Below are 144,179 nucleotides of genomic sequence, written 5' to 3'. Positions count from 1 at the left end.
TACTATGTAATTTCTCTCCTCTAAACCTGATATGTGTGCCATCAAGTACCTAAACACAATTCGACAACAACAAACAAAATAAGAGACAATTGTACAGTGTCTCATATATGCTTTTATTATGAGCAAATGGCTAGAAAACCTTCTTGCACTAAACATAATGGAAGTCAGGGGTTAGCATATATATATCACCTCAGTATCATTTGAATATATATACGCAGAAATAGAATAAAGATATATACCTTTTTAATGATGTGCAGTATATAAACCATGGGTTTGTGTATCTTTCAACTCAGTATCATTTGAATATATATATATAAACCCATGGTTTATATACCGCACATAATTAAAAAGGTACATATCTTTATTCTATTTCCATAATTACACTAATATTCCAATATACTGTATATTGAACCAATATCCTGTTTACAAAAGCTCCCTATTGACCTAAAGAGCCTCTATGTTCTACTACATTTTACACACGCAACTTCCTCAACCAACCAATCGACTGGAGCTATCCACACAATCTCACCTTGGAGACCTGAAATTCCACCAATCCACTTACCAGGACTGGCAGACTGATACAAAGCCTGTTCAGTGCTGCTTGTCTCAGGGAGCCCGGACCAAGCCCAGCTGTTGACTGACAGGCCGCTCCAAGTGCCAAAGGGACTAAAAGCAAGCATGGCTTTCTTCATTCCTCTATGTCAGAACCCAGAAACTCAAGTGACAGGGAACCACTATGTGTGTGAAAACAGTGGATATTTTGACATTGAACCCACTGTAGTACTATATTTTTACAGAGGGAAAACTGACTTCTGCTTGCTGTAGTACTAAAACACCTTGTTCGTTTTTTACATCAAGTTGCTGGCATACCTGTGTAGTAAAGACAGAAATGACAACATTGCTAATTCTGTACTTAATTTTGTACTTAATCCTTAATCCTAGTTGCATGATAAGATCTTCAGACATATTCCACTGTCATATCATGGAAAAGTACTCTGACTAAATAGTGTCAGTAGAGTACACAATAAACTGTAAATCAATCATCTATTCACTTCCACTATGTGCATCACTCATGATGACATTTATTAAGATAGTGAAGAAAAATCAATATAAAGAAGAACAGTAGCTACAATAATAGAATTAGGTCAACCACGTGGGAATTTTCATACTAGACTAGAGGATATTGACGGTTGGCCTCTAGCTTTCTCTAAAAAAAGAAAAATACTCATGAAACTAAGCTGAATGCAAATATTATTAAACTGCAACTTCCAATGGCTGCAAATAGGAACTAGTCTAGCACAGGACCTTTTCATTTAGTTTCCAAGTTGCAAGCAGACAAGTGTAGCCCTATAATCTATTGTGGACAGACAACATAACATAAATGGTAGCATAGATCTGCCATGATACAATAGGATGTGTAAGATAACGAGCAGCGTTTAGTTTCCGGTGCTTTTGAACAAATCCCGATTTCGCAGGTGTTAGCATCTTTCGAATTTCATAAGTGAAGGGTACATTTTGGCCCATAGACTTGCCGAAACATGCAAAGAGAGAGAGAGAGAGTGGAGCTCTTCGTTTCTGTTTCCGATCCTGGTTCTCTCTCTTCTCTTAACACGTATGGACCCAGAACTTAATCGAGCATCTGACCAATTACTCAAGGCTTTAGCTACAGATTGCACGCCAGATATGTGATAACTATGTTTCTATTAGTGGCCGTTACAGGTTAGCTCATTCATAATGGCGCCATAGGTGGCTCTACAAAAACCTGAGAAAACTCAGAAAGATATTAAATCCATGTTTTGCACCGCCTGAGAAGGTTTCTCGCCAACTTAGCTGCCGCACATCTAGCATTTCCCGGCATCTTTGCAAGAACTAGTCCTTTCTATACGACGTGGCCACGGCCACATTTAGAAGTCGATGACAGAGTGTCACACAGTTCAACCAAAACAAAGATCTACACACATGCAAGAGGCATTTCTCACTCAACACAAAACACGGATTTAATATCTTTGAGTTTTCTCCGTTTTTCACAGAATCACATGCAACTGGACACAGGCATTATTAAAATAATATTTTCCCCCAAATTGAGACCAGAGAAAGTTTTGCAAAGTGCTGGTTAGTTGAAACATCTACGATGGCGTGTTATATAAGTTCACCTGTTATGCCCACTAATGCAAACACGGTTATCACATATCTGGTGTACAATCTGTAGCTAGCGACACTTGGGTTCTGGGTTAACCAAGATTAGTACACCTATGGCAACAGGAACTCATCCAAGACCGAATGTCTGCCATGGTGTGTGAAGGTAGACACTCGGGCCTTATTGTAAACAGTCATCATTTATTTACAAAGACATCTCTTAAACAAGCAAGTGTTTTGAATAACAGTACTCAGTGCTGCTCGGGCCTAAGCAAAATGTTTCCTCCTTGAGAGTCAGGCAGCCGCACACAAACACAGAGGTGTCGCTCATCACAATTTAATGTAGGGTGAGAAATGGTAGCGATGACACGGTCGCCTGTAAGGACGAATCACTCTCGAGTATTTTCTTAAACACATAAAAATGTCAGAGGAATTTGGAGAAACTCAAGCTACTGAAGACTGCCAAAGAAACATTGGCTAGTAGAACAAAAGGAGAGAGAGAGAGAGAGAGAGAGAGAGAGAGAGAGAGAGAGAGAGAGAGAGAGAGAGAGGGGGGGGGGTACGAGAGAAGGACTGTAAGAGAGAAAGAGAGAGAGACTGTAAGAGAGAGAGAAAGAGAGAGAGTGAGAGAGAGAAAGAAAGAGGGTGAGCGAGAGAGAGAGTAAGAGAGAGAGAGACTGTAAGAGAGAGAGAAAGAGAGAGAGCGAGAGAGAGAGAGAGGCCTGGAAAGACAGGCAAAGAGACCGATGTCACTTACTAAGAGGCCTTCATCCATCCCTTGAGGGGCCAGGAGAAATCTTTCAGTTGAAGGAATTGAAAAATTTCTGTCACAGACTGTGGCTGGAGCAGGCTTGAGGCTGGTGTTGTCTATGTATGTTTACAACAACTGTCATTAAAGGCACAAGAAACAAGAGGGGCTAATGTAATGGGATCCCTCCCCTTTGTTGAATATTTAATGTCAGGCTGAAGGGAAGAAAGACACACATACTCTTCCTTCCCCATCGCTTGGCTCTCTTGCCCTCCTCTAAGTGTCTCCAGGGATGGATGGGTTTCCTTGCTGGTCACCATGAGTACCCATTTGCTGTCTGATCTCTGCTCCTTATTTCCCCACTCCCTTCCTGTCTCCTGAAACCAAATTTGCTTCGTTTTAGTCACCTCAAAGCAGACTTGTGTGTATATATTTTCAGGGGAAATTTGATTGTCGATATGGATTTTTAAATCAGTTTTCAGATCAGGTTTTAGAAATATGTAAACTGTTGTGTTATTTTATCAGGCCCGGGCCCAGTAGTGGAACACATACCTCAGATGGGGAAGATCCAATATGGAGGAGAGATCTTTAAGCAAGACAACTCAGACATAAATGGATTAAAGAAACCATAACGGGAAAACAAGTGCCCATTTCAAGTGCAGTTGGACGAAATTTAAGACCAGGAAAGTTGCATTATAATGTGTTTTTATCAAATTGAGGATATTTTCACACTCACTGATGCCTGAAACATGAACCTATATTTTCTGTCTTTGGTTTCCTTTCTTGAAGTACCCTTAATGTGCCAAAGATGTAATACTTAAGCTCGGGTTACTGTTGTTGGTTTGTAAGTTAATGTCTAAAAAGTTCTGATTGGATTTGAATCGACCAATGTGCATTAAAACCACCGTTCTTTAAATCAAAATCGTATGATCTAAAAGTGAATGTAACAAAACCTTCCCATTCTTTCAACATCCTGCTCATTTTGGCCAGTCTAATTCAGTTGTGGACTGGAGGCATACTGTCTTCTATTACAGCAGGAGACAGTTGCAGTACTTTGCAAGATGGACACATTAGCTGGCACACCTCTCTCGTCGATGTGTTACTGAACATTGCTGCACAGTCAGTGGCCTATTAGATGGACTTCTACAAAAAAAAATCAAAAAGTTTAACACACTCAACTTCCCCGTTTCATCTACGATACTGAACAGTTGACGGTAAACGTGGATACAATGACACAGAATGATTTTTATTTTGACAACATATAAGGTCATGTAAATGTTCATTTGAAGTATCCTAAGCTAAGTAAGGTAAGTATCGATAAATGTCAGCAGAGTGGTCTCAGTATTCTTAGTACAAAATATTCAAAGAAACGTATCGAATAACCTGGAATCATAGGACTGTATATCTACTGTGAAGGCATGTACCACTAGCACGTGAACACGGAGTACTGTATACCATTCATGACAGATCACTCGTTATCGTGTTAATCAGAGCTAATGTTACTATTTTTGTCATCAGAAATACACAGAATCTGTTCAGTAGTGGAAACATCAACATCATTGAACACACATTGTCATTTTCCCTGACAGAAGACTGAGGAAAAATACCAGTGACAAAATACAAACAAATAAGATGCCAGACAAAGTAGCACTTCTTATTTCTATCATTACTTTTTAGAATAAAATAACTTGAGCCTATAGATCATTTTAAGATTGTATTGCCATTCAGAACACTTTGCCTTATGAAATAATGCTTCATCTGTGACACACTACTGAACACCAATACTGTCGTGCAGGCTGGTTAACAATCAATATTTAGAAATAAACTTTCCCCAAACAATCAATCATGACGCGTCCCAACAGCACTTCATTTTCATAATTTGACCGCCCTTGTCTTGCTCTGAAGTCAATGTTTTGGTCTCGGGGCTTGGATGGCAATATAAGTGTGTTTTCTCTCTGACAGATGGGGAGTGTATCATATTGGGAACACTTTGTGCATTAAGCACAAATTCCCCATGCAGAATTCTAAATGAACACGGGGCCCTACAGCAGCCACAGCAAGACACTTAAACTGACACACAGGAACTTGGAGAAATTACTTAACGGATCGGTTACATCTAAAATGATTGAATCAATATCAATATTTTCCCTTGGACCCTATCTCACTGATAAGCAAAATCCGTCCCCTTAAAAGCCTTACATTAAAATTTAATAGCGAGCAGTTTGCTTGCGAGATGTGTAATATCTGGACAGCTGTCCTCTGGCGTGTTTGAAACTTGTTTTCTTGGCCGTTTCAGTGTCATCCACTAATTGCCTTTTCTTTAGGACACATGATCCTATTGAATTGAATCATAGGAGTATAAAACAGGAAAAGGCTTTCTGGAGGTCAGAAGAAAACAAGACGTCAGTTCCAAAGCACTTTCTTCTGTCTCTCTACATTTGTCTGTGCCATCCCCAAGTGGCTTGGTTAAGCATCTGATTTCAGCCCATCGAGGGCTGCTTGGTCGTCGGTGGGCTAAATTAGCAAGTATAACTCCATTCTGAGTGCATGGCTGCACGGCATGGATTTACTTCTTCGTATACTCAGTGGCTTCTTTCTCTTGATCCCTTGAGAACATTTCTGCAGTTTCTCTTTTTAATTCATCATAATGGGGGAGGGGGGGCACTAAATCATTTTACATTCATCTATTTTGCAAATGTACAGTAGCAAAAAGATAAACACAATGAATGTATACAGCAGTCTAACAGGGGAAGTACATTCTAAAATAAATAAATACATGTATTGTATTTATTGTTTTGTTTTTTACAACTGGAGAAAATATAGACGGCAGCCCTTCCAATCACTGTTTTCATGAAATACAATGAGAGTCTGTCAGCGCCAGAGGACCAGCTCTGGATGGAAAACACCATACATCCACTAGCTCACACAGGCAACCCAATCAGTAACTGTATTTGCTTGAAAAGCAAAACTCAAAGAGAGCTGGCTTTGCCATCTCCTTCGGGCTCAGGCCAATGAGGCCAAGCAAGCCCCTGATTTCACAAGTGCAACCCGAGCAATCACTGTAGTTCTCCTGATCCTGATTGCCTGGCCTAGCCGCCTGCATCTCCATCTCAGAGCGAGGATGCAAAGAGCCAAAGATTATCTTTCACTGTGAACTTGGTCTGATTACTGACTTGGAAAGGAATACAGGATAGGCGTGTAGCATGCCCTCATCAGCTAGCTACGGTGACATGTCTGTAGTCAGAACAGAGCCCTGCATTCATAATGTAGTATTTATTAAAGACAGGCTGTTCAGACAGATAAATATGTTCAATCTCTGCTTGCACTGCCTGCCAGTGTCTCTGGATCTTTGAAGGTAACAATAGCTGACACAGTAGATATAATATAGTGGCTTGTGGTTAATATCCTTTGCTGGGCATTCAATGTTTGTATCTGAGCCTACATGGATTGATCCATCTGCAAGAAAAGCCTGTCAAAAATGTATTTTGCCCAGTGGAGTCAGAATATTCAGAATATTAATTATTTAACATGCTATTTGATCAGTGTTTATGGCCTAACACAGTGATCCACTGTAATTTGAGCTCGATACTTTTGCAATAACTAATAGCCTTCCGGTTGATATGTTATTCTTAATACATGGCTCAATATGAATCTAGAAGGGCCAAATGTAAAAAATATATATAAGTAATTTGATCACTCTTTTGTTAATGAGAATTTTCCTGCACCGCAGGAAATGGAGATGAACTCACAGAAAACCCACATTAACGCACGGTTATATTAACAGTATTGCACTTTTCAGGTAGCCTACTTTTGGCCAAAACAAATCAAATGTATTTATATAGCCCTTCTTACATCAGCTGATATCTCAAAGTGCTGTACAGAAATCCAGCCTAAAACCCAAAACAGCAAGTAATGCAGGTGTAGAAGCACAGTGGTTAGGAAAAACTCCCAAGAAAGGCCAAAACCTAGAGAGGAACCAGGCTATGAGGGGTGGCCAGTCCTCTTCTGGCTGTGCCGGGTGGAGATTATAACAGAACATGGCAAAGATGTTCAAATGTTCATAAAAGACCAGCATGGTCAAATAATAATAATCACAGTAGTTGTCGAGGGTGCAGCAAGTCAGCACCTTAGGAGTAAATGTCAGTTGGCTTTTCAAAGCCGATCATTAGGAGTTTCTCTACCGCTCCTGCTGTCTCTAGAGACTTGAAAACAGCAGGTCCGGGACAAGGTAGCACGTCCGGTGAAAAGGTCAGGGTTCCATAGCCGCAGGCAGAACAGTTGAAACTGGAGCAGCAGCACGGCCAGGTGGACTGGGGACAGCAAGGAGTCATCATGCCAGGTAGTCCTGAGGCATGGTCCTAGGGCTCAGGTCCTCCGAGAGAGAAAGAAAGAGAGAATTAGAGAGCATACTTAAATTCACACAGGACACCGGATAAGACAGGAGAAGTACTCCAGATATAACAAACTGACCCTAGCCCCCCGACACATAAACTACTGCAGCATAAATACTGGAGGCTGAGACAGGAGGGGTCAGGAGACACTGTGGCCCCATCCGATGATACCCCCAGACAGAGCCTAACAGGAAGGATATAACCCCACCCACTTTGCCAAAGCACAGCCCCCACACCACTAGAGGGATATCTTCAACCACCAACTTATCATCCTGAGACAAGGCCGAGTATAGCCCACAAAGATCTCCGCCACGGCACAAACAAAGAGGGGGCGCCAACCCAGATAGGAAGATCACTTCAGTGACTCAACCCACTCAAGTGACGCACCCATCCTAGGGACGGCATGAAAGAGTACCAGTAAGCCAGTGACTCAGCCCCTGTAATAGGGTTAGAGGCAGAGAATCCCAGTGGAGAGAGGGGAACCGGCCAGGCAGAAACAGCAAGGGCGGTTCATTGCTCCAGAGCCTTTCCATTCACCGTCACACTCCTGGGCCAGATTACACTCAATCATATGACCCACTGAAGAGATGAGTCTTCAGTAAAGACTTAAAGGTTGAGACCGAGTCTGCGTCTCTCACATGGGTAGGCAGACCATTCCATAAAAATTGAGCTCTATAGGAGAAAGCCCTGCCTCCAGCTGTTTGCTAGGGACAATTCTAGGGACAATTAGGAGGTCTGCATCTTTTCACCATAGCGTACATGTAGGTATGTACGGCAGGACCAAATCGGAAAGATAGGTAGGAGCAAGCCCATGTAATGCTTTGTAGGTTAGCAGTAAAACCTTGAAATCAGCCCTTGCCTTTAAGCAGGAAGCCAGTGTAGGGAGGCTAGCACTGGAGTAATATGATCAATTTTTTTTGGTTCTAGTCAGGATTCTAGCAGCCGTATTTAGCACTAACTGAAGTTTATTTAGTGCTTTATCCGGGTAGCTGGAAAGTAAAGCATTGCAGTAGTCTAACCTAGAAGTAACAAAGGCATGGATACATTTTTCTGCATCATTTTTTGGACAGAAAGTTTCTGATTTTTGCAATGTTACGTAGATGGAAAAAAGCTGTGCTTGAAACAGTCTTGATATGTTCGTCAAAAGAGAGATTAGGGCCCAGAGTAAGGCCGAGGTCCTTCACAGTTTTATTTGAGACGAGTGTACAACCATCAAGATTAATTGTCAGATTCAACAGAAGATCTCTTTGTTTCTTGGGACCTAAAACAAGCATCCCTGTTTTGTCCGAGTTTAAAAGTAGAAAGTTTGCAGCCATCCACTTCCTTATGTCTTAAACACAGGCTTCTAGCGAGGGCAATTTTGGGGCTTCACCATGTTTCATTGAAATGGACAGCTGTGTGTCATCCGCATAGCTAATAGCAGCTAATAGCATAACCACCGATCAAGCAACATTATGGATTAAACGTCATATCCTGTTTCTGCAGTATTATTTTGCTGTGACAATACTGGTCAAATTAAGATCCTACATCTGTACTGTGATTTCCCCTTAGTGGGCGAAGCTATCCATGCTCCTTAGTGGGCCATCCAGGTAACCATATTTCTTGATTACCATCGTCTTTGTTTGTACCTGACAGCTGTCTTTAATAAGGATGTTTTTCCCTATTCCTGTTCATATATCTACCTTATGGCCCACTTGGTCCTTTATAAGGTTATCGCTCTGTATCTAGCCTTTATCTGCTAAGTTTGGTTGAGAGTATAACGTTTCCCATACAGCCCAGAATTCCCCTCAGTGCAAACCTCGATGGAAGCTCAAATTGAAGTACAAATAGGTCTAATTGGTCCTAATATTTCGCCTCTATTTTGACTCTCCCCCCTCTCTCCCTTCGGAGTGGAGCTGATAGATCGCTCTCTCTACCTGTCGACTCTTGACTGCTACTCCAGCTCCAGCCAGGTATGAAGATCTTATCAGGCCTCAGTCCCATCGCCCCAGGGCCCCCTAAGAGGAGTGAGACCTGCTCTCTCTCCGGAAATATCCACTGATATGTGTCAGTGTATCAGTGTGCAGCAGGGAGGGAAAGAGACTGTTCTCAAGGCCTAGTGTTCAAATATATTTTTATCATGCTATCAGTTCTGAAAGAGACAGTTATTTTATTACGAGATTGACAATGCTCTATTGTTGATTCATTAAACAATAATATATATCATAGATATATCTGAAGACTAACCATAAATACACCGCAGAAAAGCTAACTACTTCAATGCCAGAAATTCATAAATGATCGTATTATTAATCGTATAATATGATATTAATTAGACATTCTAATATTGTCTTCTGTAAACATTTCCATGGTTGAGTGACTCTGCTTGTCCATAGCTTTAGGCCAAACACTCAAACTCACTCAGATTCTTGTCACAGTGGTCTTCCCAAAACTCCTGCTGCATAGCTGAGCTCACCTGCTATAACCCCAACAGGAACGTATCAATGAATCTCTCTCAGCCCAGCTCAAGTAGGAGTAATCCTCCCATTGGACTGTTTGAACTTTCCAGCTGTTAAACAAAGGGCCGGGATAAGGGCTTGTTAGGAATTATCTTGTTTTGATGGAAGATCTTCGAGAGGTTTAGGCCCAAACTCCTTGTAGCTGCTATTTGTCTCTCCACATAGCCAATAATCCTGGCATTTGTCAGGCCATTAGTGCTTGATGACCGTATTCAGATGCTTCAAGTGCCGGCCTCTTTCCCTCCCGTCACCTGCACTTGAGATGTGACTTTCAGTAAGCGTCTGATGATTAAGTTGTGGAGGGGTGTAGGCCCTGCCTCCTGTCATCAAGGTGTAACCCGAGTTGCAGTATAGTTAAGTACAACCCAGCTAGCTACAACAAGCAAGGTAACCCCATCTTAACCTCTCATCATGATCACAAACAGAAATTATCACATTTCCTGCAGGAGCTCTCAGGAGCTCCGTCAGAGTCAAAGGGTTTTGTTTTCAACACGCAACAATAATGTTGAATCCACCTCCTCCTCAGTCATGGCACTAGCTGCGTTGCACAGTACACTGTTGGCTGTCGGCAATTAACTGAGAGTTTAACACTTTTTTGTCTGGTGGCAAATTAGTATTCACAGTGGTTTCAATTGACATATTTCTTCTTGTCTTGGTGTGTGTGATTCTAATAGTAAATGAATGATAGAAATGAACGAAGAAGCCCCTCCGTTCTCCAGCTGTGTTTTTTAGGATATATACCAATACATGAACCCAGCCAAAGCTTTTTACTGTTAAAGCTGAGAGGCAATGAAGTAATTAAAACACCAGGGGTTCAAATATTCAATATCATTTTCCAAAATGTGTTTAATTAAAATTAATCATCAGCTGCATTACATTGCTACCTGCGGTGAAAAGTGCTACACTGGTTCTCTCTCTAGTCGAGCTGTTTCTTCCAACTCAATGTAAAGACCTTGCCAAAGCAGTCAGATTGCTGCAATCTCTCACTTTAATCCCAGAATGGGGAATTAATTCATTCAAATGCTGTACATAAAAAAATATGAAACGCACTTGACTTGAACCAGCACTCTCATCAAAGTTTGGCAGTACACATGATTTCTATGGTAAATTACATTCATCATCAAAGTCTTGAAATGAGGGGTTTTTAAGTCTCCTTGTTTGAGCATTCTTGATAGGGTTTGAAACACTGATGTTATTTTCATGTCCTGTTTAAAATGATTTCATATTATAATATTTGTCATGGTATTGGTCCAAAAAGGACTGTCTCTACCCACCCTCCCTCTCTCTCTCTCTGACACCAGACTGATTAACAACATTAAAGGAGATTGCTCTGCTTTCCTCACCTCTGCCACTGACCTCATGGGATCAACCCTTTAAAGTAGCTTTCTATCTGGAGAGTCAACCTATTGTTGAGGTCCGGTGTGTCCTGTGATGGTGGTGTCCCAGACCCTGCTCTGTCCCCTGCCCCCTGCCCCTTTGCCCCCCTGCCCCCCTGCCCCTCTGCCCCTCTGCCCCCCTGCCCCCTGCCCCTCTGCCCCTCTGCCCCCCTGCCCCCCTGCCCCCCTGACCCTCTGCCCCCCTGCCCCCCTGACCCCTGCCCCCCTGCCCCTCTGCCCCTGTATGCAGTAGAGGTGCGTGGGTAAATCACTGGAGAAGCCAAGGCGCCCCTTGACAATCTATGTGTTGTGATAATTGCATTTTTTTGCTCTATAACCTGTTAATTCACATACCTTGCGACGGTGATACATTGACCAAAAGGCCGAGCCAATAAGAAGACACCGAATAAATTCAACCACACCTTCGTTTTATCACAAAACCGGATAGCAACCTCTGTCCAGTGAAGTCTACAAAGCATATTGCATGTACAGTAACAGACCGTTATATGACCTACAGCACGGTCAAGAAAGTTAATGTTTCCGACATTTTCGGACCACTAAACAACTATTGATTTAGAACCACAGAGCGTTACCTCAAGTCTCAAAGAAAACAGGAGCTGCCTCTACTATTCCAGCACCATTTCAACTTCAACATTTCAACATCATCAAATCACCTCTGCTTAGTCTAATATGACAACTAAAAGATACCAAAAACGATTTGATCCAATCAATGTAAGCTAAATATGATGTGGCTGTCCATGGTTCTGATTTCTGTGTGCATGTGTGCATGTGTGTGAATGTGTGTGTGTGTGTGTGTGTGTGTGTGTGTGTGTGTGTGTGTGTGTGTGTGTGTGTGTTTGTGTTTGTGTGTGTGTGTGTGTGTGTGTGTGTGTGTGTGTGTGTGTGTGTGTGTGTGTGTGTGTGTGTGCGTGCGTACCTGTTGGTGCAAATCAGAAAAACATGTTGACTCACCCTACAGCAATTGCCATCCTCTTCTCTTTCATGTTGATGAAACGGTCTATTGCTCATACAGTACATAGAGTACAGTACCCACTTTTATTTTTTGTTGTCCTAGGCTTCCTGGCTAAGATGCTTGCTCGCTAGCCTAAATTCCAAAGTGTTTTTATTTATTTAATTTAACTAGGCAATTCAGTTAAGAACAAATTCTTATTTACAATGACGGCCTACCAGAAGACAAAAGGCTTCTCCTGTGGTGACGGGGGCTGGGATTCAAAATTAAAAATGTAAATATAACACAAAACACACATCATGGCAAGAGCGACACCACAACACTACATACAGAGAGACACCACAACACTACATACAGAGAGACACCACAACACTACATACAGAGAGACACCACAACACTACATACAGAGAGGCACCACAACACTACATACAGAGAGACACCACAACACTACATACAGAGAGACACCACAGCACTACATACAGAGACACCACAACACTACATACAGAGACACCACAACACTACATACAGAAAGACACCACATCACTACATACAGAGACAACACAACACTACATACAGAGAGACACCACAACACTACATACAGAGAGACACCACAACACTACATACAGAGAGACACCACCACACTTCATACAGAGAGACCTAAGACGACCACATAGCATGGCAGAAACACATGAAAACACAGCATGGTAGCAAAACAACATGACAACAACATGGAAGCAACACAACATGGTAGCAGCACAAAACATGGTACAAACATAATTGGGCACAGACAACAGCACAAAGGGCAAGAAGGTAGAGACAACAATGCATCACGCGAAACAGCCACAACTGTCAATAAGAGTGTCCATGATTGAGAGTTTGAATGAAGAGATGAGTTACTTACTTGCCAGAAAACCACTCATCCTCCTGTTTAAAAGTCTTACTCACATCGGCTGCGGAGAATGTGATCACACAGTCTTCCGTGACAGTTGGTGCTCTCATGCATGTTTCAGTGTTACTTGCCTCGAAGCAAGCATAGAAGTAGTTTAGCTCATCTGGTAAGCTTGTGTCACTGGGCAGCTCTCGGCTGTGCTTCCCATCGTAGTCTGTAATGGTTTGCAAGCCCTGCCACATCCGACGAGCGTAAGAGCCGATGTAGTACGATTCAATCTTAGTCCTGTATTGACGCTTTGCCTGTTTGATGGTTCTACGGAGGTTCTGGTTGGGTTATGTACGTACGGTCACTGTGGGGACGACGTCATCGATGCACTTATTGATGAAGCCAATGACTGATGTGGTGTACTCCTCAATGCCTTTTGAGGAATCCCAGAACATATTCCAGTCTGTGCTAGCAAAATAGTCCTGTAGTTTAGCATCTGCTTTATCTGACCACTTTTTTATTGATCAGGTCACTGCTGCTTCCTGCTTTAATTTTGGCTTGTAAGCAGGAATCAAGAGGATAGAATTATGGTCAGATTTTCCAAATGGAGGGTGAGGGAGAGCTTTGTATGTGTCTCTGTGTGTGGAGTATAGGTGCTCCAGAGTTCTTTTTCCTCTGGTTGTACATTTAACATGCTGATAGAAATTTGGTGAGACGGATTTAAATTTACCTGCATTAAAGTCCCCGGCTGCTAGGAGTGTCGCCTCTGGGTGAGTGTTTTCTTGTTTGCTTATGGCGGAATACAGCTCATCCAATGCTGTCTTAGTGCCAGCCTCTGTCTGTCGTGGTATGTAAACACCTACAAAGAATACAGATGAAAACTCTCTCTGTAGGTAGTGTGGTCTACAGCTTATCATGAGATACTCTACCTCAGACGAGCAATAGCTCGAGACTTGAGACTAGATATCGTGCACCAGCTGCTATTTACAAAAATACATAGTCTGCCGCCCCTTGTCTTACCAGACACCACTGTTCTATCCTGCTGGTGCAGCGTATAACCAGCCAGCTGTATGTTGATAGTGTTGTCGTTCAGCCACGACTCCATGAAGCATAAGATGTTACAGTTTTTAATGTCCCGATGGTAGTTTAATCTTCCGCGTAACTCGTCAATTTTATTCTCCAAAGACTGCACGTTTGCTAGCAGAATAGAGGGAAGGGGAGGTTTATTCATAAGGCAGCCCGCCCTTCGACCCCTCTTTCTCCGCTTCCTCTTCACGCAGATCACTGGGATCGTGGCCTGTTCCCGAGGAAGCAGTTTATTCTTTGCTTTGAGTCGTGAAAGGAAAAATAGGATTCTGCTAGTCCATGGTGAGTATGTTCAGTCCTGATGTCTAGAAGTTATTTTTGGTCATGAGAGACGGTAGAGGCAACATTATGTACACAACAAGTTTAAAAAAATAAGTTACACACAACGCAAATAAACAAACAAAAAAACAATCGGCTGCCTGTCTTCTTCTCCGGCGCCATCCTAATTTGAGTAGGATCTAAATTTGAGTCAGTTTGCTACAGCAGGAAAATAATCCTGCAGAAACAGGAAATGTTCATTATTATGTGGATTCTAATTCATGGATTTTTTTATAGGGTTTGATACATTTTACATTAGGGCAAATCAAGTCTGACATTTTAAAGTGGAAATTAAAAACTTTAGAAGACTTTTTAAAACTTGAATACATTACAAGTTTGCATTTCCTGCTAGGAGGAAAATTCTCACAGACAAAAGACTGATCAAATTAAGATCCTACATCTGTTTTCTATAATATACCACTTAGCTACATAATCTAAACTGATATATGGCACGCAGCTCCATCCATCTATATGGCACAGCGAACTGCCTACTAGTTTCACTTGTTGTCCCTCTATGCGCTCTCCGCTTCATTTACCTATTGCTCTCCCCCGTATCCTCCTTTAGGAGCACTTTAGGAGGAATACGGAGGCATGGAAAATTCCATAGCATTTTAGTTTTTTAACTTTTTAAAATGTTTGTAGAGATTATAAGGTGAGATACTAACCTCGTGTTGGTTGTAAATCGCGTGCTACGGTCTTTGTTCTAAATACAAAAGTATTATGAAAAGAGATTTGGTGAATGTGGAGTATAGCCGACTGTGCACAGTCATAAAGTGGCAGTAAGCACTGAGCAGAAATCAGCACAGTTACATAGTGACTAATCTCCACAGCATCATCTCTGTATACACTGATGTCCCTGTATTCCTGATGTTGGAGGATTACAAGAGGATTTGTAGGAGAGAGGCAAGAGCGAAACAATCAACTCAAACCAACACACAACCATGAGTCAGTGGGCCAGTCAGTACTAACCTCCTATCTCACTGTGTGAACTCCTCTAAAGCAATGACAGTTGTTTTCATAGCCATACTGAGCTAAACACAAAAAGATGATGTGGTAGAGGTAGAACAAAAAGTAAATAATTGATTTCCCCCACTTCCTCGCCCGCGTAGAGTCATTGACAGAGTAGAGAAAGAAAAGAGTGGCTGGCCGTTTGACCTTCTGTGTGCATTAAACAAACAGCAGATGGTAGAGATTCAGAAGCTCCATTATCTGGTGACCAGGAGTGCTGTTCCTCACAGAGCTTCCCACAGAGTCCCTCTCTCTGAAGGCAGCATACCTAGTTCCTATCCCTTTCTTTCCTTCCCTTCCCTTCCTTTTCTTTCATTTCCTTTCCTTTCTTTCCCACTGCAGGCTGCATACCTAGCTGCTTTCCTTTCCCTCCTTTCGTTTTGTTTCCTTTCCCACTGCAGGCTGCATACCTAGCTGCTTTCCTTTCCCTCCTTTCGTTTTGTTTCCTTTCCCACTGCAGGCTGCATACCTAGCTGCTTTCCTTTCCCTCCTTTCGTTTTGTTTCCTTTCCCACTGCAGGCTGCATACCTAGCTGCTTTCCTTTCCCTCCTTTCGTTTTGTTTCCTTTCCCACTGCACCCATTCACTCCCATTCATACCTGTAGTCTAACCTGGCTACCTCACCCCTTCCTTACAAACAACTATTTGATTAATGGAGCGAAAGACTAATATGGTCCTAAGATATTTTGTTTAAAACAACTGGAGAGCTCAAGTAATCATCTGAATCAAAATGAACCAATCAGAATCAGAGTCTTGAGCTTGATGAATGATAGGGGTGACATCGCCGTGATAACATTCCAGTCCTCCTCGTAATACATTTTTTCTATGACAGCCCATGTCAACCAGACAGGAAGGAATGTGTATTTCACCTTAATTTAGCCAGGTAAGTCATTGAGAACAAATTCTCTTTGACAATGTTGGTGAGGTCCTGGACATTCATGTCCCAAGGAGAGGACTATTTCCATGCTGGGTCTCTGTTGTAAGGGCTCCAAAGGGAGAGGAAGGCCCAGGGTAGGGATGAGAATACTGGGGTATAATGGAACAGCAGGGTGCTACTGGGTGTGGTGAACCAGCCAAGGCCCTGGAGAGGAAGTATTTAGCTAGCTGCCATCAGGAAGTTACCTCTCTGCACTTAGATGTTAGATACCTTCCATCCACGACAGCTAGTTTGTGTAAGAGCCTTTTCTGTAAGATACATTTAACATGTACACAACAACAATAGCAAAGTATTAGAATAGGTGTCAATGAGCAGTCAGGAAAAAATTACTTTCAAAAAATCATGGTCCATGTACATTATCCAAACTCAGTCATATTGTTAACGAGTAACTAACAGGTTGCACGGGTAACTAATTAATTTCCCAGGACTACATGTTCTGTTTGGTAATTTCACACCTACATGAATAGTTTAACTCTGATTTATGTATAGCCCTCCTGTTTCACTTTTGCTGATAAAAAGTCTGAATAAGAGCATAAAAAAAATCAGCAAAGTTTCTCTGGTCCCTGTCATTAATAGCACTTTGATTTAGCCAACCTTGTCCTCACACTCTCTTTTAATTGCACAGTGACCTCTGCAACTGGCTCTCTGTGTTGTTACTTTTTGATAATAATGCAGGGATTCACTGGACATTTGAAATGGCATACTGGTAATTACAGAGCTCTAATTACACAGCGCCAGATGCCTGCCTTTCAGAGGCTACTGCAGAAAGCCTACTGACCCAGCTACAGATGTAGGAGCTTAATTTGATCACCTTGTTACAGGATAACCTTCTTGCAATGCATGACATTTGAAATGTGTCGTGTATCTGAGGTCTAAACAGGTTTCTGAAGTTTGTCATTTCCACTTTGACTTGATTTTTCCTTTTCCGAAAAATGTATCAACCCCGACAAAAAATATCCATGAATTATAATTGACATAATAATTCACATTTCCGGTTGCTGCAGGATTATTTTCCCGCTGTAGCAAACTGGCTCAAATTAAGATCTTATATCACATACCCTTGAACATACCCTTAAAACATGGACAGAGACTAAAGTGTCAGGTCTATGTATGGGTTTAAAGTACTGTAAAGGAAGGCAGACCCCTGAGCCACATAATTCGACTGACTGAATAAATAATTAAGATAACACTTCATTTAGATAGCCACCGATAGCCGAGTGGCATTTGATAGTTTGAGCATCTATCATCTGTTGGGGACGATCCAAATAATGTATTACGGTAATAAAGTGTATTCCATATTGATTCTCAGCCATCTTTTTCAGGTCGTCTTTTGATGAATACATTTAAATCAGAAAAAGAAGAAGAAAAAGTGCTAAAAACAGCTCCTGGAAAGGTTGTTGTGAGGAGAAGTGATCAATGGTGATTCAGTTGGCCCGGGTTTTCTGTGGAGCAACAACGGGGGTTTGATCTTTACGCGTTGCTGCAGTCCTGCCATCAATCCATCAACCCTTTTCATGTTCAGAACAGTTCCCAGTAAGTCGTGATCAAAACATTACCACAATTAAATTTTTTTGTCTCTCACTTCCCAGCGAGAGGCCGCGGCTGTCAATATCATTTTTGGCCTCCTTTATTTAAGGCAAACAGTAGGCGGTTCGTTAATTACTTCGACTTGAGTTACATCTGAAATCGTTCGCTGTCTGTTATGCTGCTGATTTGGAAAATGAAAACGTGTTGCCAGTAACCCCAGAAACCAAATTTAAAGACTAAGTCTCTACGGCTGCATTTACAAAGAAAAATACCAATAATTGGGGAAAAGATCAGAATTTGGCTACCTGTGTAAACGCAGCCTATGTAATCACTACAGTGTATACTCTTTTTTTTAAAAAGCTATTATAAAGCGCTTCTCTAAACTTCAAATCAGGTTATAACTTACAGGAGTGTAAAACAGATGTGATCTATGGCACTGAAAATCACTCTCTTACACAACATTACCCTCTTTGAAATTAAAATGACATAATTACAGAAGTAAATATGGTTTAAGGATTCTCAAAATGACCACAGGAAACCATCTACTCAAAAACATTTCCATTTATTAGGGTGATGTATCATTGTGAAAAGCAAAGCCTCCTGATTTCTCTCAGGTTTCTCCCATTTGGAGCTTGTCCATCAACAGAGTCAAATTATCCCCTAGCCCGGCCACGCTCTGTTAAAACACTATGGTGTTTACATGACTTTGGGTGCTGTTTACACTTAAAGATGCTGGAGACCCAAACATAACAGAAATATATATATATATATACAGTATATATATTGGTATATCTGGTGCGGTAAGAGAACTATTTCTGGATTGCGGAGCAATTGAAAGGAGCTGTGTTTTGACTGTTGTTCTACCTTTTGTGGGTGGTGATGCTGTTGCTAACCTCTCTCAAAGTAAACGGTGTCTAAATCTCTTTTTCGCTATTGCTCCAGATTTTTCCCCTGGGAAGTGGATTAGTATGGAGGAAGGTTGCACTGACGGATGGATTTGGCTTAGATAGAGTTTCTCACTGAGAGAAAGAATGGCCCTGAAAACTCAACACTTAAAACAGACGGATTACCAGCAGTCACGCCTGCCTTTCTTTTTTACTACAATTTCTAAAACGGAGCTTGATTTAAGCCCACAAAAATGTGTAAACAACATCTTTTTGAATAGTACTGTAACTGGAACATATAAAAAACATTGTTTTGGATGTCTATGATGCTAGATGGACTATCTAGAACAACTCTAAAAAGCTAAGAGAGAAAATCAAATGGCACTCATATATTGACGTGTCCTCTCAATTACCCTTAACATACACTTTGGAATGATTGAGGTCACCCAGCTTGGACTATGGCTAGTATCAGTAATGATTGTGATTCTCAGATATCCTGTATTGCTTTTTAATCGGTATGTGTGATAATTGTGACCATTGAAGTACATCGTAGGTCCATCTGCTTGGCAGAGAAGAAGATCCTAAACCATCTGTGCTCCCAACACATTGCTAGGGAAGTGATATGGATAGGTATTGTCTGGGAAAGATCACCTCGGGTGGTACGTTACTACTACTCTTCATCTGGGCTCAGACACACACACACACACACACACACACACACACACACACACACACACACACACACACACACACACACACACACACACACACACACCACACACAGCTTCAGTAAAGTTTAGTGCTCTTGCACCATTAAAAATATACACTGGAGGTGAAATATTGTAGACAAAGAGTCTGTCAGTGTTTTCTCACTCGCCCTGATAAGACAAACAGGGACTAAAGTGATGTATTATTCATTTTTTATGTAATAATGAACAGTCTGTTGTCCTAAAAGGTATATAAATGAACTAATCTGACCCTTCTAAAACGGTGTTTAAATTCCTCTTCAACATGTATTGATACTTTGATCATGTCGTAGTAAATCAAACAAAAATGTAAACTCTTTTCAATCACAGCTTGTGCAGGTATCTTCCAACAGCTGAGAGAGAGAGAGTCTTTGTTTTATTCCGGCCCTGCAGGAAACCTAGCAGCTTGAGTGGGCTGAAGCCCTCAAGGATGTTGTGATAGTAACACATACTTAATAAATAAAGAGCGTCATTAGTGATTAACATTGTGTCTATTTTAATAAATGCTTTGAGGATTTATTTTCTTAAGGATATCTAAGATGGTGTAAGTTTTGGCCGATGCGGAATGTTTGGAGAAGCACGAGCCAGCTGCTCTACAGGGATACGTAAGCACCCAGGGTTGTTTATTCACAAGGCTATAACCATTAAGTATCGGCCCTCTCAGCTTCTCCCTCCCTCCCTTCCATACAGCCATGTTTGGGAAACCCATGGTTTCTTAACCTCCCAGTAACTCTCAGCCATAATCTCTCAGTCAGTCACTATGCCCGATTCTGTCTGAAAACGGACCATAGTTTTGACATGACGGTTGAACTACTCTCCAGACTCCAACATCCTGGAGTACATCAGTAAACATAGGGTAAATGGACCTGCGATAGTGGGGGATCTAAAAAAAAACCCCGATCCTCCCCCCCTCCTCCACCAGCTCCCTCCAGCCATTTTCCTGAAGACTAAAGACATCAAATGGATGTGCTAAAATCCCTGCTGAGCCTGGTCCTTTAGCTTTGGGTCTGATACAAAGCCTCACACCTCCCGATCTGCTCTGTGGCTCAGCGGCCCACAGTGGCTCTGGCCTGCCTGGCCCATTTCTGGCTGGCATCTCCCTCTCCTCTGACATCTGCTCGGGGTTGAGGTTTCATTCACGAGGGGGGCACGTGGAGTCAATCTGCTCTTTGGGAGCAGAAAAGGAGGCTTGTCGTTACCTTCCAGGGTGGGGATCGGGATGATAGATGTGCAGAAAACGCCACATTGCATCCTTCTTCTTCTCTTTTTGCTGGCAGCGCCACTGGGGTGCTATATCTTCAACCTCTCAACGCACAAAACAGAAATGGAATGTTTTCTTTCATATCATCCTCCTTCCACCCCTCCTCTTCTCTCCAGATTGACAGACAGGCCTCAGACAGTTCAGGTGACGAGGAGGAGAGAGTGAGAATGGAGATCGAGAAGGTGCCATGTTGAACACTTCCTAAAGAAGGAGGCACCATGATGCTCTAGTCAGTCTCAGTGCAAAACTCTGGTCTCCCAGGCTATGTTGGCAAATCACCGGTGGCGACTATTTAAGGATATGACAGATTGTGTTAATGTGTCTATTTTGCTCATCAAACTTGAACCAGTTTTCTGAGTCTTTATTTATGTCTGTGAGGAATAACACATTTATTGATAGAGGAGAGCAACATAAATCATGTTCTTGTCATATACAAGATGATGCGTGGTTTCGGTTTGAGCAATGCCTAATGCTCTAGATTCAAATCTTGGTCCTCACACGAGGGAAAAAATGTATGACTATGTTGTAAGATTTTTTAATAACATTGACCATGAACCATTTATGATCATTTGTACAGTATATTTATTTTTTAAATGTAGGTACATGAATGATTGAACAAAACGCATGTTCCATAATGCAACATTTTGCACTAGTTGAAGTTCTTTTGCCCTAGATTTGAAGATATTCAAACGTCTAGCCACCGTGCTTCTACATCTGCATTGCTTGCTGTTTGGGGTTTTAGGCTGGGTTTCTGTACAGCACTTTGTGACAAATCGGCTGATGTAAAAAGGGCTTTATAAATACGTTTAATTGATTGATTGATTGATATCCCCAAAATACCCTCAATAAGAGGAAATAACATCTTGGATAATGGTTTTATAGAACACAGTCCCTTTCTTTGTATTTTTACAAGGGGGGGGGGGGACACAGAACAAGGATTGTTTCATCCCCATGTAATTCCAATCTCAGGCACTACTTCTAACCTGAACACAAGTGGCATTATCCGTCCAGATGAAATCGCTGTGAAACATTTGTGAGGCGTGTTGCAGATTACAAGTGGAAAGAGACTAAGACTTAGCGAGTGACTTTTAGGAGTTAGCTCAGCTTTCTGTTCTAACCCTACTTCAGATTCAGATCAGAGGCACAAGAATATTTCGTTTTAGAATAATGTCCCAACTTTCATTACTGCATTATTACTGTTCTTACTTCTACTAAGAACTAAGATGTCCCCTTCCTTTTTTTCCATATAGAACATTTATTAAGACCAGGACTTTTTATTTTTAAAGCACAACTTTGTCATTTCATTTGTATCCATGTTATTTTAGGTATCCATGTCTATGATCTGAAAATGACCACAATGGCAACAGAATGTCTACACAAAATTATTGAGCCTGTACAAGCTGTGATGCAGTGGTTGCACCAACGTTGCTCCTTTGTCGTGGTATTACTTCATTGACGTGGCGACATCAAGACTCTTCCCTGTTAGGGTGGAAACGGCTCCGATCCTCATGGTTCCACCAGCACAGCAAAGAAAACAGCCAGGCGAATCCATTAGATAAAGAGAGTCAACTACTGTAGCTAATTATTCTCAAGATAGAATTATCTAGGCAAAGTGTTGATTACACGGGGAAATATCTCACAACTGCATTCATTCTAATTCACTTCAAACTAATTAGATCAAAGGGCACGTCAAATCCAGTTCTGATTCATTTCAGACCAGTTAGTCAGTACATTTGCTTCCCAGTAAATGATGTATGCTTGGGATATGCCGTTGCAGATATTTTATTTACTGCAGGGCTGTAGGCTGCAGTTTTACAATTGTTTGTTGGTGATCAAATAGAAAGAAGTACAATATAGGATAAACGTATTGATGCTTTTAACAGTACCATACCATGAGTGGTCACAATAAACGGCCATGCAGCTGCTATAGGGACACAAACAATCACAAGCAAGTCAATATAAGATCTTCATTAATGTACAGTAGTGTATATCGACATCACCCACATACACCCTTATTTCAGTTTCTAATATACATGGATAATAATATGGAGATTTGCATGGATTATTTTGTATTTTTTCATGGTTGTTTGTTGAATTGTTGTTGTTCTCAAACTCTTTAAAAGTAAGCTAGATTCCCTCTTTGTTGAGGTGACTCGCTATATTCATATCACCCATCATATGGGGTGGCAGGGTAGCCTAGGGGTTAGAGAGTCGGACTAGTAACCGAAAGGTTACAAGATTGAATCCCCGAGCTGACATTCTGCCCCTGAACAAGGCAGTTAACCCACTGTTCTTAGGTTGTCATTGAACATAAGAATTTGTTATTAACTGACTTGCCTAGTTAAATAAAGGTTAAAAAAGACATTCATGTTTTCAACAGGCATATGTTGACTAAAGTGAATAACATGTCACCTCCAGAAAATCAAAGAGGCTCTATAAATATTCCTCATCAACCTCATCAAGAGACTGAGAAGGCCAAATGTAAACAGAGTTGTTAGTGCTAAATCCTCTCTCTCTCTCTCAGCAATTTTCAGTCCTTCAACAAGGTACTTACCTGGAATTGTGTTGGTAAATATCCAGCTGCGTCTAAGGAGGCATAAGTCATATTAAACATAATCAATGTACGTTACTCAGGGCTCTGGTATTTTGAAAGCAAGTTATTTTATTTCTCTGAGATATGCCAGTTTTATATACTTTTTTATATATAATTCCATTGGAACTCAATAAAATACATAAATTAACTGATTTTGAGGTAATTGATAATTATATCCTTTTGTTTATTAGTATCTTAAATGGTTAGTATATTTCATTCATCACTGTCTGAATTAGACGTTCATCCATGTTTCTCAAATGTCACATTTCTAAGTTGTTGCAAACGTCAAATTTCAAAGTTTTTAAAGTTTGGCATTAACTCCAGATGGGTTAAGGTTTGGGATAGGCTTAAAAATAAATCTCAAAAACAACTTTCTATCGCTGGATTCGAACAGGCAACCTTTGGTACCAGAGGCAGATGCTCTGGTAACAGAGCTCACTGTTGCCCCTAGTGGCCAGTTCCAATATAATCTCCTGACGTCCTCAGACACGGATGGACGTTTAAAACTGACTTGTATCACGGGGGACCTGGCTGGTTTTCTCAGCTATACATCGTTCACCCTGAGGACTAAGACTCTTATAAGGGGATTTCATGAATCACTTGCCACGAGGAAGTGATTTTATGAATCCGTTCACATTGTCCCTAAACCACAAGATATTTGTTTTGCCCAAGAGTGCTTTTGGAAGATTAAATATTTGCTCTAATCCATCAATGATGGCTAAAGCTGACAACATAACCACACGAAAGTGAAAATAAAGACACACAAGCCATGCACTCTGAAGATTAGGTCCAGCCTCCATGCAGCTACCCCTCTGGGATTATGGAGTTGTAATCAAAATACAAATTGGTTATACTGAACATATCTGTTTTTAAAGCTGGAATCCGTAATGGTGAAACTGCCACGTCTGCGTGCGATATTACAACAACAAATAAGTTTCTTGTAACAACGGACAATGATGTTATTGGCAAGTAATTTCAGTCACAATAGAACAACAATGTACTGCAACTTTTTGCTTTACCTCGGTGCTGTATGCTCCTCTCCTCTGTTTGGTCCACAAAACAAAAACAACCACCAATGTGCTGGGGGCGAACAGTGGCGCCATTTTCCCTTGTGCAGATTTCAGCACTAACACATTCATCTCACAAATGTGGCTTCTTGTTTGATCTAGGAATTAGTCTTTTAGAATTTGAGGTGAAACCATGGAAGTGAAAATGTCACCTCAGCATGATTAAAAAATCTGAAGGTTTTGTGTTGGAGTATTAATTGAAGTGCTGTGTCTTGTCTTTAGTGTGTAGCCGTGGCGCACATCATAATTGGTTATTTTGGAGCTGCACATTCAAACATGTTGTAGCCTCTCCTGCAGACCTCGTGGCCTCATGGGTGGAACGTTATTCATCTTTTTCATAATTCATAAACAATTTTTTTTTTAACACAAATCTGGTGTTTCTATGTCAAACGGTTTTGTCATGTTTCAGTCTTCTGTGATGTATATAAAGTGTAATATTGGTTTGCAAACTCAAAATGTAATACATTTCATCTCTATATCTGACATGGTACAGGTGTCTTCTCTTTTTAAGCCCAGAACCATGTGTGTGAGGTGCATACTTGGGTTTCAAAGTAGATTTGTTTGAGACTACCAATAAACACTCTGTGTGACCCTGATTTAGCCCACTGCAGTAAAACGTTTAAATGGCACCTTGTAAAAACAAACCTCCTAGCTTACTTTTGATTCCACTACCCCGACATTCATGGATCTGTCTCCACTCTCTTGTTTTAGAGAGTGAGACAGGATCCCTGTGAAATATGTACTCTTTCCTCCATGCAATATACAGTATATAAAATAAGCTGGCTAGCTCCTCTGCAGTCAGCCCGATTCAAGTCAACAATGTATTATCACTATAATCAGAACCGTTGGCATATAAGACCCACTCCAGCCTAGAACCTCATTTGTCACCTGATTGACTTAACAAAAGTCACATCTCAATAGGTGGTCCAGGTGTCCTCTGACATGGCACAAGTGGGGGTGTGGGTCTTTCCTCTTTTGTCCTCAATTACTCCTCTATTGTTCCGCAAGGGGGGGGGGGGGGGGGGGGGACATCAGAGAGCGCCATCAGACCAACTCCTTGAATTGCAGTAAACTTCAAATTCGCAATTGTGTCAAAAAAATACTTTTTTTTGCTCAAAACATATTTTGTTGACACTTAAGCATTTGTACTTCACTGTATTTATACTTGGAATATATTTTTTCAACCGGAAAAGTTCAGAAATAGCTGGAGTGGGACTTTAAACTCTACAGTATGCTCAGTTTTTACAGGTAGAAGACATCTACCCCTCTCGATCTATCTTCCCATGCCTATTCCAAATCACACAGCCAGGCACCTGTTGCCCTGAGCACACAAACACTTCATTAGAACTGACAAGCCAATGGGACCCTGAGGTTTGATGGCCTGGCTTGCTACAGCTCTGGTAGTGGTATGGTAGTCTGGCCACGGCTGGGCCTAATATAGGCAGAAATTCAGCATGGTCTTGAAGAGCTACTGCCCCCTAGAGTTCATTCTGTCTCTGACGGTCAGTTATAATATTGTTCTGTTGGCCCACAAAGATATTTTAGGTCCACTTTGATTTTACAAGAGAAATTGTAAATACTAGTGGTTCACTGTTATGTGTTAATCATTACCAACTGATGTAGTAGCGCATGGAATAAACTTGAAAAAAAGGTAGGCTACGACTACAGAGTCAATGCTACTCTCGGTTCTGTGGTAGGAAGGTCTTTCTTTCTTTATTAGAATCTGTACATGAAAAGCCTCAATGTACTCTTCAAGGTGTCAAAAGCGTTCCACAGGGATACTGGCCCATATTGACTCCAATGCTTCCCAAGGTTGTGTCAAACTGTCTGGATGTCCCTTTGGGTGGTGGACTATTCTTGATATACACGGGAAACTGTTGAGCGTGAAAACCCCAGCAGCGTTGCAATTCTTGACACAAACCCACGTGCCTGGCACCTACTACCATATCCCGTTCAAAGGCACTTAAATCTTTTTCCTTGCTCATTCACCCTCTGAATGGCATACATATACAACCCATGTCTCAATTGTCTACAGGCTTAAAAACCCTTCTTTAATCTGTCTCCTCCCCTTCATCTACAGGGATTGAAGTGGATTTAAAAGGTGACATCAATAAGGGATCCTAGTTTCCACCTGGATTCACCTGGTCAGTCTATATCATCAAAATAGCAGGTGTTCTTAATGTTTTTTTTTATACTCAGTATATGTAAATCGTTTTGAAGTTGAAGTGATATCTTCCTCAGGAGAAATGTTAGAAGTCTATTAATGCTTGCTCAATGAAGAATCCAATCCGATTTTCTTGAAAAACCAGAAAGAATATACAACTAAAAGTCAAATAATTTCATTTTCATGTGTAAACAACAACCAGCCAGTGCTTTGTATGTTGGGGCCCCGTGGCTGTGCTTTGCTGTGTAAGTAAAAGAAGAGGCCTTGGTGCAGATGCCAGAGGAGAGAGGTGTCAGAACAGGGGCAGGAGGAGAGGAATGGAAGCAGCCGGTCCTTGTTTAATTAGTGATGGCTCCTTTACAATTTACCAGTAGAGGATTTGCCTTGTTTATAAACCAGATCCTGTTTTTCTAATTCTCCCCTCTAATTCTGTTTCTTGGACAGGGAATGGATCTGGCTCTTTTTGGACATTAACTAGAAAGCTCTCGCTCTTTCTCTCTCTGGGCCCTGTCTGCCTCCATGCATAGCCTTGGCCAGACTCACTGAGGCCTTTTGTATCCTAGCCCTCACTACATGTGTCTTGCGGGGATGGATAATCGGCTTGGAAGAGTGCAGTGTGATGTGGTGGGAACTGGGGCTGCTCGAGGGTCCTCTCTGAAGGTGTTTGTTGTTAAATAGAACAATTCAGCTCGCTCCTTAGAAAGCCTGACAAAAGCAAATACTCCCTGCTGAACATTTTCTTAGCCCGTCACACAAAGGCTCAAGTTTGTTTAAGAAATTGCCGCTAAAGAAAGCGTCAACCCATTAAGGTAATTATATGGAACCTGTGTCGTATAAAGGCTTAATTGATGTTAATGTTTGTCTAATTGGGGATTCAGGGAGAGCAAAGGACTAAAGGTCTTCATAGCACTTTCAGGCGAGTCTCTGAAAAGGGTCCTTCTGGTTTTCACACTTTCCACAATGGCTGCCCGTCATTCTCACATTACGGCCTGTTTTCAGCTCCTTCCAGCATTCTGCAGTACTACTTAGAGCACAAAATAAGGGTGAAGAGCCATTGTCTAGTGCAAGCACTTCTCAAAGAGTGTTCCTGACAGGAATTGTTAAGGGACTCATGTAGGAGACAAGGGGGTGTGAGGGTGAAAGCCACTGTCATCCACTCCTGTCATGTCTCCACTGCTGCAGCAATAGGCTCCTAATTGCTGCATCAGTTTTTTTCTCTCCCATTCCTCTATTCTTTTAAACAAATACTTCACCCAGGCCCCTCGTGTTCTTACACTCATATTGCACAAGTTATCTATTGTGTCCGCCAATGTATTTACATGTTATTGTACAATGTTCATGTGTGAGTGAACATTTGCTTAATTAATTGAACATTTTTTTTTCTCTCCCTATCTTCTAATGGGGAATGAGATTCCTGTAATCTAACAGAACAACAAGTCACAGAGAAGAACTCTCCACACAAACCAATTATTTTCTCTGATTGTTTATTTAAGTCCGAGACATTATCTGGCATAATGTTTATCTGCCTCTAGTTTATGACTACTCCATAATTGATATACACACAGTTATAGAGTGATTAGTGGGGGTATGGTTGTTCACAAACAACATGCGCATCTTCCATGTGAAATATGTTGAATAGAAAGCGTAGAGTGGGGTTAGAACCGAGAATTAGAATGCTGAACGGGGATAGAACCGTGAGTTTGAACCCAGAATTACAACCCAGAGTGGGGGTACAACCCATATTACACCTTACTCTTGTCTAATTAACCAGTTTCATAGTTTGTTATGATTGACAGAGCAAAGAAAAGACAAAACAGATAAATGTTTCCCACATTTGATCCTAGCCTGTCCTCCTGATTCTGAAACACCTGCATGGCTAAATCCAAGACGCTAGCTTTGTCTCTTTCAAATATTTCCCTTTGGTCTAATTGCTATAGCATGTGTAAAAACCAACGCATGCCTTTCTATGTTAAGCTAAAGCAGGAGCAGTGGTGAAAGGACAAGTGATTGTGCGGCTGTCAGACTCCCGCAGGAGTCTCTCTTTGCAGACGGGGAGGAAGTGTGAAGGGGAGGACAAGGAAAGGCACTTCATTTAACTTCCACCAAGCTGATTGGAGTGGAGAAGGCAATTCAGATCTTAAGTGGAGTTCCCATCACAAACCTGCCCCTCTTACCCAGCCGCACCCCTACCTCCACTCACCCCTCCCACACCCATTTCTGCACGCACAATGTCAGTCAAAGCTCACAAGGCAACCCTGGCCATATTCAACAGTCCCTCTACCACCACCACTAGTGAGTAATGAATGGCCACTGAAAATACAGTGGGTGCTTCCCAAATGGCACCCTATTTCCTACATGGTGCACTACTGTGGTCAGGGCCCACAGGGCACTGTGAAGGGAATAGGGTGCCATTTGGGACATAACTCCTGCCATCGAGGTACAGTAACCCTAGGCCCAGGCATGATGTCTCTGTTCCCCTTCCTGATTAACTCCACCCATTCGATGAAAGAAGGAGGTTGACAAGCAGCTTCCTTGACTCTGTGTGTTTGACTCTGCCCTTCCACCTCCCCCTCCCTGGCCTTGCTGCTGGGCTGGCTGGCAAAACTCCATCTCCAGCCGAGGAGGGAATTAGAGATCTCTTTGCATTGGCTGGCTGCCTCACCTGCGCCACCAACCCCTGTATTAGAAATATGTCAACTGCCTGACACCAACACAATGACCAAATAACCACTATACCTCGGAAGAAAAATACACTCAACTTAAAATGATTTTTTCCATCGAAAAAAGAGATTTGGTTCTTTACAAGTGTAGGTTTATAATAACAGGAACCTACTGACTATAAGTGAGCGCTATTCATGCTGTACTTTTTCATTTGTCAACAAGCAAATGGGGCACTATATCTACATGTACATGGTGAGGACAATCTCTTGCCATGAAATGAATGAAAAACATGGAATTTCATTACAAGCAGTTTGCACAGTTCTGTGACAACAATGAGCTTTCTGATAGGGGCAGGTGGTGGTTTTCCATGACATATTATTAATATTCTCTGATTGATTTGAAAAGTAATATTAAGTAAGTACTTAATACGAGTACTGTAGTTCACTTCCCCACCGAAAGAGTTTCTATCAAAATGTCATCCCTGGCAACGAGGCTTAACATAATCACAGCATTTTGTTCGGACCAATTATCTGCAAACCCGTCTACAAAGGGTCATGTTACTCATCAAAGTACTCTGAGGGTGAATAATGACCACAGTTCGCGACCCTTGACCTATCTGGATGACCTCTGAGAATACGTGAGTCAATTTCCCCCCGTCCATGCTGCTGCCTTCTCTCCTCTCTGAGCCCTGCTGCACTCCGGCAGAAAGAAACTTGACTCCACAGCAGCCCTGTAATCACTTTAGTACTGTTTTTGTTCATGGTAAGTGGACAAAATATTTGGATAATCTTAAACAAGCATAATAATTGAATATGTGATTTGGGTAGTAGCAGGTGTTTGGAACCTCAAGCTTGTCTCCACATAATGAAGCATTCGGTAAACAAAAGCAGAGTTGTTATGTTGCTTCCAGCATGCTGGGGGATATGCTCAAATGAAACAACAAATTTTGTTGATAGCATACCGTAATCATGCCGTTCCTCTACCACGCACTGTGCTGCTCTGGCTGAGTGGAGAGAAAGCATATTAATTCCTTCTCCAGCAGCTCTCATGTAAAGAGAAAGAGGGCCCTCCTTCCAGGGCTAAGCTGCTATTAATCATTATACACCAACAGGAAGGAAGTGAACAATCAAGTTGGACTGGGAAGAATGAAATTATTGTGATTATTTATTTATTATGCTCACGCCCTATATGGGTTTGTGGGGGGGGGGGGGGGGGGGGGGGGGGTTGCAGTCCACTTTTGACTGGGCAGTCCCCCTGATCAAATGCTATTTAGTAATGATCAACGTTGTGGAGCAGTAAACACGTTTGATTTAATTCAAGGTTGGTCCAAAGGCAATATTGTGGCTATTTATTTACCATGTAATTACAATCTGAAAAATAGCATTTATAAAACGAAGAGTGGGCTGGTGCACATTATTAGTTTAGGAACACTTAGAAAAAAAATTAATCAGGGTTTTCACATTTAGCGTTTTATTTTATAACTGTTTTGTAGCTAAGTGATAATTAAGTCATCTGAACATAACAAATATAACTCATTATAATGTCAGAGATTGATTTACTTACTAGGACCAAGTTACATTTTTGATATGATATCAAAAGTGCATCTTTGGATTACTGTTTTTTAACTAAGTGATAATTAAATGATCTGAACATCACAAATATAACTCACCATAACGTCAATGATTTATTTACTTACTAAGAAAAAGCTTGATTTTCTATAACTATAAGATACCAGAATTTTTCATTAATCAAAGCCAGGTAGCCGAGAGTCATCTTTGAGAGATGAATGGAGTAGAGAGGGCTGATTATCTCATACTTCTACTTCTCTCCCTGTTTCCCAGTCTGTCCTCTAGTCCATAGCTGCCTTAGCAATGGAGCAAATGGAGCAGCTGCACCCCCACTTTCCAAATAGCAATGTTTTTGTGGGGGAGGTCCCCCAGACTCCCCCACCCCCACTTTCAGACAAAGTCAGGGGCCCATGCCCTATTCCCTCCTATGTCCAGACTCCTGTTCCCCAGTCATACTGATGTCCAAGGGAAGGCCACAAGACAGCAGCAGAAACTATACCAGTCCCAAGAGCTACATGTCTGCCTCTTCACCTCGGCTTTAGGATGTAGTTTAGGGAGATAACAATAAATCTGTGGCCACTTAGTACCTCCCTTGTCTTGCTCTTTGTCCTGCACCTGTGGAGAATGGCCCTTGTGAACCAGCAGAGGAACAAGAGTCAGGTCAAGGGTCAAAGGTTGGGTCACTGTCAAGAGGAAGTTGTCTCTCAGAATAAAGTCACTTATCATTCTCATATAATGTGACAGCCATCTGTCAATCAATGAATTTCCTCAAGCACTTGTTGTAATATCTAATGTAGCTTTCTCACAATAAGATACACTTCCACATAGCCGTAATTCCCTAGTGAGCTTGACAACGTTTCATGCAACATGAAAGGATGAATGTAATTGTTTTTGCTAATTAAAGATCCTCTTCAAACAACCATAATATATTTTTCTAGCTAGTGTCAAATAAAATGTAATAAACTGATACAAAAAATCAGCATCAATATATGATTAATAACCAATTTTCAATCCGAAGAATTTAGTTTGGAATAGGTGTCCAACAGATGACCTCTTGGTGTTTCAACAAAGGGTAATAACCCATGTGGCAGGCTGTTCATCTAGATGCCCAAAATGTGATTTATTTGACCTTTAGTCTCACCAGGTAAGTTGATTGACGACAACACATTCTCTTTTAAAACAACGACCTGGGGTGTATGTGCCAGTGGAGAGGTGAGGGCTGAATCAGCCAGTTCTAAACTGGGGGATGATTAGATGTCCACGATAGTATCAGACTCCAGGTTAACAGCACCTGGCAGGCTAACTCCGGAGTTATCACCCTTGAGCTAGTACGCCTACTCTTCGGATCCAATCTTTTTGAGACTTATTGACTACTGAGGACTACCCAGAGTCAATCAGTACCTCGGTTGATCCTCAATCGCTGACGTTCGCCTGGTGTCAAATACTGTCTGAACCCAGGTCTAAGGTGGAAGCTGTCCTGGGAATAAAATCCCATGTTGAGTGGAGTGCAGGCCAGTGGCAGCATGGCATAGCGTCAGGGGGGCCGTGGGAAAGCATCTGACTTGCCCACTCCCATCAGACAGCCAGTGTGACTGCTGTGACAGACAGGGGCTGAGGCTCGTTGAGGTGTGTGTGACCAGCCAGGTGTGTGCGTGACCAGTCAGGTAGACAGGAGAAGACAGATCAGCAGCTGGGCCTTCCTCCCTCCCTCTGTATTTGCTCAGGTGGCATGCTGGTGTCAGGTATCACCCTTACAATGCACCGTGTTTGGAAACAAACATGACTCTCCAGCTTCTCAAATGAACGCTCATTCAAAACAACCTCTGGTTGGGTGAGACGTGAATGTGAATCTGGGCATGCTTGTCTCGCTCTCCGTGCTTGTGAAAACCAGTGATGTGGATTCTAATACATAAATAGGACTAGAATAGTGGTTTTCTATTATATTTCAAACTTTCCATCTCACTGGGACCAAGAGACTGATAAACAGCTTCTATCTCCAGGCAACCAGGCTGATAAACAGTCATCACAAGCAGGCCTTCGCCAAGCAGTACCCTGCCCAGAACCTTACTCACTGTGCTAGCCGGCTACCACCCGGTACTCTTCCATGCACATTATAGACTGCTGCCCTATGTACATAGTCATTGAACACTGGTCACTTTAATAATGTTTACATACTGTTTTACCAACTTCACATGTATATACTGTATTCTATTCATGGCTCATCCTATTTAATTACTGCTGTACACACTGTCCATACTGTCTCTACACACCATTCATGCACACACACAATACTTTTTTTTATACACACCATACAAACACATCAACACACCCACAAACATATATACATTACATATATACATACATACATACAGTACATATTTAGAATCCAGACTCTGACATTGCGCAATTGGATATTTCTTTCTGATATGATGTGTTTATTGTTATTGTATTGTTAGATATTACTGCATTGTTGGGCCTAGAAACACAAGCATGTCGCTGCACCTGTGATAACATCTGAAAAACTGTGTACGCGACCAATAAACTTTGATTTGACATTGGAATGAGAGTTCAATAGTGAATGAATGAATGAATGAATGAATGAATCTCCCTTTGCTGGCATTTTTTTAATCGTGTTTTTACCAAATGCCCCTCAATTCCAAACTATTTCTGCTCTCATCTCAATACAAATAGTTGATTAAAACAGGCACTAGTGTATTTATTATTGATGGCACCCATTGTCTGAATTTACATTCGCTGTGTCTCTGGAAATCAGAGAGGGAATTACTGTGACGTGTGATAATAACATGCAGATGTGTTTTCCCTCCATGCAGTCACTAATCAGAGCATTGAGAACACAGCTCGACAGTGCACACACATACACACACACTGCATCAAAACAAGCAAATAGATAACTAAAATGAAACAGGTGATACTTCATGTTCTTGGCTGAAAGCGTCAACATAGAAGGAGAGTGATAATGTGTTATATCATGTCACATTGTTTTCTGCTTTTAATAGATTTTCGCAAACCTTGGATGTGACCCAAATGGCACCCTATTCCTGATTTAGTGCACTACTTTTGGCCAGGTTCCCTATATAGTGCACTCGTTTTGACCAGGGAATAGGCTGCCAATTGGGCACACGCCTTGTCTACCAAGGAGCACAATACAAAATTAGCCAACAGGTAAAGCAGCTCTACGTGTTTTAAATGAATTCGTCTCACACACAACAACAAAAAATCTGCTGAGTGTCATACAAGACACATGCATTATATCTGATCCAATAATCTATTCTAGTATTTTACCATCTGATTTAATTGTTACATTCAATTCTCTATTAATCTACAAAAGGGTGGGATCCGAATTGGGAGAGTGTGGTTTGGTACACCGACTCTCCCACCCATATCAGTCACCTTAAATTGCAGTTCATGAGGGAATATGTGGGGGGAGATCAGGCAAACACTTGCCCCACCATTATTTCACTTTCCCTCCGTTTTTCCACTATGTTATTCCATGTGGCTTGACAGCAAATGGAAGGAGGGGTGGGAGGTGAGGGGGGGTTGGTGGTGATGGGGGGCTTGGAGGGCTGTGACACCTGCAGCTCGTCTGAAAGGCATGCTGTTTCAGTGCACTGTGGAGCCTTCTGCAGTACATTGTGTTGAGGCGGAGAAAGGATCTGACCCCCTTTACCTGACCAGCTGAGGCATTCGGGCCGCACAGGGACCCTGCCAACAGATTGGTAATGAGCGCCCTGGCTGTATCTGGGGTTTGCTAAGGCATCGCAGGTCGTCCCCCCCCACCCCCACCCCCCTCCTCTAAGGGGACTGTGGTCGAGGATAATGAGAGGGCTGGGACTTTCAATATGTCCATGATTCACAGAGACCATCCGTGCGGATTACCTTTCTTACCATGTACACAATGTGGACGTGGATTCCCAGGGTTAGGAACAACAGCCCGATTGGCATGGCTCGCCCCCGGGGGGAGAAGGTCCTTTCCCAGAGTACAAACACACACCAGTCAGTGGGCCCATGTAGTTTGATGGTAAACCATAAATACCTGTTGGCCCACCAAAATGGGATATGACAGATTCATTGGAACACAAACACAAACAGTACCTGGTAGATTAGTACAGCGGAGGGAACAATGGCATCACCTTACAAGGCGTTCACTCTCAAGTTCATTTAGAAGGATGGTGAGAAACAGTCTAGTGCAGTACGTCAACCAGCTGTTACAGGCGTCATCCTTCGTGTCTTGAAGTATTAGAAACATTGCCAGTGTCACTGTAGTGTTCATCACTCTTTTCTCACTAGCTTCTCCCACCTGATTTTATCAAAGAAGGGCCAGCAAGAAAAGCACAAGGGACTGAAGGTACAAAGGAATGTATAGGATTAAACATAACTCAATATGCCCCTTAGAACAATATGTTTAGCGTTTTGTATTTTGTAAATAGATGTTGTATTTTGTATCATCAAGGAAATTGCTTGTGCCAATTATGGCCTTTGTCCTCTAGCTGTTAAGAGTAATTCCTCTAGACATTGGCTGCAAATGGTCATTATGTTCTAAATAAATTGGACTGTCAACCATCGATTGCTCTCAATTATGTCCACTTTCTCTGGGCTTTCTCTGGAGTAGGTCGTGTAGATCTGTAGGAAAAAAATCTAATGTAATCCCTTTTTTGGATTGAATTTTAAGGCAGCAAAATGTGAAGACCGCAAGGTGTGTGTAGACTTCCACTTGGCAATGTAATGACCCTCCACCTTATATCGTTATGCAAGCAGTGGAAAGAGAGAAAGCTATGAATAAATCTATGAATAGAATTACTTTGCATTAATCGTCAAATCTTCAGATAATGACAAATATCCACCGGAATGCACCGACCCATCTATTTATATTGAGCATTTGGTTGAGAGCTAGCTATCCATATTTTAAAAGTGCAAAAAGATTCCCCCCCCCCCCCCTTCTCACAACAAATATCAAAGTAGTCAGATATTCCAAGCAGTTAGAAGTATGAATGATAATAATGAATAACATTTTCTCAGATTTAGTATTGGCACATTTGTGTATGCACAATCAGTGACTATCTAATGTAACAACTTCTTTAGCCCTTCTTGAATCTGTTTAGGCAGTATATCTTATGCATAAATACAATATTTCTCAAAGCATCGTTCCGTTACACCTTTCATTACGAAATAAATCAAAAGCCCCATTTCATTTTTAAGTTTTTTTTTTTACATACTTCAGATTCAGTGTGATGTGATTGCATGGTGGTTTTGGCGCTCGTTGTGACACACATTTGGTGAATGTGTAATAATTTACCAATCTACCTCAAGTAGAAAATGGACTCTTTGATTAGCACTGATTCGCACAAAAAGCACAGACAAAGGGCCAGTGTAATATTATGATGTTCAGACTACATACTCCAATCATTAAATAGCCCCTTACAAGACTGAGATTGGATTACTACCCTCCTCTCACAGTGCAAATTTCGGCCACATACAATACCTGTTTTGATCACAACACTTGGAATAACAATAATTCTATCTTGCAAGACTATCTACTACCTTCTTCTAACCAGCTCTCCTCTCGGTGCAGTTCTAACTGGACTACAATATGTCTAGGTTAACCATTACAGCTGCTAGCTGAACTAGAGTAGGTCTAGGTTAACCATTACAGCTGCTAGCTGAACTAGGAGTAGGTCTAGGCTAACCATTACAGCTGCTAGCTGAACTACAATATGTCTAGGTTAACCATTACAGCTGCTAGCTGAACTAGAGTAGGTCTAGGTTAACCATTACAGCTGCTAGCTGAACTAGGAGTAGGTCTAGGCTAACCATTACAGCTGCTAGCTGAACTACAATATGTCTAGGTTAACCATTACAGCTGCTAGCTGAACTAGAGTAGGTCTAGGTTAACCATTACAGCTGCTAGCTGAACTAGGAGTAGGTCTAGGCTAACCATTACAGCTGCTACCTGAACTACAATAGGTCTAGGTTAACCATTACAGCTGCTAGCTGAACTAGAGTAGGTCTAGGTTAACCATTACAGCTGCTAGCTGAACTAGAGTAGGTCTAGGCTAACCATTACAGCTGCTAGCTGAACTAGAGTAGGTCTAGGTTAACCATTACAGATGCTAGCTGAACTAGAGTAGGTCTAGGCTAACCATTACAGATGCTAGCTGAACTACAATAGGTCTAGGCTAGTTTCCTACTGCATGGCGAGGAGTTCTGTTATCCCAGAATGACTTTTTACGCCCCCAAGGTCGAAGTTATCAGAGGTTATGAGACAGAGGAACAGCCAGCTCCTACACAACTCTTTCTTTCTGTCTCTCTCTCTCTCTCTCTCTCTCTCTCTCTCTCTCTCTCTCTCTCCCCCTCTCCCTCTCATTCTCTCTCCTTCTCATTCTGTCTCTCCTGCCCTTTCTCTCTATCTTCTCTCCTCAGGCTGAACTCATCATGGGCCACCAGAGTGTTGTTTATCTTCTCTAGCCAGGGAACCAGTCTCTTCATATACCTCCGCAGTCTGTTGATTAATACTGTTGGACCACTGGTATAAACAACCATGACCAAGTCAACATGCCTTGGATCAGAATATTTGTAAACAGTCGGGCGTATAGATGACATAGTAGGTGAAATCCAGTCCAGTTGTCAGCAGCGGTGTCAGGTCACCTCTAGCTCAGTCAGCTGGGGGAGAATATGGCTGCACATTTCTCTTAGGTGAATAAAATAGCTAAAATATTTGATGTTATGCTCAGGTCAAATATACTAATTATTCAAAGATACATGAGCAAAGCCTGTAATGTCTACAATGATTTGATGTTAGGTAATGTCAAATATAGCATACTTGGTTCATTATTTAAAGATGCAGAGACTAAACTGGCAATCATGTGAAATATTCCTATACCATTATCATTACAGTAGGCAAATCATACCTACAACTATCAAAGAAATATTTACAGACTAATAAGAGTCCATCGGAATATAACCCAGATCACTTTGAATCAAACTGGGAAACTACTACAGAGAGGTTGTCAACGCAGTAATTTGAAAAGGTGTTTGATGTGTTGAAACAGTCACAAAGCCCTTAAGTTACAAAGCCCAAATAATGTGTTTTTCTTAGCCATGTGACGCTGCTTTAAATGAGGAACACAGAGGCTTACTTCATGTGACTGTCTAATTAGATTCCTCTAGGCAGGAGTAATGTCAGCTAGGCAAACTATTTGTGACACTTGGTTGAAAAAGAATGTGTTTCATGTAAATAGACTGAGGACAATTACTTTGGCCAATTACATAGTCCTTAATTAATTTTATTTTTTAAACTTTTCTCCTGAACATAAAATACAGAATGGTAATCCAGTACATAACAAGAATAGAATGAGTAGTACAAACTGTAGCTCTGTAGCTTTAGCTCCCACCAGAGTTATGTATGTCAGTGATGTAATGTAATGTATGTCAGTAATGTAATGTATGTCAGTAATGTAATGTAATGTAATGTAATGTATGTCAGTAATGTAATGTAATGTAATGTATGTCAGTAATGTAACGTAATGTATGTCAGTAATGTAATGTAATGTATGTCAGTAACGTAATGTATGTCAGTAATGTAATGTATGTCAGTAATGTAAGGTAATGTATGTCAGTAATGTAATGTATGTATGTCAGTAATGTAATGTAATGTCAGTAATGTATGTCAGTAATGTAATGTAATGTATGTCAGTAACGTAATGCATGTCAGTAATGTAATGTAATGTAATGTAATGTAATGTATGTCAGTAATGTAATGTAATGTATGTCAGTAATGTAATGTAATGTATGTCAGTAACGTAATGTATGTCAGTAATGTAATGTAATGTATGTCAGTAATGTAATGTATGTCAGTAATGTAATTATGTAGGCTAAAGAGACATGGGCTTATGGGGCTGAATAAAAAAATAGTGATTTTGTGAGGCAGACACTATCTCTTCTAGGAAAACACAGTATGGCTAAATAAACTAAATTCAACTGAATAGTGGCTAGCAATTTACAAGCAGTTGAATATTGTAATGTATTTGGAAATACACTTGGAAAGTATTCTGCTGTAATGGCCTTGGGTGAAGGTAAATGGAAGTTGGAGATTAGTTAGTGGACAGTAGCCTCTACACCAGTGTTCTTGTCACTGTAAGGTAGATTTTGGGGCAGTAGAGTGTGCAGTGTATAGTGCCCCCTATTGGCCCCCTGCAGAAGTACACATAGATACTCCAGTAACCTTGATTCAGGCGTCTAGCCTCTCCTACAGTATATACAGTAATCCACATGGATGGTAAAGGACACTACAACCAGTAAGGGACCGATAGGGGAGGGTTATCAAACTCTTTTCTTTTGCTTTGGGGAGGGTTGTGTGTATTTTTTTTATTGGGCACAGGAGAGGGTAATGCGTTTTTTCCCCTGGTTTACATTCACTCTTTTGCAGGTTTTACTATGTCATTTCTTCCATCCTAGCCAAATTCCCTCATCTGCTTCATGCACCTCCTCTATATGAAGGTGTTTTGGTACATCCCTCATGCAATTTTGTCTATCCTGCCCTCTATCCACCAGTCATAGTGACAATAGTGGTAGGTGGATTGTTTGTCTAGCTCAAAAAGCTCCCCTATTGGTCTCGTTTAGAGACAAAACAATTATCCTAACTACACTAGCCTACAACACCACAATGCAATGAATAATTGCATTATTGTTCGCATAAGTGAGTATATAATTCTACTCTAGGCTACAGTGAACATTTTATTTGAATACTGGTGCAGAAGCCCTGTGATATGAATGTTTCATTCCATTTGGATCAGTTGTGGGTCTACTCTGAACAGTTTGTGAAAGGCACAGTAGCAGGCCAGTCTGGCTGGATTTTTACTTATGATACTGAGATGCGCTGTCAGTTGCAGATCATCATTCTACTAAGTCATCCTATAATAATGTGGCCACTTGCAGTGAGCTCCAAAAGTATTGGGACAGTTCATTTTTGTTGTTGTTTTGACTCTGTACTACAGCAACTTTGGATTTGAAATGATGAGGTTGAGGATGAGGTTAAAGTGCAGACTGTCAGCTTTAATTTGAGGGTATTTTCATCCATATCGGGTGAACCATTTAGAAATTACAGCACTTTTGTACCAAGTCCCCCCTTTTTAGGGGACCAAATGTGTCGGGACAAATTCACTTATATGTGTAGTCAAAAGTTTATTTGGTCCCATATTCCAAGCACACAATGATTGCATCAAGCTTGTGACCATACAAACTTGTTGGATGCATTTGCTGTCTGTTTTGGTTTTGTTTCAGATTATTTTGTGCCCAATACAACACATTACTGAGTACCATTCTCCATATTTTCAAGCATAGTGGTGGCTGCATCGTGTTATGGGTATGCTTGTAAACATTAAGGACTGGGGAGTTTTTCAGGATAAAAAAATAAACGGAATGGCGCTCAGCACAGGTAAAATCCTAGAGGAAAACCTGGTTCAGTCTCCTTTCCACCAGACACTGGGAGATGAATTCAGCTTTCAGCAGGACAATAACCTAAAACACAAGGCCAAATCTACACTGGAGTTGCTTACCAAGAAGACAGTGAATGTTCCTGAGTGGCTGAGTTACAGTTGACTTAAAATGGTTGTCTAGCAATGATCCAGAACCAAATTGACAGCGCTTGAAGAAATGTGAAAATAATAAAATGGGCAAATGTTGCACAATCCAGGTGTGGAAAACTCTTAAAGACTCTCAGCTGCCAAAGTTGCTTCAACAAAGTATTGACTCAGGGGTGATCTTTATCTGCATTTCATTTTCAATACATTTGCAAAAATGTCTCAAAACAAGTTTTCACTTTGGCATTATGGGGTATTGTGTGTAGATGGGTGAGAAATAAAAACATTGAATCAATTTTGAATTCAGGCTGTAACATAACAAAATGTGGAATAAATCAAGGGGTGTGAATACTTTCTTAAGGCACCGTATATGTATAAAAGAAATCAATCAATCCAAACTGTGCAGCGGCCATTTGATGAATGGAAAGAGACATCTGTTACAAAACACCAAAAAGTTGAATGACATTCGGAGACTATATGGCTAAGTCTTCGATACTGGGTAAGTCTACAAGGTAGAGAGGTATGTATATTCTATTTGTCAAGATTGACATAGTCTATTTATTGTGGTGTTGAAAACGTAAACCATGATAATGAAATGCCCGAAGTTGGTGTGCTTTGTTTATTGGTTGTCTGGTGCATTGGCACAGAAACCTGTTGGTGGAAAATTCTATGCATATATTTTATATAATTATAAATATGTATAGTATAGTAATGAAACAGCCAGTGCGAGTGAGCTCGTCCATGGTGGTCGGCGAACCCTCAACCTTCTGGCCCATAGCCCTGGGTGACATCACCCGTGCCACAAAAGCATGCTGAAGTGGCAAAGTCAATATCCATGTTTATAAACACAGGATTGATACAGTTATTATTACTTGTGGCCGTAAACATTATTTTGAGTTAATTCTACTGGGGGACCGGGGTGCAAGTTATTTTACAGTACAAGGGCAGGGTCATGTGAAAATATTGTAACATTGGAGAATTTTTTTTTAATGACACCTTGAGTTGGACCAGTCGTCAATATATATATTTTTATTTAATCAGAAAGAGGAATCCCAATGAAATCAGTCTTGGATGACATTAGGGAAAAAAATGTTTTACATATATGTAGAATTACAGGCTGTGAGACTGCAATATGTCTTTCATATCGAACATTTACACATTAGAGGTGATAGAATCTAAGATTAAATCACAAAATCCACTTGCTCTCAACACCTCTAAAATGTCGTGAGAATTTTCTTCTCTCTCTGATTTAGGTCAAAGTAATACTCTCTCAGTCAGAAAGTAGAACATTACAAAAATCCATCATATACTGAACAGTGAGATTATCATTCAGAACTATACAAGTTTGTTGCATGCTTAACAGGTATTTTACCACAAAATCTCTTTATCCAATGGACACGTGAGAGAGAAACCAATCAAGGGACTTTATTATTTTTCCTTTAGTTCCTGTTCAAATTGAAGCTATCCTGGGGTCTCTGTAATGGACAGTTATCCAATCTCCCTCACTCTGATTGAGATGATGATGCTCATATGAAAGTAACTCTCATTTCATGTCTTTAGAACATTGGTTTGTCATAGGGGCCCCTTTATTAAAGCTCCGGACTCTAATTTTCTCTTTCTCACTTAGGGGTCTTTTATGATTATGGTTACCAAGGTGACGTTATACACGGATTCAGCCTCCACCACTGGTGTCACCGTGGTGAATAACAGAGAGAGCAAGGTGAGTACGACCGGGAAAATTGCATGCCATTACTGTTAATATTTACTCATTAAAAAAATCCAGCGAACTGGAGGGATGCTTGCACAATTCCTAATTCTTTAAATCAACCGCTGAACATACCCTTCATTATGATCCGGCCACTCATTTTTGTATTGTCTCTCTCTCACTCTCTCCCTATATCTCTTTTTAAAGGACATTAAAAGTAAGATGGAATTAATTAAGTATTTTCCCCCATTGCTTTTCACATAGGAACAATTACGTTGACGGTGTTTTACTTGCCATCTAAATGATACAGTTTAAAGGTTTTGGAAGAAACTGGTTTAGGAGAAAATGTTCCATCCTTTTTAGGAAATGTTATTGTGAGTCTTGTGTTTGGAGTCGATGCATTACTTGACAGCTCACTGTATATATACACTATACTATAAAATAAACATTACAAACAGCTTAAATCAATGTTGTTTCAATATCATTTTTCAATGTATTGTGACATGGAATCTATGTGGAAAATACATTGGCTTTGAAAAAAGTAATTCACTTTTGTTTTGAGGGTAAAATTTCAACCACAGGATTATGTCATCATCGTAACCAGGGTTGGGGAGTAACAAAAACCCGGCAACTGTAATCTGTTACATTACTAGCACAAATATTGTAATCTGATTACAGATGCTTTTGACAAACTAGATGATTACTTGGAGGATTACTTTTAAATTCAGAAAGGATGTTTGCGAAAAAGAAATGTGCTTTTATTTCAAAAACAAGGACATTTCTAAGTGACCCCAAACTTTTGAATGGTAGTGTATATATACAGTACCAGTCAAAAGTTTGGACACACCTACTGACACTTCTCTGTTTTTTCAATGACATTCAAATCAGCATTGAAAAAAGATGAAAGTTTATGTTTGTTCCACCTGAGTGAGTTTGACCACAAGACAGAGACAACTATGATGACACACCAAATGTGTTTGATGGATTGCGGATAGGAGCAGGAATAGGCTTTTGTAGGCTACAGTCATTTTTTGACTAATAAATTATATTTACAGTACCAGTCAAAAACTTGGGTGATTGTTGAGGCCAGGTCATCTGATGCAGCAATCCATCACTCTCCTTCTTGGTCAAATAGCCTTTACACAGCCTGGAGGTGTGTTGGGTCATTGTCCTGTTGAAAAACAAATGATAGTCACACTAAGCACAAACCAGATGGGATGGCATATCGCTGCAGAATGCTGTGGTAGCCATGCTGGTTAAGAGTGCCTTGAATTCTAAATAAATCACAGACAGTGTCACCAGCAAAGCACCCCCATATACCATCACACCTCCTCCTCCATGCTTCATGGTGTGAACCACACATGCGGAGATCATCCGTTCACCTACTTTGCGGCTCACAAAGACACAGCGGTTAGAACCAAAAATCTCAAAACAGATTTCCACCGGTCTAATGTCCCTTGCTCGTGTTTCTTGGCCCAAGCAAGTCTCTTCTTCTTATTGGTGTCCTTTAATAGTGGTTTATTTGCAGCAATTCAACCATGAAGGCCTAATTCATGCAGTCTCCTCTGAACAGTTGATGAAGCATTTATTGGGTTGCAATTTCTGAGGTTGGTAACTCTAATGAACTTTTACTTTGCAGCAGAGATAACTTTGTGGCTTCCATTCCTGTGGCGGACCTCATGAGAGCCAGTTTCATCATAGTACTTGATGGTTTTTGTGACTGCAGTTGAAGAAACTTTAAAAGTTCTTGAAATGTTCCGTATTGACTGACTTTCATGTCTTACAGTAATGATGGACTGTCGTTTCTCTTTGCTTATTTGAGCTGTTTTTGCCATAATATGTACTTGGTCTGTTACCAAATAGGGCTATCTTCTGTATACCACCCCTACCTTGTCACAACACAACTGATTGGCACAAACACATTAAGGAAAGAAATTCCACAAATTAACTTGTAACAAGGCACACCTGTTAATTGAAATGCATTCCAGCTAGCGACCGCATGAAGCTGGTTGAGAGAATGTCAAGAGTGTGCTAAGCTGTCATCAAGGAAAATGATGGCTATATTTTGATTTGTTTAACACTTTTTGGGTTACTACATGATTCCATATGTGTTATTTAATAGTTTTGATGTCTTCACTATTATTCTACAATGTATAAAATAGTAAAAATTAAGAAAAACCCTTGAATGAGTAGGTGTGTCCAAACTTTTGACTGGTACTGTATGTATACAGTGCCTTGCGAAAGTATTCGGCCCCCTTGAACTTTGCGACCTTTTGCCACATTTCAGGCTTCAAACATAAAGATATAAAACTGTATTTTTTTGTGAAGAATCAACAACAAGTGGGACACAATCATGAAGTGGAACGACATTAATTGGATTTTTCAAACTTTTTTAACAAATCAAAAACTGAAAAATTGGGCGTGCAAAATTATTCAGCCCCCTTAAGTTAATACTTTGTAGCGCCACCTTTTGCTGCGATTACAGCTGTAATTGAGAGACTGACATTTTTTCCCATTCCTCCTTGCAAAACATCTCGAGCTCAGTGAGGTTGGATGGAGAGCATTTGTGAACAGAAGTTTTCAGTTCTTTCCACAGATTCTCGATTGGATTCAGGTCTGGACTGTGTTTATTTTTGAACCATTCCATTGTAGATTTTGCTTTATGTTTTGGATCATTGTCTTGTTGGAAGACAAATCTCCGTCCCAGTCTCAGGTCTTTTGCAGACTCCATCAGGTTTTCTTCCAGAATGGTCCTGTATTTGGCTCCATCCATCTTCCCATCAATTTTAACCATCTTCCCTGTCCCTGCTGAAGAAAAGCAGGCCCAAACCATGATGCTGCCACCACCATGTTTGACAGTGGGGATGGTGTGTTCAGGGTTTTACGCCAAACATAACGTTTTGCATTGTTGCCAAAAAGTTCAATTTTGGTTTCATCTGACCAGAGCACCTTCTTCCACATGTTTGGTGTGTCTCCCAGGTGGCTTGTGGCAAACTTTAAACAACACTTTTTATGGATATCTTTAAGAAATGGCTTTCTTCTTGCCACTCTTCCATAAAGGCCGGATTTGTGCAATATACGACTGATTGTTGTCCTATGGACAGAGTCTCCCACCTCAGCTGTAGATCTCTGCAGTTCATCCAGAGTGATCATGGGCCTCTTGGCTGCATCTCTGATCAGTCTTCTCCTTGTATGAGCTGAAAGTTTAGAGGGACGGCCAGGTCTTGGTAGATTTGCAGTGGTCTGATACTCCTTCCATTTCAATATTATCGCTTGCACAGTGCTCCTTTGGATGTTTAAAGCTTTGGAAATATTTTTGTATCCAAATCCGGCTTTAAACTTCTTCACAACAGTATCTCGGACCTGCCTGGTGTGTTCCTTGTTCTTCATGATGCTCTCTGCGCTTTTAACGGACCTCTGAGTCTATCACAGTGCATGTGCATTTATACGGAGACTTGATTACACACAGGTGGATTGTATTTATCATCATTAGTCATTTAGGTCAACATTGGATCATTCAGAGATCCTTTACTGAACTTCTGGAGAGAGTTTGCTGCACTGAAAGTAAAGGGGCTGAATAATTTTGCACGCCCAATTTTTCAGTTTTGATTTGTTAAAAAGGTTTGACATATCCAATTAATGTCGTTCCACTTCATGATTGTGTCCCACTTGTTGATGATTCTTCACAAAAAAATACAGTTTTATATCTTTATGTTTGAAGCCTGAAATGTGGCAAAAGGTCGCAAAGTTCAAGGGGGCCGAATACTTTCGCAAGGCACTGTATATCTTATAAATGCTTCAGGAGCTCAAATCGACTTTCACTCTCCATAAGAACCCAAAATATACATTTGTTTTACTCCAATGTTTGTAAACATTGTAAATGTAAATAAACATTGTTTAGCCTCATAATATAGCCTCATAAACAATCATGTTGATATCATGGATGGTCAGTCCTTGCATCTATAGCTCTGTCTATTAATCTGAGAGTGGTTACATTTCTCCAGGCCCATTCCTCAGCTTTTTACCAAAACAGAGGCAGGTTGGCCGTTTTGTTATGTTTCATCTGTGGATCTGCCCTTTAAAACAGCTGCATATTATCAAGATATTAAAGTGTCACTAAAAAAAAGGTAAGCAATTGGCCTATAGCAAATGCAGCATATTGCAGTCATTTTTCACATGTAAATAGCACTTTTCAGTAGCGCTCAAAGCAATCCATTCCATGAGCGCAGTATTTATTTTCAAACTCAAATCAATGAGCCCAATCAGTCCTCCATGACAACAAAATCATAATCAACAGAGTAGGGCTGGCTAAACGGTCCTTAGTTCGGGTTTATGCTCAGGTAAAGCAATTTGGCTAATCTATACTTCCATATTTCCAAGTCCTATTCTTATATCATATCCTGTTTGGCCCTGTCCGGGGGTATCATCGGATGGGGCCACAGTGTCTCCTGACCCCTCCTGTCTCAGCCTCCAGTATTTATGCTGCAGTAATTTATGTGCCGGGGGGCTAGGGTCAGTCTGTTATATCTGGAGTATTTATCCTGTCTTATCCGGTGTCCTGTGTGAATTTTAGTATGCTCTCTGTAATTCTCTCTTTCTCTCTCTCTGAGGACCTGAGCCCTAGGACCATGCTTCAGGACTACCTGGCCTGATGACTCCTTGCTGTCCCCAGTCCACCATGGCCGTGCTGCTGCTCCAGTTTCAACTGTTCTGCCTGCGGCTATGGAACCCTGACCTGTTCACCGGACGTGCTACCTGTCCCAGACCTGCTGTTTTCAACTCTCTAGAGACAGCAGAATGCACAGAACAAAGCAGCAAGGATTGTTTAAAGGTGGAGATATGGTTCTTCTGTTGCAGTCATGCGCAATGTTCTTGGTTGGTCATCAATCGATAAGATAATTGAAAGGAACATGCTTATTTTATTTCATAATATACATAATTTAAAACGGCCAAGTTCTATTCACAATGGTATTCAGTTGGTAAGAGACAGACATTCAATAAATACTAGGAATAGATTGTCCACCATGAGTTGTCCAGACAGAAAAGAAAAATAGGCAAAAGAACATTTAGATTTAGAGCAATAAAGAAATGTAATAAATTAACTGAGCAAACCAGAAACCTTTCAATATATACATTTAAACAAGTATATCTTTTTTTAAATAAAGTAACATTTAACATCCATATATGGCCAGCTATGTAAACTTTAACATTGACTTATCATACAATAAATGTTGTTCAATTGATAACATTATTTTTGTCTTCTTCTAGTGCTACTAATGGGGAAAGTAATCTAAAAGTAACTGAATGTAATCAGATTACGTTACTGAGTTTAGGTAATCCAAAAGTTACGTTACTGATGAATTATTTTAACTAGTAACTATAATGGATTACATTTAGAAAGGAAGCTACCCAACCCTGATCGTAACCAATTTTCAACCTAGACAGACCTAGTATAAAATATTTTGAATTTGTACCTTTGAAACAATGTCAGATTTTCAACGTAATACTCACTATAAGAAAAGAAAAAAAACAATAGGTTTGGCAGCCCCTCCTACTGAAGAGTTGATCTATCTACAAGCTATCACTTCGGTGTCCCATCCAGGATTTTAACTAAGCCCAACCCTGCTTAGCTTTGATATGTCACTGACTATTACCAATGTGCTATCGTGAGAATAATTGTTGAGAAATCTCCACTTAATAGACTGTTGCTATCCAAGTCATTCCAAAGGACAGGTTCAACAGAGCAAATGAAATGTAACCATCCTTTATCAATCATGAACAATCAATTATGCTATTTAGGCCTATATAGCATTTGGGAAGTCATCAACAGCTATTGTTTCAATTCAGCCCAGGATTCAACTAAAAAATTGACAATACATATAAGCCTAGGGATTCAAGCTCTGGTCGATTTTACATGGAATCTACAAGTTAATTAATAAATATGTTAGACTCACGTCTCCATCTCAAACAAAAATAAAAGTTAAACAACATGATTAAATCAAATCAAACTGTATTTAAAGTTAATTTGCAGTTTAATTTGATTCAATTTAGTCTTATTCTTTAATCGAGATTTTGGTTGAAATAGAGACGTGAATCCAACACATGAATTATTAATTTGTAGACAAACTGGAATTAAAGCCAGACTCAGTGGCACAGATAGAGCTAACCAAGAAGAACATACACACATTCGCATTCATCTCAAGTCTGAGACACAAAGGAGTTCCTCCATCTTATTTAGGTAATCACACACAGGTCAGTCAAAAGCCTGTCAAACTCAGTGGGTAGGGAGAAACTACACTAGCACTCAAGAGCAAAAAAGAATGTCTGGAAAATAAAATGGACATGTTATTTTGTATTTTCAAAGCATTCTTATTCGACACAAGATATGACATATTTTCATTTCACTTTTGATTCTACAGATCATTCTCATGAACTCTCTTCTATAAAAGAGACATGTTCAAACATTACATGAACATGTGAAAAAACAGAAACTGCTATCCGGCTGTACATGATAAGCTGACTGTATGTTTTTGCTTCTTTTTTCCTTCAGACAAATTTACCGAGGTCCAGCTCTCATCAACATTCTACTGTCTGTGAAACCAAACCAGTATCTGACCTACATTCCCCGGAAACTGGCACGCAGACGGAATAAAATAGTTCTGTGATATAACCATTGACTGACTGAGCAGGAGATAAAGAGTGGGTGGACTGACAGACAGAAACGGCACATCAGTGACACAAAGAAAGCTGCTCAGAGTGCTAAGTACGCATCTTAACATGAGCAGACCCAGCCCAGTTAGAGTTAAGACCAATATTTACATTCCTATCAATTGCTAATTAGAAGAATAACATGCTTTGGAGAGGAAGCATGATCAACAGACAGCACTAAGGGAAGACCCGGGTAGACCCGTGTAGCGTAGAGGAACACTAACATTGACCTGCTGTGTCGATGGATTGCCAGAGAGGAAGGTTTGTTAAAACCCTAAACCTGACTCCCCCTGCCAAGCCTGTAATCCCACTAATCTCCACCATTATTGCCCAAGAACAAGCAGAGACTCAGCAGCTAGGCATCCAATGCCTGTCTCCCTCAATCCCAGCACAATGCACCCGCTTGCTTGGTCAGTCTGGCAAACCACTCTTAACGCAAACACACAGGGACGTTGCAGTGTTGGTGTTGTGACTGCACAGAGTTTGCTGTAGTGGTGGTGGACGTTGTTGGTGGGGGCAATAAGGGAAATGCTTCCCAGCTCGACCACTTCTGCTCCTGGCCCCTTGCGTGCAAGGCAGGGTGTGCCCATTGATGCCAACTATTACATTTCAGACACAGAGGGGCTTCTCGCTCGCCCGGGTGGCTCTGCACTGGCAGCCGGAGAGAGAGAGAGAGAAGTGATGACCCAGAATAACTTAGTCCAACAACTTCTAGGAGAGTACGGTGGAATAATCAGGGCTTTTTATCTATAGACCTATCTCTCTCTCTCTCTCCTAGTCAGAGTCAGACACAGAGACATTTTGCAGCAGAGTGAACGTTGAGCGATCAGCACGGAAATTCTATGTGAGCCTCTTAACTACTCTGTTACCAAACAGCTAGCAGTAACATAACAAACAATGATATGAGCATAAACAGGCAAAGTGTGAAATCCCAGGCAAACAGACCTTGAGGGAGACGGGAGAGAAAGCCTGTGAACATGCGTATGTGAATCTGTCTCAAGATGAATTGACAGGAAAATTGCTTCATGACTTCAGATTTTCTCTACCCGCGCAAAGACAATAGCCTGCAGTGGATACAGACAACAGCACATTTGTGTTTGGCCTAAATAAGTTCCCATGATGCTCTCTGGCACAGTGAGGTGCAGCAAGGTTGATCCCATCCCAGCCCCTATCCCGGGACCCCGCTTTCCGCACCGCTAACTCCCTGACACTTCCATGAACCATGCACTTGAAATGTTGCACAGTAATTGATGTTGATCCTAGCATGTGTTCAGACTCCACTGCAAATTAAGACGGAAAAGGTTATCATAATATTTAGCTATCCTAATTTGTAGAACTTGAACTGCTCCCTATGGGGGCATCCAGAGGATACATTTATTGTTTTATGTTTAAGTTTTGACTAAGGGGATGGCAATATTGCTGAAATATTAAAGAGAGTAGACACTCCAACAATCATTTGGCAGCCTAGCTGTCGGGACGGAGGGCTGACCAGGATGTGGAACAAAGACTTCAGCCCTCCAACTCCAATATCTGAAGGGCTTCTCAGTGGGTGTGAAGCAAAGTGCAAGGTTCAGCTTTAAAAAAATGTGCCGTTGTGTATTGTGTGCCCCTCCCCTTACCCAACCTCATTTTAACAAACCTCAGGCTCCATCTAATGGCATTAGGTATTCAATCTGTGTATTCTCCGAAGTTCTACTAATTGTAATAACTAATTGTCGTTATTAGATTAAAAACTATTTGGCACTCTTTTCCCAGAGCTAGGGCATAAATTACACAAGCATTGAGAGAGTAAATGGATTCAGGGCCATTGGAGGAGTCGTTTTATTTAGTTGATTCTGTTGAATAATTGGAATGAATGGAATGTTTAATTGATGTAATATATTTTGATTGAGAACATCCTGTGTGGAGTGTGTGATTTGTAAGGTTATTAATTCAATTTGTCTCAATGTCAGGTTCTTTAGTTGAGCTATTTCTGGTTTCAATTGGAACCCAATGTCTCTAATACTTTAGATATGTATTTTATATATTCCTTGTGCACGACCTAGCAACATCTAGGGCTATAGTTATTGGAAAAGTATGATTCATTTGTGAAACTTATATTAAAATATATTTCCTCTTCTGCAGACAAATAAATAAATAGGCCTATTCCATGCAAGCATGTGTGTTGCAATATTGTACTTAATATTTCAAATGCAAACAGGTTAAAACATTATATTTTTGTTTCCCAATAAAGTGGCAATGAGTGTATTATGTATAAAGACAGATCCCTATCAAATGTTGCCATTTTCAGGAAGTTATATGCCGATGGGTATAATAAAAGCTTAATTTATTTCTTTAATCTTTATTTAACTTGGCAAGTCAGTTAAGAACTATTTCTTATTTACAATGACGGCCTACCCCGGGCCAAACGCGGACAACGCTGGGCCAATTGTGCGCAGCCCTATGGGACTCCCAATCACGGCTGGTTGTGATACAGCCTGGAATCGAACCAGGGTCTGTAGAGACACCTCTAGATGCGGTGCCTTAAACCGCTGCGCCACTTAATGCAGAGAACAGGGTTGACTTTTAATTTGTTCAAATCTATGCACCGTTCTGATTCAAGTGAAATAATTAGGCCTACCAGCTGACAGTTTTAGAGCCTATATCTAAATGACATAGAGTTAATAACTGTATAGCAGACATCAACAGATGCAATCTATGACATCGGCTAATAGCACAGGCCTACAATCGTACAATAGGCATACAGTGAGCTGCAAAAGTACTGGGACAGTGGCATATTTTTTGTTGTTTTGGCTCTGTTCGTTACCCCAACAAAAGGGACGGACGACTATGTACAAAACATACTGTAATTTCAAAATGGTTCACCCAATTTGGATGAAAGTCCCTTCAATTAAAGCTGACCGTCTGCACTTTAACCTCACAGTCATTGTATCATTTCAAATCCAAAGTGCTGGAGTACAGGGCTAAAACATTTGTCACTGGCTCAATACTTCTGGAGCTCACTTTATGTATGTCTGGGTGCAAGTTGTTGACATGAATTAGGCCTACAAACGAAAAGAAAGAAGATGAAAAAAACGTTCATTAGGCTAAATAAATATATTTGTTCTCTGTGATGGGCTATTTATAGCGGAGTTAGTTTCGCTTGAAAAGTTGTCTCATGCTGTCGTTGCTCACTGGCCGGTGCAGCTACGGTTGTTGTAAGGAATGTGTTTGGATTTGCAGAGTGACGGAGGGCAGAGTACAACTGCAGGTGTACATTCTTGAGACCGCAACCTGCTATCTACTCAACACCACACTATTCCGCGCCCTAATGGGTTCGCTTCGTCCGCATGGGCTCATGAGCCCAGGCGCTATAGTCCCGCGCTCATAGGGAAACAACAGATCTATAAATGTACGTGTGTTGTTGTGTCAAATAAACACCAACGGACGCATTAATGGTCACCAAGCATTCTATATTCAAAGTTGAGAAACTCTTTTCAAATGACCCTTTGGGACCGACATGGAAAGGAAAACAGTCCTGACACAAAATCAATATCAGAGGAGGAATCAAAGCCATCACTAAACGGTGCAGGGAGAGAAAGACAGACCACCTGCTGTAGTTTAGTGTAGCCTAGCCTACATGAAGAAGTGTCGTTTGGTTGGTAGGTTATGTTCTCAAAATGGACATGCCCTCCTCGTCTTGCAAATGGATGTTTTATTTGAACAATTCCACATTTTGACGATAAGGACGTTTTGTGGCTATTCATTTACTTTAATTTGGTTGTTTTCTGTGTGCAAACAAGGAATTGGGTGGAGTAGAAGTATTTGTGTTTTCTTTATTGTCGTCTTACAGAAGTACAAAATAATTTAGATGTGGTAAACTGTTCTTACATTTGTTTTCCTATTGGTAGAATTATTTGTGCCAACAGTGACAGGATGAATAAACGAGTTACTAAGGCAACAATCCCATGTTTTCTCTGGAAACAGAACATATGGTTTATCATCAGTAGAACTTGTGATTACTCATTAGCATATCGACTACATTTCTTCTCCTGCAAATCCATCATACAACCCGCAGGAAAATAAACGTTGTCGACAGCTCTCTTCTATTTTGAATAAAATGTGACAAACCTCTGCAGTGCAAACAGAATATGCAGATTAAGCTAATACATGACTTTTATGTCAATTTGATTGATTTGTGTGTTTTTGCAGACACGGGGCCATTACAGATGAGGGCTATTCGACGTGACATTTTCAGTCACTTGTAGGGCCTATAAATTGTTTCCGTCCTTTGCATCGTTTTAAAAAAAATAGTTTTTTTACACTTTCCCGGTTTGATTTGATTATCATTATTGAGATGTCTGTTTGGTTCTCTTTTATTTGGTTTGCGCGCGCGCTGTGATTACGACTAGACTATGACACAATATTACAATTATTGTTCATTTGTGGGGTTTTCTCGCCATAGAAATATAATTATCATGTTATAATTGTGAATGTAGGGAATTTTTTGTGTATTAGGAAATCTTATTTAAAATTAATAGTATGAATATTAGGATATTTAAATAACAATAATAATAATAATAATAGTATTCTAATAACAGCAACACAAATAACATTGTTAATAATAAAGTAGCCTAATAATAATAAATACAATCAGATATTATTTAGAAATAATAACACTAACGATAATACAGTTGCTAATAAGACCATTGTAGACTAGTACATAAAAAAATGTCATATTGAACATTTAGGCGTTTAATTAAATCCTCCGGAGACCATTGCTTGACTTGGGCAGGAGCTCACCGGAGCTGAGTACCAGCACCTCACATTTTCTACTGCTTGAGCTCCTGTTCTTCTAATAGAATATTAGCTCAAAAGTAGTGTGGCGCTCCTGAACCTAAATAAAAACAGTAACGGCACCCAAAATGAGTACCGGAACCTATTTCAGTCCAAGTCAAGCACTGCTGAGACTAAATTATAATTTACTTTGGGTTATACAAGCGAAATCGTGCATAATGCACACCCAAAGTAGGCTATAGCCTATAGCTATAACAATTGAATATTCTGCCATTCCAAATATGTATTGCTGTATTTTCATGGGCTCTTATTGGATATAGGCTACAGTATGCTATTTGTGATATGTTTGTAATAATGTTCTTAATAAGTCAATGATCCTAATGATTAATGCGTTCAAAAGCCAACATTATCTTATAAAGAGAAGAGGGCTGCTGCCTTTTTCTCTCTCTCGATAGGCCACATAGCTAATGATGATTTTGCAAATCTTTGATCTAATCATGCATCTATAGCTTTCAGATGGCAAGGTGTGAAACCTCTTCCGCTATTTGGACAAATATGCGGGGGAAGTGCACACAGATTGCCTACTGCATTCGTTTATGTTCAACAGAAATATGAAATAAAGCAAAACGAATGGCGCTGCATGGTTATCATACTCTCAAATGAATTTGGTAATTTAAGTTTATGGTAGTTTCAGTAGACCAATATTATAGAAGGATGCACTTCGCTCTTGTTGAGTTAATAATGCTGTTTCGATAGAAATATAGGCTACATGGCGTAGTGTTTGCAAATTATTTTACTTGAAGTATTCACCTCCGTTCTTATTTTTTGCAGTTGGCTATTTGAGTATAGCCTACAATGGTATGCCATGGTACGCAAATATGGTGCAAGGCATTTGTCATGCATGGAATGCATGGGGCTAATATTAACACATATTTGTTTTCATTTAGTGTATTTCTTAATTTTGTATGTTTTTCTTGTGGTCCTTGTTGTCCAAATAAACACATAATAGGTATACATGGACACTGATCCATTGGCTAAAACTGGAAACATGTTGTATTGAGCGCCATCTCCTGGTAGAATAGAAATGTTTGTACATTCAACAGTGCGTGTAACTTCTAAATGTGCCTGTATAAACCACCTACGTGTTCTTTGCCTTTGCCTCTACAGTATGAAATGGATAACTTGGATACTTGAAATAATACAAAATAACATATCTCGCTTTTTAACGTGATTATGTATCAGTCCCCTCAAATTAAATCACCCAACCGACCTAGGCCTTTGTCTATACATCAAATCAACAATCTAATTTTGATTGTCCTCCCTCTCAATCAGATAAACGCAATCTCAACATGGATCTCCAAGTGAATAATGGTTTCGCTTACATCAGCGCCATTCAGACAATGTACATATGGTTTTGTCTCACCTTTAGCTTTACTTTCCCTGTCCAGTTTGAGTGTGTGTGTGTGTGGGGGTGGGGGGGTCTTATTTCCTCATCTTTCTCCATGATTCTCCCATTCTCATTCTTCATGCAGTCCCCCTAAACTACGGATGAAGATGCAGCGTGAGTACGGGTGACAAGTTTAAAATAACTTGCAATTTGTTAACAATGTTCTTAAAAACTCGTGGCCAGTATCCTCAAAATGTAGGGCAGAATATAAGGCATTAGGCGATGAATAAGAGTGTATACTAAAGCAAACTCACAAATCATTAAAAAAAAAACTGAGTTAGTAAACACTTCAATATCTGCTTTGAAACATCTTTATTTAAATATGTAGCCAGAGAAAATAATTTCTTCCCTGCAGGCAATAATGCATTAAAGGCTGGTTGCAATTGCGCAAAGAGCACAAGCATACTGTACAGTAGCCAACATACGATTCAACATTCAGCATCACATCATGAACAGTTTCAACACTAGACTAGAAAAGCAGCTAGCTGTTGACGAGGTCAGATGCTTACAGGTATTCTACCTTCACTGTTTCTCTGTATCCAGGCCTCGGGATTCTGCCTCCACACACATCCAGCCTACAATGGGGTATCACCCCCCTCGGTCTTTGTCTTTCCACCATCCAGCTTTACTGGTTTTCTGTGAATTTTCATCATACTTTAGTAATAATACTAGTAATAATAGTAATAATAATAATATCCGTTCTCACTGAGTGGCACAGGTTTGTCCTGAGCTCTCTCGTTGGGTTGCACCCAATCACATAATTTAGTTTTGACTAAATCATTAGGCTTTTGGGGGTGGATTGGTTTCTGCTCTTGACTTCAAGTGGAAATCCACTCAAAAACTATCAAAAACTAGTCCCAAAATGTTTTGGATGTCAGCAGTCAAGTTTTCAAGATATTGGACATTCAAGAAGCAAAGTGTCCCCGGCCACATCATCATGAAAAAATGCTTTTTTGAAGTGATTGGTTGCTGCTGTTGACTTAACATGCAGTACACCTGGATGATCCCTCATACCCAGAGTATTACAGTATTAGTCATTAGATTCACTTACATTAAGCAGTAAGGCAATACACCTGGTTGACTGATATACAGACTATTGGAAATGAGAATATTTGTTCATTAGGCAGTTAGTTTAAAGGCAGGGTTTGGAGCTCCTAGTTCCTGGCTGGGAGTGGAGGGGTCAGTCAGTCCGTTGTGCTGTGGTGTGTTGTGGAGGGAGTGAGCAGGCTCTTAAGGGGGTGGTAGCAGCAGTGTACAGTACTGCAGCATGCTGACTCTTAATGGGGCAGCAGCCCAGCGTTTACACTATTGACCCTGATGCTGAGGGCCGTCATGGTGTCCGCCTTCTCCGACTCCACCCCCTCGCTGACGTCGGCGTGCGGGTTGACCAGGTGGGCAGGGTACGTCAGGCCGTGCTGTTCGGCGTGGCGTTCCCAGCGGGTGTCATCGCTCTCGTGCGTGATGTAGCGCTGGTGCATCTTCCACTCTAGGCTACGCAGATCCAGCCACATTTGGTAGTCCTGAGAAGGACATCATTAGCAGAGGGGCACAGTAGTTAGCATTAGCCTACGGCATCAATTGTTTTCATGTGATTGTGTCAATTGGGTTTTAAATGAGACTTTTTGCAGCTGTTAGAGGACAAACTCCTTTCTCACATCTCTCTTCCTGTAGGGCATACGTGTAACCACTTGCTAAGAGACTTGTCCAAATGTATTAACTCTTCTTACTCCTTGGTGATATATACAGTACCTTTTTTATTTTCTACATTGTCTTTTAAATCTCTCATTTAGAGATGAGCGGTAGCTTACCTGTAGCCACGGATGACTTAGAGACTTGTTTCCAAATCTGTAATAATGTCTGTTAAATGTCTAGTTTAGTTCAGAGTAAGGTTTACCTGTAACCACGGATGGCTGAGAGACTTGTCCACGCTGTAGCGCTTCCTCATCTTGACTTGCAGCAAGTTATTAATGAGGTCAATTGCTAGAACAACAAAGCAGGCTGTCAGAGGATAACTCATGGTGGGAAACCTGGAGGATTTAGAGCAGGCCCCTTTCAGAGCCATGTAAGGGCTAATGAGCAAAGCAAACATCATGTTAAGATTATTTCAGGGGTCATGGCTCTCTGAGCCCCAGTTGGGATTCTTGACCTTGAGGCCCTCCTCTATAGTACCAGGGATCGCTTGGCATTATGCACATGAATAGGCAGCAACAAGAATTTATTCTCTCTCTCACACACACACACACACACACACACACACACACACACACACACACACACACACACACACACACACACACTCTCTCTCTCTCTCTCTCCCTCACACACACACACTCTCTCTCTCTCTCTCTCTCTCTCCCTCACACACACTCTCTCTCTTTTTTATTTTCTATGGTATATCTTCCACAACCCAGCCATCCCTTTGAGATCGGTTCAGTCGGCCACCCTGCAGAGGCAACTGATAAGGCAGCGGGTTTACTAAGGCTGGGTGACCTGAGACTGCTGGGAGAGGAGGGGTGGAAAACCCCGGAAGTCCTGGCACAACAAAATAGAATAAAGTATCTTAGGCTGCTGGAGAGATTCCTGCAGGAGGTCCAGGAGGCACTGTCTGAGCTGGTAAGGGGGGGTTGTTTGAGCAGCCAAAGGGGGGGGCACCAATGTTTCCGGCACTACAGGTGACTAGGGACAGGCAAGGGGGTCTGGAGGACTTGTTAGATTTTAACACTCCGAACCTGGGGGAATTTGATGGGGTGGGAGATAAAGTCCTCTACAACCTCTGCATTAAGGTAAGGAACATTAGCAGCCTAACAGGAGTGAAGGCACATCAGTGGCAAGTGGTATGTGTTGTGGAGAGTATGGTGTGTTTTAGATGGAGGGGGATCTACAAACCCCCAGTACCAAAGAGGTCAGGGTTTTACATGGAGCCCTGGCCATTAACAGCTGGTTGGCACGGGTTGAACCGGGAGTTGGACAGGGGTGTCCTTTCTGTATTATGAGTGAAACTGTGATTCATGCGTTTTCTCTGTGAGCCAGGTTAATGCCATTAATATCTGTGTGAGATGTTTAGGGGCGGGTTTTACTGTTGCGATGTTTATAATGAGATACAGGTATTCAGAGAAAGCCAAATGTGTTTTGTTGAATTTTCTGTTTGCTCAGGCAAAGTTGGCTATTTGGCTAACAAGGAGGAACAGGGTCAAAGGTGGAGGGATAACAGACCATTTACTATTATTTAATGGGATGGTCTCTGCATGCCTTAGGGTGGAATTTGAGTTCTATAAAATGATAAACAGTGTGGAGGTGAGTATGGTATGCAGTACATGAGCTATTTTAGTTTTTTGGTTTTGGGGGGTGAGGTTTTAATGAAATGAGAATGTTTCATTAAAGAAAAGACAAAACAAATCAAAGAGTCTCTCTCTTTCTCTCTCTCTCATACAACTATATAAAATGTTAGTTTACAGTAATGCAGTTATCACAGTAATGCATGAGTCATTGCTGCTCGACAGACACCCACCTTCCTGGGACACCTTCTTCCAGGGGTGGGGTGGGTACATGAAGGCAGCGTTCTGGATCTGGTCGTGAATGTCCTCGTCCTCGTTGAATGGGAAGGTACCACTGAGGCTGACGTAGATGATGACCCCCACAGACCACATGTCCAGGGAGCGGTTGTAGCCTTTGTTCCTTAGGACCTCGGGGGCCAGGTAGGCCGGAGTGCCCACCACTGACCGACGGAAAGACTTTTCTCCAATGATGCGGGCAAAGCCAAAGTCGCACAACTTCACCTGAGACACAGATAAGTTGCGCCTCAAATGAGGTGTGTCCCCACTCTATTTGGAATACGGTGCAATTTGAGACAAGGCCATGTTTGAAGGTCGACTACAACACAACCTCCCGCTAGTCCATCTTACGCTGCCACAGTGTTCACTCAAACACAGTGGTAATCCAGGGTTCCACACGAGAGGAACAGTACTCTAGTTGTCTAGCCAAACTTAGACTTGTGTTGGAGAAAGCTAATTCATAACATCCTGCATTTGATCCACCTACACAGTTTGTTCCAGACATTATAATGATCAGCTGGCAAGGTTTACGCAAAAGGCAAATTATCACTGTGTGTTTAACATGGACATGATATGGTCTACATTCGATTTACTGTTGCTACAGAATGTCATCAGAAGGTTACCAAAACAGTGACTTCGGCAAGACTGCACAAGATGGCAGTTCTTAGCAGTGTGATGATGCCAGTGATGTTGGCAGAGCATATTTTGGGAAATGAACAACAGATATACAAGAACTGACTCCTTCCTTCTCAGAAAATATTTGCTGTAAATAACACAAATGTCATATATTTTTTAATACCCATCAGATGCCTGGAAATTCCTAAAGGGCAGTGACTCAGAGTCCATTTCCGCCTGGCAGGGAGGATACAGTACAGTACAGGACTATGAAGAGAAGGGGACCATCATTGAAAGTGTATCATTAAAATCAAGAGGACAGAACACTGTAGAGGCACTGAGCGCGCAGTAGCCATAATCAGCCACTTTATCTTAGAGGAGAGATTACGTCTGTTTATGTCTGTGAAATTGATGTTTCTGTTTTGGCTTGTTTGGAGGCTGAGCTGGAGGTTTTCTTACTTGTGGAAAAGCGTCAGAGGACCCCAGCAAGACGTTCTCTGGTTTGAGGTCACAGTGGACGATGTTCTTGAAGTGGAGATGATGAAGAGCCTGAAGAATCTAAAATATGAGGTGAAACTAAATTATTTCTTTGGCTTGTTATTTTTTTAATTATAAGGGATTATAAAAAATAAAAAATATAATCTGGTAATTTGCAATTATATACCACAAAACATGAATAAAAAAATATACATTACTTATCATAATTAAATGTGCAACAACACATGATTAAACACACATTATCATCAGAAAAATACATTAATCATTCCTGTAAGCCACATACATTATAGTCATTTATCCAGAGCAATTTACAGGAGCAATTGTGGTTAAATGCCTTGCTCAAGGGCACGTCAACGGATTTTTCACAGTCTGCTCTGGGATTAGAATCAGCGACCTTTCAGTTATTTGCCCAACGCTCTTAACTGCTAGTCTACCTGCCGCACTTCACTGACTGTGTTTGTATACAGCATGTGTCACTGCTACTGCACGACTGTCCATTGTCTGCAAGCAACAACGCTTGTCAGCCAGGCTTACCTGTGAGACAAAGAATTTGGTGATGCGTTCAGGCAGCCTCCCCTTCTCACTGGACAGGATCATCTCCAGCATGTCTCCATGGAGCTTCTCCATGACGACGAAGACGCGCTCCGGCGTCTCAAACATGCACTCCAGGTTCACTACCCCAGGGTGATGCAGGTTCTAGTAAGGAAACACAGGAAGCATTTAATGGCAGCAGGCCGAAGAGCTTGACAAGTTCTCCAAACACCCACTGTGACGGCATGATAACTACCTCATTATTTACATTATCTACGTACTGACAAAATATCAAGAGCCTCGCTCTATTTTTGTCTTTAGGTGTTGTTTTGTCATGTGCTCCACATAACGTGTGTCTGGCAACATCTGATAAAAGTAGTAATGTTTCTAATAAAAATGTTTCATAGGAGCACACTGGGCCATGCATGCTGATGTGTGTTTACCTGAAGGATGGCGACCTCATTGCGTAGCTGGCTCTCCTGCTTGGTGGGGAAGCGTAACTTGTCAATGATCTTAATTGCTACATCCCGGCCAGTTTTTCGGTGCTTTCCTGTAGTATGGAGACATTATATTATGGAGGAATCAAAGTCAAGTTACATGTTTATGCAGGTGTGACTTCTTATAATTAATGATTATCTCAAATACTTAAAAAAAAAGATGACATTTAATCTGATTAATAGCAATGCACTATATGTATGACTCAATACAATACACACCTCCTTGGTCATGCAAATATTTTGCTAGGATAAGATCAGGAGAGAATTGATATCAAGGATGTGTTCCTCATTTTTTTTTTTTTTACAGGTTATCGGTGTGACAAGGTGGTACAAATGCATCACCTCCATAAACAATCCCAAATTGCCCCGATCCTAGGACTTCATCCGGGAATATCTGATACACTGAGCTGATATCCTGTAGGTGTAAAAATCCAGTCAATGGTTTAAATGAAAGCTTCAAGTGTATACTGTCAGAAATACTTGTCTACAATCACTTTTATCTCTTCTCATCTGGCAACTTAATATCCACTAATCCCATACACGTCTGGAAGACTTTCCCAGAAATACAATTATAACCAGTGGTACTGTGACTAATTATTGACAGTAGCTATGGCAACTGCTTCGCTGAGTGGGTAATCAAAATAATCACCATTTGAGCTACTTAGGGGATGATCTCAACTCAGAAATCTGACTATGCACGAGGAGCAGACATAAACTAGATGTGGAGCCAATGTGACTATAAATGTACCTTCCATTACTGCAATATCAGACACACTAAATCTGAGTGAAAATGTGAACAAATCCATAGGCTCGTTCAAATAACGTGAGACCAAATCCTACTTACCACGTTCTCTTGAATCTGGCAGTTGGACACTGAAATGCTGATGGAAACATCCTCTGTTGGTGTAAGAGGTGTTAATCATATCTTTAAGAGTATTCCATACTATAACCTTGAGTGTTCCTCCCTAGTGCTGAGTAGGTTTGCCAAATTCTGGGAACTTTCCCAAAAATTCCCAGTCTTTGAGAAAATCCAGCTTTACTTGAGAAAGTTACCAGAATTTTGCAACCTTAGTGCTGAGTAAGACAGGGTTGCTTCCATTCAAATCCATTCATTTCTATTAGCTTTAATCTATCCCAGAATCTAGTCAATTCATTCTGCTTATACATACTGTGGCCACCGTGGCGTGACCCGTGCGACAGTCCTTTTGAGATGGCGGGCATGAGGGCGTGCTGGATGGCGATCTCCCACATACGAGCGACGTCCGGCCCGACCCCACTGACCAGCATACTGCCGTGGGCCGACATGCTCCCCGGGCCCTCCGGCCTTGCCAGGTTCTCCCCTATGTAGTAGACCAGACTGGCCGTAGTGATCTCAAAGCAGTGGGCGTTGGAGCCCTCAGACAGCAGGTTGAAGGTCTTGGCTGGGTCCAGAGACAACACCTCTGACAATGGAATTTCCTGCCACACAGCAGAGGTAGTATTGTTCCTAGCTGTTTGAGGTCAAGTTACTGTAAAGAGCTTCGTGACAACAGCGGTTGTAAAAAGGGCTTTTTGAAATAAATGTGACTGATTGATGTAGGCACTTAATTAACAGTAGTGGTTAGAGTACTTATATTTCAATCTGATCAATGTGTTGATGGTCCAGGCTGCCTATTTCTTGCCACTACAAATGACATTATACCGTAAATCAATTCTCCATCAATGTTTATATGACAAAGTGATTGCAACCTGCTTATCTGCTTATCATTTATATTAGCTTTAATCTATCCCAGAATCTAGTCAATTCATTCTGCTTTAATCTATCCCAGAATAAAACTGCATGCGCTTGTTAACCTTGTCTTATTCATACCCATAATGACAGTAAATTTGTTTGTATTAACTTCAGTTCTTGAATTTCACTCACTCCTCACCCATAATAATCTATACAACATACAATTTCAATTGATCGATTTCAAAACAGTTGATTTCCAACCTTGTAGTATTTGCTTCCTGTGTCATTCTGGAAAAGCGTGATGCATTTGCTGTCCAGTCTCCAGTAGTGTCTTTTCCTCTGTAGTGGAAACAGACCGAGAGCGTTGTTAACTACCGCTGTCACAGACTGGAACAACATTCCATATGTTCATGGTGTGTTCCATCTCTGGGGGTTCCCCATCTACTATGCATCTATTATGCCGTAGGTCAGTGCCCATAGCAGATTGGAGGAACTTTTTTTGCAGGTGCTAGAGGTAAACATGGATGCCTGGTGAAGACCAAATGGTCGAAACTTTGTATCCATAAAATCACCTGGGAGATTGAACAACAGAATGGAGAGGTGCCCATGTTCTTGTACTACAACTGAATTTGACACTTTGCTGGTCATTATTTATCAAACAATCACACACACTAATGGAGCATGTATTAAACATGGGCTGTTGGTTGGCACATACTGTGCAGTACTCTATAGACCTACAGTAACACAGTGTTGGCTCACAGTACAAATACTGTCTTGTGAATAACCCTGTAACAAGTACCACAGTGTTGGCTCACAGTAATAACACTGTCTTAATAACCCTATAACAAGTAACAGTGTTAGCTCACAGTAATAACACTGTCTTAATAACCCTGTAACAAGTACCACAGTGTTGGCTCACAGTAATAACACTGTCTTAATAACCCTGTAACAGTAACAGTGTTGGCTCACAGTAATAACACCGTCATAATAACCCTCTAACAAGTACCACAGTGTTGGCTCACAGTAATAACACTGTCTTAATAACCCTGTAACAGTAACAGTGTTGGCTCACAGTAATAACACCGTCATAATAACCCTCTAACAAGTACCACAGTGTTGGCTCACAGTAATAACACTGTCTTAATAACCCTGTAACAGTAACAGTGTTGGCTCACAGTAATAACACCGTCATAATAACCCTCTAACAAGTACCACAGTGTTGGCTCACAGTAATAACACTGTCTTAATAACCCTGTAACAGTAACAGTGTTGGCTCACAGTAATAACACCGTCATAATAACCCTATAACAAGTAACAGTTTTAGCTCACAGTAATAACACTGTCTTAATAACCCTGTAACAAGTACCACAGTGTTGGCTCACAGTAATAACACCGTCATAATAACCCTCTAACAAGTACCATAATATTGGCTCACAGTAATAACACTGTCATAATAACCCTTTAACAAGTACCACAATATTGGCTCACAGTAATAACACCGTCATAATAACCCTCTAACAAGTACCATAATATTGGCTCACAGTAATCTTAATAACCCTGTAACATAGGGGTTCTTAAACTTTTTTAGCCTGGACCCAAATTTGAAATTCTGTGGTTTCCTGGGACCCAAGCTTAGGAAAATATGCAACTATACGTAAATATCGGTACATTTCATTGCCTTTATGCCTAAAAATATGCAATATAGACAAAAACAAATAACAATGAAATACCCATAAATATCTTTTCATGTTTATTGTTCAGCATTAAAAACACTCTTACATACCTGTCTAGGTTGCTGTTAAAATACATTTTTAAAATTCTGAACTGGAATAAACTGATTGATCACATCACACAGATGTAGACCAGAAAACACACAATCCTAATGAGAGGTGTGTGGCTGGTTGAAGTTTTCAACAAGCAGGTCTATTCTGGGCTCCGTTTTTGATAGTGCAACACTGAGGCCATGCTCAGCATTGACACTGTTTCTGTACTTGAGAACCCTGACTTGCATAGGTATGTGGTGCCAAACTGGATCAGAACATCTACTGCTTTCTCAGTCAGGCAGGAGACTGCTTCCTGCTGCAGATGAGCAACCCAGAAATATGTGAGTGTTTGCACTTCCCCACACAAAACACATTGTGGGCGCTCCTCGTTATTTCTCAAAGTTTGTATGAAAGAGACTAAAAGTAATCACTGTATTTGCGTTTCATGACGATTGAGCTCAGTCAGAACTTGTGGCTAGCATGAGTCCATTTCGTGACAGCGGTGAGTGATTGCCAGTGGGAATAACAAGTCAGTGGCTTGAACGACAGCTCTGCAGCGTGTGGGTCGCGGAGTGATCTTCAACAAAACTGCAGGAAAAATATCCAGAAAACCGCGAGGCACACGGGCATCTCCCTCTACCTCTCCCACTCGCGCAGCTGCCAAACTGAGCAGACACCGCTGCTAAGCAGAGAGCGCACTGAACCGAGAGCGCAGTTGCACTTGGCCAAATAAATTCAAGTAATTAATTAAATAATTATACATTTACGTCGCCCACCCTTAACACGTCCGCAACCCACTTTGGGTACCGACCAATACTTTATGAAACGCTTCTGTAACAAGTACCACAGCGTTGGCTCACAGTACTAATACTTTTTAATAACCCTGTAACAAGTACCACGGCGTTGGCTCACAGTAATAACACTGTCTTAATAACCCTGTAACAAGTAAAGTCTATCATTCCAACAGCGGGAAAATTCAATCGACAATCACAAAATACACATACACAAATCATACAAGACATTAAAGAAAAACAGCACAGAAAAGATGATCAAGTCTATAAAATGTTGTCAGATTAGTGTTGCAAAATTCCAGAAATTTCCCCCAAATTCTGGTTTTCCAGAAATCCTGGAATTTTGCCACTCTACAGAAGATTGATTATTTGATGTGACAAAAATACATTAAGACAATCAGACTTACCAGAGTGTCTTTACTGGTGAAGTGCACTAGCCAACCTTCCTTCATGACATTACTGCTTTTCCTCTTGGTGTGTTTGACTGACTGGACCACTCGCATCAGCGGGATGTTGTTGCTAGTAGATGGGCTTTGGAATGAAGGGAGTCAAACATAAAACTCTGGCGGTGTGAATGCTTTTCTTAACATTAGGACTCAGGTAGGGTTATGGCCAATGTTCCCTCTAATTCTTTCGGCAATGAGCAAATTTCAGGTCTGATGAGCACAAACTGTGTGTTTTCTGTGAACACTGAGGCTGTACCCGCTTTAGGTTACAGTTTAACTGTGAACATTGAGGCTGTACCCACTTTAGGTTACAGTTTAACTGTGAACACTGAGGCTGTACCCGCTTTAGGTTACAGTTTAACTGTGAACACTGAGGCTGTACCCGCTTTAAGTTACAGTTTAACTGTGAACACTGAGGCTGTACCCGCTTTAGGTTACAGTTTAACTGTGAACACTGAGGCTGTACCCGCTTTAGGTTACAGTTTAACTGTGAACACTGAGGCTGTACCCACTTTAGGTTACAGTTTAACTGTGAACACTGAGGCTGTACCCGCTTTAAGTTACAGTTTAACTGTGAACACTGAGGCTGTACCCGCTTTAGGTTACAGTTTAACTGTGAACACTGAGGCTGTACCCGCTTTAGGTTACAGTTTAACTGTGAACACTGAGGCTGTACCCGCTTTAAGTTACAGTTTTATCAGCGGCCAAGTAGGCTACTGTGGCTATTTGATCATAATGTAGGCCTACCAGAGTGGCCTGCCATAAAAAACAATGGAGAAAATGCATCACATAACATTTGTCACGGATCCCCCCGGTACTACTGCTCATTCTGTTCACCAGTTCCGGAGGTCTATGTCACCGGCATTCTAGGCTTCACTGAACGGGATTCATTATCATCAACCCCGGACTGTCTTGTCTGATTTCACACACCTGGTTCCATTATCATCAACCCCAGACTGTCTTGTCTGATTACACACCTGGTTCCCATTTCCCCTGATTAGAATGTTATGTATGTGCCCTCTGTTCCCTGTCTTTGTAGGTTATTCTTTCCATGTCCGTTGGTTGTGTGAGTACCTATGTGTTGGTGTAGCTGTTATGCTGCGTGCTTTATATATTGTGTATTACGGGTATCGTCCCATGTCGTTCAACAAGGTTTACCCTCGCTCTTTTGTTTGGGTACAGCCCAGTGTTTTTGTATACGTGTTTGTTTTGGGAGTATTAAAAACCCCTATTGTGTATTCCTGCGCCTGTCTCCAAATCCTTTATACCAGCGTGACAACATTTTAACATGGAAATGGCTGTTCTGTCATTCAGCCTACAGTAGCAGCCAATTTGTGGTGTTCAATGTAGGCCTACATTGAAAAAAACATGCAGGGTTTGACATTAAACTGTTCATCCACTTGTCCTTCAGACAAAGAGGTGACTGAATATGTTGTGTTGTTTGATGCAAGAAACTGCTTTACAAAATAAAATGCATTTTTATTCCCATTATTACTATTGGCTACTTAACACTCGAGAGCTTGGGGTTAAAGGGGAACTTGGGCTCCCGAGTGGCACAGCGGTCTAAGGTACCGCATCTCAGTGCTAAAGGCATCACTACAGACCCTGGTTCGATCCCGGGCTGTATCACAACCGGCTGTGATCGGGAGTCCTATAGGGCGCCACACAACTGGTCCAACTTCGTCCGGCTTAGGGGAGGGTTTGGCCGGGGTAGGCCGTCATTGTAAAATAATCATTTGTTCTTAACTGGCTTGCCTAGTTAAATAATGGTTAAATTATTCAAGCTTGTCTCAAAATACAACACTGCCCATTTAAGACAAAAAAAAGCTTTTTTACCTGACTCGCTTTTCAAAGATGTCTAGAAATGTACATATTTTGTGCTATTGTAGGAAGAAATCACTCCCCTACTGCTGACTACAAATGATCTATAACTGGGCTGATAACTCACTAACTAGCAAAAGATATTAACAAAATGTGTACACGTGGCTACATGCAGCTCTTGCTTTTATCTCCAAACAAGCGCATCTACTCACGACCGCTCATGCTGTAAACACAGTCCAGTTCAAAGGGAATGGTGCAGATCCATATATGGCAATGGTTTATTTGCATATAGGCCTACTGCAGCTCTGATTGGTTATGTCACACCGGTCTGCATAGAGTACGAGTCATGTGTGTCAATGCACTAAAATCCTACTCTGCTGCGTTCTGCCTACAACAAAATCTCTTGCATTGTTAGTTTTGTTTCGGTATGTTGCATTGAAAGTTGCTAATATTGTGTTGATTCGATCACAATTATCACAGTAAAGAGTCAAGATCACTTTCTGAGTCAAAATGCAAGACGAGAGCTACCGCTCAGATTTTTTATTTTTTTTACATTACTTAATAAACGTAAACCTATGCAACATTAACCAATTAAAAACAGTACTGTAGCAATGAGGTTTGTGCAGTATGCTATAGGCCCAATATATTACCAGGGCATATTGGCTTTGCTTGAATTGCCCTGCCAATGCATTGTTGTTCGGGACATTTTTAAAAATATATATCCAAATTTGAGGTAGGCTATATGATCACACCGGTAATAGATTCGTTGTTGTATTACTTGTGAGGCACAGCGGTTTGAGTGAAAATGTAAATAATTAGCTTTTTATTTTACTGGGCTGATGGTGCCTGCATCTGATGATCAGTCTCAGTGGAGGGAGAGAGGAGCAGACTGATGGTCCGTCTCTCAACATCCCTCCGCTCTCCCTTCCTTCCACTGACACTGACCAAAAATGTCAGTGTCTTTCAGCTGTTAGTGAAATTCGAGTTGCGCCTCATTATTTCTGCCTCATGTACAAATTCATGGTGTTACTCCTATGAAAAGTGAAATATTCCTCAATATTAAAAAAGACCCAAGCCATTTATAATAACAATGCAAACCTATCGATACTTTCCTACTCATTCATTACTGCTTGTTGTAGCACTGAGTGGAAATAGGAAGAACACACATCTTATGGTTTATAAAAGTGTTGAATACAAAGTGTTGACATGGCTGAGTAAGAACTTAAACATGAACTCAGTCATAAAAACAGTAGCTCTTTTCTGTATTCATTGACAGTCTCTAGTCATGGTTTTAAACATTTTGAAATCTCATAGTATCAACTTTTCTGTAGCTTTCTTTTATGCCTGCTAAATTACTGCAGACACGGTAATCTGAACCATCTGATTGGCCAGCGGTAGGCCTATAGTGCACTTGATTTGCTCTCCGGGCCCGCCTACCCGGTGTGTAGGGCAGCTGAATTGGGTGCACCTACCACTGACAGCCCGAGACAAAAAAAATTAAAAAGGCTTTATAGTTGGCTTTTTTACAGAAATGTTTGGAGATCGACCAGTCGATTGCGAACGACCGGTTGGTTACCACTGCTCTAAAAAGTTGAGTGAACTTCCATCTCGTGCTTCTCTCTGCGGACTGACATCTCTTCTGATCGTGCACGTGCACGGCAGTCCTGGGGCTACTGCGCGCAGCTTAGAGGGAATATTGGTTATGGCTATGGTTATGGTTACGCCGTGGTGTGGACATGAAGCTAAGGTAAGGATAGAACCGGGATGTGGACATGAAACAAGGGTTAGGGTTGAACCGGGATGTAGACATGAAGCAAGGGTTAAAATTGTGACTGAGGCCAGGGTTGAAATGGGATGTGGACACGAAGCTAGGGTTAGAGTTGTGGTTGAGGCTAGGGTTAAACCGGGATGTGGTTGAAGATAGGGTTAGAGTTGTGGTTGAGGCTAGGGTTGAACCGGGATGTGGTTGAAGCTAGGGTTAGAGTTGTGGTTGAGGCTAGGGTTGAACCGGGATGTGGTTGAAGCTAGGGTTAGAGTTATGGTTGAGGCTAGGGTTTAACCGGGATGTGGTTGAAGCTAGGGTTAGAGTTGTGATTGAGGATAGATGATTGTCCTACCACTCCTGAGAGTAACGCCCATACCAACATACTAATTCCCAATACATTGCTTCATTCTAAGCAGTATGCTAGAGTAGATATTGTACGAGGAACTATGACCATTGGGGTGTCCCTCTGGCCTAATCCTAGTCCTAGGTCCAGTCAATCACCTTATAGCCTTGTTGGAGTCGTCCTCTGGGTCGTGGAGCTCTCCCATTTCCCCATGGCCAGCCTCCAGCAGGCCAGTGTCAGTCACCACGGCCTCCTCCATGTCATCCATGAGACCACTGTTCCTGTCACTGTCGTGGTCGTCACAACCCTGCCCCATCACCAAATCAGACTCTGCCCCTGGGCTCAGTAGTTCTGGAGGAGGAGGAGCAAGTGGAAACACACACAAGGAATTAGAAAAAAGTGTAAATTGAAGTATGCCAAAGAATACCTGTTTTTTAAAGAAGAAGAAAGAAGAAACAAAAGAGGACAATACTAAGAATATCTGAATGGTAGAGTAGAAGAGATTTAAAAAATAAAACAGTGAAGTTATTTCACAGTCATAATTTGGTCAATATTTACAAGGAACATTCTGGTACTTCCAAGAATTTAACTGGTATTCTATTTGATTGACTTTCTACAGTCTCTGACAACTGAAGTAAATGCTGCAGAATTGAAAGAAAAACATCTCAATCCTGTGACATTTCTGTTAAAAAATGTATGAGATGGACTACCACTTAGTTGGAAAGATCTGCCACACTTAAAGCAAAATAATGACTATCTAAAGTGAGACTTGCCTCCATTTTTAGACACTTCTCCAAGGCAGTTGTTTGGCACTTTGGGCGCACATCGTTTATGACAGTTGAATTTGCAATCTGTAACCGTGAGAGAGAAACAGAGAGAGTGTGAGAGAATGTGTGTGAGAGAGAGAGACAGAGAGAGTGTGCAAGAGGGGAGAGAAAGAGATAAAGGAAAGAGAGATAGCTGGCACATCCACTTGAAACCTGTATAATAGCACTGTGACTAAAAACAACATGTTATCTGTCAGCTAGAGTACCTCATGAACCGTCTCTCATATGATACTATTACACCCTGTTCTGTCGTATATATATATACAGTACAGCTCTACACATACACTAACAATGGCTGCTAAAAAAAAGACAAAATCCCAGCCATCATTTCAGGGACAAATGTTTTTGGCAGCAAAATAAATGAAAGCAACATGACTGCTTGTCTACACTGTAGTAACCATAGAATTACAGTACAGAGTATCTGTGAATTATGGAATCTCTACGGAAGTAACAACACTGTTGCTGCATTTGTGATTACCATGTAATTATACAGTTACAGGGCTATCTAAAAATCAGACCATAATAGTTATTCAAGATGTCACAAATAAAGCTTGAGGGAGAAACATCTGAAAATCTGTGAGCTTTGCCAACTCTGTGACAACCAAGTCTCGACATATCCCAAAATAATACCACCTGAAACTATTGAGCTGGTAAAAGCCCACAAGTGAGTCACACACTATTACAGCATCACCACCTCCTCCACCACCAGTCAACCTCTCATGATCTCAAGTCTCTCTCTCCAGGCCCTACTGTACCTTTGCATTGCAGGCCTTGACGGAACAGACCCTTGAGTAGCTTCTTGCAGTGTTGGCAGACGGTGGGGCGTGTGTAGGAGTGGACGACAAACGTATGAGGCACCTTGACTTTGGACAGGAGGATTTTGTCTAACTCTATGGGCCGGCCGGTGTAGGAAGAGGACCTTCTCTCTCTGCCGGGAAAGATGTCTGACTGTGCCTTCTGCTGCGGAGGGTAGCAGGGCAAGGCACATGGTAGGCATGGAGGTAACAGATGACAAGCAACAACTACGTAAACTACAATTATATAATTCAATCGCCTTTCTTTGTCTTCTTTGTCTTATTTGGGCATATGACACTTTAGGGAAAAACAGAGAAAGAGTGCTTCTGGTGAGAATAGGCATATTCACACTGCAGTAGGTGATGGCTGGGTTTAATACAGGAGTAAATGGGGACAGGGTATTGGGGTACCTACCTCCATGCCGGAGGTGACAGAAGACTGAGCATGCAGCGAGGAGAGGACAGGGACACACACAGGGAGGAGAGAATTCATAGTTAAACCTAACAGATATTCACACACATGACTGACTGCTGCTTGAGTAAAGAGCTGCTCCTACAGAATTCATCACGAACACAAGCAACAGGCCTTGCAGAATCACATCAAGTCCTTTATAGTAGGAACATGACTCTCATTGTAATCCAACAATTTGTCATTGGGAGGTTGGGAATGCATAGGGCATGTAGTAATCTGTGGTGTGTGTGTGTGTGTGTGTGTGTGTGTGTGTGTGTGTGTGTGTGTGTGTGTGTGTGTATCAGCTGTCATGCCCGTGTGAGCTTGGGCATGTGTGAGTGGCTCTTCCTGATGACCCACAGTAACCAGGGGTAAACTCACCAGTAAGGCCTCGTCGGAGGTGAAAGGCGAAGGCTCATTGGACCGTGTGGTGGTCAGGGTGGTCAAGCCGGTCAGAGAGACATTGGACAACCTCCGCTTGCGGATACCACTGCAGTTATTTGGGATTTTAAACGCACAGCGCTTGTGATAGTTCAGACCACAACCTTCGGCGAAAAACAGACGGTTTTCAGAGCAAAGGTGAGTTCACGTGTAATGTGGTCATTTTTATACTTGCATCAAACTGGTGAGAGACTGTCTTTATGGAACAAAGTAGGAATCATCTGATGGACCAAGTCATTCATGGATTGTTGAAACTTTGGGAGAGTTTCCTTCATGAGCTGGCCACCATTCCAGTCAGACAGAAGTACTTGCTAACTTTTATACATGCTAGGCTATTGTGTCTGCTTCCATCCACTCCATGCACTACCTATCCAACTCCTTTCCAACTACCACTTCAGCCAAACAGAAGACACATTGTTCTCAAGCAGGGGCTTTGCTGCTCACCATGAACCCTGAGGAGACCTCTTCAGACTAGAGTACACCTGGGTGGCCTGTATCCCACGTACCCTAATTCTCTCTTACAGAGTTCCTTAACAGTGTCGGAGTGGCTGGAACTTAAAGAAATGTGTTAAAATGGGCCCAGGGTTGCATCCCAAATTGTACCCTATTACACTACAAAGTGCACTACTTTTGACCAGAGCCCTGGCACTATATAAGGAATAGGATGCCATTCGAGATGCAGTCCTTGGCTCCTACTGTACAGTACCTACCTTCACACTTGAGGCCCTGTCTCACCAGGCCCCACAGCATCTCTCCACAGTGGTCACAGAAGGCAGGGGCCCGGTAGGAGTGGACAAACAAGGCATGGGGACGGATTTGGAAGTCCTCCACTGTTGCAGAGGCTAGAACAGGTCAACAACAATAGTCAATGGTTGAATTTCCACAGTTCCTCACATTCCCCAGATTTAATCAGTACTCAATAGCTGAGTTGTATTCTGTGAATAGTGACCCATTAGTGAAGTAGTGTAGTGGTACCATGTTTACAATGGATGTAGAATACAAAAAATTATTGGCTGTTGGCTGGTACAGTATTTGTATATTTTGAGGTAAAGGCTTTTTGCTGCAGTTAGAGTTGTGTTTTTTGGCTGATTCTGTTAGGCTGCATTGGGCAAATGGGATAGAGTGGAGAGCTCAGCATGAGACTGCCTCATCAAACTCACACATCTTCCCACCAACATGCTTGTCTCAGCACGCTGAATACATTCTGATTAGCCATTCTGCTTGGTAAATTAGTTACATTTATTCAAATGATTGTTTTGCCTGTTGTTTAAAAGCAACACTATGGCTAGAAGTTGAACAACCTGTAACTGTCATTGCATATTTCAGAAGACGAGTGTGTGGATGTGAATGTGGTACCTAGGTAGGCTTACTTATCTAAATAAATACCTATGTCTAATTAGTGGTTCTAGTGACATTTCTGCTTTTGCCGCTACACAACTTTAAACACTAAAAGAAAACAAACACGGATGAATATAAAGATACGCTGTGGTGGTAAAGACCAGCTCACATGATACACAGTATCTCTGCATTCCAGCATGGCACAGTACTGATCCTTTTACTGTTTCACAACGGCAAATGGTGTTAGGGTATTCCATTTCAGTGTACAAACCGGTTCCGTGTACAAATCATTGGGTAGAGTTAAAGTTGCCTTCTTCCTCACTCCCATTTTTCTGTTTACAGATTGGGGTGCACACCCGTTTTGCATCAAGTAGCATCCATCCTGTTCCAGCGTAACAAATCGACGTTGTTCACACCCTCGTGCTGGTAACAGCAAACGTGTTCTTGGCATCCTATCCACCTTCACACTCATTAAGTTGCTCCAGAAGTCGAAAAAGATCAAACGAGGAAAGACAAATCGTGAGATCTTTGACAGGAAGACTGGCTGGTGAAAACAACTCTATGGGATAGTGTAACACACCGTAATGTTCATTTATCAACCATTACCATTTTTCTTTCTGTGAAGGGAATTTATGATTTTATTGATGAGTTCAGTGGAGCACAAGTGTTCTGGCATTTGGCCCCTGTGGTGAGCCTCCTATAGTAGCTGCTCTATGTTAGCATGACGCTCTCTCCATTCATACTTCCTGAGCTTATCAAGAGTCAAGAACAGAACAAGGTTATAACTTGTTTTGATCTTCTACCTCAAATGTGAGTGCTAGCATAAGCTGAGATGAACTGAACAACGAGAGTAGTACAAAATAATACTGCAGACAGACAGACACAGACAGTGTTAGCGGCATCTGTGCAGTAAGACATACCCATGTGAACCTTCACAACATGTGACCTCTTATAATGTAACACAATAGCCACACATTAGAATCCATGCAATTCTCTGTTATTATTCACTTCGCGCAGCCTCTGATGCTGAAACAGTAACAGAACTAGACAACAATTTACACACCACAGTCAACAGAGGACACATTTTGTTCAGAGCAGCCGCACAGTGGGAATGATCACAATTAATAATCACAGACAGTCTAGTCTTCACTGCTTCTTTCTGACAGTTGTAAGGTTCTTCCTGTGTTACTTTTGCTCTGTGCTCACTGCTCTCTCAGCTGTCGAGTGTGTCATTAAAAAGTGTCATGAGAATGTGTTCATCTGGGCATGTAAATCACTAAATCACCTGAGCCCTCTCTTTCCCAGCAAGGAGTGCAGCCAGGGGGTAGTGGAGGTGTCAATCTACCCAATGTCTCCCCCCCCCCCCGTCTCTGTACCACAGCCACAACTAAATTACCTGCCATACTGTAACACACAGAGGGGGAAGAGAAAGCCTGCCAAGCGTTTGTAAAAACACTTTAGCAGTGTCAAACGCGATACTTCGATCACTTCCTACTCCTGGGCTAGGATAAGCACACCCCTGATTTTTTGCCGGGTGCGGCAGCCAAACAACTGGAGGGGGTGGAGGGGAGCAGAAAACTGCCAAAACAAAGCAGAGCGACATCACTGGTTCAATACGCAAAGATGATTAAAGATTTGTGTGACGACTTACTATTTGGTTATTTTAATAAATGCTTTATTACTTCACAAGAGACGGGCATCTGAGATAGAACTTACAGTAATTGGTTAATTTGCATATTGGCATAGTTCCACATTTCCAGATCACGACTTGTGTGTTGGTGTTTCTGATTGGCAGCTAACCCTGTGGTGGTTTTAAGATATTATCTGAATGAATGATCTTTTGTAGCTGGCTATATCAGCTAGACACCAGCATGCCCTCTAGCTCTGTATTTGTCATGTAGTCAGTTATCCATGTTCTTGTCTGTTGTGATGACTGAGTCAAATTAACCACACAGTATGCTATTAGCTAAGCACAAAGACAATATACACGCTTATGCCATTTAAATACTATGAAATGTAACATTACGTCCTCGCTATTATCATTGTGTCGTCTGATTGGCCCATTACGCTGGGTAACATTGTATCGCTCTCCTCCTTTTCAAGCTGCTATTATGGAGATGCTTTGTACTCTGTTCACCATCTGTATGAAGCTTGAACACGTTCTGCATTTAGAACAAAAACAAAAAGGAACCTTCTACTTCCTGCTATTATTCAAAATCAAGGGTTCATAGGAGAGTTCACCCCTCTTCCCTATATCAAATGGTACATTCTAGTGGCTACATAACTAACAGAAAAAAACTGCTGAAGAGAAGCAGTGAATGCAATAGGCCTATGTTCTATTGCATTAAAACACTGTGTGGAAAAAAAGGTCATATGACTGTATACGACATATGCAAACAGAGATTAGCCTATATGGAAACAGAACACAGGTGAACAGAACTCACCTTCAAACAGGAGCATGTTACATATTCAAATGCGTAGGGCATGGATGGAAACACCTCAATCCAGAGGAAGACATTGTGCCATGTGTGACCTAAGGAGGGCCTGGGTCGTTTTATATCATGGCAGCCGTAACAAAATGTTTTGAAACATTTTGCAACAGAAAACCACAATTAATGTTTCTTATTGGTCAAGTTTGGGTAGTTCCTCCCCATTTCAGTTTATTTTCTTCCGTATGATGCCTAATGAACACAGCCCTGTTCTAGTGTGTACTATAGTCTTACCTGATAGCATCACCTCAACCAGGCAGTGTGTAGTGTGTAACATGTAGTGTGTAGTGAGCACTGGTTTTACCTGATCGCACCACCTCAACCAGGTAGTGTGTAGTGTGTAACATGTAGTGTGTAGTGAGCACTGGTTTTACCTGATCGCACCACCTCAACCAGGCAGTGTGTAACATGTGGTGAGTACTGGTCTTACCTGATAGCACCACCTCCACCAGGTCTCCCTCTGTGATGTCTGTAGCACATTTCACCAGCTGGAGGATGTTCTCTGAGTCTGGAACATGGCGGAACAGCAGGATCTTATCATACATTCCATAGAAGCCACACTCAGGTAACTGTGTGTGAGAGAGAGAAAAAAAAGAGTAGCTGGCATTGGTTAACATTTGATAGGTTTTCTTGTTTGCTTGACTATAGTTCTGTCCAAAACAGATTCGCTGTTCTATTGCTTGTTGATTAAGTGGAAAGAAATGTACAATAATTTCCTTTCAGACAATTTAAAACAATATCTTAATAGTCAAATTAAAGATGTCCTTCTCTGCTTTTTTTTCAGGCAACACAAGAAGAAATCTGTCTCCATAGAGACCCTTGGAGGCATCTCACACAGCAGACTAGGGCAGATTAACCTAATAACATTTAGAGGAACAATGATATTGCCTCTAAATTCAATTTACAGAGTCCAGGGTTCAACCTTTCACCAATGATGATACAGTACTGATACCCAACTGCCCATTGATAATATAGCTCCAAAAGATCTTCAGAGATATTTACAAAGCTGTTCATCACAGCCTCCATTCAGTAACAATGTAACTTACAGCAAAGTCATATGCCTCTTCAAATGGAATTGCATTGGTGCTATGCTGCTGATTAAGGAGCCCCATAATGATGCAGACTGTTAATAGCCCGTATGCTGTCTTATTGTACAGTTGAAGTCGAAAGTTTACATACACTTAGGTTGGAGTCATTAAAACTCATTTTTCATCCACTCCACAAATGTATTGTTAACAAACTATAGTTTTGGTAAGATGGTTAGGACATCTACTTTGTGCATGATACAAGTAATTTTTCCAACAATTGTTTAAAGACAGATTATTTCACTTATAATTAATTCACTGTATCACAATTCCAGTGGGTCAGAAGTTTACATACACTAAGTTTACATACACTAAGTTGACTGTGTCATGGATTTAGGAGCTTCTTTTTTTTTGTCAATTGGAGGTGTACCTGTGGATGTATTTCAAGGCCTACCTTCAAACTCAGTGCCTCTTTGCTTGACATCATGGGAAAATCAAAAGTTATCAGAACAGACCTCAGAAAATAAATTGTAGACTTCCACAAGTCTGGTTCATCCTTGGGAGCAATTTCCAAATGCCTGAAGGCACCACGTTCATCTGTACAAACAATAGTACGCAAGTATAAACACCATGGGACCACGCAGCCGTCATACTGTTCAGGAAGGAGACTAGAGAGACTCTGTCTCCTAGAGATGAACAAACTTTGGTGCGAAAAGTGCAAATCAATCCCAGAACAACCGCAAAGGACCTTGTGAAGATGCTGGAGGAAACCGGTACATAAGTATCTATATCCACAGTAAAACAAGTCCTATATCGACATAACCTGAAATGCCGCCCAGCAAGGAAGAAGCCACTGCACCAAAACTGCCATAAAAAAGCCAGACTACGGTTTGCAACTGCATATTGGGACAAAGATCGTACCTTTTGGAGAAATGTCCTCTGGTCTGATGAAACAAAAATATAACTGTTCGGCCATAATGACCATCGTTATGTTTGGAGGACAAGTGGGAGGCTTGCAAGCTGAAGAACACCATCCCAACTGTGAAGCGGTTGTGGATATATTGAAGCAACATCTCAAGAAGAAATGGAAGAAAGCTTGGTCGCAAACTTCCAAAGTTCTGGCAAAATGGCTTAAGGACAACAAAGTCAAGGTATTGAAGTGGCCATCACAAAGCCCTGACCTCAATCCTATAGACATTTTGTGGGCAGAACTGAAAAAGTGTGTGCGAGCAAGGAGGCCTACAAACCTGACTCAGTTACACCTGCTCTGTCAGGAGGAATGGGCCAAAATTCACCTAACTTATTGTGGGAAGCTTGTGGAAAGCTACCCGAATCGTTTGACCCAAGTTATACAATTTAAAGGCAATGCTAGCAAATACTAATTAAGTGTATGTAAACTTCTGACCCACTGGGAATGTGATGAAAGAAAGAAATACTGAAATAAATCATTCTCTCTACTATTATTATTATTATTATTTTCTAGGATAAAATGTCAGGTATTGTGAAAAACTGAGTTGAAATGTATTTGGCTAAGGTGTATGTACACTTCCGACTTCAACTGTACTGTCTTTACCAAGAGTCAGAAGCCTATAGCCTAGACACAGACTTGACAATTGTTCTTCTCTGGTAAATGTAAGGTAGGTGTTTAATCAAACAGGCAACACAGTCTGTTGCAAAAGAGCCCACATTAACAGATGCAGACTAGGGGCCAATTACTCTATTTTAATGCAGTTAGAACATGTATTGTGTTTCATTAAATTAAAGACCCAGGATACTAGAAAACAGCCCAGAGCAAAGATACAAAACAAACTTGTGGTGTATTTAGTGAGGTTAAACATTCAGAATGTTTCAGATAGAAACATCGGATAGAGCAGCACATTCTGTCACGTTGCACCCATGCTATTTAGAAACAGTAAAAGGAGAATGGTCTGTTTCACCATGTTCTGTTGTAGAACATCATTGGATTTTTAACTGTCTGTTTCACTAATCTATCTAAAGTCTGAGGTCAAACTATGGTGTGCTTTAGGTCAACAAGCACAATGCCAGGGCTGGGAGGTAAAATGTGTTTTGTTATACCGGTATTGATGCATGGACCGGTTTGGATTTATGTTATACCTTACATAACAGTATTCCAATGTTTGCTTTGTTAAATGTAATAATTGAAAAGTAAAACTCGAACAAGCAGAGCAGGTGCCAAAAGGACCCTAGAAATCTGCACACATCCCCTTGTGGTGGAAGTATGAACTGCCAATAAATCCATTAAAATACCTGCCAATTATCAGCCTGAAAACGTCATCCTGGCACGTTTAATCAAAAAGGTTAAATGTCACAGTAGCTGACTTTATCTCAATACATTGCAGTCAATGGGAAAAGATAAGTTTCAATCAAATTCATCTTATGTCAATAAATTCCAGTCAATGGGAAAAGATGAGTGTCACAGGGTTGATGCCTAAGAGAATACATTGCATCAATGGGGGATGATTAGGATCACAACATGATTTTGAGCCGGGATGTAGAAATGAAGCTAGGGTTAGGGATAGGGTTGAGGCTAGGTTTAGAGTTGAGCCGGGAGTTGATATGAAACAAGGGTTAGGGATAGGGTTGAGGCTAGGTTTAGAGTTGAGCCGGGAGTTGATATGAAACTAGGGTTAGGGATAGGGTTGAGGCTAGGTTTAGAGTTGAGCCGGGAGTTGATATGAAACTAGGGTTAGGGATAGGGTTGAGGCTAGGTTTAGAGTTGAGCCGGGAGTTGATATGAAGCTAGGGTTAGGGATAGGGTTGAGGCTAGGTTTAGGGTTGAGCCGGGAGTTGATATGAAACTAGGGTTAGGGATAGGGTTGAGGCTAGGTTTAGGGTTGAGCCGGGATGTGAAAATTAAGCTAGGGTTAGGGATAGGGTTGAGGCTAGGTTTAGGGTTGAGTTGGGAGTTGATATGAAACTAGGGTTAGGGATAGGGTTGAGGCTAGGTTTAGGGTTAACAAAGAGATTCTGGGAACATCAGAAGGTGGGGAGAAATGAACTATATTCTGGTAATCCGACCAATTGAACATATGCGGTGGTACTTAATGAATATGATGTCAATGATAAGATGACATAAACTCTACAAGTCTTACACATCAGAGTTATCGGATTCACATGGAATTGTTGTTCAATTTAAATGTTTGAATATGAAATAATTCGTGATAGGATGAAATGTGATTTTAGCTTCTAAAATGTGAGATTTGGGTTTTCATAAGGTTAGGGCTCTGCTCAATCAGTGGCCCGCCCCTGTGAAGGGACATGGGCTATAAAACTTTACAAACACGCCCTCCTCTCCCTTCCTATACAAAGCCTTGACGACAATATAACCTCTTGTTCCGAGGATGTGAGGACGACGATCCGATGTCAGAATGGTTCAGATAATAACTACAGAAGGAAGCCAACATCAGCGTGAGCTTTGGTTGCGAATGGTATGAACTTTGAACTCTTATTCACTACAGAAGTGATACCTCCTAGCCATTGAGTTAGCAACAGCAGCTGCAAACGAGGGTTAGGAAGGAACAGACAGAGTAACCCGTCTATCACACAACAACGTTATTACAACGTATCCAATTGACCACCAGAGACATTCTTCAAAGGACAAAGGACTCGGTTTGGCAACACGGCCTTCCATCTACCACCAACATACCGAAGCGCAGCTCAGAGTAAATATTTATTGCATTTTCCTTTTCCAAATGGGCGGTAATTTAGAATGCATAAGATACTGTATTTACGATAGCACAGCTTCTTCCTTTGTTCCTTAGTCTTCCCGCTCTTTCACTCAAACCCAGCCCCTTTTCTTTTGTGTAACAAGCTGTCATATCTGTTCTGCCCGCCAAGGACGTTTTCCTTTATGACGTAATTTGTAATCAAGTTATGATTAATTATGTGTATGTGCAATTCTGTGTGATTAGTTAAAATATTTAGTAAATAAATAATTAAACCCAATTTTGTATTGCTGATTCAACTTGTTAGCCAGGGTTCGTGAAGATAACCAAGAATTTACAACTTTCAGATGAGACTGAATTAAGGTGACGATTAATATTGACTGCTATTGATGTAAAATATTACTAGGTCTTTAAGAGTTTATTCGGAAGATAACAGCTCTATAAATATTATTTTGTGGTGCCCCGACTCTCTAGTTAATTACATTTACATGATTAGCTCAATCAGGTAATATTAATTACAGAGAAAGGATTTTATAGAATAGCATGTCATATCACTTAATCCGGCATAGCCAAAGACACGACATAACTCATTAGATTTGATAAGTTGAATCATGGTTGGCCTGTTCCAATTGTAATATGTTCATACATTGTGCGTGATGTTTAATTGTATTTTTGTATACAACATTTGCTAGCATACACATTTTGTTGTGATACAGCTTTAATTAAAAATGTATTAAATATTTTTCTTCCTCACCCATCTACACACAATCCCCTATAATGACAAAGTGAAGACATGTTTTTAGAAATGAAGCAGATTTCTTGAAAATGAAATACAGAAATCTAATTGACATACTGTAAGCATTTGCACCCCTAAGTCAATACATTGTAGAAGCACCTTTGGAGGCGATTATAGCTGTGAGTCTTTCTGGGTAAGTCTCTAAGAGCTTTGCACACCTCGATTGTACAATATTTGCCCATTATACTTTAAAACATTCTTCAAGCTCTGTCTGTTGATTGTTGATCATTGCTAGACAGCCATTTTCAAGTCTTGCCATAGATTTTCAAGCCGATTTAAGTCAAAACTGTAACTAGGCCACTCAGGAACATTCAATGTCATCTTACATCTTTTGTGGAACAGTCAATTCTTAACGTAAAGGCTTGAAACTCGTTAAAGAGTGTCCCCGGGAGGACATACAGTACATTGAATTTCAGCTTCCTGCGATTACAGGAAGTGACTTAATTTGGGGTAATAGAGCTGGTTTTGAAGGTTTAAAAAGGTTTAATCTTCACAGATTTTACATATGAGTGACCGGGGAACCCGACATGTAAAATTTGAAGTCAACCAACCCAAAGCATTTTTGCCCTTGATTGGACACAATGGTCTTACAGTTCTAGAAACTAAGAGCCTTTCTATGAATTATAGAATTAATACTGAAGAGGATTGACTTGAAACTGTCTGTGTCTATCAGCCTGCCTGTCAGCCTGTCTGTGCCTGCCTATCTGTCAACCTGTCTGTGGAAGAGAGGGAGAGATGAGAGGAGGGGGAGGCAGGGAAAGGAGGGATAGAGAATGAGGAGGGAGGAGAGAGAGAAAATGGAGAGACTATCAAGGGGAAGAAAGGGGAAAGAGAGGTGAGAGAGAGTAGGGAGGGGGAGAGGGTGAAGGAGGAATGGGGAGAGAGTAGATGGAGAGAGAGTGAGAGATGAGAGGAGGTGGAGGGAGAGAGGGAGGGAAAGGAGGAGGGAGAGAGAAGGGGGATAGTGAGGGAGGGGGAGAAAGGGGAAAGAGGGGAGAGGGTGAAGGAGGGATGGCTGAGAGAGTAGGGAGGGGAGAAGGTGAAGGAGGAATGGGGAGAGATTAGAGGCAGAGGGAGATAGAAGAGAGGAGGTGGAGGGAGGGAAAGAAAAGGGGAGAGAATGGAGGGAGAAGGGATAGAGAAGGGGGATAGTGAGGGAGGGGGTGAGAGAGACGGAAAGGGTGAGGAAGGGGAAGAGTGTAGAGAGGGTGAAATAACGGGGAGAGAAAAGAGAATGAGGGGATAAAGAGGAGGTAGAGAACGAATGACAGACATGAGCTAAATTAGAAATACATCAACCCTGTGACACATCTTTTCTCATTGACTGTATTAAGAAAAACGTCAGCGACAAGGGACCATTTACCCTTTTTGCAATAACGTGCCAGGATGACGTTTTCCTATGATATCATGTTGAAAATACATGGTCATATAGGAGAAGAATTATTCTGATAAAGAAAAAGTTACCTTTTGACTAAATTAAGGCATACAAATACAAAAAAACAAATGTGGCTCTGTGTGGAAATGATAACAGTGTGCAGGAGATTCAGAAATTGATGAAAATGCCCCCCCCCCCAAAATGTATCAAACGGGTTTGAAATTAAATTTAAAACAAATCAGCAAAGCACCCCATAGGATCATACACTACTAATGAAGCATATTTAGAGCTTTTATTATTCAAAAACATAACCTACCGTTCAAAAGTTTGGGGTCACTTAGACATTTCCTTGTTTTTGAAAGAAAAGCAAATTTTTTGTCAGAACAAGAGTAGACTGATGAGTTTCAGAAGAAAGCTCTTTGTTTCTGGCCATTTTGAGCCTGTAGTCAAACCCACAAATGCTGATGCTCCAGATACTCAACTAGTCTAAAGAAGGCCAGTGTTATTGCTTCTTTAATCAGCACAACCGTTTTCAGCTGTGCTAACAAAATTGCAAAAAGGTTTTCTAATGATCAATTATCCTTTTAAAATGATAAACTTGGATTAGCTAACACAACGTGCCATTGGAACACAGGAGTGATGGTTGCTGATAACGGGCCTCTGTACGCCTATGTAGATATTTTTTTTTTTTTTTTATCTACCGTTTCCAGCAACAATAGTCATTTACAACATTAACAATGTCTACACTGTATTTCTGATCAATTTGATGTTATTTAAAAATCGACAAAAAAAAAAAAACAAGGACATTTCTAAGTGACCCTAAACTTTTGAACGGTAGTGTAAAATTGCCTTCAAATATGTCATACAGTCAAACATTCTAAAAAATATTGTGATATGATATTTTGGCCATATCGCCCAGCCCTAACGTTCACTATACGTCTAAACACGATGTACGTGGTTACTAAACAGTTTTAGGAATAGCATCCCCCTTATCAATCCAATGTCAAAGAAAAGAGCAACATATTGACTGACCTGTGTACTATGGTGAGGGAACCACTGCTGTGCATCACCCGCTATTGATCTACTCTGCTGAGCTTGGTTATAACAACATGTAGCCAATCCCACTATTTCACCATCTAGTTAAGCTCACATCACACACACACACACGTCAGAAAATGGTTGGGGGAGGGAGGGGGTGCAGAAGAAGAAAGAAAGAAATTGCCCGCGCTACAGATGAATATACCAGTCTGCTAATACAGGACTAGTAAAGGACCAGTGCAATACTTAAAAAAATATATATATATTTTTTTTTTATTCTGATTTTTCAGGGGGTGCTGTAATACCCTCAGCACCCCTACTTCCCGCAGGTATGCACACACACACACACGTTTGACATTGTCATTTTTCGTCTGTTAATCCAATTAGAACTCGTTAGTAACACTGAATTGATTTGTCTAATATTATTATTGTAATAACTCTGAGAGATAATTCCTGGTTTTAGAAAAGGTAGCACCTGAGGATAAGAAAGCAATAAAAACAGCTAGAGGAGGAGAAGACCTAATAAAAAAGTTTACAAATCTATGAGAATGAGCAATGATAATGCCTACCAAATATTGTCTAAGGCAAAAAGGGGGCAAACTTCAAGTAGCATGGTAATGAATATAGCTCTATCAAAGCTGATGTATTGCAGTGTAGGCCTCATGTAGTTTTGCTAGCTTAGCTCTGTAATAGTCTGTCAGCAATGACTCCATCCACTAATAAATGAGACAGTAATTGATCTGTTAAGTCACATGCTCTAAATCCCCATGAGCCTTTGCTCTGCTCCATTCAGTCAATACAGATCACACATGGCGCTGTGTCTGACAGCAAATGAACACTAACACTCAGTAGGACTAATGGAGTAATTATTGCAGGAGGAAAGGTTGTCAGAGTGTCGTGGTGTTGTGGATCTGTATTTTTGTTGACATTGAGAAGGCTCAGCTCTAATTCCTATTTATTGATTGTAGTTTGTAATGGATGACATATTATTAGTTTGAACTGATTGTACATTTTTTTAAGTAAAACATTCTCACAATTGTACTATAAATCTAATATTAACTGGGTGTATGGAGCATTCCAACTGAATCCTGTGGTGAATGATACACCTTAATAGCGATGCAGTAATATGTTGGTCAAGTTGAAATTCAAACATCACCAGGAACAGGTATATCACAATGTTCTCTTCCTAGTTAATAGCAGTAGATTTCTGCCCTGTCAGCCTCTAATGAGGTCTGTACAAAAATATATACAGACATAGGCCTAAATGTGGTACTGACTCTTAGGTCACCATGACAGCAGCCCCAATGTAACAGCAGGGTTGTCATGGCAGCGGAACCCAAGGCTTTATTCCTGATTGAACGCTATTCATTTACTTGACACAACGGATGCACATATATCTGCTGAATGTCATTCCCAGCAAAAGAAAAGCAGAGAGACACTGATCCTTGTCATTTACCCCCCTATGGGGAAGATGTGCTACTTTAAAAGCACAGGAATTCCACAGGCATTAGTTACTAGTTATATTGCCTCTCTAGGGAGACTGATGAGGCACTTTCAACTAAGATGGCCTTTCAACACTTATTTTCCCGCTATACATGTATATGTTTTTTATGGATAAGTGCGATGTACAAAGAACATCAATTTGAAGGCCATCTTTTCCCTCAAACAATGGGCACAGTCAGTGTCGTAGCTAGCTGATGTTTTAACACTGCTAGAAGCAGCTGTGGCTTGGTCCCGTTGGCTGAGGGGAAAATAGCCTCTGAAAGAGCTTCAGCCTGTGTGAATCCCCGATAAAGCTGTAACTGCCGTTCTGTCCTTTCACGCCTACGCTATACATTACAATCTCGTTGTGGTGCCCTTCCTTCCTTCCGTTCTGAAACATCAACCTCTTCTTTGCTTTCACCCCGATGGCTGCAGCATCCTCACTGTAAAGCTCCACATTGTCAGTGATTCCTGTCTGAGTGGTGACCCAATTCTATAAGTGTCTCAGTCGAGTTCAAAGTGCAAGTATTCTCATGGCCAGGTACCTTTATTTAAAAATGTAATACGTACGTGCCTGATAAAATGACATGAACAGAGAAACATGTAAAAAAACATCAGTAGCACTAGCAGCTACAGCTGAACAACAAGTGTCTTAGGGCGTTTTCACATTTGGTACCCTGGTTCGGGTTTCCCGGAGCGTTTGTGAGAATTCTGCCGAATACATTTTGCTTTCACAAGACCTGAAAATGGTGTTACACCCTGAAACGGTTATTTTCAGGTCTTGTGAAAGCAAAATGTCTTGCTAATCGCAAGACACACATTCTACATGATGTTATCGAGCTAGATTGTTTACAACGGGCAAAAAGGTTCAGCGTGATCAGCGTCACGATACCTGGTACTCTGGTCCTGGATCTTGGACCCACTACTCACGCAGGTCCAGGATTAGTTTCAGACAGGGTTTGATTGCATTTCACACATGCTTTATGGCGAGGACCAGGGTACCAAACACTCCAGTAGTAAAACAACGGCATACTTTCAGAGGTGGACTGAGAGAAGAATATTCTGGTCCTTTGTTGCTAGTGGGGATGTGAATTTGTTGTTTTCATAAATTCATCAGCTACATTTAGTGTTGAATGCATGAGAAATTACAAACTATGAAAGATGAATTCCAAGGCTAACCACGGATTCACAGGAAAATGGTATTATGTTTCTTCACATACATTTTTAAACATCTTATCCACACAAAAAGGTCAACCTTGAAAGTATGTTTTGCTTCAATTAGTGTGTAGCCAGAACAGCGCTGGACAAAAATATTGTGAGATGATGGGAAATTCGTTTTTAAATTACACTGCTTGGACCATGCCTAAAGTCACATTGAAATTTTAAAAAGTAGCAGAATTCACAGAGGAAATTCAAGCTTAATTTTGATAAAAAACTAAGTTCAGTAACATTATGTTCTAAGAGTAAACTAATACACTTTGTTAAGAATAAGTTTTGCTTAATTAATATGGATTATTCAAACGCTAAATCACCACTTCGCATGAACACTCAAAGCAAACAGAACATTTTACGTAAATAATTAGCAGACAACCTCCATGCAGCCTACTTCTGACCTAGGCCCATATCCATGCAGCCTACTGAACTAGGCCCATATCCATGCAGCCTACTTCTGACCTAGGCCCATATCCACGCAGCCTACTTCTGCTCTAGGCCCATATCCATGCAGCCTACTTCTGCTCTAGTCCCATATCCATGCAGCCTACTTCTGACCTAGGCCCATATCCATGCAGCCTACTTCTGACCTAGGCCCATATCCATGCAGTCTACTGACCTAGGCCCATATCCATGCAGCCTACTGAACTAGGCCCATATCCATGCAGCCTACTGAACTAGGCCCATATCCATGCAGTCTACTTCTGACCTAGGCCCATATCCATGCAGCCTACTTCTGACCTGGGCCCATATCCATGCAGTCTACTTCTGACCTAGGCCCATATCCATGCAGCCTACTTCTGACCTAGGCCCATATCCATGCAGCCTACTTCTGCTCTAGTCCCATATCCATGTAGCCTACTTCTGCTCTAGTCCCATATCCATGCAGCCTACTTCTGCTCTAGTCCCATATCCATGCAGCCTACTTCTGCTCTAGGCCCATATCCATGCAGCCTACTTCTGATCTTATTGTAAAACCAAAATTGTGCATTTCTGTCAATGAGCCTCTAGTCTCCAGCCAGAGTATTATCCCTGTGTGGTATGAGCACCGGTTTCTCACATGTCTACCACTCCAAACTGTTTCTCACAGTGCATTCTGCAGGCTGTAGCTGGCTGTGGTGTGACAGACAACCACTGGTCAATACTGTTAGACGACCATGCTTTTGTTTCTCTGCCTCACTCTGCGCACGCACACGCACACACACACACACTGACTGGCGGCCATAGAAGAGCTTTTGCTGCAGCTATTGCTATTCTTGTAGCCCTCAGAACGGTATACAGTACAGTACAGATAAATGTTCACAAAACACACAATTGCAAGCCGAAGGTTCTAGTCTAGACTAAATCTACCACAGTTCATATTGCTAACTTACAAATTAATGGATGCGATTTATTGAAAGTGTCAGGGATACTGGTGTATTGAATAGAGTTGCAAAATTCCGGTAACCTTCCCAAAATTCCTAGGTTTTCCAGAATTACCAGTTGGAATATTCCTGGAATCAGGAGGGAATAAGCAGGAAATCCAGAATCCTCTAACCAGTATTTCTGGAAAACCTGTGGATTTTGGTAAAGTTAACATAATTTTACAACCCTAGAATTGGACGCATGCATTAAAAGAGAATGTCTCGCATGAAAGCTAGAAATTATTCTTCTATTAATGAGCTGGGAAATAATTGGTACCATGGGGTATAATGTGTGGGTGTCCATGGCCAGTAAAAAAAGTAAATAATTGTTTGTGAATACTAATTACTGGAACAAAATCAATTAATTCCTAACTGTTACCATACTGTACTTGCACCTCAGTTTACAGGGAATAACCATGGTATGGAGTGCTCACTCACTTAGCTAAACAAGTACGTATACTGTATGCATACGAAACTAATCTTATGCAGTTTACTGTACTCATTAACAAGCATTTGAGATATTTAACACCTGAATCTGACATTTACGACACTCTAATGTACTGTATTCTTGACCAGCTCTCACTCTCACACCTAGAGTCGACAAAGAGAACAGGCTCTTTTTGAATCATTTGACTTGTGCACTATATTTAATTATAGTTTTATTTTAGGACTGTTAAGTTTCTCATCGTTACCGTAATAGCTGTATGTTCACACTTTATTAGAGACTATTTTGCAGCTCTTTGAGTACTGCTGGCATGCCCACACCACCCCAGTGCAGTCTCTCAGTAACTCTACTCTACACTGGCTCTGGTAGGCTCTAGTCCACAGTGTGCTAATTAAAAATGGCGGCCACAGAGGGAGGGACGTTTAAGTTCTAACTGTGAAGAAGGTTTGTATAAAAATGTTCTGTACTGGAACTTTTGTATGCGTCCAAAATTGCTACCTATTACCTATATAGTGTACTACTTTTGACCAGGGCTCATAGGGTGTGTTGTGAGCAGTTGTGGTACGTGGGTAAAAATCACTGGGGAAGCCAGAAAAGATAATAGTGTTGAGATAATTGCATTGTTTGCTTTATAAACTGTTCGTTCATATACCTTGTGACCGTGATTTATAGGCCGAGACAAAAAGAAGACACAGTGGCAGAATAAATTCAACCGCAACTCTGTTTTATCACAACACTAGAGGTAAAGTCCACGAAACATATTGCATGTAACAGTTACAGTTGAAGTTGGAAGATTACATACACCTAAGCCAAATACATTTCAACTCAGTTTTTCACAATTCCTGACATTTAATCCTAGTAAAAATTCCCTGTTTTTAGGTCAGTTAGGATCACCACCTAATTTTAAGAAAGTGATATGTCTGAATATTAGTAGAGAAAATTGTTGATGTCAGCTTTTATTTCTTTCATCACATTCCCAGTGGGTCAGAAGTTACATCCACTCAATTAGTATTTGGTAGCATTGCCTTTAAATTGTTTAACATGGGTCAAACGTTTCGGGTAGCCTTCCACAAGCTTCCCACAATAAGTTGGGGGAATTTTGGCCCATTCCTACTGACAGAGCTGGTGTAACTGAGGCAGGTTTGTAGGTCTCCTTGCTCGCACACGCTTTTTCAGTTCTGCCCACAAATGTTCTTTAGGATTGAGGTCAGGGCTTTGTGATGGCCACTCCAATACCTTGACTTTGTTGTCCTTAAGCCATTTTGCCACAACTTTGGAAGTATGCTTGGGGTCTCCATTTGAAAGACCCATTTGCGACCAAGCTTTAACTTCCTGACTGATGTCTTGAGATGTTGCGTCAATATATCCACATCATTTTCCTGCCTTATGATGCCATCTATTTTGTGAAGTGCACCAGTCCCCCCTGCAGCAAAGCACCCCCACAACATGATGCTGCCACCCCCTGCTTCACGGTTGGGATGGTGTTCTTCGGCTTGCAAGCATCCCCCTTTTTCCTCCAAACATAACGATGGTCATTATGGCCAAACAGTTCTATTTTTGTTTCATCAGACCAGAGGACATTTCTCCAAAAGGTACGATCTCTGTCCCCATGTGCAGTTGCAAATCATAGTCTGGCTTTATTATGTCGGTTTTGGAGCAGTGGCTTCTTCCTTGCTGAGCGGCCTTTCAGGTTATGTCGATATAGGACTAGTTTTACTGTTTTGTACCTGTTTCCTCCAGCATTCCTCTGGGATTGATTTTCACTTTTTGCAACAAAGTGCGTTCATCTCTAGGAGACAGAACACGTCTCCTTCCTGAGAGGTATGACGGCTGTGTGGTCCCATGGTGTTTATACTTGCGTACTATTGTTTGTACAGATGAACGTGGTACCTTCAGGCGTTTGGAAATTGCTCCTAAGGATGAACCAGACGTGTGGAGGTCTACAATTTTTCTTCTGAGGTCTTTGATGATTTCTTTTGATTTTCCCATGATGTCAAGCAAAGAGGCACTGAGTTTGAAGGTAGGCCTTGAAATACATCCACACGTACACCTTCAAATAGCCTATCAGAAGCTTCTAAAGCCATGACATAATTTTCTGGAATTTTCCAAGCTGTTTGAAGGCACAGTCATGTAAACCTTTGACCCACTGGAATTGTGATACAGTGAATTATAAGTGAAATAATCTGGTCTGTAAACAATTGTTGGAAAAATTACTTGTGTCATGCACAAAATGGATGTCCTAACCGACTTGTCAAAACTATAGTTTGTTAATAAGAAATTTGTGGAGTGGTTAAAAAACAAGTTTTAATGACTCCAACCTAAGTGTATATAAACTTTGACTTCAACTGTACATGACCTACAGCCATGACCTAAAAGCGTGTTAATGTTTCTGACAATTTAGGAACACTAAAAAACGACTGACTTAAAACCACAAAGAGTTACCGCTAGTCGCAAAGAAAACAGGAGCTGCCTGCACTAATCCAGCACCATTTCAACATCAACATTTCAACATCAAATCACCTATGCTTAGTCTAATACAATGAAAAGATTTCTGCCAGCGACTGGAACGAATTGTAAAAATCGCTGAAGTTGGAGACTTTTATTTCCCTCACCAACTTTAAACATCAATTGTCTGAGCAGCTAACCGATTGCTGCAGCTGTACATAGTCCATCGGTAAATAGCACACCCAATTTACCTACCTCACCCCCATACTGTTTTTATTTTATTTACTTTTCTGCTCTTTTGCACACCAGTATCTCTACTTGCACATCATCATCGGCTCATTTATCACTCCAGTGTTAATCTGCTAAATTATATTTATTCGCTCCTATGGCCTATTTATTGCCTACCTCCTCATGCCTTTTGCACACACTGTATATAGACTTTCTTTTTTTTCTACTGTGTCATTTACTTGTTTATTGTGTTATTGGCTTGTTTATTGTTTACTCCATGTGTAACTCTGTGTTGTTGTCTGTGTCACACTGCTTTGCTTTATCTTGGCCAGGTCGCAGTTGCAAATGAGAACTTGTTCTCAACTATCCTACCTGGTTAAATAAAGGTGAAATAAAAAAATAAAAAACAATGAAAAGATACCAAAAACGATTTAGTCCAATCAACGTAAGTTAAATCTGATGTGGCTGTCCATGTTTCTGATTTCTCTGTGTGTGTGTGTGTGTGTGTGTGTGTGTGTGTGTTCGTGTTCGTGCAAGTAGAAATAACATGTTGACTCACCCTACTTGTAGAGAAACGCCAATGACATCCTCCTCTCTTTCATGTTGACGAAACGGTCAATCACTCTGTCATACAGTACACACTTTTATGTTTTGTTGTCCTAGGCTACCTGGCTAAAATGCTTGCCACAAGTCCAAATCCCTATCTCCATCCATGGCCAATTTAAGAAAGGGGCAATTTTAGCTAGCTAGCTAGCCAATGGAGGACAACAACACAACGAGATGCAACAATTCAAGTTGTTTCTGTTCAATGACGTATGCTCTCGATGCGATTTGATAGGAGTGATGCCAAATCCAAACGGGCTTCTCTTGACACTTTTTTTTGGTGCACCAGAACCCTTCACTGTTGAGCTCGCTCAGTTTAGCTCAATGCTGATTGGCGATTATGTTACTTTTTTAATCAAGGGAGACCAGATGCTCGCTGGCTTCTCTTGCATTCAATGCTACGGGCGGCAAAAATGTCCCACTCTTTTGAACCAGTCAGCATCAGGTCATCAGGCCTTCAGAGACAGCGGGGCACCGTTTTGCTCGCTCTGATGTTTTCTCCGGTGAGATACTTTGAGCCTCTTGCAAATTGAAAGAAGATTATGAAACACAGAGAGACTAAATAAGTTATTTAATGTATTTATTGTTCAGTTTTTGGGGTGAAGCCTGGCCCTTGGCATCCATGAATACACACCACTGATTGTGAGAATGGTGAAGAATTATAGTGCCTTCCTTCTCACAGAATGTCATACTAATGATCAACCGGAAATATGCAGAGATCACTGACATTGTAGTATAGTTTTGAATAACAAGACAATTATATACCATTACATTTTACTAAATGTGGTGATCTTTAGAAAATATCAATATCGTAAACTTTCCAGTAAATTTCCAGAATTTTTCCATGGGAAGTTAAGCCCGGGAATTTAAATTCAACAAAGAAGTTAGCTTATAACATATAACAACTATCCCCAATTCAATGGAATTGCAACCCTCTGCATGCACAGTGGAGTGCACTCTTCTATCACATGTACAGCTGATTCTCAACATCTTGCACACTAATGAGATGCTATTGAGCCCACACTACTACACTGTCTAAGCCAAGGACTACATGCTTTCTGGTAAGATTTGATTACAATACTGGGTGGAGTGAATATATTTACATGACATACATGATTTGTTGTTAAACTAGTAAATAGCAGCCTAAATCATTTCTAACTTGTTAACAATTTCTGCTAGTTCGTTTTTGCTACCATGTGTGGTTTAGCCTGCTTGAGCCTGCTAACTGAGGAGTGTTAATTCACCCGTTTCCATACAGGTTTCATTTTTTATTTATCTTACAAAGGAGTTGTTTAATCTAACTGCTTAACTATTTATCTGTACATGGAATTGTATTTCTTTATTTTTTTTACTATTATTTTTCTAATCTTTACAGGAAAATGCCACGGGCACTATCTGATGTGTGGAGACATTTCACTGCAGCTAACGTAGAAGGAAAACCTGTGTACATTTGCAAATACTGTGCCAAATCATTTGTGAAGAATGCAACAAAGGTGCAGAATCATCTGGCGAAGTGCATAAAGTTCCCTCAGCGCTCACAACAAGCAACCTCTGACAAAAGTCCCTCTCTATTCAAGGTGAAAATTATGAATCAAACACCTTATTGATAGCAACAGCTCATGGTCCTCCTGGAATCAGAAGTTTATTTTTTGACTCAATGGAGGAACGTAGTCAGAGAAATGCTGATGAATGTCTTGCTCAAGCTGTGTATGCAACTGGTTCATCTCTGATGCTCACAGGCAATGTGTATCGGACGAGATTTCTGAATGTTCTTTGCACAGGATACACCCCTCCAACCAGACATGCTTTATCTACTCATTTGCTGGATGCAGAGTTCAACAGAGTGCAAGTGAAGGTCAAGCAAATCATAGAGACAGCAGACTATATTGCAATCATCTCTGATGGGTGGTCGAATGTTCGTGGGCAAGGAATAATTAACCACATAATCTCCACCCCTCAACCAGCATTTTACAAGAGCACAGACACACCGGTCTTTACATTGCAGATGACCTGAAGGCAATCATCAATGACCTTGGACCACAGAAGGTATTTTCACTGGTGACAGACAATGCTGTGAACATGAAGGCTGCTTGGTCTAAAGTGGAGGAGTCCTCCCCTCACATCACACCCATTGGCTGTGCTGCTCATGCATTGAATCTGCTACTCAAGGACATCATGGCACTGAAAATAATTGATACACTCAACAATAGAGCTAAGGAAATGGTTAGGTATGTGGGTCATGAAGGGTCATGAAGTTATAGCAGCAATCTACCTCACCAAGCAAAGTGAGAAGAATAAGAGCACCACATTGAAGCTGCCCAGCAACACCAGTTGGGGTGGTGTTGTCATCATGTTTGACAGTCTCCTGGAGGGGAAGGAATCTCTCCAAAAAATGGCCATATCACAGTCTGCCGATATGGACAGCCCCATCAAGAGGATCCTGGATGATGTATTTTGGGAGGGAGTTGTAAGCAGCCTGAAACTCCAGAAACCTATAGCAGTAGCCATTGCACAGATTGAGGGAGACAATGCCATGTTCAAACTCTGCTTGCAGATGTAAGAGAAGAAATCTGTACTGCCCTGCCCACTTCACTGTTGCTCCAGGCAGAGGAAACTACAGTTCTGAAATACATCAAAAAGTGTGAAGACTTCTGCCTGAAGCACATACACGCCGCAGCATACCTGTTGGACCCCAAGTATGCTGGCAAGAGCATCCTGTCTGGTGCAGAAATCAACCAGGCCTATGGTGTCATCACTACCATGTCTCGCCACCTTGCCCTGGATGAGGGCAAGGTTCTTGGCAGTCTGGCGAAGTACAAATCGAAGCAAGGGCTTTGGGATGTAGATGCAATATGGCAGTCGTGCATCTCATCAGCCACCTGGTGGAAGGGACTTTGTGGATCTGAGGCTCTTTCCCCTGTTACCTCCATCCTCCTCCAAATCCCACCAACATCAGCCGCATCCGAGTGCAACTGGTCCTTGTTTGGGAACACACACACCAGAGCACACAACAGGCTGACCAATACAAGGGATGAAAAATTGGTGGCCATCCGGGCAAATTTCAGGCTTTTTAAGCCTGTCAACGAGCCATCCTCAACAAGGTTGGAAAGTGACAGTGAAGATGAAGCCTCAGAGACAAGAGGTGGACATTGATGTTCAAGAGGTGGACATTGAGGAGGTCGAGGGAGAAGACATGGAAGCCTGATAGGAAGACAACAAAAGCTTTAGTTTCTAGACTATCATTTTACAGATTTTTGGAGAGATGCGATGGATCATTGGGGGGTCATTCAATATTCCCTTTCTTTTGTTGTTCAGTGAATTAATCCATGTGAAGAGTCAACTCATTTAATTAAAGTTCAATTCATAACTAAATAGTTTTATTTATATTGGAAGGATTTAATCATTTGCAATTGTGTTTACTTATGATAAAGAAAAAGGTTTATGTTTCGGTCTCCATATGAAATGGTAAATATATCCAATGCAAAAAACATCTACATTTAAATGGTATTAATATTAATGTGCATATATTCCCGTTAATTCCCATAAATTCCTGTTAATTCCCACAGAAAGTTTCCACTTCTGAATTTTCCCCAAAATGTGCAACCCTAGTTATTATACATAATCTAGTTGTACTAACACCTAACATGTAGTACAAAAGAGGGGTTACCACCACAACAGAAGAAACACATGAATAAAAAAAGTATTATATATTTTACATTTTTTTTGTATTTCCAATTAGCAATGTTTTCTTCCTATTTTTCTAATCTAAAAGAGGTTTCACCTTGATTCGTGTTTGTTTACAGCGTTTGACTTTTGCAAACAAACTTCACTTTAGATTTTTTTTACGAGGATGTTGTTTGTGAGAAAACGTTCACAGCATTGCACTGTATTTATATTTGGAATGGCATCAGTGGCAACATCATTGCCACGCAGGAAAAGATAATTGTGTTTTCAGAGCTTTTGCTTTCCACAGACATCATAATGAGCTAACCTTTCAGCTCACCACGTTAACACCGACAGAAACCACAGCAAATTTTTTGTCATTTCAATAATTGAGCTGTGCAGTGTTTACTTAATCACTAAAGTAATTAACAGGCAGAGGCAGATTCTTTTGTTGTCTATCTCTACCTGTTCTCTGTGGTGAGGATCAGTACAATGCTCTGTAATGAGGGCGACTCTTGTATCTCTGATAGCAACTCTTTTAAAGGGGCAATCCGGGACTGGTACATCTATTTTTGGACAAAGTCGACCCTATAGATTTATACATCCTACTAGTTGATTAGCAGATGAGACCAAATATGTTTTTTATGGTGCTGACACTAAGGAGTGAGCACTCAGAGTGCTGGGGCAGAAAAGGGCCATGATCCTGAAAGGGAATGGTGATCCTCTACAACATTTATCTTATGCTAATGAAGGTGCATGGTGCTCTGAATGCTTTCCAAAACAGCTGGTCCACAATGGCCTATGCACATTGTACAGCATTCATCTGCCGTTCTGTTCTGCCCAAGGGTAGGTGTGTGTGTGTGTGTGTGTGTGTGTGTGTGTGTGTTAGTACGTGACCCTACCACACATGGCTCTCGTCAGGATAATGGCACTCAAATGGATACTTCACAGGCAATCACAATCAGTTGCCAAGCAACAGGGGCACCATTCTATAACTAGGAGACAAACGTTGGGGAGCAGACCACAGAATGTAATATCTAATTCATTTTTAATACCTTGGGGAGACGTACAGTAAACTATAACTTGATCATGTTTGTCTAATGTTTCTCATTTGTAAAACCGCATGGAATAAACCTTCAGAACTATCCAAACATATACCGTACACAGCCATGGCGAAAAAAGGAAATATAACTGGTTATTATCATCATATATCATATACCTTCATATATATAAATAACACATACATTATGTCTGTTTCTCCAACCGATTTCCAAGCAGTCATCTGTATCCACGACACTATGAACGTATGACAGCATCCCAGTCTTGAATATGATGCAACTTTATAGTGGGTGACGAAATAAAGAAAGGATTGGTGTGAAGAAGAAGAAATGGTGGTGGAAGGATGCGGTTGGTTGAAGGACTTGTGGGATGGATGTGTAGCCTATGGCTCAGCCAGGGGTGCTATCACTGAATATCTCACTTGGTTCAAGGAGTCAAGCTGGCCATGAGCAAATGGCAAATAAATAGGAAGCGTGTAATTCACGGCCCTACAGTGGAAAAGCCCCATAAGTGATCCTAACCCTGCTCACGTCACAGCTCTACATATGGACTGACACTGACTGAACAAGGAGGTTAGCACTCTCTGTGACAAACCAAAGTGTTTCCGACTGATTAATAAGGACACTTGAAAGAAAAGATCGGTAAAGAGTGGTAATGCAAAAAGGTGGTAAAACTTCAAACAAAGGCGTCATCCTTTTAATTAGTCCTTATAACGCTTGGCTCTAATGGATTCCAATGAGACGGCCTGTTCGCAGTCTGTTAGATCTATAAAACAGCATTTTGATGGGAGCTAGGACTGTGGTTGAAGAAGTGATAAAGATGTCAAGGGGTTGACTGCACACAACCGCCCGTCCTCGTGTCATTGTCCAAAATCAGGCAAATGTATCAAAGGACTGTTCAAAACTCATAGATACTGTACATGTCAATAGTTATGGTTAAGCTGGTTCATGGTTGCAAGATCTTATTTGGATCAGGACTTGAATGTCAAGAGGAGGATGACACGACTATCCGTTATACATCATGCGCACATATCCCTGCATATTGTATCGATTTGTTTAACTACAGATAACTACTGTAAATCTTTGTTCAGCATGTAATTGCGTACCTGTAATTATCACTCTACATAATTGAAAAGGCACAGTTTGACAGTATCAGTATCAGCATCAGACAGAGACATCCTTCTATGTTCTATAATAAGATCCTTTCCAGGAACTCCTCATAGGACATGGCTAACAATGTCATCTTTGCCCTTTGATGATCTAATTCTCTCTTTGCCACAGTAAGATCCTCTATAAATTGGTCAGTGGCGGCTGCTGATTGGCTGAATACCCGCGAGGTGGCTGGAGTCAACAAAGCAGCATGACAGAAATATGATTCCAACTTTTCAAACTACAGGCAGTTTCTTTAAGAAGATATATGAAGTGATCTGTGCAATTGAACAGCATAAATACACCAATTTCACTTTTGTATATCAAAAACCGAATGACCACAGCTGCGCCTCACATGCTGGCACTGTTTTGAACAGATTAGATTCTACTATTTAGAACTTGCAGCCAGCTCACGAATGATCGTAAAAGGGAGAACACAACAAGCATGCAGATGCAATAAGTGAATACACATTATCTACAGTATATCACAAAAGTGAGTACACCCCTCTCATTTTTGTAAATATTTGAGTATATCTTTTCATGTGACAACACTGAAGAATTGACACTTTGCTACAATGTAAAGTAGTGAGTGTACAGCTTGTATAACAGTGTACATTTGCTGGGATGAGGTAGTTGAGTGTGCTATTTACAGATTGGCTGTGTACAGGTACAGTGATCGGTAAGCTGCTCTGACAGCTGATGCTTAAAGTTAGAGAAGGAGATATAAGTCTCCAGCTTCAGTGATTTTTGCAATTCGTTCCAGTCATTGGCAGCAGAGAACTGGAAGGAAAGGCGGCCAAAGGAAGTGTTGACTTTGGGGATGTCCAGTGAAATATACCTGCTGGAGCGCGTGCTACAGGTGGGTGTTGCTATGGTGACCAGTGAGCTGAAATAAGGCAGGGCTTTACCTAGCATAGACTTATAGATGACCTGGAGCCAGTGGGTTTGGCAACATATGTAGTGACTAGTAAGTTATTGAACAGCTTGTTTAGAAAATATACACATTTAACACAATTTTATGAGAATTTTAAATATAATCCATGAATTATATAAATATTAGAGATCGATGGCCGATTAATTATGGCTGATTTCAAGTTTTCATAACAATCGGAAATCGGTTGGCCGATTTAAAAAAAATATATATTTGTATTATTTTACACCCCTTTATTTATCCTTTATTTAACTAGACAAGTCAGTTAAGAACACATTCTTATTTTCAATGACGGCCTAGGAATGGTGGGTTAACTGCCTTGTTCAGGGGCAGAATGACAGATTTTTACCTTGTCAGCTCGGGTATTCAATCTTGCAACCTTACAGTTAACTAGTCCAACGCTCTAAACACCTGATTACATTGCACTCCACGAGGAGACTGCCTGTTAAGCGAATGCAGTAAGAAGGTAAGTTGCTAGCTAGCATTAAACTTATCTTATAAAAAACAATCAATCATAATCACTAGTTAACTACACATGGTTGATGATATTACTAGTTTATCTAGCGTGTCCTGCGTTTCATATAATCGATGCGGTGCGTGTTCGCGAAAAAGGACTGTCTTGCTCCAATGTGTACCTAACCATAAACATCAATGCCTTTCTTAAAATCAATACACAGAAGTATCTATTTTTAAACCTGCATATTTAGTTCATATTGCCTGCTAACCTGGCTCGTTGTGAACTCTGTGAAGAATATTTCTTCCTAACAAAGACAGCCAACTTCGCCAAACGGGGGATGGTTTAACAAAAGCTCATTTGCGAAAAAAAGCACAATCGTTGGACAACTGTACCTAACCATAAACCATAAACATCAATGCCTTTCTTAAAATAAATACACAGAAGTATATATTTTTAAACCTGCATATTTTACTAAAATAAATCGAGGTTAGCAGGCAATATTAACCAGGTGAAATTGTGTCACTTCTCTTGCGTTCATTGCACGCAGAGTCAGTGTATATGCAACAGTTTGGTCTGTACGTAATTATGACATAACATTGAAGGTTGTGCAATGTAACAGGAATATATAGACTTCTGGATGCCACCCGTTAGATAAAATACGTAACGGTTCCGTATTTCACTGAAAGAATAAACGTCTTGTTTTCGAGATGATAGGTCAATTAATATGGTCAAATCTGGAAACTAAGGCTCGTATTTCTGTGTGTTATTATGTTATAATTAAGTCTATGATTTGATAGAGCAGTCTGACTGAGCGATACCAGCAGGCTCGTAAGCATTCATTCAAACAGCACTTTCGTGCGTTTTGCCAGCAGCTCGTCCCTGTGCTTCAAGCGTTGAGCTGTTTATGACTTCAAGCCTATCAACTCCCGAGATTAGGCTGGTGTAACCGATGTGAAATGGCTAGCTAGTTAGCGCGCGCTAATAGCGTTTCAAACGTCACTCGCTCTGAGACTTGGAGTGGTTGTTCCCCTTGCTCTGCAAGGGCCCCGGCTTTTGTGGAGCGATGAGTAACGCTGCTTCGAGGGTGGCTGTTGTCGATGTGTTCCTGGTTCGAGCCCAGGTAGGGGCGAGGAGAGGGACGGAAGATATACTGTTACACTGGCAATACTAAAGTGCCTATAAGAACTATAGTTCGACCGATTAATCGGAATGGCCGATTATTAGTTTTCATAACAATCGGAAATTGTTTTCAAAACAATCAGAAATCAGTATTTTTGGGCGCCGATTTGCCAATTAAATGTTTTTATTTTTTATATACCTTTATTTAACTAGGCAAGTCAGTTAAGAACACATTCTTATTTTCAATGACGGCCTAGGAACGGTGGGTTAACTGCCTCGTTCAGGGGCAGAACGACAGATTTTCACCTTGTCAGCTCGGGGGATCCAATATTGCAACCTTACAGTTAACTAGTTCAACGCAATAACGACCTGCCTCTCTCTCGTTGCACTCCACAAGGGGACTGCCTGTTACACGAATGCAGTAAGCCAAGGTAAGTTGCTAGCTAGCATTAAACTTATCTTGTGAAAAACAATCAATCATAATCACAAGTTAACTACACATGGTTGATGATATTACTAGATATTATCTAGCGTGTCCTGCGTTGCATATAATCTGATTGAGCATACAAGCATACAAGTTTCTAAGTATCTGACTGAGTGGTGGTAGGCAGAAGCAGGCGCGTAAACATTCACTCAAATAGCACTTTCGTGCGTTTTGCCAGCAGCTCTTCGTTGTGCGTCAAGCATTGCGCTGTTTATGACTTCAAGCCTATCAACTCCCAGGATGAGGCTGGTGTAACCGAAGTGAAATGGCTAGCTAGTTAGCGCGCGCTAATAGCGTTTCAAACGTCACTCGCTCTGAGCCTTGCAGTGGTTGTTTCCCTTGCTCTGCATGGGTAACGGCTGCTTGGATCGTGGCTGTTGTCATTGTGTTGCTGGTTCGAGCCCAGGGAGGAGGTTAATGAAATACAAATGGTATAGAGGGAAATAGTTCTATAATTCCTATAATAACTACAACCTAAAACTTCTTACCTGGGAATATTGAAGACTCATGTTAACAGGAACCACCAGCTTTCATATGTTCTCATGTTCTGAGCAAGGAACTGAAACGTTAGCTTTCTTACATAGCACATGTTGCACTTTTATTTTCTTCTCCAACACTTTGTTTTTGCATTATTTAAACCAAATTGAACATGTTTCATTATTTACTTGAGGCTAAATCTGGTATTGGCTACAAGAAGATCCACAAACAATTGAATATACCACTGAGCACTGTCAGGGCAATTATTAAAAAATTCAAAAGATATGGAACAGTTGAAAACCTCATGGGTAGAGGACGCAAATGCATTTTGCCCCCCAGGAGAGGGAGGAGGATCGTGAGAGAAGAAACAAAATCCCCAAGAATCACTGTGAAAGAATTACAGGCCTTGGTGGCATCTTGGGGTCACCAGGTTTCAAAAAGCACCATCAGACGCCACCTTCCAGAAGAAAGCCCTTTCTGACCCCAAGACACAGACGCAAGCGCTTGGAGTTCGCCAAACGTCATTTAAATTATGACTAGAAGAAGGTGCTCTGGTCAGATGAGACCAAAATTGAACGTTTTGGTCAGATACAGCATCAGCATGTTTGACGTCGAAACAGAGATGCATACAAGGAGAGGCACATCATACCCATGGTGAAATATGGTGGTGGGTGAGTGATGTTTTGGGGCTGTTTTAATTCCAGAGGTCCAGGGGCACTGGTTAAGATTGATGGCATAATGAATTTGACCAAGTATCAGGCAATTTTGGCTGACAATCTGGTTGCCTCTGCTAGAAGGCTGGACTTGGCCGTAGGTGGACTTTCCAACAAGACAATGACCCGAAACATACTTCAAGATCCACACAGAAATGGTTCTGTGACAACAAAATCAATGTTCTGCTATGGCCATCTCAGTCGCCGGACCTCAATCCAATGGACAACCTGTGGGCTGAATGGAAGAGGGCAGTTGATAAGTGCAAACCCAAGAATGTGAAGGATCTTGAAAGGATCTGCATAGAGGAATGGTCCAAAATTCAAAATGTGTTCCTTAACCGTGTCAAACATTACAGGAAAAGACTCCATGCTGTTATCTTTGCCAGAGGTTTCTTTATTTTTACTATTTTCTACATTGTAGAATTTTTGATTTTTTTTTTGTATTTTTTTTGTTTAACCTTGATTTAACTAGGCAAGTTAAGAACACATTTTTATTTTTCAATGACGGCTTACCCTGCCAAACCTGGGCCAATTGTGCACCGCCCTATGGGACTCCCAATCACGGCCAGATGGGATACAGCTTGGATTCGAACCAGGGACTGTAGTGATGTCTCTTGCACTAAGACGCAGGGCCTTAGACCCCTCAGGAGATTGGTAGTGAAGACATCAAAACTATAAAATAACACATATAAAATCATGTAGTAACCAAAAAAACTGTTAAACAAATCAAAATATATTTTATATTTGAGATTCTTCAAAGTAGCCACCCTTTGCCATGATGACAGCTTGCACACTCTTGGCATCCTCTCAATCATATTCATGAGGTAGTCACCTGGAATGCATTTCAATTAACAGGTGTGCTTTGCTAAAAGTACATTTGTGGAATTTATTTCCTTCTTAATGAGTTTGAGCCAATCAGATGTGTTGTGACAAGGTAGGGGTGGAATTCTTGTTTGAAAATGGCGCTGGGGAGAATGGCTGCCATTTTATAGACTCTAACCAATTGTGCTATTGTGTGTGTTTTTTCGCATTATTTGCAACTTATTTTGTACATAATGTTTCTGCCACCGTCTATTATGACCAAAAAGAGCTTCTATAAATCAGTACAGCGATTACTCACCTCGTATTGAAAGAAGATTTTTTCTTTAACGAGTCGGATGAGAGGGAGTTACTCCAGACACCCGACAAGGCCCTCATCCCGGTAATTTATGAACATTTGAACATCTTGGCCATGTTCTGTTATAATATCCACCCGGCACAGCCAGAAGAGGACTGGCCACCCCTCATAGCCTGGTTCCTCTCTAGGTTTCTTCCTAGGTTTTGGCCTTTCTAGGGAGTTTTTCCTAGCCAACGTGCTTCAGCACCTGCATTGCTTGATGTTTTGGGTTTTAGGCTGGGTTTCTGTACAGCACTTTGAGATATCAGCTGATGTACGAAGGGCTATATAAATACATTTGATTTGATTTGATTCGCAGGAGAAAGAGACTGAAATATTGAGGACGAAGGTCAGGGTGCCTTGTGAGGATCTGATGGCGAGTGGGTAATTTTTCTTTACCGTTGGTCCTATTAGCCAATGTACAATCACTGGATAATAAAATAGACTAACTACAAGCACGCATATCCTACCAACAGGATATTAAAAACTGTAATATCTTATGTTTCACCGAGTCGTGGCTGAACGACGACATGAATAACATACAGCTGGCGGGTTATACACTGTATCGACAGGATAGAACAGCAGCCTCTGGTAAGACAAGGGGTGGAGGTCTATGTATATATGTAAACAACAGCTGGTGCACGATATCTAAGGAAGTCTCAAGGTTTTGCTCGCCTGAGGTAGAGAATTGCATGATAAGCTGTAGACCACACTATTTACCAAGAGAGTTTTCATCTATTTTCTTCATAGCTGTCTATTTACCTCCCTGGAGGGAAGCCAAAGTAAGTCTGCTACCCAAGAGTGGTAAAGCGGTCTTTACTGGTTTTAACAGTAGACCTATAAACTTGCTGCCAGCTCTTAGCAAACTGTTGGATAAAATTGTGTTTGACCAAATACAATGCTATTTCTCTGTAAACAAATTAAGAACAGACATTTAGCATGCTTATAGAGAAGGGTCCTCAACATGTACTGCACTGACACAAATGACTGATGATTGGTTGAAAGAAATTGATAATAAGAAGATTGTGGGAGCTGTACTGTTAGATTTCAGTGCAGCCTTCGATATTACTGATCATAACCTGTTGTTGAAAAAACGTGTGTTATTGCTTTTCAACCTCTGCCATATTGTGGATTCAGAGCTATCTATCTAATCAAAGGGTTTTCTTTAATGGAAGCTTCTCTAACGTCAAACATGTCAATTGTGGTGTAGCGCAGGGCAACTCTCTGGGCCCGCAACGCTTTTCTATTTTTAACCAATGAGCTGCCACTGGCATTAAACACAGCACGTGCATCCATGTATGCTGATGATTCAACCATATACACATCAGCAACCACAGCTAATGAAGTCACTGAAACCCTTAACAAAGAGTTGCAGTCTGTTCTGGAATGGGTGGCCAGTGAGACAATAGTGCTAGTACGAACTTGGACCCAGGCGCAGAGAAACACAGCAGGTAAGGGTAAATCCAGAAGGTCTTCATAACAACAAAGCAAGGGCACATGAGAACACTGGACAAAACATGAGACCTGAGCAACTGGCCCAGTCCACAGAGGAACCAAAATAGTCATCCAGCAGGTGATCCCAATAAGTCCAACTAGGGTCACCTGGATACTAGAGGAAACCCAAGGGTGCTCTCCAGTGGCAACCACAGGTAGTACACTCCAGGAAGAAACCCTGACCTGTGACAGCCAGGAATAAACTGGTCCTGAACATCTCTAAAACTGAGAGCTTTGAATTTGGTACAAATCCTTCCTTAAGTTCTATACCTCAGCTGAATCTGGCAATGAATGTTGTGGCTGTTGAACAAGTTGAGGAGACTAAATTAATTGGCGTTACCGTAGATTGTAAACTGTCATGATCAAAACATAAATTCAATGGTTATAAAGATGGGGAGAGGTCTAGCCGTAATAAAGAGATGCTCTGCTTTTTTTGACACCACACTCCAAAAAGCAATTTCTGCAGGCTCTAGTTGTCTAATCTTGATTATTGTCCAGTCGTGTGGTCCAGCGCTGCAAGGAAAGACCTAGTTAAGCTGCAGCTGGCCCAGAACAGAACGGCACGTTCTGCTCTTCATTGTAATCAGAGGGCTGATATAAATACTATGCATGCCAGTCTCACTTGGCTAAGAGTTGAGGAGAGATTGACTGCATCACTTCTTTTTATAAGAAACATTGTGTTGAAAATACCAAATAGTTTGCATAGTCAACTTACACACAGCTCTGACACACACACTTATCTCACCTGACATGCCACCAGGGGTCTTTTCACAGTCCCCAAATCCAGAACAAATTCAAGAAAGCGTACAGTATTATATAGAGCCCTTATTGCATGGAACTTCATTCCATCTCATATTGCTCAAATAAACAGCAAACCTGGTTTTAAAAAACAGATAAAGCAACACCTCACAGCACAACACCTCTCCCTTTTGACCTATTAGATAGTTTGTGAATGCATTGATATGTAAGCTACGTGTGCCTTCTTAAAAATGTATGTAGTTCTGTCCTTGAGCTGTTCTTGTCTGTATTATGTCATTATGTTTCATGTTTCGTGTGGACCCCAGGAAGAGTAGCTGCTGCTTTTGCAACAGCTAATGGGGATCCTAATAAAATACCAAAAAATAAATACCAATACCAAACCAATGCTGGAACTAAAGCCACACTCAATGAGCTGTATTCCGCCATTGGCAAAACGGAAAACGCTCATCCAGAGGCGGTGCTCCTAGCGGCTGTGGACATTAATCCAGGGAAACATAAATCAGTTTTACCTCATTTCTACCAGCATGTTAAATGTGCAACCAGAGGGATAAAACCTCGAGACCACCTTTACTCCACACACAGAGACGCATACAAAGCTCTCCCTCGCCCTCCATTTTGTAAATCTGACCATAATTCTATCCTCCTGATCCCTGCTTACAAGCAAAAACTAAAGCAGGAAGCACCAGTGACTCAGTCAATAAAAAAGTGGTCAGATGAAGCAGATGCTAAGCTACAGGACTGTTTGCTAGCACAGACATATGAATATGTTCCGGGATTTTTCCAATGGCATTGAGGAGTACACCACATCAGTCACTGGCTTCATCAATAAGTGCATCGATGACGTCGTCCACAGTCCCCACAGTACACTACCGTTCAGAAATACAGTGTAGACATTGTTAATGCTGTAAATGACTATTGTAGCTGGGAACGGCTTTTATGGAATATCTACAGTTGAAATAAGAAGTTTACATACACCTTAGCCGAATACATTTAAACTCAGTTAAACAATTCCTGACATTTAATCCTGGTAAAAATTCCCTGTTTTAGGTCAGTTAGGATCACCACTTTATTTTAAGAATGTGAAACGTCAGAATAATAGTAGAGAATTATTTATTTAAGCATTTATTTCTTTCATCACATTCCCAGTGGGTCAGAAGTTTACATACACTCAATTAGTATTTGGTAGCATTGCCTTTAAATAGTTTAACTTGGGTAAAACGTTTCGGGCAGCCTTCCACAAGCATCCCACAATAAGTTGGGTGACTTTTGGCCAATTCCTCCTGACAGAGCTGGTGTAACTGAGTCAGGTTTGTAGGCCTCCTTGCTCGCACATGCTTTTTCAGTTCTGCCCACAAATGTTCTATAGGATTGAGGTCAGGACTTTGTGATGTCCATTTGGAAGAACCATTTGTAACCAAGCTTTAACTTCCTGACTTATGTCTTGAGAAGTTGCTTCAATATATCCACATAATTTTCCCTCCCTCATGATGCCATCTATTTTGTGAAGTGAAACCAGTCCCTCCTGCAGCAAAGCACCCCCACAACATGATGCTGCCACCACCGTACTTCACGGTTGGGATGGTGTTCTTTGGCTTGCAAGCATCCCCCTTTTTCCTCCAAACATAACAATGGTCATTATGGCCAAACAGTTCTATTTTTGTTTCATCAGACCAGAAGATATTTCTCCAAAAAGTACATTCTTTGTCCCCATGTGCAGTAGCAAACCATAGTTTGGATTTTTAATTGTGATTTTGGAGCAGTGGCTTCTTCCTTGCTGAGCGGCCTTTCAGGTTATGTCGATATAGGACTCGTTTAATTGTGGATGTAGATACTTTAGTATCTTTTTCCTCCAGCATCTTCACATGGTCCTTTGCGGTGGTTCTGGGATTGATTTGCACTTTTCATACCAAAGTGCGTTCATCTCTAGGAGACAGAATGCGTACCCTTCCTGAGCGGTATGATGGCTGCGTGGTCCCATGGTGTTTATACTTGCGTACTATTGTTTGTACAGATGAACGTGGTACATTCAGGCGTTTGGAAATTGCTCCCAAGGATGAACCAGACTTGTGGAGGTCCACAATGTGTTTTCTAAGGTCTTGGATGATTTATTTTTGATTTTCCCATGATGTCAAGCAAAGAGGCACTGGGTTTGAAGGTAGGCCTTGAAATACATCCACAGGTACACATCCAATTGGCTCAAATTATGTCAATTAGCCTATCAGAAGCTTCTAACGCTACAACGTAATTTTCTGGAATTTTCCAAGCTGTTTAAAGGCACAGTCAACTTAGTGGGAGTGGGAGGTCCCTGTGCACAACTGAGGAAGAGGACAAGCACATTAGAGGGTCTAGTTTGAGAAACAGATGCCTCACAAGTCCTCAACTGGCAGCTGACAAACACCATTTTGATCCTGTAATCGAACCCAAAAATGCTGACGCTCCAGATACTTCTAAAGAAGGCCAGTTTTATTGCTTCTTTAAGTAGCACAAAAGTTTTCAGCTGTGCTAACATAATTGCAAAGGGGTTTACTAATGATCAATTAGTCTTTTAAAATGATAAACTTGGATTAGCTAACACAATGTGCCATTGGAACACAGGAGTGATGGTTGCTGATTATGGGCCTCTGTACGCCTATGTAGATATTCCATTTAAAAAATCTGCCGATTCCAGCGACTATAGTAATTTACAACATTAACAATGTCTACACAGTATTTCTGATCAATTTGATGTTATTTTAATGGACAAAAAATTAGCTTTTCTTTCAAAAACGAGGACATTTCTAAGTTATCCCATACTTTTTAATGGTAGTGATTATATATACAAAGAAAAAAAATCAGGACCAATCCCAAATGTTTTTTGTTGACCAATCACAATTGGGGAGCCGTTACTAACGCCTTAGTGGGCTGGCCGCCGCTGACTTTGATCTAAAACAGGAATTCTAATCAGCACAAAGAAGACCCAGAGAACTCTCAGAGTAGTACTCTACACTTTGATTGGACATTGAAGCTGTCAAACGTGATGCAACTACTGCATATTCAAAGAGTTAATTTAGCCTAGAAAGTGCAATCATCATGCCAAACTAGCTTTCAGTAAAGTTGCAATTAGATGACTAATCTAATTCTAGACACTTTTTCATAAGGTTTAGGGACAAATCCTAACTTCTATCAAGTTGACTCATTCCATCCAGGATATGCTGCTGTATAAATCAAACTAATTTTCTCGTCATCCTCACAGTCTAGCTGTCTCACTTTACACAGCATATACGCAAACAAACACACCCACACACAAATTAAAGATTTCACTTTGTACTATTTAAAGTGTTAAGTGTTCTGAGCAGCTATACACAAGATACCCTCTCTCTGTGATAAAATGTGTCTACAAGGTGTTGAGGTATAGCCTCCTATACCTGTAGTTCATATAGGAGCTGTTCGTTACTTAATTAAGAACAATCTCTTTTACCCTCACACACCAATAGGATGACAGAAGGGATGACAGAAGTGCAACCCTGGCACTTTGTATGTATCACCCAAAACGTATACTACCAATTAGAATAACCTGGGGGGGCCTGTGGAAACATGATCATGTTGAAACGGAAATAAACAAATGAAGTGAGACTATCAAGATGTTATCCCCAAATGAAACTATGAAGTTACAACATATGTAAGCCTACATAAAACTGTCTGAGATATCATTTTCCATTTTGGATTTAAGGTACCGTGTTTTTTAACCCTTGCCCCTTTCAGATATGAACAAAATTCAGTATAAGGAAGACGGAATGGTAAAGAAGACAGGTTTATGTTTAGATATGAAAGGGGTTAATATTACCTAAGACTTATATTTTGCAAATACATTTTAGTTATTTAGCAGACACTCCTATTCAGAGCAACTTACAGGCGCAATTAGGGTTTAGTGCCTTGCTCAAGGGCACAGACAGATTTTTCACCTAGTTGTCTTGGGGATTCAAACCAGCAACCTTTCGGTAACTGGCCCAACTATCCTAACTGATACGCTACCTGCCTATAGGCCACCAGCCGCAGCCTAAGGGTTAGAGAGTTCGTCAGTAACCAAAAAGTCGCTAGTTCGAATACTCGAGCCCACAAGGTGAAAAATCTGTCGATGTGCCCTTGAGCAAGGCACTTACTCCTAATTTGCTCATGAGGCACTGTACTACTATGGCTGAACCTGTAAAACAACAAATTTCACTGCACCTATCCAGTGTGTGCCAATAAAACATCATTTTTTATTTTTTGTAGATGGTCATGCATACACTGTATAGGCTACAGGCCTGATGATTATAGGGAAAGGATGGTGTAGTTCCCATGTTGTTGATAAGTGATCAACTACAACTTTATTAAATATGTGGATTCTCTATTTCATTAGCTTATGTTGAACTTTTCCTTTCTCTACATGATACCATATTTGTTAGGCCTACATCTTTCCATTATCAATACATACAGTAACTTATAGAATTGTTGTCCTGCTTGTTGGAATAAATTATTGAATGTGACATCAAGGACTTTTCTGAGTTGCTAATTGCGTGCAACAGAAAAATGGAACCAACAACGATTGACATTTTTTAGTTCATACCTAATTTACTGTATGGGTCAGACATAGCCTAATTATCAATCCCATATGGATTGTGTCACGCCATACAGTAAACTAAATACCTAATACCCGAATGCAAACATGTGTGCAAAAGTTTATAAATCACTAAGAAGAATATGTGCTTAATTTAAACTAATTAAATTATAAGGATGGCATTACAGAAGTGATAGGATATACTGTAGTTACCTTCTGGTCCACGATGTAACATGCCATCTCCCGGACTTGAGCGAGACTGAAGTCGACAGAGTCCAAAAGAACGGGCTCGCGGCTCAGCCCGATCTGGATCTGGAAAGAGATGCCATTGGATACGGAGGACAGGGGACTCGGCGGTCGGATCACCGGCGGAGCACTCATATTTATCTCTCGAGAGTCAAAACAATACAGACTCGACATACTGTAGGTGAGTAAATCTACTTGTCTAACCGCAAAACAGACGCCTGTTTTGAATATCAAACCACAACTTCAAATCTCCGATCGTGTCATGAATGCAAATTATGACGAGAGATTATTAGCCTAATAAAACGAATGATATAAACCAAAGAAATGTTGAAAAATATCATATTTTGAGCGGTGAAATACGATAATGATGAAGCCATATACGTCAGTTACGCTTGAACGTTCGGATGTAATCAGAGCCCGCATCCTGCCTGGATGGCTGATGTTATGCCGTGTTCATGTGCTAGTCGGAACTCTGAAATGTCCTACTTGCTAACTGGTGGTACACTTGCCGTGTTCCACCAGTTAGCAAGTCATACATGTTTTGAGTTTCGTAGTTCCTACTAGGACGTTAACGTGGCAATAGCTCTCATCATTGAGACAGGGTGGTGGGAGAAGAATGGACAGCTGAGCGGTGACGAGGAGTGAAATTGAGGGTAGGCCTTCCCCTCATGCTTTCTTATCGAAAGTTTATTAAGCTTGGGTACCACTGGGCTATCCTGCCAAACATCCGAAATATTGACTCAATTAAAATATAATTTTCCACCAACTAGTCTTCCATTCTGTTAGAGACAAATAAAGAAGTACATTTTGTGGATAAGGCAATTTGACAACCTCGTTTAGGAACCAAAAAGCTCAAAATTCAAAGTATGGCTAATTGAGTGTGCGTTCGTAAATTCAAACTGGCTATCTACTCCGATTTCAGAGCACTCTCGTCTGAGTGTGCCAGAGCGCAGAATAGCTGACAAATTTATGAACGCTCAACCACAGTTGAATGTGGCCGGTATCAGTAAACGTCTGGGAAAAGTGTAATTAAATTGTTGCCAGCTGCACAGTTACAGTCACCAATGCTCTAGAGAACATGAAAACAGCCAAACCAGCTCTGCTATGGGGAGTGAGGTGTACTCATTTGCGTCTGGAAGTAGCTAGCCAACATTAGCCAGTTAGCTTGGGTGCTTGACTGCTGTTGTGAGTCAGAACCCTCGGATCAACCCTACTCCTTGGCCAGAGCGTCCAGTGTGCGCTCCGAGAGCGAAACACTGAATTTACGAACGGACAATCTGACAACGCTCTGAATAGAGGAACTCCAGAGCTCACTACAGATTGAATTTACGAACACACCCTAAACCTAATTGTATACGTTTAAAAAAGTAGGCCCAAGTGATCAGAGGAGCAATTCAACCAACCTGGTCTCAGGGCATTACGTTTCAATTGGTACGTAAATTTGTTAATGAATGTCCCATTCGCATCCCAATTTTGCAGTCTGCTGCATTGCACCAGATCAGTCATCAATTTCGGCAACAGAGTGGCATCGCTGCTCCCCCTTGGTCCGATGCTCCATTGCGAAATGGATGCAGCATACTTAGAATTTTTCCGAACTCTGCATTGTCTTCCATCTGGCCAGAGTCCATCAATAGAACAGAGTTAGGCTACCAAACCACAGAATGTAGCCTACTATAAATGAGTAGGCTACTATTTTTAATAATAATGTTGAATAATACAACTTTGGATGTCAAGACAATTATACTATATGACTGTAGCATATGGTTTTAATTCTGAAAAGTTTATTGTGATGGTAATTATTAGGTGTGGCTACAGTAACTTCCCACTGGGCACAGACGTCAATTTAACGTCTAGTCCATGTTAGTGCAACGCCATTTCATTCAAATGACTTGGAAACAACGTTTCCCAGTGGGTTCAGCCTAGCTTTCAGATAGCTAGCTAACGTTAGTTGCTCTGTGTAAACTAGCTTGAGTTAGAAAGGAAGTAAGCTAGGAAGTCAGACAAACAAGTTGAGGAAAAAGTAACTAAACAAAACATGTTTTATTATCACCTGAAACAATGTTTCTCATGTTTTGAATAAAAAGGTTATATCCCAAAATAAATGTGATCTCTGATGAGAGCGAGGCTCTCCCCCATCTTGCGTTACACACACTTGTCCAACCAGTAGTGGGTCAACACTGCGTAAAAGGGACATATGGCGAACAGAATTCCATCCATTTTTGTACATGGCATTAGTATGATACATTGCGTTGCATTTGGGTATATCAGGAATGGAATAGCGGTCGTATAATATCATACGAATTAAGATGTATAGTAGTAGACTATCATATGTCTTATCCTATCGGTACAATAGCATACGAATGGGATGACATAACTTATCATCAAAATCTTCAAGTTCCTCGGTGTGCCAATCCCTGATAAACTGTAATGGTCCCTTCACACAGACAGAGTGGTGAAGAAGGTGCAACAGGAAGCTGAAGTAACCTGTCTCTGGTAGAGGTCGACAGATTAATCGCAATGGCCGATTAATTAGGGCTGATTTCAAGTTTTCATAACGGAAATCAGTATTTTTGGGCAACGATTTCAGATTATTTAATTATTAAAAAAATGTATTTATTTATAGTTATATACCTTTTATTTAACTAGGCAAGTCAGTTAAGAACACATTCTTATTTTAAATGACTCTCTAGGAACTGTGGGTTAACTGCCTTGTTCAGGGGCAGAACGACAGATTTTCACCTTGTCAGCTCAGGGGTTCCCATCTTGCAACCGCACAGTTAACTGGTCCAGCGCTCTAACCATTGCACTCCACGAGTAGCCTGCCTGTTACGCAAATGTAGTAGAAGCCAAGGTAAATTGCTTGCTAGCATTAAACTTATCTTATAAAAAAACAATCAATCATAATCACTAGTTATAACTACTGATCCAGTTTAGCAGGCAATATTAACCAGGTGAAATTGTGTCATTTCTCTTGCGTTCATTGCACTCAGAGTCAGGGTATATGCAACAGTTTGGGCTGCCTGGCTCATTGCGAACTAATTTGCCAGAATTTTACGTAATTATGACATATATTGAAGGTTGTGCAATGTAACAAGAATATTTAGACTTAGGAATGCCACCCGTTAGATAACATACCGAACGGTTCCGTATTTCACTGAAATAATAAATGTTTTGTTTTAATGCCCAAAGGCTCGTATTTCTGTGTGTTATTATGTTATAATTAAGTCAGATTTGATAGAGCAGTCTGACTGAGCAGCAGCATGCCCGTAATCATTCATTCAAACAGCACTTTCGTACGTTTTGATAGCAGCTCTTCGCAAGCACAGCGCTGTTTATGACTTCAAGCCTATCAGCCTAATGGCTGGTGTAACCAATGTGAAATGGCTAGCTAGTTAGCTGGGTGTGCGGTAATACTGTTTCAAACGTCACTCGCTTTTAGATTTGGAGTAGGTATTCCCCTTGCAAATGGTATAGAGATAAATAGTCCTATAAATACTATATTAACTACAACCTAAAACCTCTTACCTTGGAATATTGAAGTCTCATGTTAAAAGGAACCACCAACTTTCATATGTTCTCATGTTCTGAGTAAGAAACTTAAACGTTAGCTTTTTTACATGGCACATATTTAACATGGCACACATTTTTACATGGCACATATTTTTATATGGCACACATCTTCTCCAACACTTTGGTTTTGCATTATTAAAACCAAATTGAACATGTTTCATTATTTATTTGAGGCTAAATTGATTTTATGGATGTTTTATATTAAGTTAAAATAAGTGTTAATTCAGTATTGTTGTAATTGTCATTATTACAAATAAAAAAATAAACAAATCGTCCGATTAATCGGTATCGGCTTTGAAAAATCATAATCGGTCAACCTCTAGTAACCATACCAAACGTAAGATATACTTATTGCTGCAAAGATTTACGTAAAATACCAAACCTCTGACCTGTTCAGTCTGCAACAACACCTGTTGATGGTCTTTGCTGTTCCTATATGAGTGATTGGAGAGGGGGAAACTGATCTCAGTTAACAGCATTACAGTAAAATAAAAAATCAAATATATATATATATATATAATACATTGGATGCTGCAACTATAATTAGCCACTACAGATTAGGCCTACAGTGTTCAATCTTTCCCATGAAATTTCATCTACCAGTAGGCTAATCATGTTTCACACAATTTATGTGATTTGTGCAATTACAAAATAAAAAAGACAGTTGTTAGTTATATCATGTTATACTGTGGGTTTCAACCCAGAAGATGACACTGCGTTGCCGAAACATTGGTTGTTAGGTTTACCCATTCAATTGTTGGGAGCATATACTGTATAGGCTAGAGTGTGAGACTTTATTTATTTTTATACTGTGGGTTTGCTAAACAGTATTCTTAGAAGAATAATACATTCTGTGGGTTTGCTAAACAGTATTCTTAGAAGAGTAATACATTCTGTGGGTTTGCTAAACAGTGTTCCTAGAAGAGTAATACATTCTGTGGGTTTGCTAAACAGTGTTCCTAGAAGAGTAATACATTCTGTGGGTTTGCTAAACAGTATTCTTAGAAGAGTAATACATTCTGTGGGTTTGCTAAACAGTGTTCCTAGAAGAGTAATACATTCTGTGGGTTTGCTAAACAGTGTTCCTAGAAGAGTAATACATTCTGTGGGTTTGCTAAACAGTGTTCCTAGAAGAGTAATACATTCTGTGGGTTTGCTAAACAGTGTTCCTAGAAGAGTAATACATTCTGTGGGTTTGCTAAACAGTGTTCCTAGAAGAGTAATACATTCTGTGGGTTTGCGAAACAGTGTTCCTAGAAGAGTAATACATTCTGTGGGTTTGCTAAACAGTGTTCCTAGAAGAGTAATACATTCTGTGGGTTTGCGAAACAGTGTTCCTAGAGCAGCATGTGTGCTGGCATGTTGGTAACAGGCTGGGAGTGCTCCAGACTAATGGTTGCTAGGAGAGCGAGAGGACAGCTGATGCTTTTCCTCCTACGCTTCAACCTTGTACACATTAGTGCTTCAGCTGTAATACAGTTACAACAGCAGATATCTGCTTTTACAACATATCAGCTTGAGGTATTTTGGGGACAGCTCGTACTGTAACTGATTAAGGCATAAAGAAATCACAACAGATACATTTAGTTAATTCCCATTTTTTTTTGTGTAGCTCTAATCGGGTCTCTAAATAATGCACATTTAATCATTCTCCTATATGTTTAAAATAAAACAAATAAAAGCTTATACCAAATTAAACAAACCTCACCTCTGTGTCATGTTTTTAACTTTTTAAAAAAAATTATTCATGTGGCTGGGGAGATGACAAGTGGGTCAGGAAGACGCATCAATTAATTCAAGAGTGGAGACTGGAGACCCAATGACAATTGCCGAATGTCATTACACTTTTTGGTATTTTTGTAACAGATGTCCCTTTCTATTCAGCCCATAAAAGATGTGCACACATAGGACGTCCTGTGAGAAAAATTGAAAAATGTCAAGGTATAATTCTCACACTTAAATCAAATCCAATTGTATTGGTCACATACACATGGTTAGCAGATGTTAATGCGAGTGTAGCGAAATGCTTGTGTTTCTGGTTCTGACAGAGCGGTAATATCTAGCAAGCAATCTAACAATTCCCCAACAACTACTTAATACACACAAATCTAAAAGGGGTGACTGTGAAGCAAACCCACACATAAATGGTCTCAGGAGGCTTTCTCCGGACAAGCTTTTTTCTGGATGCCCCAAACAATCGGATAGGGGATTCATTAGAGAAAATGACTTTACCCCAGTCCTCAGCAGTCCAATCCCTGTAGCTTTTGCAGAATATCAGCCTGTCCCTGATGTTTTTCCTGGAGAGGAAGTGGCTTCTTTGCTGACCTTCTTGACACCAGGCCATCCTCCAAAAGTCTTTGCCTCACTGTGCGTGCAGATGCACTCACACCTGCCTTCTGCCATTCCTGAGCAAGCTCTGTACTGGTGGTGCCCCAATCCTGCAGCTGAATCAACTTTAGGAGACGTTTCTGGCGCTTGCTGGACTTTCTTGGGCGCCCTGAAGCCTTCTTCACAACAATTGAACCGCTCTCCTTGAAGTTCTTGATGATCCGATAAATGGTGGATTTAGGTGCAATCTTACTGGCAGCAATATCCTTGCCTGTGAAGGCCTTTTTGTGCAAAGCAATGATGATGGCACGTGTTTCCTTGCAGGTAACCATGGTTGACAGAGGAAGAACAATGATTCCAAGCACCACCCTCCTTTTGAAGCTTCCAGTCTGTTATTCGAACTCAATCAGCATGACAGAGTAATCTCCAGCCTTGTCCTCGTCAACACTCACACCTGTGTTAACAAGAGAATCACTGACATGATGTCAGCTGGTCCTTTTGTGGCAGGGCTGAAATGCAATGGAAATGTTTTTTGGGGGATTTAGTTCATTTGCATGGCAAAGAGGGACTTTGCAATTAATTGCAATTCATCTGATCACTCTTCATAACATTCTGGAGTATATGCAAATTGCCATCATACAAACTGAGGCAGCAGACTTTGTGAAACTTAATATTTGTGTCATTCTGGCCGTGCTGCTGCTCCAGTCTCAACTGTTCTGCCTGCGGCTATGGAATCCTGACCTGTTCACCGGACGTGCTACCTGTCCTTGCCCTGCTGTTTTCAACTCTCTAGAGACAGCAGGAGTGGTAGAGATACTCTTAATAATGATCGGCTATGAAAACCTAACTGACATTTACTCCTGAGGTGCTGACTTGCTGCACCCTTGACAACTACTGTGATTATTATTATTTGACCATGCTGGTCATTTATGAACATTTGAACATCTTGGCCATGTTCTGTTATAATCTCTACCCGGCACAGCCAGAAGAGGACTGGCCACCCCTCATAGCCTGGTTCCTCTCTAGGTTTCTTCCTAGGTTTTGGCCTTTCTAGGGAGTTTTTCCTAGCCACTGTGCTTCTACACCTGCATTGCTTGCTGTTTGGGGTTTTAGGCTGGGTTTCTGTACAGCACTTTGAGATATCAGCTGATGTAAGAAGGGCTATATATATATAAATTTGATTTTGATTTGATTCTCAACTTTTGGCCATGACTGTACATATGATATGAGTAATGTAAGATATGTAAACATTATTAAAGTAGCATTATTTAAAGTGGCATTGTTTCAACTGACTAGTGATCAATTTGTTAAAGTGGCTAGTGATTGGGTCTCCATGTAGGCAGCAGCCTCTCTGATTTAGTGATTGCTGTTTAGCAGTCTGATGGCCTTGAGATAGAAGCTGTTCTTCAGTCTCTCAGTCCCAGCCTTGATGCACCTGTACTGACCTCGCCTTCTGGATGGTAGCGGTGTGAACAGGCCGTGGCTTGGGTGGTTGTTGTCTTTGATCTTTTTTGCCTTCCTGTGACATCGGGTGCTGTAGGTGTCATGGAGGGCAGGTAGTTTGCCCCCGGTGATGCGTTGTGCAGACCGCACCACCCTCTGGAGAGGGCCTGCACAACGCTGGGCGATATGGCCAAAATATGTTTTTTGTTTTTCAAAATGTTGATGGTATTCTATGTTTTTGATTAATAAAAGTTCTAAATTTGCTTTATGAGTAGTGTGTGACCCCAGGGTGGCAACACATATATTCTAAATTATTTGAATGGGTCCTTCTCCATTCTGATTGTTTTATACTGTTCAATTCAACTTCAACCTAAAATCATTTCCTGCATTTCCATCCATTTCTGCATTTCCTGCACTCATTTGAGATCATTTCCACACTGCCACGATATGGGCAAAAATACTAGGCCTTATTTTTAACCAAATGTTGCAATTGCGATTTAGATCAAAACACTTGGGTGAACTTTTGGAATCATGGAAATAGAATCTTTATTCTAATTTCTATAGTTAGAATATAAATAATAGTGGGCACTTTGAATACAGTGTTTGACATGACAACGAATGAAAATGTCATGAATGAGTTATTGTGACAGGGTAGGAACCAAAGTGATGTTCAGTGTTTCCTAGGGGACCCTATAATCTTTGGCTACATTACATCTTTATTCATGTAGCCAACATATTCAAGCTTCGCCTATTCCTCTTTTGATTTAGAAGATACTGTTGCACAAATAACATGCTGATTTAAGCCTCCACCAGTACTGGTATCAGGCTGTTTTAGCTAGCAACCTTTTTGCTCTGACTCAGTACTTTTATTAGCTAACAAGCAATTATCATTAGTGGCTAACATGATTTAGCTTAACATGCTAAGAAAATACAAACTAGCTGTTTGCAGATGTAAGAAACACAAACTGCTATTGTAATTATAGAACGCTTGTGGATTTATATTAAGATCAATTTGGGAACAACATTGTTGTCATCAACATTGTTGCATGTACTGCATTGACCATACAGACTGAATGAAAGTGTCTCGTGGTCAAGCAACAACAAATGCGCTTCTTGAGTGACAGGGTGGAACTAGGTCTGTGTGGAAGGCGGCATGGAGAGAGAGAGAGAGCGGAGAAGGATGGATCAAGTAAGGTAGTAAAATATAAAAATGGATGTTACACACTGTGTATCACATTTAACAAACAAAACATTCAAATACCGAGAAGGTAAAGTAAAAACCCAAACCGTTCTGTGCATCAATACTGGTATATAGTAAACTACAGTATACCGCCCAGCCCTACTGGAGAGCCTTGCGGTTGATGGAGCAGTTGCCGTACTGTGATAAAGCCCGACAGGATGCTCTCGATTGTGGATCTGTAAAAGTTAGTCAATGTTTTGGGTGACGAGCCAAATTTCTTCAGCCTCCTGAGGTTGAAGAGGCGCTGTTGCGCCTTCTTCACCACACTGTCTGTGTGGGTGGACCATTTCAGTTTGTCGTTGATGTCTACACCGAGGAACTTAAAACGTTCCACTTTCTCCACTGCTGTCCCTTCGATGTGGATAGGGGGGGTGCTCCCTCTGCTGTTTCCTGAAGTCAACGATCATCTCCTTTGTTTTGTTGATGTTGAGTGAGAGGTTGTTTTCCTGACACCACACTCTGAGTGCCCTCACCTCCTCCCCGTAGGCTGTCTCGTCATTGTTGGTAATCAAGCCCAATACTGTAGTGTCGTCTGCAAACTTGATGATTGAGTTGGAGGCGTGCATGGCCCCGCAGTTGTGGGTGAACAGGGAATACAGGAGGGGGCTGAGCACGCACCCTTGTGGGGCCACAGTGTTGAGGGTCAGAGAGGTGGAGATGTTGTTTCCTACATTCACCACCTGGGGGCGGCCCATCAGAAAGTCCAGGACCCAATTGCACAGGGTGGGGTTGAGGCCCAGGGCCTCCAGCTTGATGATGAGCTTGGAGGGTACTATGGTGTTGAATGCTGAGCTGTAGTCAATGAACAGCATTCTTACATAGGTATTCCTCTTGTCGATAGGTGCGATAGGGAAGTGTGCAGTGTGATGGCGATTGCATCGTCTGTGGACCTGTTAGGGCGGTATGCAAACTGAAGTGGGTCTAGGGTGGCCGGTAAGGTGGAGTTGATATGATCCTTGACTAGTCTCTCAAAGAACTTCATGATGACACAAGTGAGTGCTACGGGGCGATAGTAATTATACAGGAACAATGGTGACCATCTTGAAGCATGTGGGGACAGCAGACTGGGATAGGGAGAGATTGAATATGTCCGTAAACACACCAGCCAGCTGGTCTGCGCATGCTCTGAGGACTCGGCTAGGGATGCTGTCTGGGCCAGCAGCCTTGCGAGGGTTAACATGTTTAAATGTTTTACTCGCGTCGGCCACGGAGAGAGGGGGGGGGGGGGGGGGGGGTGCAGTTCTTGTTAGCGGGCGGCGACGATGATTCTGTAAAAACCTCAAAGCGGACAAAGATGGTGTTTAGTTTATCTGGAAGCGGTGTCCTTTTAGTTTGTCTGGAAACGGTGTCCGCGATGTGGCTGGTTTTCTTTTTGTAGTCCGTGATTTCCTGTAGACTCTGCCACATACGTCTCGTGTCTGAGCCGTTGAATTGCAACTCCACTTTGTCCCTGTACCGGCATTTCGCTTGTTTGATTGCCTTGCAAAGGGAATAACTACACTGTTTATATTCAGCCATTTTCCCAGACCTCTTTCCATGGTTAAATGCACTGGTTCGTGCTTTCAGTTTTGTGCGAATGCCGCCATCCATCCACGGTTTCTGGTTAGGGTAGGTTTTAATAGTCACGGTGGGTACAACATCTCCAATGCACTTCCTTATAAATTCACTCACCGAGTCAGCGTATAGATCGATGTTATTCTCTGAGGCTGACCAGAACATATCCCAGTCCGCGTGATCAAAACAATTGAAGCATGGATTCCGATTGGTCAGACCAGCGTTGAATGGTTCTAATCACTGGTACATCCTGTTTGAGTTTCTGCCTATAAGACGGTTGGAGCAAGATGGCGTCGTGGTCGGATTTGCCGAAGGGAGGGCTTTGTATGCATCGCGGAAGTTAGAGTAGCAGTGGTCGAGTGTATTACCCTAGTGCAATCGATATTGATTGTGTAGTGCAATCAATATGTTGATAGAATTTAGGTATAAGCGCTGTATCCACAGTTTGAACCTCAACCCATTTTCATGGTCAAGCTGTATAGAAATTTGTAGCATTACATTATTTAATAGCTTATATAATGCATAATAATATATAACATAAGGAGATCTAACTAACTAAAGTATACACCGTACAGTATATGACAGAAGACAAAGTCCTGTTTCCACCATCATGTCAAATTTAATATGTGAAATATGTCAAATGAAAGCCCTGCTGGACTCTCATTGAGATGGATGGATAGATGAGTGGGTGGATGGGTGGGTGGGTGGATTCCATCCTTCCAGGCCTGCTCCTGACAGTGGCAGCAAATTACTCAGATTATTTTAAGCCTTTGGAAAAAATAGGAGAGAACCATTATGAATCCTTTTAGAGGATGTGTTTCTGTGTGTTTGTATGGAAGGCTGATACGGTGTGAGACTGTCTTCTTTTTGATGGAAATATATTCTGTCAGTGTATAAATCTGTAAAGTCTGTTGCCTGTAAAGCCTATTGTCTGTCTGAATTCCAGCATCTATTTATATGTTTAACAAAAATAGTTCACAAAAAAGGCAAAACAGGGAACAGTTAGCTAGAAAACATATTGATCTCATGCATACCTGTGTAAATATTTCAATCAACAGGTCGCTAAAGTTGACTCACTGCTCAGATGTAGGATCTTAATTTGATCATTATTTTGTTGCTGAGAATTTTCCTGCACGGGAGGAAATGCAAACTTAGTGTATTTAAGGTTTAAAAAGTTTGTAATTTACACATTAAAATGTCAGACTTGATTTGACCTAAAGACAAATGTATCAACCCCTACAAATAATATCCATTTATTATAATCCACATAATTCACATTTCCTGTTGCTATAGGATTATTTTCCTGCTGTAGCAAACTGGCTCAAATTAAGACCCTATATCTGAACATTATGCTGACCCTGGTGTCCCTTCTTACCTGCAAAGGTCCAAAGAAAATGTCTACCTATACTCTAAAGAGGTTTTTCGGCTGTCCCCATAGGATAACCCTTTGAAGTAACATTTTAAGTTCCATAGGATAACCCTTTTGTGTTCCATGTAGAACCCTCTGTTGGAACGGGTTCTACCTGGAACCCTTTTTTCTAAGTGTACCCTGATCTAATGGAAAGATTAGATAATCATTTCTGCAGCTTCATAATCACAAATTTGTTTGGAATATATTTATGGATCCCCTTATTGAAATAGATTACGCCAGAAGATAGTAAAAGAGACCAGCGATCTGCTGTTATGTTTAATGTTTTTCAGCCCTTGCACTTTACACAGAGCAATCGTACCTATTTCAAGAGATGGACGTTTCTAATACGTTTCTATGTATAGCTGTGTGTTATTTTCGGCCATATTAACCTCTGCCAAACAGAAAAGGATCGTTGTTTTTTCTGTTTGGTGAATAAAGTTAGTTATTTATCTATAATTTTGTGGAGTTCAGTTCTATTTTCCCGTCTTTGCTCATTGATTTTTATACATTTCGTGGACATTAAACAATATATAATTTAGTTTTATCCAAGTAAACAACATGTTTCCATTTCAGGTGGGTAACCTTTGAAATGACTGTACATCATTTCATGTTTGACTCCAAAATTCTCTGTAATTAGCCCAACAAAGGGAACCAAAATTATTCCACTCATAAATCCGTAAAATAACATTTTTTCAAATATGTCTAAATTACAGTAGATCAGAGTCAAAAGATTATCTTTGCATGTCACACAGGAACCAAATGCGATGTCAATCACCAACATTTGTCATAGCACCTCTCAGAAGATAATAAGGCCTCTCTAAGTATGAGATATTACAGGTCAAGACCCCCTCTTGCATGTCATGATGACTCCTAATTGCAATTTATATAATAACCAGGAGAGAGTTTTGGAAGCATGTAGAAAAGGAGAAGAAATTATTATGGCTTGTCAGGTATGACAGTTTTCAGTTTTTAAGCGCCTCCTTTTTTTCAGTGTTCTGTAGCAGTAGAACTACACTCCTCTCACTCAGCAATTAACTTGGCTCTCTCGTTAATAAGCATGGTCAGAATTGACAAGGTAATCTCTACATTGTACATCGGAGGAGAGAAGACATGCACAGATGTAGGATCTTAATTTGATCAGTCTTTTGTTGCTGAGAACTTTCCTGCATAGCAGGAAATGCAAACTTGAAGTGTATTTGAAGTTTAAAAAGGCTTCTAAAGTTTGAAATTTCAATTTTTAAAATGTCAAACTTGATTTGCCCTTATGAAAAATGTATCAACCCCTACAAAACAAATCCATTATTTATAATCCACATAATAATTCACATTTCCTGTTGCAAAAGGTTTATTTTCATGCTGTAGCAAACTGGCTCAAATTAAGATCCTGTATCTGTAGCCAGTCTGCTGCTGCGAAAATCTATTGGAAAGTTTATGCCATCATTGTAGATGATGCCAACACATGCCAACATATTACAACTACAATACCCAATACAGCAACTGCCATTCACAGGCTCGGATTACTATAAGATGACAACAGTGGAGAAAGTCAGAGGTAATCAGCGTTTGCCTCCTTTGGCCATACGCTGTTATTGCAAGGCTGATGTTGAAATGACTTTAGCCTGTATGGTATGTACTGTACAGTATTGTATCCTCCTTATATGGCTACATTTTGGCTCTACTTTAAATCCCTATGGTGAAGACACATTATCTGTTATGACACATTGGTGGTAACAGCACAAACAGTTCCTGTTTGTAAGTTATCACTGTCTGCCATTGTTATTCCTACCCTGGGTGATTTTCAAATCACAATGCGATACATGCATGTAGGTGTAAAAATGTCACAGCACTTGATGCCATGTTGTAGGAAAAATGTTTTGGGTGAAGTTTGTTTACTTTTTGTCATCAATTCACACAAGAAGCAAAGGGCAGCACAGTAGTGAGGAACACAGTACGCAATATCTGTGTATTCTCCATCTCAGATCATGGTCCCATGAAGATAACACTACTTTTGTAGCAGACTAATGCTCAACATCAACCACCCAAAAAATGAGACAGCTTTAGAGTGCTCGAGTGACTTGTGTGGGACTAGAAGCCTGATGCTTCCGTATGGTGCATATCCTTCCAGCCCAGTCACATATGTGCCTGTTTGGAACTGTTGGCTGACTTAATTTGCTACGCTGGGAATGCTTCTCTGAGATGAACCACAACAATGAATTTCTCCTCCATCCATGGCTGATGCCGTATATCTCTCTTAAAAACATCAGTAGTAAAACGGCACACTCAAACACGGTTTATTATTATGGCGCAAACCTGTTTGATCCACACGACTAAGGAGGTTAACGTGTTATTGTGGAGCTAAATTGGTGGCGGTAAGAATAGAACAAGGGATGTTTAAACTTCTTATACTTTGGTTTCATTAACACTGGTACATTGCTCAGCTACAAAGTGGATATGTGACTAATGTAGCTTTTTCTGAGCACAGAAATGTGTAAAAAAAATATTATATTAAGGATGACATTTCCGTCATGTAAAAAAACACACATCTGTTCAAAACTATCATAAAACTTGTTGTAACTCATTGCTATTACATGTGCAGACGTTGGTTGAGAGATTGGCTAGTGATACACAAAATTAACAAGATTCAAAATCTTCCTCTTACTTTGAGTAATGTGAATAATATTACCACAATTTAACAAATTAAGGGAGCACTCTCAACCTTAATTAAGGTAAATGTACAGAAGTCCCAGATTCAAAATGAGGTTAAAAACCAACCTGCCGTTTCCTGACAGTGCCGTTAAAAACAGCACATAGGACCTCCCGAGTGGCGCAGTGCCACTAGAGATTCTGGGTTCGAGTCCAGGCTCTGTCACAGCCGGCCGCGACCGGGAAACCCACGGGGCGCACAATTGGCCCAGCATCGTCTGGGTTAGGGGAGGTTTGGGCCGGCAGGAATGTCCTTGTCCCATCGCTCACTAGCGACTCCAGTGGCTGGCCGGACACAGTGCACACTGACACGGTCGCCAGGTGAGCGGTGTTTCCTCCGACACATTGGTGCAGCTGGCTTCCGGGCTAAGTGGGCATTGTGTAAAGAAGGAGCGCGGCTTGGTCGGGTTGTGTTTTGGAGGATGCACGGTTCTCGACCTTCGCCTCTCCCGAGTCCATACGGCAGTTGCAGCGATGAGACAAGACTGTAACTACCAATTGGATACCACGAAATTGGGGAGAAACGGGGTAAAAAAAGAAATAACGTAAAACAACACACATATCATCTTGCTTCCGAACTACACACTATCACTGTTTACTGAATGACAGTTGTAAAACATAAGAATATTGCTATCGCATCATACTTCTGCATAGATATTTATAAACATTATGTCTTGTTTACCCCCCACCATAAACAAGTGTATGAAATGTGATTGGTGTAAATGTAAATAATTGCACCTCTCTCTCACATGAGGAATAACAACAAACTCTCATAATGGAAGGCAGTGAACGCTAGAAGCCTATTTTTGATACTTAAGAGGGAAATTGAATAGCAAACAGCACAAAACATATTGCAACAGTGAGTGCAGGGGCAGCCCTCATTCAACCCAAATAAAAAACAACAAAGTGCACCTTTAATTATTTTGTGTCTCCCACAAACAACTTAAATTGGGTTGGAGAAGGCAGGGGAGGGACTGCCAACGCACTGGCTTGTGTTCATTAGGGATTTCAAAGGACTGCTACTGTCCCCTAACGGGTCTTTTCTGTGACTGCATAGTCGCAGGCGGCTAATGACCCTGTTGTCACCCCTCTTGTTAGCTAAGGCCAGGCCCCAACAGGCAGGCAGACGCACTCTGCCCAGAGCTACTGAGAACATTAATTGGATGCTATGCTGCCTGGGTGTGGCTACAGGAGGGGTGTTGGTGGTGGGTGTGTGGAAGCCGCCATCAGTGCATGGGCCAGCAAACTTGATAATAGACCCCTATGGGACACGCTATATCAATCTACAGTTTCAAACCTGCTAATTGAACTCCTGTGCACTGGAGGGAGGAGGTCTCTACAGAGCTTTTATAATTTAAGCCATTTATAATGCTAGCAAAGGGTTCCTTTTAGAAAGGTTGCAAGAAGTAATACACTGTCTTTTCTCTGATCTTTCCTAAACCATATAGTTACAAACATGTTGCATTGTATTCTGTCTGTCATTTTTTGTCGAGAAACAATCAACCAACCGATCCAGACACATTGAACTGAAGCATGTAGTAACGTAAATGCAAGTTGCTGTAGAGAGGATATTTACTGTGATAAACCAGCCAAATGAATGGGTTGGCAGCTGGACCATGAGTCAGGGTCTGCTTGTCCTTTGTTGATTGGATGTTGCCCTTGTGGTTGGTCCTGTTGCCATGGCAACCTGTAATAGTAACAATCAGGTGCAGTATTCCGACAGAGATTTTCTAATGGTGTTGTTAGGCCACTGGCTGCTACTGTGTCTACTCTAGCAACATAAGATAGAGGAGGTGTGCAGTGGAGAGCGAAAGCTGTCTGATCTGATGGTCTCTCAGGTGTCACTGACAGCAGTAACACATGCATCGGTCATATCTACCGTCCATGAGCCTCAGTCACTCTGATATCATATGATGTATTGTTTCTCCTCCACTGGGCTGTCCACTTAAAGCCACAATCCTGAGTTTGTATCTCAGCTAAACGGCAGCCCCAGCCAAAGGCAAGGGGCTTGGGAAAATGTAACCGCTCTCAAACTCATAGATGGAGCTATTGATCTAAGTACTTAGAGCCCATGTGATCTAAACCGCACTGGGTCTAAGACAACAAAAACTTAACCCTTAGGTGAGACGCACACGGTTATGTATCATGTAAATTCTTCTCAATGGAAAAAGTGTCCATCTCACCACCTTCCTTCCTCCCCTCCCCTCTGTTCTGTAACCCACCGCCCTTCAAACAGCCGGCACACAAACACATATACAGTATGAGATGTATCTGATTAATTACAAATCATCTGTGATGTACACGACTGCTTCACTAATTGCTGCTGGAAGCTGTGCTCATTAGCGGTTCTCATCTGGCTTGGCGCAAAAGCTAAACAACCTGCAAACGATCCAGCAATTACTGCTATTTTACCACTCCAGCATCAGGCGAGCAAGTGTAGAATGAAAATAGCTGCAGTAAATAACAAAAGGGCGTTTGGCTTCAAATGTCTAAAAGTGCCTCGCTCCACCACTGCCCGCCACAGAGAAAGTAGAGAAGAGGTATTTGTTTGGTTTTTAAAGGAGCCACAGTAGGGCACTCCTGTTTTTTTTTGTTGCCAAGGCTGTCTTAAGTACAGTGACAAGCCCACAGATCATTTAATGACCAAACTAAGTTCTTGTTTATCAATAAAGTGCTGCTACATTGACAATGTGTGGGTATGGAGTAACGCCATGTGAATCGAAAGACATCGGTCTCGACACAAACATCTCTCGGCTACACAGCTGGGTGAGAGACATGTGTTCGCAGATATAGGGCCTTACAGACGAACAAAACAGACACAGACGGACAGACAGGTTTGATCTCTCCACAGCTCGATCAATCACAGATACATCCTTTTTTTGTCTCTAACACTATCCAGGAGGGGATAACTTATTATTCCTGGCCTGCGTGTCTTTTACAGCTCTTTGTTTGGCAGTTGTGTCCATTAGAGTTTTGTTAACGAGATGGTTTTGACCAATGCAAGTGCATGATGTACTTAACACCTCAGTTTGCACAGAAAGCCAGCGAGCGTTGTAACACCTAAGACAACACATCTACGAGGCTTGGTGGTGCATGGTGACTGACACTGCTGGGAGCATAGAGTGAATTAGACAAAAGGAGACTACTGCTCATTGATAGGGTCAAGCCATTTCAGACATATGCGATCGGGCTAAATCGTATTCATACCAAGAAATAGCGAAGCTAATACTACTATGTTTACAAAATCATGACTCACATTTAATGCAGGGGATTATTTTTGACTGCAACTTCGTGATGAAATGTTATAATTCTATACGGCCGTTGTCATTCTATGAACAAAACCAATACGGTGATCAGACTGGATGTTAGAAAACAATGAAATCAAGCCTCATGAATATTAGAGATGGGGACAACAAAAGCCTGTTTTCTTTGTAAAAGTGTATATCTAGACAGTTATTAACAAGTGTATCATTAATATTTTTGTGTTAGAAGAAGCTCATTGGCAAAATGTCTAAACAGTCAGAGGCTTTGTACTAAAAAAACAAACAGCTCTCAAAACACATCTACCGTGCTAAGCGCGAGCGTGTACGCGCCTGCACGGGCGCGCTTAATGCTGCGTCCCTCTCTTTCCATCCCTTTCTTTCTCCATATCTCTCTCACTAGTTCTCTCACATACACACAAACTAATTTTAATGTGTTTATCTAATGTTAGCCGTTCATTTCAAAACCCTACCCCAGAACTATTATTTCCCATTGTAAAGGGTGATGGGGGAGAATATATTTTGTGTGGGAGGACAGCAGGCTTTTCTGTGAAATCCTCTTTTAAAAGAGATGAGAAAGAAAAGGTAAGCTGAAATTAATTTCAATAAAGGCACAGACTCTTGAGTATGGGAGTGGTGGAGGCCATTAGTGGGAATATGATTGGCAGATACAAGGATACTCTGTACCAAAGACCAGGGTAATTATCCCAGGTGTCGCTGAGTGAGTGTGTGTGTGTGTCTGTGAGCTTGCATACAAGCCAGTATGTGTATGGTAGAGAAAGTGAAATATAGACAGACTGCCCCTCTCCTTTTTACTCTTTGGATAGGTTTGTTATCAGTTATATTCACATGTGACTATCCACATGTCCTCACCTTTAGTAATTAGAGAACATGCAACATCATTGCCCAATGAGCATGAAGTAAAAGCAGAAGACTGAGGAGTGTGGGTTGAATCCAATCATGTTGGTTCTGTTCTGGGGTCCACACCTGGGTTCAAATACTATTTGAAATCATTTCAAATAATTGAAATGTGTTGGATTGAGCTTGTCTGACTTAATGGCTCAATAGAGTAGTCCCAAAAGTGCAACCCCCGCCCATCTTGCACTCCAGGCATGCTATAGCAAACGCTCAAAGTATTTGAAAGATTAGTATTTTAGTATATTAATAATAGTATTTTAACCCAAGGCTATCTGTGGTATTGATACCATAGGCAGCCAGGCAATAGCTAAGCTAACTAAGCCCCTAATGAAGTGCTCCAGGCACCAGGTTGGTTTTACATCACCACCACCAACAGCAGTTTTCCCACCTTTCCCTAAAACTCAGGGGAATCAATTTGAACAAATAAAGAACATATTGTAACTGGGCTCGTTGCAACGTTAATGAATGTAGCAGATGCTAAGAACACAGAGTCCCAATTACCAAGGGAACCGGCAAGAGCCCATTTGCCATTTGTTATATTAAGTATTTGGAATTAGCGCCCGTCCAGGTATAATTAAAAATTGTGCCACTTTCCCCATCAACACGTGAAAACTTGTTCATTTACAACTTTTTTTTTCCTTTTCCCCTGGTGATTTCAACAGATGGCATGAGAAAATGTGAAACTAGAGGAAGAAAAAACATTTTTTACAAACACGTCGCTGTTGAAGGTAATGTAATGTAATGAAGCTGGTAAATCAGGTTTTGGCAACAGTAACGTGTTTGACATAACAAGACAGGGTACCGAACGAGGATGAGAGGTCCTTCGACACTTACTGCAGTTTGTGTTGAATCAAACCAGTTTTATCCGGAAACAAGTCAATGAAGTATAGACACTTTGAGAACCTTGTTACAGCACCATCTCCTGATCATTATATTTCATGTATGACTCTGGGTGCTTGTATTTCCTGCTGTGTTTAACAGCACACTATACATAGGGTTGAGGTGCAGGTTTTTCCATTCTGGACTACTTTGGCTGGAATTCAAAGCAACCCACCACAGCGCAATTATTAGTCTCTGTATTTGTCTACAACCTACTGGATCGTCTACATGTGATAATCTACGATGTAGGCCTGGTTCAATAGAATTGAGCCCTTTGTATGTCCAGCAGTTGTGTTTGTTGAATGGTCTATACCTGCTCGGTGCAGCCTCAGTGTTTGTAAAAGGGTGAGTGTACAGTGAGCTCCAAAAGTATTGGGACAGTGACACTTTTGGTGTTGTTTTGGCTCAGTACTCCAGCGCTTTGGATGTGAAATTAATATTTATGCCTCTAACTTTCTCACTCATCATTATTCACAATTCATTCAAGATGATCCGTAATCATGGTAGCATCCACATTAATGTAGAAGTGTTCAGAAACATATTCTATTCTTATTTACAATAAAAGTGACTCCAAAAATACATGATTTACCATTCATTTCTATTGGGCACAAAATAACCTGAAACACAACCAAAACAAACAGCAAATACATCCAACTAATGTGTAGAGTCACAAGCTTGATGTAGTCAGTGCGCGTGCTATGAATATGGGGCCAAATACAAAACTTTTTAATATTTTAATACACATTAGTGAATTTGTGCTAATACTTTTGTATAAAAAGTGCTGTAATTTCTAAACGGTTCAACTGATATGGATGAAAATAACCTCAAATTAAAGCTGACGGTCTGCACTTTAACCTCCATAGTCATTGTATAATTCCAGAAGTGCTGAAGTACAGAGCCACAACAACGTGTCACTGTCCCAATACGTTTGGAGCTCACTATATGTGGTGATTTTAGAGTAAAACAATTCCATTGACTTTCCCCCGAATTTTCAGGTTTTCTATCAATTATTTTTGGAGGATTTCCTGATTATTTCTTCCTGATTCTGGGAATCTTCCAACCACAATTGCTGGGGAAACCTTTTTGCAACCTATAGTAAGTAGATGGTTGTACGTTTGTAATGACATCAGAGTGACCCTGGGACGTGATGGCAGTGCTCAGTGTTCAGTTCTTAGTGCCTTGTTCTAGAGTCATTTGGCACAGTGGGCTCTAACAGACAGACTGCTCCCCTGAAACTGTGCAGCCATCCATGAATCAGACCTGGGTTCAAATAGTTTCTTAAAAAAAAAAAAAAAGTGTGAGTCTACCTGGAGTGCCAGATGAGTTTGGGTTTGCACTTTTGGGATTATTCCATTGGTTCCATTGCGCTAGACAAGCTCAATCAAGCACAGCTAAAGTATCTACATGAAAACAAATAGGACCTACTATTTGAACCCAGGTCTGCTCCCTGTAGAACACATTTCACCATCAATCTGTTTATAGACATTACATTTTCCCTTTCATTTCTCTCCCTGTGTACAATAAACAGTCCTCCTGTACCCCACAGATTTATTGTGTTTCAAGTTCATTAAAAAAAGACGGTAGAGACATCTTGCATATACTTAAGACCATTGTTTCAAAACAGCCACACCAGCCCTCTTACATAGTAATTGTGAGGTGAGAATGGTAATGAGAGAAGTAGTTAAGTGGAAGGCATATTGGCCGGAACGTCACACATCTGTAGTGTAGACAGTAGATGATGTTCCTTAGTTCAGGCAACATGAGATTGTTTCTGACTGCTGGGTGTCAAACGTAAACGACAGGGGTGCTATGTACTGCAAATGTGGCGCTCTTGTCAAATCATCACAAATTCTACTCTGACCCTGCAGGCAGGCAGACGGCAGTAGTCTGCCTGTGTCTCTCAAAGGCTGCCTGGCTCTCTCTCTCTCTCACGGTAGTGTGTGGACTGACTGGAGTGTGTTTTCCCTCCGTTACCGTGACAACGGCTCCCTGTCTTTTAAAGGCTGTGTGTGTGTGTGTGTGTGTGTGTGTGTTCACAATATGTATGTCGTTAGTACCAAGTTTGAATGTTTAGGATCTCTCTCTCACTCTGCGCATCAGTATCCACCATGGGCACATTTACATGTTACCTAATTAGCTTGCTTAATTATTGTTTCCTGTCACAAGAGTGTGCATGTGGTATTGAGGCTTTCATGGACTTGTTAGATGAGGTAGTGTAAGATGAACTATAGCATGTCCATTCCTGCCTCCTTGATATGAATACTGACAAAATGAAGATACAGTACTGAAATTGGACTAAGTCTGTTAATAGCATCATCATACTGTAGCTACTAACTGGCAGTGGTGGAAAAAGTATCCAATTGTCATACTTGAGTAAAAGTATAGTTAATAGAAAGTTACTCAAGTAAAAGTGAAAGTCAGCCAGTAAAATACTACTGGAAAAAGTCTAAAAGTATTTGGTTTTAAATATACTTACGTATCAAAAGCAAATGTAATTGCTAAAATATACCTTAGTACCAAACGAAAGTTTAAATAATTTAAAATTCCTTATATTAAGCCAAGCAGACGGCACCATTCTTGTTTTTAAAATGTATGGATAGCCAGGGCACACCCCAACACACTCCGACATTATTAACAAAAGATGCATTTGTGTTTAGTGAGTCCGCCAGGCCAGCGGCAGTAGGGATGACCTGTGTTCGGGGCAGCAGGTAACCCAGTGGTTAGAGCATTGTACTAGTATCCGGAAGGTTGCGAGATCAAATCCCCGAGCTGACACGGTAAAAATCTGTCGTTCTGACCCTGAACAAGGCACTTAGCCCACTGTTCCTAGGCCGTCATTGAAAATAAGAACTTGTTCTTAATTGACATGCCTAGTTAAATAAAGAAAAAATAAGTTTGTGAATTTGACCATTTTCCTGTCCTGCTAAGCATTCAAAATGTAACGAGTACTTTTGGTTGTCAGGGAAACTGTAGGGAGTAAAAAGTACAGATACCCCAAAAAACTACTTACTAAGTAGTACTTTAAAGTATTTTTACACTACTGCTAACTGGTGTAGTTACACAAACTAATAAAGTTGCTTCAAAGTTGCTTCCAGTACAAAATAAGTATCAATGTGTGCTACTACTGTAAGTCGCTCTGGATAAGAGCATCTGCTAAATAACTCAAATGTCAAATGTAAAAATGTGCATTTCTTCTGCTCAGTAGCCAGGATACACTACATGACCAAAAGTATGTGGACACATGCTTGTTGAACATCTCATTCCAAAATCATGGGTATTAATATGGAGTTGGTCCCCCCTTTGCTGCTATAACAGCCTCTACTCTTCTGGGAAGGCTTTCCACTAGATGCTGGAACATTGCTGTGCGAACTTGCTGCCATTCAGCCACAAGAGCATTAGTGAGGTCGGGCAGTTAGACCTGGCTCGCAGTCGCCATTCCAATTCATCCCAAAGGTGTCCGATGCGGTTGAGGTCAGGGTTCTGTACAGGCCAGTCAAGTTCTTCCACACCGATCTCGACAAAACATTTCTGTATGGACCTTGCTTTGTGCACAGGGGCAGAAATGGGCCTTCCACATAGTTGGAAGCACAGAATTGTCTAGAATGTCATTGTATACTATAGCGTTAAAATTTCCCTTCACTGGAACTAAGGGGAATAGCCTGAACCATGAACAACAGCCACAGACCATTATTCCTCCTCCACCAAGCATTACAGTTGGCACAATGCATTGGGGCAGATCACATTCTCCTGGCATCTTCCAAACCCAGATTCGTCCGTGCGACTGCCAGATGGTGAAGCGTGATTCATCACTCCAGAGAACGTGTTTCCACTGCTCCAGAGTCCAATGGCAGCGAGATTTACACCACTCCAGCCGACACTTGGCATTGCGCATGGTGATCTTAGGCTGCTCGGTCATGGAAACTCATTTCATGAAGCTCCTGACGAACAGTTCTTGAGGTGACGTTGCTTCCAGAGGCAGTTTGGAACTCGGTAGTGAGTGTTGCAACAGAGGACAGACTATTTCTACGCGCTATGCGTGCTCTTCAGTAAGACCATTCTACTTCCAATGTTTGTTTATAGAGATTGCATGGCTGTGTCCTCAATGTTATACACCTTTCAGCAACTGGTGTGGTGGAAATAGCCAAATCCACTCATTTGAAGGGGTGTCCACATACTTTTGTATATTTAGTGTATCTCTACCCAGTATTTGACTTGGCCTTACCTTAATTCATACTGCAAGCTGCATCCCTTTTTATCCCTCAGTCTTCCTTCCCTCCCTCCATCAGTCTACTTTACAACACACTTCTTGCCCTAAAGCAACTTCCATGGGCTTTTCATTCAGATGACACAATCGGGGGAAATAGAGCAACTTAATTACTGTCCAAAATGCATGAGCCGATGTCTGAAAATGTAAGAGTAGCTGTCTAGTAGGGGCTGAGTCTAGTAGGGTCTGAGTCTAGTAGGGGCTGAGTCTGAGTCTAGTAGGGGCTGAGTCTAGTAGGGGCTGAGTCTAGTAGGGGCTGAGTCTAGTAGGGGCTGAGTCTAGTAGGGGCTGAGTCTAGTAGGGGCTGAGTCTAGTAGGGGCTGAGTCTGAGTCTAGTAGGGGCTGAGTCTGAGTCTAGTAGGGGCTGAGTCTAGTAGGGGCTGAGTCTAGTATTGTCTGAGTCTAGTAGGGGCTGAGTCTGAGTCTAGTATTGTCTGAGTCTAGTTGGGGCTGAGTCTAGTAGGGGCTGAGTCTAGTAGGGGCTGAGTCTAGTATTGTCTGAGTCTAGTAGGGGCTGAGTCTGAGTCTAGTATTGTCTGAGTCTAGTAGGGGCTGAGTCTGAGTCTAGTAGGGGCTGAGTCTGAGTCTATTAGGGGCTGAGTCTAGTAGGGGCTGAGTCTAGTAGGGGCTGAGTCTAGTATTGTCTGAGTCTAGTAGGGGCTGAGTCTGAGTCTAGTAGGGGCTGAGTCTAGTAGGGGCTGAGTCTAGTAGGGGCTGAGTCTGAGTCTAGTAGGGGCTGAGTCTAGTAGGGTCTGAGTCTGAGTCTAGTATTGTCTGAGTCTAGTAGGGGCTGAGTCTGAGTCTAGTAGGGGCTGAGTCTAGTAGGGGCTGAGTCTGAGTCTAGTATTGTCTGAGTCTAGTAGGGGCTGAGTCTGAGTCTAGTAGGGGCTGAGTCTGAGTCTAGTAGGGGCTGAGTCTGAGGCAGGGAAAGACATGACTGACTGCACACTGCTCATGAAAACCACTGACCCTTGGCTTTGTGTATCATTTCCAGTTTCATTCCAGTATTTGCGTGTTCAACCATAAATAGTTACGCCTAGGTAAGCCATGCACGACACAGTGGTATTAGGTAGCCTATGTAGCTTTGTTCAAGCCATAGAATTAGAATGAATTCTATTTATATGCTTCTGTGAAAGCTCCATCTACAGAGCAGACAGGATTTGAAGGTTCAGTCATCCAGCCATTAGTGACTCACGCCACACAACTAAAATGGGTATTTTGGGGACATTTTCGACTGAGTTAATCATCTGAACTTGTTTACCATCTATACTTCCACCACACTGTGATAGACAGATGTTATTTAGAAGATAACTAACTACCTTTAAATGAGTCTCTAGTTCCCTTTTAGATGTTCCAGTTCTTATTCCACTCAGTGATAATAGAAAGTAATTAATCAAATGAATGGGGAAAATAATTTAATTAATTCATGTGTTTTTGTCGTTGCAAATCATTTTGTTTGATTTTGTATCCTTTAAAAAAATATATATATATATAAGTCTTAGTGAATGACTGTCGCTCAATTTGTGTTCTGCACTGCCACCTACAGTCTGTTGTAGAGCACATACACTACTGTGGGTTTCGTTCTATCATTCCTCTGGTAATAATATATGCCATTTAGTAGACGCTTTTATCCAAAGCGACTTAGTCATGCGTGCATAAGACATTTTACGTGTGGGTGGTGCAAACCCTCTATCTTGTCGTTGCAAGCGTTACGCTCTACCAACTGAGCTTACAGAGGACCACTGGTGATGCCTACATACGAAACTGGTCATACCTAGATACTTAATTCCTCATTTTGCACAAAAACAGATGAATATTATTTGGACGGTATCCTCCTGTAGGTCTAGTGTAAAAACAATAATAATACATTGTTTTAGAAATCAGATAGTAGGCTAAACTGGTTTGTTGACAGTTTAGACGTTGAATATGCTTATTTAGCATGATTACGTAATTGTTATATTTTGTCTAGGAGAAGTAGAGACCAAAGGCAATATCCATTATCCAAAAAGCCCAAACCTCTTCTGACAGTTCTCTCACTGTGGCTCTGCTCTGAGGCATCCTCTCCAACAGGGGGCACTGTTTGTCTAGTTCATTTAAAGGCTCTGTTTTTTTGGTTGGAAGCTGCCATTTACTTATTCATTCCATAGCAAACTACAGTGAACAATCAATTGGTGAATGCTCTTTTATAGTGTGTATGTTGAAGGTTGTAGAGATGTTGTTCTTTAATCAGCATGTCCAACAAAAATAGGCAAGGCTTCATGCATGTTTGGCACATTGATAGTCTGGTCAAAACTGTAGAGGAATCTAGAGATTATATAAGTTGTGTGGTTTGCATAGCATTTATAATCATGTGGCCATACATTGTTATATACACCATATTGTCTCTCAACCTATGTGGCTTTTTTTTAGGTTGGAGACCACTTGAGAATTTAGCCCGCATCCTACATCTCAAGATACCATCTCTTAGACACAGCTGTCACAGCTCTGCCCTTTATGTAGGAAACAAAAATTATTGTATAGAAATATATGTGGAAAAAAACATGATAAATGTGAAAACCCACATGTGAAAAACACAATTCCCTTTGTCAGGTCCTGTGAAGTCCCTGTGGCAAAATGTGACAATGTGCAGGTGTCTAGGAAGAAGGGCAATTCCATGGTTCCTGGAATTGCGCTGAGATGGAAGTATAGCGCGAAACAAACAAAAAATATTTTAACTTTGTGCATAGAAATGTATGGTTTGATTTCAATGACTTCTTTAAAAAAAATGTACACTGAACATTCTACAAAACACATTTACTGGAAGAACTGTGTAGATGCAAAGTTTGGTAAAACACGTTTTGTAAAATCTCCCTTTGTTTGTTTCCAAAAACTTTGAAGTGTCTACTCCGAATTAAGATTGAAAGATTTCTGCAGAAAGATGTCCCCTATAACATGACAGCTTGAGTTTGAAAACATTTATTTTGGTTATTTAACTACATTAAGTGAAGTGGATTTACACCTGGTAACAGAATTGTGGTAACGGAATTTCCTCATGGGTTCCTGATATGTACTACACAGAAATGCATAATTATGAACGTTATTCATGGCATTGTATCCTAAATAACAATGTACAACACAGTAGAGCTCAGTAGAATACAGTAGAGTTGGAGTACTCAACTCTACACCACTCTCCTGTACAGTAGACACTAATGTACTTATCAATACTCTACTTGTCTTTACTGTACTGTCCTCTAATGTGCTCTATTGAACTGTGATGTCCAACCTTGTGAAACATAGACGTCTATGATTGGGTCAGATTCGGTCCGGTCCGGGGTTTGTGATGGGCAACTAGAGTGGAGCCCATGAAAACACAGACACTAACAAGACAGAAATGTCTTATTATTAGACAATTATTCATTGGTAACCCATTAATATTAAATAAGCCAGGTAAATATGTAATTTTTCTATCACAGGTTACAATCTATACTATCATACCAACTAGAATGAAGCACAGGACATGCATTCTAATAGCTATGCTATTGTGGATATTAGAGCCATTGCTTACATGCCTGCCATGTTAGCATGTCAACAGGACTCATGCCCTGAGGATTGGCAGCTCAGGTCAGGTGGGTGCCTGTTCAGAATGTGGACAGCAACCATCAGCCACTCAGTCTCTGGAGGGTGTTCCGCAGTGGGACAGCAGCTGACACACACCCAGGCCCACGCGCACATGCATGAACTGGACAAAGGCACGCATGCACATACATCCACACACACACACACACTGTACGAAGGCATGCATGCACACACTCACGTACTGTACGAAAGCACGCATACACACATGCACGTACTGAATGAAGGCATGCATGCACACACACAGCGTAACCCACCAGGCAACCGAGAGTCAGCCACAGTTGGGGCCACAGCCACCCATACACTGTAAGATCATATCACTCTGACAAGGGTTGACCCAACAACACACAATGTATAAGAAATTGCAGTACTGTACACAGCACAGTACGTTTACAATGGTTAAAGTAGAATATTTGGTTGACCTGTATAGCCAACTGACTTTGTTATTATGTAAACATGTGCAGTATAAAAAAAGGAAACTATTTGGAATTACAATATACAGTGGATGCCTGATAAAACCACCGGTTGGTTTCAGTCCTTGCTGATTTGTGATCATGGCATAGAGTTGGACTTTATGGCATTATTTCTAAGCAGCACAATTTCTCACCCACTAAATGGCTTATGTGATTAACAGAGCAAAAGTGCTTCCAGCCAGAGTCAACTTACAAGCCCTTAACCAACAACCAGCTTAAAAGAGGGGGGGGGGGGGGGGATAGTCTGGGTAGCCATTTGATTAGCTGTTCAGGAGTCTTATGGCTTGGGGGTAGAAGCTGTTGAGAAGCCTCTTGGACCTAGACTTGGCACTCCGGTATCGCTTGTTGTGTGGTAGCATAGAGAACAGTCTATGACTAAGGTGGCTGGAGTCTGACTATTTTTAGGGCCTTCCTCTGACACCTCCTAGTATAGAGGTCCTTGATGGCAGGAAGCTTGGCTCCGGTGATGTACTGGGCAGTACACACTACCCTCTGTAGCGCCTTGCGGAGGCCGAGCAGTTGCCATACCAGGCAGTGATGCAACCATGCTCTCGATAGTGCAGCTGTAGAACTTTTGAGGATCTGAGGACCCATGTCAAATCTTTTCAGTCTCCTGTGGGGTAATAGGTTTTTGTCGTGCCCTCTTCATGTCTAGGTGTGCTTGGATCATGATAGTTTGTTGGTGATGTGGACACCAAGGAACTTGAAGCTCTCAACCTGCTCCACTACAGCCCCGTCCATGAGAATGGGGGCATGCTCTGTCCTCCTTTTCCTGTAGTCCACAATAATCTCCTTTGTCTTGATCACGCTGAGGGAGAGGTTGTTGTCCTGGCACCACACGGCCAGGTCTCTGACCTCCTCCCTATACACAGACCCTATTGTCATCTTTCTCTGCTAGTTGATGGTTGATCAGGGTTATCTTTCCTGTGGAGCTTTTTAACTGTCAACAGCTCTGAAATGGCACACTATTCCATATAAAATGCACTATATTTGTGAACTTATGTTATCGAGAATAAGGTTCCATTTTGGACACACACTGGTTTGGGATTGGAATCTCTTTATTGTATAAAATAAATCAAGCTTTGAATTGGATTTGACATCTTAAAGATTCTGCCTTTTGATTTGTGATCAGTGTGTACTGCAAGTCCCCCAGTAATGAGAAAAGGAAATGAAACATGTAATGAAACAGCAGATCACAAAAGTCCAGCTGTGAGCCTCTAGAATCAGAACCAGGAAAACGCTGAAGATGGAAAAAGATCTTTAAAGGAGAATATGTCAGAGTGTCAGGATTTTAGATTTCCATTTGAATCACTACATCTACAATAACACACACACACACACACACAAAGCCTCTTTTTCTAGTTTGTAAAATGATTATTTTAATTAACTTATTCCCTGGTTATTTATTTATTTATTGATGTTGTATATCTTGTACTGTGAATGACAGACTGAATGAAAACAGGCACAGAAACAGCAGGTGGTGCCTTGGATAGATAGAGCTACAGCACTGAGCACACAGGCACATTCATGTCCCATAATACACTCTGCTTCCTGTTGCTTCCTGGGGGAAATATCCAACAACAGGAGAGCAGGAAGTTCCTTTTGGGGGGATTTTAACCTCCAATAAAATATAAAAAAAAAATGTAAAAACTATGAAAACATGGCTTAGCTCATTTTTTATTTGATATACAGTATGTTGTCTTTGATTTGTATTCTGGTGCGTGCCAAATACATTTTGATATGAGATATTTTAGGGCTCGATTCAATCCGTATCTCGTAAGATCTGCTCTATAGCGCAATTGAAATTTAAAGGCAATGTTCCCATGTTCGCATAAACTGCATTCACAGGAAACACGGCACATGTCGGCTCAATTGGACATGACCTTTACATTTGAATCGCGCTACACTTCCACGAAACAGATTTAATTGAGCCTTTATAGTATGCTTATTGATTCATTCATTAAAAGTGGATGCCTTTATCGGCATGCATTCCATAATGGGAATTCAGCTATTGACCTTGTGAAAGTTGGGGAGGAGTACGGTTGTTATGGTAACATGATGGATTACAGTCCTAATTCCTCTCCAAAAGGTATGTCTTTGTTTCCATTCATACAGTAGCGTATGTGTGTGTGAGAAAGAGAGAGCTTTCGTTTCGCTGGACAGAGAGATGGTCAAACTGGGGGATAGAGCCGGAAGAAGGGAGGATGTTTGGCCTTTCACCAGGACCTGGCTGGCAGTGACGCCTGACCCTAGGCCCAGAGTGATGCATCATGCAATTTGGACCCTCCAATAGGTTATGTGGCGTGTGAATTTCTCTCCGCTCCATCACTCACATAAATCCACTCCAGTAGGCCATATGACCCACCAGGATCTTACCATGGAAAAGCCTTTTTCATATCAGTAGATGACTAAGATATTAGCCCTTAAAAACAATATGTATGTGTATGCGTTACATTGAAGCACAAATATAGCACCAAAATCTCCCAATTTTACCAATTTGACTTCAGATTCTGCCGCATATCCACGTTTATCCAAACGTCAAATTTCGAAGTGTTTTTAAGTTAAGGTTTGGGATAGGGTTAAAACATTAAAGAGCCTGGCTCTGCCACAGCATATAGTCATGGCTATATTAACAACATTACTTTTGTCATAAACATTTTCCAAACCACAAGCTAGAACGAGAGCATTTTCATTTCACAGGTAGAATCGAGAAGTTTCGACTTCCTGTGTATTAGGCAGCTCATAGTGAACCACAGGGTCCGGCACTCATAGTAAATGCAGATACCACCCTGATAGCTAGATGGGGCGTGCTCACAACTTGGAAGCTGGCGACCAACACTCAGTAATCTCAGATCTTCTCTAGACACAATCTTTTTTGAAAACATTTGTTTTCACTAGCGTTTGTCATCATGTCCATGTGGTGTTCTGTGTCTGGCTGTGTTGATTACGAACAAGCGTGAATTAGTTTTAATTAGTTTTCTTTCACCGTTCTACCTACCAGAGATTTACCCCGATGCTGCCAATGACTTGCTCACAGTGACCAAATGTTATCAGAGGGATTTTCAGGCTGAGCTGATGGGGAATCTATTTCAACGACAGCTGAGAAGTGATGCGATACCATTGTTTTTTCCCCCCTTCAAATCAAAACGAAAGATTCTCTATTAGACAGAACATAACATTAGCTACCTTAGCTGGAAAACCCTCCGTTACTAAAAATAGAATTGCCGATATAGCGTACTCACTCTCTGTGTGTTGGTAGCAATGATGAGTGTGTATAAATCTATGGTTGGTTAGTTGGTTCTCAGCTGGCTAGCAATCTTGCTGCCAATTTAGTGACGCTAGCTAACAGCAAGCTGACAATCTTGAAATGACCATGTTAGGTGTGCAAAGCTAGCCAGTCTAATAGAGATCAATACAATTAGTGTGTTTTGTTGTAGGTGGTACAGAATCTGATTCCCCTGGCATGTGCTTCCAAACCCTAGCTTTTCACAAGGTGAAGGTAAGTTGGCAAAAATATTTACAAGATGATGGCTAAGATAGCTGAATTTACAGTAAGCATGGCATAAACATGAACTGGGTAGTGTTTGTATGGGTTTATGTCTGTGTTTAAGGGCCACAAGAGTACCTCCCGGACCATGTAATCAGTTGAATGTACCCCTTTTCTCTTGGTAAAACTCAGGTGATCTGGAGACCTTCCACAGTGCCCTGCTGAAAAATACCCCATAACGGTAGGGTCTTTGTTCGAAACATCGTCATCGTCATCTATTTGTTCGAAACATCGTCATCTATTTGTTCGAATCATCGTCATCTATTTGTTCGAAACATCGTCATCTATTTGTTCGAATCATCGTCATCTATTTGTTCGAAACATCGTCATCGTCATCTATTTGTTCGAAACATCGTCATCTATTTGTTCGAATCATCGTCATCTATTTGTTCGAAACATCGTCATCGTCATCTATTTGTTCGAAACATCGTCATCGTCATCTATTTGTTCGAATCATCGTCATCTATTTGTTCGAATCATCGTCATCTATTTGTTCGAAACATCGTCATCTATTTGTTCGAAACATCGTCATCTATTTGTTCGAAACATCGTCATCTCCTGGCAGCATTTACCCTCCAGCTTCACAAGCTTGAAAACCACATTTGTTTTGGAGTCAGAGTTTCAGTATAGTTTGTTTTTCAAAACAAGTGTTCATTATTTTATTTCAGTTTTCAAAATAGTTTTTTCATGATTTGTTTTCTTTTTAGTTTTAATTTTGGTTTACTAATAACCTTGACATATTATACTAACCATAAATGGACCTCTTCAATTTGGTACCAAAATAAAAACTGTATTACGTTATCTCCTTCTTATGTCCAGGGGGCTTGTGAAACTCAGAGACTACTGAATCCCACCTTTCTTCCTCGGTCTAGTGTAGTTTTAGGCTACCCTTGAAAAAGCAACTGATTGTGTCTCCCTTCCCTTTCTCTCATACCCTATTTGTCAGTTGGGCAATTTCTGTGCCTCAGTCTAGCAGCAGGGGACGTATGGATGGAAGCGATGGAACCTTGGGTGTCAAACCCTGTTTACAACAGGGCTTGCTGTGTTTAGTCTCTTCATTCCAGAATGCCTTCCATCATTCTTTGGAATTTACTGTACCTTTTTGTTGTTACAGTATATTTTATGCTGCCATTTGCAATATTATGTAAAAGTTCTGAGTGAGTCCCTAATATATTCAGTCATTGGTAAGCCTGCAATCTGGTTTCTCTTTGTTTGCTTGATAGTGATGTTATTGCCACCACATACCTAGACATAATGTACTGACTGATCTTCAACATCTCATATTATTTCTGCTTCTTTACAATAAATCCTTGTGACATGCTATTAAAAAATGGCTCATGATTCTTTAACCTCGACCTTTCCTAACGTGTCATAAGGCTTATCCTCCAAAACCCTTATGGTAGATTTTTCAGTTATATACTGACCTGACAATGGTTGTGGGTGGGCTGTAAATTGTAAATGAAAATTACTCTTATGGAATGTATTTTTGTTGCTTGTGGAGTGCTTGAACCAAGTTCAAATGTTGAGAAGACAAATACATTTTTTGGGACTAATTTGTTTCATGCCTTTTGTGGCTTCACTCAGTGGGGATAGGGCCTTTTTGTCTTTGTCCCACAGACCTGAATCTACAACTCCAACCCTGAAGCCTCTGAGAACATGATCATATATTTGAAATGACGTTATATTAAAGCATTGAAATTGCATTCCATGACATCAAACGCACTAATGTATGTGCTTTTACCATTACTACTCTTAAGCAACAGAGTATCTATTGTCCATATGGAGGTTGTCTATGAATATAGAGCGAGCTGAGCACCCACCCAACCCTCTGGAGGAGCCATGACGTGATGTCACTGCCATGTGCCATGAGGCCAGGTGTGGCGGTCACATAGATCGAGACAACCGGAGACTGTGAGAAAAGTGGCCTGGGGTGTCAAGGATTAAATGGAGACAGAAATGCTCGTTCAAATGAAATGACTAATTATAACCTTCCCCTCCCAATTTGATTTCCCACTGTATGGAGAACTGATGGTCCGCCTGTAAATGGGACTCAGACCCAGGGCCATAATGAGGGAGAAGAGTGCCTAAAAAAGGGTAGTCTCTCGTTGAGTGACACCTTTGATGCAGAAAACCAATTAGATTGAGCAGAATGGGTGCTGGAGGACTTGGCTCCCATGCACTTTCTAGTTGATTATATTCTGTCACAGACACAGGACTTGATTTGTCAATTCCATATCAGGTTGTAAAGCAGGGGGGGGGGGGGGGGGGGGACACAGGGATTGATGGAGTGGGGGGTGGGGGGTGGAGAGCCAGAGAGAACAAATGACTGTCTGATAATGGGCATTCCGCACACGGTGTGACATTTCCTACCCAGCTGTCCATCCGTGGGGCTGTCTGGCATTTAAGAACGAGGGGTCTTTGTTTGGCCCTGGTCTGAAAGGAGGCCCTGAGCAGTTTCCCAGAGAGGAAACTGAGAGGCTAATAGACTAAGTGAGATGTGTTGCCAGGTTCTTTCATTATGTCTGTGTATTCCAGGAAGGCCGTGTTAACGAGCCTCAGCCTCAGGTTGAGTGTAACAAGCTGTCTGTCACACCACAGAGAAAGGGCCTGTCGCTAATGAGGGACAGAAGCACGATTGACATCCCCCTCCATCATTCCATGGTGGGACTCTCGAGGAGAAGGAGGAGGAGTGAGAGGAAGGAGTGGGGATGAATGAGGTTGTGGCCGAACACTGTTTTATCTTACATAGCCTACACACTGTGCCATGTCAAGGTTTCAGCCACTTTCTTTCTATAGATTAATTAAATTGACCATTTTGCCACTTGGACATGCATAGACAGTAATGGCTTAATCCTATGTTTAATTCAAGACAATTTGGGTACAAATGATGCGCTGGTATCAATGAGATAATTTTACAAAAAATATGTTATCACAAACCTTTATTTAACTAGGCAAGTCAGTTAATAAAAAATCTTATTTACAATCACGGCCTACGCCGGCCAAACCCCGATGACGCTGGGCCAATTGTGCGCCACCCTATGGGACTCACAATCATGGCCGGTTGTGATACAGCCTGGAATCGAACCAGGGTGTCTGTAGTGACGCCTCAAGCACCGAGATGCAGTGCCTTAGACTGCTGCTCCACTCGGGAGACCGTAACTGCATGCCTATCAATTGCAAATCCAGGAAGACTCTGAAAAATACACTGAGTGTAAAAAACAGTAGGAACAGCTTCCTA

At 41.1% G+C, this 144,179-nt stretch overlaps 1 protein-coding gene across 1 annotated transcript; it reads right to left on the bottom strand.

Moving 5' to 3' along the window:
- Positions 1-55,344: 55,344 nt before the first annotated feature.
- Positions 55,345-110,357, bottom strand: prkd1 (protein kinase D1). The gene is made up of 19 exons (XM_021573990.3): positions 109,707-110,357; positions 76,150-76,288; positions 72,603-72,734; positions 71,833-71,996; positions 71,416-71,439; positions 70,962-71,166; positions 70,153-70,230; positions 69,538-69,730; positions 65,412-65,535; positions 62,712-62,789; positions 61,909-62,197; positions 61,584-61,636; positions 61,082-61,154; positions 60,686-60,792; positions 60,246-60,407; positions 59,673-59,771; positions 58,556-58,823; positions 56,942-57,027; positions 55,345-56,567 (listed from the first exon to the last, which is right to left on the bottom strand). Exons 1-19 carry the CDS (start codon positions 109,911-109,913, stop codon positions 56,325-56,327), a joined length of 2,724 nt encoding a protein of 907 aa, XP_021429665.3. The 5' UTR covers positions 109,914-110,357; the 3' UTR covers positions 55,345-56,324.
- Between the last annotated feature and the right edge of the window lie 33,822 nt (positions 110,358-144,179).

This window comes from Oncorhynchus mykiss, chromosome 19 (genome assembly GCF_057628025.1).
Source record: "Oncorhynchus mykiss isolate SJ-2025 chromosome 19, ASM5762802v1, whole genome shotgun sequence".
In the NCBI taxonomy this organism is placed as follows: domain Eukaryota; kingdom Metazoa; phylum Chordata; class Actinopteri; order Salmoniformes; family Salmonidae; genus Oncorhynchus; species Oncorhynchus mykiss.
This window is presented reverse-complemented; position numbering and strand designations above follow the sequence as displayed.

What these genes read in the sequence shown, in the direction of transcription:
- prkd1 (XM_021573990.3), bottom strand. Translation starts at nt 109,913, where the DNA reads ATGTCGAGTCTGTATTGTTTTGACTCTCGAGAGATAAATATGAGTGCT. An exon ending in CAGGAAGCAAATACTACAAG is followed by an intron (nt 62,198 to 62,711) that starts GTTGGAAATCAA and finishes GCTGTGTGGCAG; the next exon opens with GAAATTCCATTGTCAGAGGT. An exon ending in GCCAGATTCAAGAGAACGTG is followed by an intron (nt 61,155 to 61,583) that starts GTAAGTAGGATT and finishes TTACACCTACAG; the next exon opens with GATATCAGCTCAGTGTATCA.